Source organism: Canis lupus, chromosome 14 (genome assembly GCF_048164855.1).
Source record: "Canis lupus baileyi chromosome 14, mCanLup2.hap1, whole genome shotgun sequence".
NCBI classification, from domain to species: Eukaryota; Metazoa; Chordata; class Mammalia; order Carnivora; family Canidae; genus Canis; species Canis lupus.
This window is the reverse complement of record NC_132851.1, coordinates 52,803,700-52,947,878: the sequence shown is the minus strand read 5'-3', so window position 1 is coordinate 52,947,878 and position 144,179 is coordinate 52,803,700. Positions and strand designations below refer to the sequence as shown.

General features: G+C 34.0%; 2 long non-coding RNA genes and 1 pseudogene across 5 annotated transcripts; all 3 read right to left on the bottom strand.

The window, feature by feature from the left end:
• Nucleotides 1-19,874: 19,874 nt before the first annotated feature.
• On the bottom strand, nt 19,875-20,731 carry LOC140603491 (peroxiredoxin-1 pseudogene; annotated as a pseudogene).
• A 35,137-nt stretch (nt 20,732-55,868) lies between these two features.
• On the bottom strand, nt 55,869-131,713 carry LOC140603490 (uncharacterized). 4 transcript variants are annotated; one of them, XR_012006480.1, is made up of 5 exons: nt 131,627-131,688; nt 119,329-119,411; nt 108,502-108,688; nt 107,118-107,267; nt 55,869-56,604 (listed from the first exon to the last, which is right to left on the bottom strand). It is a non-coding gene; the product is annotated as an uncharacterized lncRNA (long non-coding RNA). The 4 variants fall into 4 exon arrangements; XR_012006481.1 differs by lacking the exon at nt 119,329-119,411 and having other exon boundaries at nt 131,627-131,713; XR_012006479.1 differs by lacking the exon at nt 108,502-108,688.
• Nucleotides 79,691-86,725, bottom strand: LOC140603489 (uncharacterized). Its single transcript, XR_012006478.1, has 3 exons — nt 86,601-86,725; nt 86,288-86,352; nt 79,691-80,271 (listed from the first exon to the last, which is right to left on the bottom strand). It is a non-coding gene; the product is annotated as an uncharacterized lncRNA (long non-coding RNA).
• Nucleotides 131,714-144,179: the final 12,466 nt, after the last annotated feature.

Here is a 144,179-nt window from a genome sequence, read left to right as displayed (position 1 = left end):
GCACATAGCCTACCTGATGGCTTTGAACTAGAATATCAGTCTTTTGCTGCCTTCAGACTCAATCTGAAACACCAGCTCCTCTTGGGTCTCAAGCCTGCTGGGTTTTTGACTGGAACATACACCATTGGCTCTCCTGGTTCTCAAGCCTTCATACTTGGACTGGAACTACATCATCCACCAACTGCAGATCTGAGGAGTTCTCAGCATCTTATATGTGAGCCCAAAATAGAATACTTGGGTAGGGTGCCTTGGTGGCTCAGTCAGTTAAGTGTCTGACTCTTGATTTCTGCTCAGGTCACAATCCCAGGGTTGTGGTATGGAGCCCCAAGTGGATGTGTGAATATCTTTCTAAGGATTCTCTCTCTCTCTCTTTCCCTCCCTCCCAATGTGCTCTCTTTCTCAAAAAAAAAAAAAAAAAAAAAGGAAGAAAAGAAAAGAAAAAGAAAATACAGGCAAATGTCTTCATGATGTTAGTATAGCAAATACATTTTTTTAAAAGACACAAAAGACTTATTAACTATAAAGTCAATGACTGATAAATATGACCACATTAAAACTAAGGACATCTATTCATCAAAAGAGAATATCAAAATCATAGAAAAGCAAGTGTTGAGTCTAATAATTGTGACCCATTAACCAACAAAGGCTCCTATTCAGAAATATAAATACTAGTATAAATCAGTTAGAAAATAACAGTAACCCTGTAGAAAAGTGGGAAATTACTTAAAAGAGCATTTCACAATAGGAAAAATCCAAATATCAAATAGCATAAGAAAAGAGCTTAGCTTTACTTGTAATTAGGGTAATGAAAATTAAAATCAGAACATTAGGTACCCCTCCATATTCACAAATATTAAAGGTCTGACAAAACCAAGTGTTAGAGAAATTGCAGAGTGGTATAATGCTGTTGGAACAAAGACTGATAATATTTATTTACAAAACAGTTGGGCCCATTTCCTCTAATTGAATACCTCTAATTTCATTCTTTGTTATATAACCTACAGTATTGCATGCTTATGTGTGACAGGTTAAGTGTAAAGAGTATTTATAACAGCATTATTCATAATCACCCCAACTGAAAATAAACCAAGTGTTTGGTCAGAATGTGTATTAATAAGTTATGGTATACTGGGGACACCTGGGTGGCTCAGTGGTTTAGCACCTGCCTTTGGCCCAGGTGTGAAACTGGAGTCCTGGGATTGAGTTCCACATGGGGCTCCTGGCATGGAACCTGCTTCTCCCTCAGCCTGTGTCTCTGCCTCTCTCTCTCTCTGTGTCTCTCATGAATAAATAAATAAAATCTTTTAAAAAATAATAAGTTATGATATATCTATACAATGTTGAAGTAGTCAGAACTACCCCTCAATGATATGGATAAAATTGAGAAAAATTATTTTGCCACCAAAAGCCAGAAAGAAAGCAAAACAAAACTGTACCTGATATGAATTTATTTACATACATTTTTTAAAAAGCAATAGATTTTATTGGTTTTTGATACATAATTACATGAGTATAAAAAGTGTTAAGAAAAGCATAGAAGTAATTATCACAGATGTCAGAGCAGTGGTAACCTCTAGGAAAGAAGAAAGAAATTATGACCAGGAAAACACACATAGGAGCTTCCTAGGGGTGTTGGCAATATTCTATTTCCTTACCTAAATAATGGTTACATGAATTAGTTTTACCTATTATTTAAGATGTACACTTATGTTTCATAGATTTTGTTGTATTCCATAATAAAATATTATAGATTTAATGTAAATGTCTCACTCTGAGTGAAATGGGGTGCCATTAGATAAAGGAAAGGAATAATATGGCTTCCCATTAGGTTAAGCAATATTTATTGACCAACTGTAATATTCTAGTTGCTTCTTAAAAATCCACAGGGAAAACTGTCAAAATGTCTGCTCTAATAGTATTTACACATGTGTGTGCTTATGTAACCATAACATAATATATATGTAAGTTATGTATTACAAACTTCGTTTGTTATGAGATTCAAGATAGAATTGGGAGTAAACACAAGGTGGGAGGTGCAACCTTAAATGGGATGATCACAAAATGCCTTAGAGTGGGTAATACATGAGCAAGCATTTGAACAAAGTGAGGGGAGTTAGCTATATGCTGTCTATAGCCAATGCAGATACTAATGCAGAATAAAATAGTAGCCCCCTGAAAATATGTTCAGGTCCTAACCCCTAATAGCTATGAATATGAAATTATTTGAGATAGAGTCTTTAATAGTAGCAATTAAATTACAAATTTCATAATGAGATCACCCTGGATTTAGAGTGGGCCCAAATCTAATGACTTTCTTTTATAAAGGGAAAGGAAAGGAAACTTGGGGCACAGAGATATCTAGGACAAGAAACCATGTGAAGATAGAGCAGACACTGGAGTTATGTAGTCCCAAACTGAAATATGCCTGCAATCACCTAAAACTGGAAGAGGCAAGGAAGGATTTTCCATTGGAGTCTTCAACAGGAGCTAAGCACCTAGACACCTTCACTGCAAAATTCTGGCCTTTACAACTGTGAAAGAATTGTTGTTTTAAGTCACCATGCTTGTGGTAATTTTTTTTTTAAGATTGATTTATTTATTTGAGAGGAGAGAGTGAGAGAGAGAGAGAGAGAGAGCAAGCGAGTATGAACTGGGGAAGGGCCACAAGGAGAGGGAGAGAATCTCAAGCAGACTCCGTGCTGAGTGTGCACCTGACACAGGACTTGATCTCACAAACCTGAGATCATGACATGAGCTAAAACCAAGATTTGGCTGCTCAACCAACTGAACCACCCAGGTGTCTCTTGTAGTAATCTTTTATAGCAGCCCTAAGAAACTAATACACGCAGCATTTTTGGGAATGTTAACATTATTCTTCATTGGTTTGCTTGATTATTAATATTTCCTCATCTCTCTAGATATTGAGGATGGAAAGCCATTGGCCTGCGAAAACCTCTAAGATTTTATATTACATTAAATATTTTTCTGTATATATCTATTTAAAGATTTTTTTTTAATTTTTATTTATTTATGATAGTCACAGAGAGAGAGAGAGGCAGAGACATAGGCAGAGGGAGAAGCAGGCTCCATGCACCGGGAGCCTGATGTGGGATTCGATCCGGGGTCTTCAGGATCGTGCCCTGGGCCAAAGGCAGGCGCCAAACCACTGCGCCACCCAGGGATCCCTGTATATATCTATTTAATTCAGTAAAATATGCAGAGTGAGTACACAGGAATCATTTATTTATTTACTTATTTAATAACTGAACATGATTTCATATAAAATGGAAAATTGAAGAAAACATACTAAATTTTTAAATTTTTTATAATCTAACCCTAAAGAGATAATAATTTTGGCTATTCTGTTCCAAATGTTATATCCATATATTCAATAAGATGATAGTGAACATAAACTTTTAGTATCTTCCTTTTTAATTTAATTATGAACATTTTATCATACAATTAAGCAACCTATAAAACATGGTTTTTAAATGGAAGCATAATGTTTCATGCTTTGAATATAATATAATTTAGTTAGCTAATCCTCTAGTTCTAGAATTCATTTTTTCTAGCACTTTCCTATTGTAAAAACAAGGTGATAATACCCTTGTATACAACCTTATATATGGTCCTTATAATTTCCATGAAATGAATTCTTAGATTTAGAATTATTCTATCAAAACACATGACCCTTTAAAAGATCTTGATTCATTTCATCAAATAGCTGGAAGTCTGTATCAACAGAAACCCACACCATAAGTAGTATGTGATAGGGAAGCATGAAGGATTTCAAGAATGACTTTATAGTCTGTTCAAATCCCAGCTATATCACACAGTCTTTCATTTTGGGAAGATAATTGCTCATCATTTTATTTGCAAATTGGGGAAATAAATACAACCAATCATGTAGAATGGTTTTGAGCCTTAAAGGTAATTTATATAAAATATTTTAACTCAATGCCCAGAATATGAGTAATCTCATATCTCATTCCCTCAAACGGGGGTTCTAGGGTATGTCTAAAAAAAATGTTGATCTGTGCCACATACTACTGCAAGTGCCTGTGCCTGGCTGTCTGCTGCTTGGCCCTTGGCTCTCTACCACATGCTTCTACAGTATATGCTGAGAGTGATATTCTGCTAGAAATTTTTCTTTTTTTTATAAATTTATTTTTTATTGGTGTTCAATTTGCCAACATATAGCATAACACCCAATGCTCATCCCATCAAGTGCCCCCCTCAGTGCCCGTCACCCAGTCACCCCCACCTCCTGCCCACCTCCCTTTCCACCACCCTTTGTTCGTTTCCCAGAGTTAGGAGTCTCTCATGTTCTGTCTCCCTTTCTAATATTTCCTACTCATTTTTTCTCCCTTCCCCTTTATTCCCTTTCACTATTTTTTATATTCCCCAAATGAATGAGACCATATAATGTCTGTCCTTTTCCAATTGACTTATTTCACTCAGCATAATACCCTCCAGTTCCATCCACGTCGAAGCAAACGGTGGGTATTTGTCATTTCTAATGGCTGAGTAATATTCCATTGTATACATAGACCACATCTTCTTTATCCATTCATCTTTCGATGGGCACTGAGGCTCCTTCCACAGTTTGGCTATTGTGGCCATTGCTGCTATAAACTTTGGGGTGCAGGTGTCCCAGCATTTCACTGCATCTGTGTCTTTGGGGTAAATCCCCAGCAGTGCAATTGCTGGGTCATAGGGCAGATCTATTTTTAACTCTTTGAGGAACCTCCACACGGTTTTCCAGAGTGGCTGCACCAAGGGCAATTTTACACGTTTAATGCAATCCCTATCAAAATACCATGGACTTTCTTCAGAGAGTTGGAACAAATTATTTTAAGGTTTGTGTGGAAAAGACCCTGAATAGCCAGGGGAATATTAAAAAAGAAAACCATATCTGGGGGCATCACAATGCCAGATTTCAGGTTGTACTACAAAGCTGTGGTCATCAAGACAGTGTGGTACTGGCACAAAAACAGACACATAGATCAATGGAACAGAGTAGAGAATCCAGAAGTGGACCCTCAACTTTATGGTCAACTAATATTCGACAAAGGAGGAAAGAAAGATTATCCACTGGAGAAAAGACAGTCTCTTCAATAAATGGTGCTGGGAAAATTGGACAGCCACATGCAAATTTCTCTAATTACTCTCTAGCGGTGCTGCTGCTTCTTGGTTGATAAATTCACCCAGGTCTCAGCAACACAGCAAATCTCATACCCCATTCCATCGTTACTTTGGCTTACCTCATTCCAATGTACACCAGGTAATATAATGCATACCAATTCTACTTTAAAAAAATTTTTTAAAGAGTTTACTTCTTTATCTTGGGGCAGGAGGGGTCAAGGGAAAGGGAGAGGGAAATTTAAGCAGACTCTGCGCTGAGCATGGAGCCTGATGCTGGCCTCAATCTAAACCCCAATATCGTGATCTGAGCTGAAATCAAGAGCCAGACAGTCAACTGACTGAGCGACCCAGGTGCCCCCCATCCTACCATTTTCAGAGAATTTTTACATAATTCAGGAAGTATTTTCACATATTTGGAAAACTATGGCTAATGTCCCTTTTTTCAATTGCACATGTCATATATGCCAAATAACTGAATGCTTTGCATATATAAACATAAGTACTTCAAACTACATTGTTAAGAAAAGCTACTTTTATTCATGACAAACATATTATTAATAGAACAAATGTACTAGTAGAAAGCATTCATATTCTAATCAAAAGCCAAAAAATGTTTTCTACGTCCTTGAAACATTTTCAAAAATGGTAGAAAAAGTGGTATCTAATTTTAATGACCAAATAATCACCAGGTACTTCCTCACTTCTTATGGTTTAACCAGGACTGTGTTAGATACCAAACACTAAAATCCAAAAGAAGAAAAGACCTTTGCCTACTGTATGATGATGCTCTAAGCCCAAGCACATAAAAAAAAAAAAAAAAAAAACGAAAGTCAAAATAATCTGTTCACTTTCAGTAACAAGTACAGAAACTGAAATCCATATAGTAAACAAAAGAAAAATATTTGTAATTCCTTTGAAGGTAATAACAAAGCAGATTAGGTATACATAGTATTGACCATTACACATGTATTGAAATCTGAGCATAATAATTGCTTTCAGGTTCTCGGCAAAATTAAAGACCCACTTGGTTTTATAAACTCAACACCACAGAACACTTAGAATCTCAAAGCACGGACCTCATAATTACTACTATGATATAAAATGAAAGAAAACCAAAGAAAAGACAAATGGAAAAAAAGTGATCAAAATCAAAATAGCATCTATGGAATTTTTTAAAAGTGAAAATAAAGCCCTGACCATCCTGAAATGTATTCTACACAGTCCCCAGTGGAAGCGTGCCCCAATTGTATCCAGAATGAATAGCTTATTAACACACTTTTCATGGATTTCCCTCTCTTGCCTGAGTCACTCTCCTCACTCACCCATTTCTGCTCCTTGGTATTAATTTCCAGAAAAGTACTCACAGGCAGCATACTCTCCCCTCACATACACAGGAAAGAAAATATATGAAATTAATATGTGGACACAATAAAAAGCTTAAAGAGGATAAACTTGGAAGTCATTCATTTCTTCCTCACCCAAATACAAACTATATATAATGTTGCTCCTATCAAACTATATATATATATATATATATATATATATATATTCATAAACTAAGTAATACAGTAATACCTAGGTAACAGAATTATGGTTCTTCATTTGCATGCCCTTTCTTCCTACATGTCTTTCTTCTTTAATATTTCTACCCATGCCATTCTGCTTCGATATGGTATTATTTATTTATTTATTTATTTAGATTTTATTTATTTATACATGAGAGGCACACAGAGAGAGAGAGGCAGAGACATAGGCAGAGGGAGAAGCAGGCTCCATGCAGGGAGCCCGATGTGGGACTAGATCCCGGGACTCCAGGATCACACCCTGAGCCAAAGGCAGATGCTCAACCTCTGAGCCACCCAGGCATCCCTGGTCCATTTTCTTAAATCCATTCTTAAATGCTATTTTCCTGATCCTGTCAACTGGATGTTAAATTCCAATACTTTGAGTTGTATCTCTTTAGAATACTCATCTTATTCGGCACCATATGACAAACTTGCATCATCCATTCATTCAAGAAATATTTACAAAACCTTGACACCTGACAAGGATTAAGCCAGACTATGTAGATAAAGAATAAGCAAAGCAGACTCAACCCAGGTTGTTATGAAATTTATGGATTAATAAGGAAACAGATATTACTGACCATATTATAAGCATCATTTTTAAAGAAGAAATATAAAGTTTTATGGCGTTGAGAAGGGGCCCAAATTTTTATACTATTACAAGCAGTTCCTTCTCATCAGGGACTCTTATTCATCAATATCAACACCAAACAACTACCACAGTGTCATGTATGCAGTAGGTAACCTATAAGCATTTGAAATAAAGGTAGTTGAGGAGTTAAGAGACTATCACGTAAGGTAAGAGATTTACTGCATGAAAAGGTATTATTTGCTTTCTTTGCTCCTATCAATGAAAAAATATAGGCAATTTTGACTACTCAGTTTAAGCGTGTTTTTACTATGTTTTTACTGTCAGCCAAGATGGGATAGCAGAAATAGTTTTCGGATTCTTAAGTTACGTTTATGTGTAAATGTGCATTTTTTGTGTGTGCTCCACTTCAAATTTAGTATAGATTTTGCCATTGATTTTTGAGAAATGGGCTATAGGAATTTCTATTTAAAAAGCTAAACCACATGTGTAATTGAAAATGTTGCAGAGCCTCTACTGTATTCCTCATTAGATCATCCTTTGAATTAAAATTGAGTTTATAGCACTAGGTCAATACCTCCCATACAAGTAATTAGAATTGTTTGGGCAAGAGGTCAAAGTTCTAGAGTCCAGATGATATCATCCATCAAAATTATGTTTTCAATTCTATTTTTATGTGTTACTAGAAATATGAGAATCAAATTTTATAATGAGATTTCCACATATCAAAACCAACAGAAAATAACCTGCTAGAAAATACCTCCTCCTGAGACCATTTTTGTTCATCTTGTTTTATATCTTTGAAGCTACAACATTCAGAAATGAACAAAAGTGATGTATTTCTCCTTGGGGTATGGAAGACAGATCATATGACTATTGACATAGCATGATCACAGGGCCTGAACTAGTTGCTAATACTGAGAGTTCCAGCAGTGCAACTTTACTTGCTGTGAACCAATGCTTTTCCAAGCTTTTAAGGCCTACAGTGACATTATGTGAGTATCACCTCTCATGGTACTTGCCAGGGTATAAAATTTGTGCATCATGGAGGAATGTTTCCATGTAACGAAAATTTCCAGTGTTCAACTTTATGTTCTCCCTGTTGATCCGACCACCTCTGCATCTACTCCCATGCATATTCTACCCATGCATGCTTGTATTCATAAGCTAGGTCCTTCAGATCCTTTAATGTGTAGTCTCTATTCTCCATTAGAAAGTCAGTCCAACCCCCAGCTGCGATACTGGGATTCACACATGCTATTGCTCTGGTTGCCAGGGGAGGAGGTAGCGGTAAAAGCTAAGGACAAGCCTTGCCTTAGAAGGCACAAGGCTCAAGTGAGGCTTCTGCAGAATTGCAAATCGAAGGAGGTCAGTATATATCAAAGAAGGGAAGTGGGCCATTTCTGTTGGCACAGTGAGTTCAAGAGAATCTGGGATTCTAAGATTCTTAAATGTTTCCATCCAGTTGCATATATTCCAAATCTTCCTCATGTATTTTCAGCCTGACTTTGGAGTAGAAGGATGCAACCTTACCTAAAGTTCCAGTATTCTTATAGTCACCCTGAGCCTTGTCTATTTTGTTTAATCATCAATTGTAGGAAATCAGAATTTCCTTAAATGTGCCAAGGAAACAGTCTGTCATATTTTGCTTGAATTGTTGATTAATTACACTGTCCTCTCATTATTTTCTTTTCCATTGGGACCATGACCTTAGGTAACTGCCACCCAATTCCACAGCTCTATAGTCACTATTTATTGATACTTGCCTAGTTTTATATATACTTGCCTATATATAGTGCAAGACAGTATTTTTCCCTGTCCTCAAAAAATATCCAACCAAACTCTTCACAGCTAAATATTTCAACAATTCCACTGTTACAGCATTCTAGTAGTGATATGCCATCTTCTACCTGTAAGAGTCCTTATTGCTAGCTGACTTATTCCTAGCCACCTGACAAATGATCCATATCCTAAATCTCATGTTTGAGTCTGTTTCTAGGATAACTTCTAGTGTCAGCTCTCTTAGATCGATTTTGCTGAAACAATAAAGCAAGTTCTGTGCAAAGAGGTTCATTGGAGTAAGCTCTTGGGTAACACGCTTGTGAGAAAGCGAGAAAGTGATGAGCAGAAGAAGCTGACATACCACATGTCAACTGAGGTCTCAGGTGATCCATTTTGGGAGTTTTCCAAAGCTGAGGCAAGAAAGCCAGGTTTTTTAATTCCTACATTAATCAGGCATTTTCTGTGATCCTTCCATGAAAAAGTCTGTTTCCTATATTGGGGTTATTCCTTATGGGGGAGGGCACATCTGTGAGCCATCAGCAGGTGATAATCTCAATACCTAGAGGGTGAATAAGTTTCCCTATAGAGGGGATGTGAACAGGAGGACAGAGAATGTCTTAGTCCATTCAGAGTGCTATAATACAATATCAAAGAATGGATAGTTTATAAACAACAGAAATTTACTTCTCACAGTTGTGGAGGCTGGAAGTCTAAGATCAAGGTATCAGCCTGGATGCATGAGTACCCTTGTATGTCACAGACTTCTCATATCCTCCAATAGTGGCACAGCCTAGGGAACTCTGTGTGATCTTTATCAAAAGAGAAGTAATCACATTCTTGAAGGGTTCCATCTCATAACATAAGTGCTCCCCAAAGACCCCATCTTCTGTACCAGAACAGCAAAGGAAACAACAGAGTAAAAAGGCAAATTATAGAGTGGGAGAAAATATTTGCAAACCATTTTCTTGTAGGCAGTAAATCTCCAAACAATGTAAGAAACTCTGACAACTCAGTAGTAAAAAATAAAAACCTAATTTAAAAGTAGGCAAAAAAAAAAAAAAAAAAAAAGTAGGCAAAGAATTTGAATAGACATTTCTCAAAGAAGTAGCTATCCTAGATCATAATGCCAGGGGAAACCTCTTGGGAACCGGGGACACACAGTATTTTAACACTTTTCCCAGCAAAGACCTTCACTGTGTTCAAATCTAAAGAGTAGGTGTAGGGGATGGTGTAACGAGGCTCTTGAATATGGGAGCACATCAGATTAGATCCTAATTGCCTGGTCATCTGGAAATACAGGTGGTTCAAAACTCTAGAAGAGACCCTAGAGGAAGCAAATTTGAGACAACTTGAGCAAATTCATAAACTCAAACAGATGTGACTGAATGTGGCCACACTTAAATAACGATCCTCTGAGAGTGTGGAAAAGAATGACTAAAATAGGTAATCCAACTTTCCTATTTTATGGGATCCAAACCAAGTCTCTCATTTCCTCCAACAATTCATGGAGGTGTTTGGGTAAGACCTGGGAAGTAAAGAATCAGGTTATAGAGTTAAAAAGAAATCCAAAAGTACAAAGTCCTCTTAATTTGAGAGCTAGACCAATTTTTGCAGTGTAGACTTGGACTTCAAAACTACTTTTTCTAATTCTACAAAACAAATCATATGTTTCCCATGGATTTTCTACTTATTCATTCACTCTCTTTAGATAATTTGAGACAAAAGTTATTATTCTCAGCTAATGTAGGGAAGAAATTTTGGAGTGCCTTAGCTGGGTGATTCAGACTCAGGGTCTTTTTATAGGTTGCAGTCAAAATACCAACCAAGGCTACAGTCAGCTAAATCTTGACTGGAACAAGAGGATCTACTTCTAAGGTGGCTTACTTACATGGCTATTATTTGATGATGACTATGGTTGGGAGGCCTTATTTCCTTCCAAACAAGCTGTTGATTATCTTTGTAACCTGGCAGCTGGCTTTCCCAAAATGAGCAATGGCAGTGAGAACCAGGCAGAGCTATCCTGTTTACAACCTAGCTTTCAAAATCACATTGCATCACCTTTCCCAGATTATGTTCATTAAAAAAGAGTCATTAAATCTAAGCACATTCAAAAAAAAAATAAATAAATAAATCTAAGCACATTCAAGGGAAGGGAAATCAAACTCCATTTCTTAAAGAATGGAATATCAAAGAATTTGTGAATACATTTTAAAACCAGCACATTCACTCATTCAACATTGGGTCTATCCATTTATATGTTCAACAAACTCCACACCTTCAGGCTATGGAACGAATTTTCTTGTCTTTTTTTAAAGATTTATTTATTTATTTATTTATTTATTTATTTATTTATTTATTATTTATTTATTCATGAGACACAGAGAGGCAGAGACAGAGGCAGAGGGAGAAGCAGGCTCCTTGCAAGAGTACCGATATGGGACACGATCCTGCACCCCAGAATCACGATCTGAGCCAAAGGCAGACACTCAACCACTAAGCCACCCAGTTGTCCCTGGAATGAATTTTCTAAAAAAGCAGCATCATATTGATATGTTTCCCCTTGGTCAATAAGGAGAGTTTGCAATGACAATTAACATTATTGCCTTTCAATTTGTCTCCCAAATGTAAGATAATCCTACTCAACAAAAATCCAATTCAACAGTTGATTTGGATTCCTTGTGTCCTTTGACATTTTTTTTTTAAAGATTTTTTTTTATTTATTCATGAGAGACAGAGAGAGAGAAGGGCAGAGACACAGGCAGAGGGAGAAGCAGGCTCCATGCAGGGAGCCCGACGTGGGACTCGATCCCTGGACCCCAGGGTCACACCCTGGGCTGAAGGTGGCACTAAACAGCTGAGCCACCCAGGGATCCCCATCCTTTGACATTTTAATAGAAAAATTAATAGTTTCTTTTGCTGCTCCAATTTTGATCAAGAGATGACTAAACAAGGCATAAGAACATATATTGGTTAATGGAAATTATAAGAAATTTCCTTTATAGACCTTTTTTCAAACTTCATGATAATCTTATGTTTACACAATTTCCCTCATTTCATAGTAAATCCTGGAGTCAGATTCTGAAATGTTAAATAATTATAATCACCCATAATCATAAGAATTTGCTAATCTAAAAAATAATTTATCTGATAGCCAACCAAAGTTGGATTCCAAAGTTTATGTTCTTTTCACTTCTCAGTTGGACATATATTGAAAACAAAAAGTAGTAACCCCTTCAGGCAATACAGTATTCAGTTAAATATTTATTTTAAAACACTGGGTCTGACTTATTAAAAGAAATTTCAAAACCAAATCTTGTGCTCTACCTTAATTGAGGCATTTTTCTAAAATACTATTATCCTGAAACTCTTAAAATGCACACATACCAACTTTACCATCCTAAGCACCAATAGATTTTAACACTTGATGAAACTTACCTGTTATATATCTCTAAATAAAGACAGAGATCAAAAATAAAGCCAAGCAGTAAAACAGTGACAGAGATTAAGTGAGGATTATCTTAGACAGTAAATTGTACTGAATTCTACTTAATCATCTCTGATAGAGTTTTAAAAATCATGGTGGCCCATTATGTCTCTAGTTCTTAGATTATTTTTCTTACATATGAAAATGTTTCTATGGAAATGGGCCAATTTATCATGGCAAAGCAGAATTCTAAAAATGTTTGTTTAAATCTTTCTATTTGGAATATGTCTAAATCATTAAAATATATCCATTTTATTCTACTGTATAATGTCCATTCAGTGATATTTATGAGAGTGCAATATCATGTATATATGCCTAAAATGTATGCGACCAGGTGACTCCAAAATGCCACAATCAAGAAAATATAGTCTCCATACAATATTTGTATATATCTAAGAATGTGTAGGTTTCTAGAAAATGTAAGCATTTAGGAACACATATGAACATTTAATTCATGGAGCCTAAAATTATAAGAAGTAATAAAATTAACAAAAGGTATTCATTGCATTTTCCTTTTAAATTTTCAATTCAGACCATTTATAACATTTATTTATCAAAACAATGAATAACATCATATTTCTCTCCAAAGTAAAGTGGAAAACCATTTTTTCTTTAAGAATTCCGAAGCTTTTGTTATTTATTGTCACTGTTAGCATAATAAAAACAATTATTATTTATATTTTGATGCCTAAACGAGATAGATTAATGCATGACAATAATTGCCAATTGAACAATAACTGCAAAACACAGTTTTTATTCTATCTTAAGCCAAAGAGCTACTTTAATTCTTGTAACTCATTTCATAGAACTCGTATAGTTCTATAGTTCATAACTATAGTTTATAAACTATAGTTCATATAGTTTCTCATACAGCACTCTCATAGCTTACTGATTTTACACTTTCTCCAGAAATCTAAAATATCAACCAAATAACCATTAGAAGTAAACATGTGGAGGCAACCAATGGAGGTAAGCATTTTTCATATATTCATTCATTTATTCATTCATTCATCACATGTGCCAGGTCATGTAGGAACATTTTTGATAAGTGTTACACACAGGCGCTCAGTGTTTGCGGGCTAAAAATCTAGGAAAAACCTACATCTCAAAAACTTAATTTACCAAATTTACCAAATATTTACACTAAAGCAGAGATCTTTTCCCTGAAGCAGATCTGAGATGATAGATTAGATAGATAGATAGATAGATAGATAGATAGGTAGATAGATAGATAGATGATAGATAGGTAGATAGATAGATAAACTGTTATCAACAAAAGAGAAAAACAAAGATTACTTTTAAAAATATAAATAGAAACTTTGGATGCCTGAGTGGCTCAGCGGTTGAGCATTTGCCTTGGGCTCAGGGTGTGATCCCAGTTCCGGGATCAAGTCCCACATCAGGGTCCCCACGAGGAGCCTTCTTCTCCCTCTATATCTCTGCCTCTCTCTCTGTCTCTCATGAACAAATAAATAAAATCTTTTTTAAAAAAATAAAATATGGGCATCCTGGGTGGCTAAGTGGTTTAGCACCACCTTCAGTCCAGGGCCTGATCCTGGAGACCTGGGATCGAGTCCCACATCGGGCTCCCTGCATGGAGCCTGCTTCTCCCTCTGCCTGTGTCTCTGCCTCTCTCTCTCTCTCTCTCTCTCTCTCTCTCTCTCTCTGTTTCTCATGAATAAATAAATAAAATATTAAAAAATAAAAAATAAAAACATATAAAAGAAACAGAATATAAACTTTAATTTTTAACCTTATTTTAAAAAACACATGCATGAGGGCTATATAGAGATAAACATATCCGCTGCTGCAGCAATTTTTAAGTAAGTTAGAGTTTCTATTAGCTTTAAATTTTCTGGGTCAAAAGACTGTGATTATTAGGTACTGTAAAATATTTTATCTATAATTATAAGAATCTTCTGTTTTCTTAACTGAGTACATATCTTAACTTTGTGAAATTGAAATTAGGCTGAAGGAAAAGTATGGCAAGATAAATGAGGGATGGGAAAAATGATGTATCACATACATGGCAAAAAGACGAGAACCCAAATTTGGAAACATAAGATTCAAGGCAACCACAGGATTTAGAAGGAATAACAGTAATAATGGCCCCATGACCACGGTACACCATCCAGATATGGTCACAATTTTTTTTCTCATTCTCTTTGTCCATTCAGTGATGATTCAAAATCCAAGAATGGAATATACACAATTTGACAATTTTGGGATGACATGCCTGTCTACTAATTTGGAGAATGTATTTTCCTGATCTGCACTTTCCAGAAAACCTTCAGTTGGGTTACTTAGTTTACTGAATTATCCATAAGTTTAATAACTATACATATACTGCCTTTCTTATATGATTCCACCATCTATTTCACCCCTGTCTCCTACAGATGTTGCTGTAATTCTATTTTGACCAGGATTAGTTTGTCCTTTTTTTTTCCCCTCAAAATATCTCCCCAATCTTTGCAGCTACATCAATAGATTCTCTGTGTTGACAACTCTCATTATCTCACTATCAGCTACTGCATCCAACCTCTCAGTCTTATTGAATGACAATAAATAACTCTAGAGAACAGTAATGCTTGTTGCCACGTTGTTACTTATATGTCTGCCACAGTATTAAGATTTTTAAAAGTTGTTTAAATATTCTGAAACAAAATATATTTGAACTTTTTGATACACTGTTTCACTTGATGCCTAATAAAAATGTTTCCATTTCTAAAAGATGAATATACTTATTTGTCCTTTGCCTCACTGTTCTTTACTTGCCCAACATTACTTTTAACTTTTGACTCAGGAACAAATAGATTCACCAAGAGTGGAGCTGTTTATCAAAGAAGTTCTAAGTGAAAGTTGCTGATGAACTATTTGGTTAACAGAAATAGCTTAATTCGAGTTGTCATACACCCAAAACAATTATTCACTTGAAAGAATTACAAAAATAAAACGAACAGGATAATGAACAAAAATACAAAATGAAGAGAAATACAAAAATGTATTTCTTAGGAAAAATATTTCACCCAAGTCACAGTTCTTTGCTTGGACATGAAAGAAGCAACCTTTGGAAAATTCAGGTATTTTATTTTGTTTGCAATACTCATTCATACATTTGCTGTTTTTATAGACATACACAAAGTTGTAAATTATAAGTGACCATTAATTAGCATAAGCCAAGTCTAATGTAAGAACTCTACTTAACTTTTTAAGAGACAATTCCCGATGTAAAGGTATTTCAAACTGGTTTTTAAACTCACAGAAATGAGAAATAATCTCTCAGGAATTCTCATAAGGCTACCAAAGTTCTTTCCTTAGCTTTTTTAGAAAGCGTGATATTGGCAAATTAAATTAAAGAGTCAGCAAGTTAAATTAAGAATAACATTGCCCCGGACTGTTTGTTTGGGATGTGCCAATCAACAGTCCTGCCATTCTGAACACATGGATCTGGTTTGTAAAAATAAGGAACTTTTTCCAGACCATAGAAATTTCAGTCATAACATTTTTTTACATCATCCTTCACCCTAAGCCTGGTATGTACAGACTAGGAAACACAGGTCCTTGATTAGAGCAGATGTGAGCATCAATATTCACCTTCATGAGTCTCTCCTGAAACTGCTACATCTCAAAGGCTGGTGTGCTCAGACTCACGAAAGTCTAGATCCCAAAATATACAATTGTAGATATTCCCATTCCCAATTGAAAAGATGTAGGACGAAGGAAAAAATCTCAGATAATCACATAATCATGTTAAGAGAGATTCTCAGTCAGATCCAATTCTGTCAAAACCAGCCAAGAGGAATTCGTCATTTAAAATAATGTAAAGTCAGCCTCCCTTGAGGTGTGTGAAATAATCTGTACAGATTTTTTTAACCTCTCTTTCACCATCCCTGATCTATGAATAAATTTTATTAGAATTAGCTAAAATTAGAATGCCACAGTGATTTCTTTACTAACTTTCTTCTTAGGAAGTTTTGCAGTCATGCAGAGCTTGGCAGAGAACTTAAAGAAATGAGCAACTGCGGAGAAAATCACTTAAGAGAGAGGTACCTAAGCTTAAAGCCACTGAATAACCTTGCATGAAGGTAGGTCAGAGGTGCAGACAGATCAGTAGAACAGCAAATTGGTCAAGTCGATGAATAAATAGGTACATATCTGTTTGTAATCATCAAATCTTCCTTATTATAAAGTAGGAAGAGTGAACACACACACACACAAATGTGTGAATTTAATTTACTAAACTTATTTAGTACTCATTAATCAAATAAATATTCATTAATTTCTATGCATGCACAGGGCCTTCTACTAGATAAAGAAATGTAATGTTGAACAAAAAAAAAACTGAGTGTGTTTTTCCATAAATATTATATTTTCATGGCAAAAGACTGAGGGAAAACAAATGGCACACAGGCATTTGTGCAAACACACACATGAGGTAGTGAAATACAGATATTAAATATATGGTATGCATAAATATAAGTGTGCTAGGGGCATAAGATATATAGTTGTATTAGGTATGATTGTATATGTATATATGTGATATATGTCATATGTACATATACGTGCATGTATGTATCCATGTGTATTTAACGTATATATATAAGGCATGTGTCCCTATATTATATTATGTATCAGGTAGTAACAATTCCAGTGATGAAAAATAAAGCAGGTTAAAAGAGATTTGGGGTTTTCTGTGGACTGGGGGTTGGCTTTTTACAAAGGAAAGTTAGAAAATCTTTTGCCGTGAGGTGATTCCATCACAGAACTGGGTGGAAGATATTTCAGGTCCTATAGCGGGACTATGTATACAATGTGGAGAACTTTTGATTTTTGTCCTGAGTAATGTAGGAAGCTGTTGGAGAATTCTGAGAAGAAAAATGACACAGACTGTAGAAGCCTTCTGGCTGCCTTGTGGAGAATAGGGTACAGGGCTGAAGGTGCAAACTGGGAAATCAATTGGGGACCATTGTGATAAATAGTCCAACCAAGGGAGACTGGTGACTTGGGGAAGGCCAAGAGCCTTATCAATTTCGTACCTGTGAAGTTTTTTAAAGTTCTGAAACTTCAGTGTTCACTACTGTGGTATAGCATGTCATTTTATCTCATCTGAGTTTCCTTTCTTCCCTGGTTCAAACCAATACCCTAAGATATTTCTGTCTCTCTAGATAATCCCTTAAATACCTAGTGCCGAGATAACATTTTCTTTGTAAACTATTATCTAAATCAAGCCATATGGAGCCTTCAATATTTTAATAATATTATCTCTAAATGTTAAATATGTAACAATGGTATGATATTTGGAGGTAGAAATAAAGGAAAATTAAAAATCATATTTAATTTGACCAGCTCTAGGCATTAGTGTTCTTTTGTTCTATATACATACACATATATGTGTATGACTTTCATCACTATACATATAGAATGTTGTGTTCTGATTTCTCACACACCTATGTATATATTTATGAAACCTGTATATATTTTAACACCTCCTATTCTATTTTGAAAAACAAAATTATGGTTTGCAATATTTATTTATATTTATGTATCATTCTTATATTTTTGACATTATTTTATTCACTAAATATTTGCTGAGTGCTTACTGTAGGCAGGGCTAGTCTTGGAACCTGTAACACATCAGTCAACAAAACTTAAAAAACAAAAACTCTGCACATATACACTTTATATTCCCATGCTAGGAAATTTCTGATGAATAATAAACATAGTAAATGAATAAATTGTAACAATATGTTAGAAGGTGATAAATGTCCTAGAAAAAATGGCACTGTACAAAAAGGATTATAGTAGGGCTGGAGTAAGATGTGGAGGCCAGAGTTGGTCTCTTCGAGAAGGAATTGCTATTTTTTTTCATTATAAAGAATCATGTGCGTCTTTTGTTCATAAACTCTTATCTAAAATGTGAATTTTTCCTTGGATACATTCCTAGGAAAGGAATTAATGGATTTAAAAGAAATATTTTTTTAAACCAACTTATGCATATATCAGTAGAGTTCAAGTTATTATTCGAATGTTCCTTGATAACTATCAATCCTTAATCACTTTAAGTATTTTATTAATATTTAACCGCTTTGTTTTCAGATTGTTAATACTGGCATTTGCATTCCTTGAATAATTTTGATGTTCCCCCAAAGATGTTAAGAATTCCAATTTACTACTTGGTAAAATGGCAATTTTGATATTCCTTGATTGCTTTTCTCTCATATTTTATTTTTCTAATTTTGGCATTAATCTGTATGTCCCCCACCCCTTTTTTGCAGGGAGTTCTGAAGAGTAGAATTAAGAATTTTTAAGACTATTTATTTATTTATTTATTTGAGTGAGAGACAGAGCACGAGAGAGCCAGGGAGGAGAGGGGGAAGCAGTCTCCTCTCCCTGAAGAGGGAGTCCAAATTGGGGATTCCATCCCAGGACCCTCAGACCATGACCTGAGCAAAAGGCAGATGCTTAACTGACTGTGCCACACAGGTGCCCCAACAGTCTATTTTCTAAAACAGTTTTAGATTTACTGATGGGAAGGTGAAGAGATTTCCCATACATTTGTCCATTTCTGTTAGATGGGTATTAAAGTTTCCATTATGGGAGTGGACTCATCTATTTCTCACAGTTGTATCAGTTTCTGCTTCTTATATTTAAGATGCTATTATTAGGTGCATATTCAATTTTCCTACTCTGAAGTCTGTTGTGTCTGCAAAACAGCAATTCCTGCTTCCTCTGATTAGTGCTACTATGGTACATCTTTTATCACCCCTTTATTTTAACCTGTATATATCTTTGTATTTAAAGTGGGTTTCATGTAGAAAAAACAGCTGATTCTTGTTTTTCATTAATTCTATCTCTTTTAGCTGGAGTGTTTAGACCATTGATATTTAAAGTGACTATTGATGTAGACAGATTAATAACTATTTGCCCTTTCTATTGTTCATATTTTTGTCTTCCGCCATTTTTCTCCTTTTTGTAGTTTTAACTGAGCATTTTATGGGATTGCATTTCCTCTGCTTCCTTAGTATATCAATTATATTTCTTTTTTTAAAAAAATATTTTTGTGTTTTTTTAGGTATTTGTCCTAGATTTTTGCAATATACATTTACAACTAATGCAAGTCTGCTTTTAAATAATCTATGTTGAAAAAAAAAATCTATGTTGTTTCATGGGTAGTACAAATAACTTATGACAACAAAATTTTCCTAATTCCTCCCTCTTGTCCTTGTATTATTTTTTTTTCTCAGTTCAAGTTTAACAGAAACAACAAAAGATCAAAAGTGATGCCCCGCTATTGTACATATCAGTTGGCCTGCCCTATAGCACAGCTCAGACCATTCTCTCCAGAGGAAGAAAGGCTGGCCTCCCCAACCCTTGCAGGAAAGGCCTGTCTTGTCCCATACCACATACCACATCTGCAGAGTCTAAAGTCTTGTTTTAAGCATGACAATAGTACAAAAAAAGATTCTGTTTTCATGGATGCCCACTACAGCCCGGCCCTAAAATGGCGAGGCGCTCACTTCTGCTTAGAGAAATATTCTTTGCTTTTCTGGACATCAGGCTTGATGGTATCACTGCCAGGCTTCCAGCCAGCTGGGCACACTTCCCCATGCTTGTCAGTGAACGGGAAGGCCTGAACCAGTCGCAGACTCTCATCCACAGAGTGACCAACAGGAAGGTCATTTACAGTGATCTGCCAAAGGATACCTTTATCATCAATGACAAAGAGGCCCCTGAGCGAGATGCTTTCATCAGCCTTTAAGGCTTCATAGTCCTGAGCAATGGTATGCTTGGGGTCTGATACCAAGGGAATGTTCATAGGTCCCAGTCCTCCTTGTTTCTTGGGTGTGTTGATCCAAGCCAGGTGAGAGAAATGAGAATCCACAGAAGCACCAATCACTTGACAGTTGAGTTTCTTAAATTCTTCTGCCCTGTCACTGAAAGCAATGATCTCTGTGGGGCACACAAAGGTGAAGTCAAGAGGATAAAAGAATAATACAACATATTTTCCTTTGTAGTCAGATAGGCTGAGGTCTTTGAACCGGCCATCTGGCATAACAGCTGTGGCTTTGAAGTTGGGAGCAGGATGCCCAATTTTGGCATTTCCTGAAGACATCTTGCTATGGGCAGCTCTGAAGAGACTAACCACCGAAGACCAGTCAGGAAGAAGACACCTTGTCCTTGTATTATTAGTATCATTCATTTCACTTATACATAAGTGTAAATATGTGCATAACTATACATAATTGAATATAATATCACTATTATTATTATAAACACATTGCTAATTATTGGATTAATTAATAAGATAAATTAAATAATAATAAGATAATAATAAGATAAATTAAATTCCTCTATATTTTCTAAGTTTTCTGCAAAAGGATTAAAGCTTTACAAATATCTATATTCCCTAAGGTTTTATTTTTATAATAAAAATTTTATAAGCTTTAAAAAAATAAATTCTATCTTACTTCCATTTATTCTTTCTCAGATGCTTTTACTTTTTAAATGTAGATCCTAGTTTATGACTTACCTAATTTTCTTTCTCTTAACAAAATTCTCCTAACATTTCTTTCTAGGCAGATATACTGGCAAAAAAATTCCTTTAACTTTTTTCTTCTGAGAAAGTCTTTATTTCTCCTTTAATTTTGAAGAATAATTTTACGGGTACAGAATTCTAGATTGGTGTTTTTCTTTTTTCAACCTTTTAAATATTCAACTCTCCTTGCTTGCATGATTTCTGAGAAGTCAGACATAATTCTTATCTTTGCTTCTTTATTCATAAGGTTGGTTCTTCTCATTTTTCTTCTTTCAAATTTTTTCTTTATCTTTGATTTTCTATAGTTTGAGTAAATATGTCAAGGCTTTGTATCTTATAATTTTAAAAATCCACTTTATATTTTTAATAATTTATCTGTAAATATTTTTTTAGCTCACCTAACCTGAAATCTTATTGTAGAAAATAATTCAAATTAATTCAAGAAAAACAGTGAGTTTTCTAAAAAAAAAAAAAAAAAAATGACATAACTAGGGTGGAAGAAATCTATAATATGTTGATACCTACTCTATTTTGCTTCCCACTAAAAGCATACAGAATGTGTTTTTTCATTTGAAAGTAAAGTAGGAAGCATACAGGAAAGCATTATTTTACTTTATTTTTCAGAGATTTTAGATAACAATCTCACAAATAGCTGAAGAATCTATGCCTATTTTAGAAGTAAACCTTAATCATCAATCTCAATATTAGTGTATTAAAAAAAAAGCTTGCAATATTATTTCATATCATTCAGAAAATTGGTTTGGTTTCACTGAAATGCATTATCTTTGTACTCATAAATATCAGAGGCATTAGTAGGTAATGACTTTAAAAAATTGACAAAATATTTTATTTATAGTTACTTATTTTCAAAATGTAATAGATAGCCAGAATTGCAATTCATTCCTTGATTATATGTAGCCACACATATTCTTCAAAGGATAATGCATATATTATTTGTCTCCTAAAGAGTACTGCATTTCTTTTAGCATAGAGAATATCTGATACATAGTATGAAGCACTTGACATTTGTATTAAATCCTCTTTAGATGATTAAATGCGTTTGTTATTCTTGTCAATATTATAAATTATAAAATTTAATAGGGCCAGACATATTTAGCTCAACAAAATGGGGCTTCAATTGACTTTAAAATATATAACTTTTGTTTGCAATTAATTCTAAATCTTCTACAACTAAAATTACCACCTTCTTTATTTTCCTTTAAGGTATCAAGAGGTATCTGCTTTTTGGGTAAAAATATAAATGATAAGCTATTTTTTTCAAAATTCTTCATCAATATAAGGTCTACTTGCCGAGACAATTTTTAGATTGGCATGAAGAATAGAACAGTCACCAGCAAGTCGTTTCTCTTTCATGGTATGTGCTGTAAGTATTTTTTGACTTAATTAGGAAATTTGAAGAGTGCTCATTTATTTGTACGGCTCCTTTTATCAAAGGAGACAATATTAGAAGATAGTTTCCATTTGTAAAAGGAGCAGTAAGTACAGAAAATTTTTAGTAAATATTCTTAATCTGAAGAATGAATTGGTACTTAATTGTTGAAACAATTGTGCATGTATAAAGAGAGAAACTTATATGTTACATAATTATTTATATACATTATATATTATAGAGACACAGCAAGGTAAAGTTTTGTACAGTTACATAATTAATTAGTTTATATATATATATATGTATATGCAAATATGAGAAAATATTTTGCTGTGTTTCCTCAGAATCAAGTGTAAGCAGAAGGGGACACATTTTGATTTTCTGGCACATCATTTTTACATATGGCCAGCCTATTTACTAACTTTGATTGCTTTGTCCTTTGTTTGTTTGTTTGTTTGTTTAACTTATTATGCTCTCTTTAAATAAAAGAGTTTTTAAGGCTCAATCAAAGCAGAACACCCTTGCTAATGACTTTAGGGTTAGAAAATCAATATTGATGTTTGAACCAACCACATCTGCAAAATTTTCAAGGAATTTTAAGTCTCCAAAGAATGCCATTGGAAATACAAAGTAATAATGGAAATAATCAGAAACAACCACCTTACGTTTTTCAAGAGGGCACATATTTACAATGATAATGGCGGGTTTCCTATGTTTGGGGTACTATTCCAAACACTTTACAAGAACTGAATCATTTCATCCTTGAAAGAACCCCATGATATACTTGCCATCATTATCTTACAGGTAGAGAGTAAAGCAGAAAGTTTAAATAAGTTAAATAACTTGCCTATGATCTCAGAGCAAGCACACTCTGGAGCTTGACTTGGATTCCCATCTGACTCTGCAGCCACCATACTACATCATTGTGGTATCTGTTACTGTCTCTGTATTCACAACTACAGAAATGTGATCATACGTGCACTCTATAGCTAGATGAGAACAGCTGCTTCATGTGCAGTGATAGATGCTAAAGATTCGATAATAGGAGTCTTGAAGATACTGCTTTCTTTTTTTTTCTTTTAAAGATTTTATTTATTTATTCATGAGAAGCACACAGAGAGAGGCAGAGACATAGCCGGAGGGAGAAGCAGGCTCCTTGTGGGGAGCCCAATGTGAGACTGGATCCTTGGACTCCCAGACCATGCCCTGAACCAAAGGCAGACGCTCAACTGCTGAGCCACCCCGGCATCCTGATACTGGTTTCTTATGACCATATAAGTCACTAATAATAAGAGGAGTTATATTTTTAGAATGACTAAAATGTAAATAAAAATAAATGTCTACTTACACTTTAACGGCTAGATCAAAATTATAGGTGAAATGTACATAGGAATTTTTTTTTTAACCAAAGTGACCAGTTCTCTGGTTTCCTTTTAACATTCTTTGATATGTGAAAATTTGGTCTGAAGAGGAAAGGACAAAAATATTTCAACAACAATTTCTCCAGCTTGTGTCTCCTTTTTTCAAATTGCCTTCAGGTCTGCCTGGGCAGACCTTTCTTTTCTTCCACAACATTTCTTGATTTACTTGCCCATCTTTGACATACAATAAAATTACTATAGCTCATTTTAGAGTATATAGGTAACTGAAAGTGTCCATTATGGATTAATAAAATTGAATTATAGTTGAAATACTTTTCTCAAAAATTCCAAGGCAAGTTAGTGACAGCAGTATAAATCTATCAAACATACAGGAAAGAAATAGTATTGATTGTTTTTATTAGGAGAGAACATTTCGCAACTCATTTTATTGGTCCAGTTATATCTTGATACTAAAACCAAATAAAGACAGGGGGTGTCTGGGTGGCTCAATTGATTAAGCTGACTCTTGATTTCTGTTCAGGTCATGATCTCAGGATTGTAAGATCTATCCTCACATCAGGGGGAGCCTGCTTAAGATTTTCTCTCTCCCTCTTCCTCTGCTCCTCTCTGCTAATGCACTCATTTGCTCTCTCTCTCTCTCTTTCTCTAAAAAATAAAAAAAGAAAGAAAAGAAAAAAGGAAAAAGAAAGATAAGCAAGAAAAGAAAACTAAAGGGTAGTATCCCCAAAAAGCACAGAAGCAAAAATCTATGATGAAATCCTAGTAACATATTCAGCAATATTGCAAACATAATAAATTGTGATAAAGTGAAGTTTGGTTAAAATTAGAAAATCAATTAATTTAATTCAGTATATTAATGGACTATTCAGGAAAAGTCATAGTCATTCTAATGGATAACAAAGAAGACTGGACAAAACTCAACATTCATCCATGAAAATAGTCTCATCAACTTCATTAACTCAGCAAAAGGTTTGCCATGGGCTGAACTGTGTCCCTTCAAAAGACTGAATCAAGAAGAAACAAAATTTGAACAGATGAATTAAACAGTAAGGAGATTGAATCAGTAATCAGAAATCTTCCAACAAAGAAAAGCCCAACACCAGATGGATTCATTGTTTTAATATTGCCAATACTTAAAGATGAATTAACACCAATCCTTTTCTAACTCACTTTTAAAAATTGAAAAGGAAAAAGTCACTCCCAAACTCAAATGCCAATGCCACCGTAACTCTGATATTAAAGCCAGATAAGGACAACACAAGAAAAGAAAATCATAGGTTAATATCCCAGATGAATACAGATTCCAAAATTCTCAATAAAATACTAGCAAAACAAATTCAGCAGCACATTAAAGGACCATATGCCATGATGAAGTGAAATTAATCCCTTAAATGCAAGGCTGGTTCTACATATGCAAACCAATAAATGTGATGTGTTACTTTAATAGAATAAAACATAATAGTCATATGACCATCTTAACAAATGCAAAAAAAGCATTTGACAAAATTCAACATTCATTCATGATAAAAACTCTTAGGTTAGGGAAAGAAGGAATATCTTTCAACCTAATAAAGGCCATATATAACAATCTCACAGCTGATATCATATTCAATGGTGAAATGTTGAAAACCTGTCCTTTAAAATCAAGAATAAAGCAGGGGTGCTCATTCTCACCACTCCTATTCAACATGTTCTAGAAGTCTTAACCAGAGAAATCATGAGATAGAAAGAAAAGACATCAAAATTATAAATTAAGATGTAAAATTGTCTCTACTTGCAGATCACATAATTTTATATGTAGAAAATCCTGAAGACTCCATCAAAACACTATTAGATCTAATCAATGAATTCAATGTTTAAAGATACAAAATTAACATAAAAATCAGTTGCATTTTTATACTCTCACAACAAATTATCTGAAAGGAAATAAACAGTCCCATTTATAATAGCATGAAAAACAATAAAATATATAGGAATAAATTTAACCAAGGAGGTTAAAAATCTCTACACTGAAAACAGCAAGGTGATAAAATAAATTGAAGAAGACCAAGTAAAATGGATATCCTGTATTCATAGATTGGAATAAATATTGTTAAAATGTCTGTGATAAATAAATAAATAAATAAATAGAGAGATAGATAGATAGATAGATAGATAGATAAATAAATAATAAAATGCCTGTGTTACCCAACGCCATCTACAGATTCAATGCAATCTCTATCAAGATCCTAATTGCATTTTTTAAAACAGAAGTAGAAAAACAATCATAAAATTTCTATAGACTACAGTCAAAGCAATCCTGAGAAAGAAGAACAAAGTGGGAGGCACCACATTTTCTGATTTCAAACCACATTACAAAGCTATAGTAATCAATACAGTATGGTGCTGACATAATTACAGACCTATAGACCAACAGAACAGAATCAAAAGCCCAGAAACACTCCTATGCATATACAATCAACTGATATCCGACCGAGTAGCCAAGAACACTCAGTGAGAGAAGGTAATCTCTTCAGTAAATGGTACTGACATAATTGGATATTCACATGCAAAAAAAAATGGAAAAAAGACACCTCTCTTATACCACTCATAAAAAACCACTCAAAATGGATTCAGTCTTAAATTTAAAACTTGAAACCATAGGGTAACCCAGGGTAGCTCAGTGGTTCAGCGCCGCCTTGGCCCTGGGTTTGGTCCTGGAGTCCCAGGATAGAGTCCCACATCAGGCTCCCTGCATGGAGCATGCTTCTCCCTCTGCCTGCGTCTCTGCCTCTCTCTCTCTCCGTCTCTCATGAATAAATAAATAAAAAATCTTAGAAAAAAAACCCTGAAACCATAAACTTCTAGAAGAACACACAGAGGAAAATCTTCTTGCTGTGGATCTGAACAATGTTTTTTGTTTTTTTTAACATGACCTTAAACCACAAGCAACAAAATAAAAAATAAACAGGACCACATCTGAATGAAAAAGCATCTGAACAGAAAACAAAATCAACCAACCAACCAACTAACCAAACAAACAAAAAACATCAACAAAACAAAAAGGTAACTTATGGAATAGCAGAAAATATTTGTAAATTATATATGTGATAAAGGGTTATATCCAAAATCTATAAAGAACTCAGACAACTCAATAGCAAAAGAAGAAGTAGAGGAAGAAAGAAGAAGAAGGAAGAAGAAGAAAAGAAGAAGAAGAAGAAGAAGAAGAAGAAGAAGAAGAAGAAGAAGAAGAAGGAAGAAGAAGAAGAAGAAGAAGAAGAAGAAGAAGAAGAAGAAGAAGAAGAAAAGAAGAAGAAGAAGAAGAAGAAGAAGAAGAAAGAAGGAGAAGAAGAAGAATGAAATAAAATAGTCCAATTAAACATGGACAAAAGAACATTTTTCTAAAGAAGATATTTGAATGGCCAACATGTTCTCAACATGACTAATCATCAGGGAGTTCAAATCCCAAATGAGGTATCACCCCACCTATTAGAATGCTACTATTAAAGAGACAAGAGACAAGTGTTGGTAAAAAGAGAAATTTGCATACTGTTTATGGAAATGTAAACTGGTCCAACCACTCTAAAAAAACAGTATGGATGTTCCTCAAAAAATTAAAAATAGAGCTGACATAAGGTCCAGTAATTACAGTTTTGGGTATATATCCAAAAGAAACAAAATCCCAGTATGAAAGGGATATCTCCACCACCATGTTCACTGCAGCATTACTCACAATAGCCAAGACAGAGAAACCACCTAAATGTCCATGGACAGATAAACAGAAAAGAAAATATGTGTACACACACACACACACACACACACACGTTGGAATATTGTCCAGCCATTCATGACAACACAGAGGGACCTTGAATGAAGTCAAACAAGTACTGTATAATCTCACTTACATATGGAATCTAAAAACAAAAAAAGACAAAGACAAAAGAAAAAATCAAACCCACCATGCTTCTAGAGGCTCAGGATCTGGAGAGCTGGAAAGATGATGCAACACAAACCCCACTGGGTGGGGGTGGGGCGGCAGGGATAGTAGGAGAGACAGAGAAACTGATGGAAACAGAGATGGAGCCCTCAGTCTGTCCCTGCTAAGGAGACAAAGCAATGCCACCTGTGCTGCTAACGGCGCAGGGCCTGCTGGGAGCAGCAAGGTCAACTCCAGGCTTGCTGAGGCCAATAGAAGACACCTAGAAAGTCTCCCATTTGCCCCAGGAACATGAGTGTGGCCCGGCTTGTCCCCATTGAGTTTCTGAGGTCTCAACCAAAGCCTGGTGAGAGCTGAGGCACAGTGGGCAAGGCTACACAGGGTGTGTGCCACCTGCTGAGCTCCCCAGCTACCATCCTGGAGTGGGAGAGGGGAGAGAAACCTTAAACAATCATCCGTTATCTCAGAGCGGCCACAAATACCTGGAAGGGACTGTTCTATTCCAGAAGTGTGTCTTCCAACCACATGAAAAGGAGTACCCTAATGAACAGGTTTACTTTTCTAACCGATTCCACTGACAGTGGGAAAGTGAGTGCCACATTTTTATATGGAAAATAAAGGAGCCACATTTTCATGAAAGGCATGATTGTAGTGTGTTCTGTTTTGATCTCACAAGGCACAACATGGGTTAAAAAATATATATAGAAATGGGGATGCCGGGACGCCTGGGTGGCTCTGTGGTTGAGCATCTGCCTTTGGCCTAGGGCGTGAACCTGGAGACCTGGGATCGAGTCTCACGTAGGGCTCCCTGCATGGAGCCTGCTTCTCCCTCTGCCTGTGTCTCTGCCTGTGTCTCTGCTTCTCTCTCTCTCTTTCATGAATGAATAAATAAAATCTTAAAAAAAAAAAGAAAAAGAAAGAAAGAGAAAGAAAGAAAGAAAGAAAGAAAGAAAGAAAGAAAGAAAGAAAGAAAGAGAAAGAAGAAAGAAAAAGAAAGAAAGAAAGAAAGAAGGAAAGAAAGAAGAAGGAAAGAAAGAAAGAAAGAAAGAAAGAAAGAAAGAAAGAAAAGAAAGAAAGAAAGAAGAAAGAAAGAAAGAAGAAAGAAAGAAAGAAAGAAAGAAAGAAAGAAAGAAAGAAAGAAAGAAAGAAAGAAAGAGGGATGCCTAGGTGGCTCAGTGGTTAAGTGCCTGCCTTCAGGTCAGGGCGTGATCCTGGAGTCCAAGGATTGAATCCCACGTCGGGCTCCCTGCATGGAGCCTGCTTCTCCCTCTGCCTGTGTCTCTGCTTCTCTCCCGCGTGAGCTCTGGGTCTCTCATGAGTAAATAAATACAATCTTAAAAAAAATAGAAATGTAGAATGAAAAAAATGTTTAAAAAGCTTAATCTGGAGGGAATAAAATCAATTTTTGGTATATCTTCTTCAAGAAGTACACAATTGGATCACAAAATTGGGGTCATGCTGTATATACAATTTCCTGTCTCAATTTTTATATTAATGCTTTATTTTGAGCATTTTCCAAATTCCTTAAATATACAATGGCTCTACCTTGACTATACTCTTCATTTTCTTTGTCCCCCCAAAAAACAACAAAAACAACCTCATATATTGAAGTCCCAATCTTTAGTATCTCAGAATATGAGGTGCATTCTCCATATTTGAAGTTGGGCCTTTATAGAGGTAATTAAGTTAAAATGGGGGAAATTGAGGTGACCCCAATCTGATTTGTGTCCTAATAAACAAAGGAAATTTGGACACAGAAATGTGCAGAGGAAAGACAATGAAATGATACAGGGTAAATATGGAGAAAGTCGAGCAGATCCATCCCTCAGTGACCCTATAGAAGTCGCTGACCATGCGGACATTGAGAGCTTGGATTTTTTACATTCCAAAACTGTGATTAAATAAAGTTCTGTTGTTTGAACTATTCAGGAAGTGGTACTTTCTCACAGCAGCCTTAGTAAACTAATATAGGCATACATGAAGAACCTATAATTAGCATCACCCTCAATGGTGACATACTAATTTTTCTGTAAAACCTGGAATAAGACAAAGATGCCTACTCTCTACTTAACAATTACAATGGAACCCTTAGATAGTACAATTGAAGCTAGCAAAAGGTATAAAAGTCATAGAAGGAAAAAGAGAATACTCTCTTTATTTACAGGTAACACAACTGTGTATGCAGGCAACCCTGAAATATCTACAAAAGAGCTATTAGACCTAATTCAAGAATATAATAAGGTCACTAGGTATAAAGTCAATATAGAAAATCAATTATATTTGCCTACACCAGCAATAAGCATTTGGAAGTTATATCATTTACAATAGCATAAATTATAAAATATCATGGATAAATTTACCTAAGTATGGGCAAGACATTATTGAATCTGCAAAACATTGTTGAATATGCAAACCATTGTTGCAAGAGTAAAAAATACATAGATACAGATGAAGAGATATGCTATATTAATGGACCTAATGATTTTACTGTGTTAATACTTCAATTCTCCAGAAATTAATGAAGATTTAACAACATTCCAATTAAAATTTAATTCTACTCTTATAGAAATTGTCAAATATTTTCTAAGATGTATATGCACATATAAAAGAACTAGAATAGTTAAACAATTAACATAAAAATAGGTATATATTTAGAGGACTTACTCTTCAAGGCTCATCGTACAAGTTCAGTCATTAAAACAGTGTGGGATTCAAAAAGGATAGACATACAGAGTAGTGGGACAAAATAGACAATTGAGAAATTAACATGTACATATTAATCCAATGATTTTTACCAGAAATGCCAAAGTCTTTCAATAGACAAATGATTATTTTTCAACAAATGATACTGAATGTAACTGAAGAAAAAAAGAAATACATAAAACTGAAACTTAAGGTAAATTATAAACCTATGTATAGGTGGTGGGCTTCAAAAATTGGAGCTGATGGGTGCCTGGGTGGCTCTTGATTTTGGCTCAGATCATAAACAGGCTTGTGAGATAAAGCCCTGTGTTGGGCTCTGTGCAGTAAGGAGTCTGCTTGAGATTCTCTCCTATTCCCTCTGCTCCTTTCCGACATATGCATTCTCTCTCTCTCTCTCAAATAAATAAATAAATATATAAATAAATAAATAGAATCTTTTTAAAAAATTGCAGAACACTTAAGGAAAAGCAAGTCAATGTTTTGACATTGAGTTAGAAAAGATTAAAATGAGATGCCAAGAGAATAAGTTATAATTTAAAACAAAGATAAACTGAACTTTATTATTATTATTATTATTTTTCTTCTTTTTTTTTTTAATTTGTATTTATTTATGATAGTCACACAGAGAGAGAGAGAGAGAGAGGCAGAGACACAGGCAGAGGGAGAAGCAGGCTCCATGCACCAGGAGCCCGACGTGGGATTCGATTCCTGGTCTCCGGGATCGCGCCCTGGGCCAAAGGCAGGCACCAAACCGCTGCGCCACCCAGGGATCCCTATTATTATTATTATTATTATTATTATTATTATTATTATTATTTTGGTTTTCAAAAGATAACCTTAAGGATTCGATGAGCCAAACACAACTGTGAAATTATATTTAAAAATATAAACAGGTAAGTATATGATATTCAGAACATGAAAAACATTTAAAACTCAATAAAAAAGGAGAGTTAGCCATAAAAGACTGACATTTAACAAAGAAAGTACATAAACAGTAACTAAGTACCTAATATGTAATTAAAAGTTTAATAATTAGGACAATTCTAATTGAAATGCTGATGAGATACCACTACATGTCTCAAATAACAGTTAAAAGTTTTAAAAATACTGGTAAAACTAAGCGATGGACTGATGCAAAGCAACAGAAATAGTCATACACTGAAAAAATTTCAGAAAAGATCTATTAAGTTACACAACTGTTGAGACTGGGATTACTTCCTGATATATCAAACATATCATGCATGTGCTATAATTTTACAGTGTGTTATTTGTTCAAGGGTGATTACATCTATCTACAGAATAGAATACACAATAGAGAAACAATTATATTGCACAAAATAGTTCATTCCATAAAATTATAATAAATCAGTAGCAATAGATAAGGTCACTCATTTATGTTAATGGGACATTTGAACTGCTATTTCAAGGGACACCTGGGTGGCTCAGCGGTTTAGGGTCTGCCTTTGGCTCAGGCATAGTCCCGGGATCCTGGGATCAAGTCCCACATGGGGATCCCTGAAGGGGAGCTTCTCTCTCTGCCTAGTGTCTCTCATGAGTAAATAAGTAAAATATTTTTTAAAAAATGGACTATTTCATGAAAAATTGTGCTAAGTCAGTTCCTCACATAGCAAATTAAATATCAGGTATTAGTAAAATACTAACAAGAAGAAGGAAGAGAAGCACAAACAATAAATTCTGGATGAAGAATATATGTAAATATTTGCTCTCAGGGTATAGAAAGATTTCTAACCAAGTGATAGATAAAATACAAAGAGAAAAAATAAATCAAAGTGTTTTACAACATAGGGATATATTTGAGATCAACTCCCAAAAATACTTTTAAAAGCAATGGAAAAATTAGACAAAAAATATGTGTGTCACACTTAGAACTATTCCCTTAATAAAAAATGGAGACACAGAAAGATAAGTAGGAAATTTAAAAATACTTAGAAATTAAAGAACATACTTCTCTATATACCTCTGTCACTTAAGACTTTAAGATTTACTGTATAGTTAACAGTAATCAAAACAATGTGGTATTAGTCAAAGAATAGATAAATAGGTCAATGCATCAGTATGGAGAGACCAGAAATAGACTCACAGAGGTATAGTCAACTGGTTTTTGACAAAGGAGCCGAGGCAATACAATCAGGTGAAGATGGTCTGTTTCATAAATGCTCCTGAAACTACTGGACATCCACATGCAGAAACATTTAACATAAGCACAGACCTTACACCCTCACAAATATTAACTCAAAGTAGATCAGAAATCCAATCGTAAAATGCAAAACTGTGAAACTTCTAGAAGATAACATAAGAGAAAACCTAGATGACCTTGGGCATGGCCATGACTTTTTAGATGCAACCCTAAAACATGCTGCATTGGACTTTATTGAAACTTAAAAGTTCTGCTCTGTTAAATTTATGTCAAGAGAACGAAAAGACAAGACATAGACCGAAAGAAAATATTTGCAAAAGAGGTATATGATAAAGGACTATACAGAATAGGTCCAGAGTGCACAAAAATTCTTAAAATTCAACCATAGGGAAAGATACTATCTAATTAAAAAGTAAATGAAAGACTTGAACAGACACTTCATCACAGAAGATGTACAGATGGCAAGCAAAGAAGTGAGCTGTTTAACATTGCATGTCATTAGGGAATTATAAATTAAAAGAGCATTAGGAAAAAAAAATAAAAAAAGAGCACGGGGAATTATAAATAAAAACAATCTGTTTATACTACCAGGAAACTATTAAAATGGCCAAAATCCAAAGCACTGACAACACAAAATATATTGGTGAGAATGTCGAAGAATAGGAACTCTCTCATTCATGGCTGGGGGGAGTACAAAATGGTGCAGCTACTTTGAAAGAGAGTTTGACGGGTTTGTTTGTTTGTTTGTTTGTTTGTTTTTACAAAATTAACCATACTCTCACCATCCAATCTACAATCCCACTCCTTGTTATTTTTTCAAATAAATTGAAAACTTAAGTCTATAAAATAACCTACACACAGATGTTTATTGCAGTCTTATAATTTATAGCAAGTTTCAAACTTGGAAGCAATCAAGATGTTCTTCAGTGGATGAATGGGATATGTGTAAACTCTATAGTCTTCACTCCATTGTGCTGAACTCAATTGAACTCAATTGAACCTAAAACTGCTCTAGAAAATAAAGCTTATTAACTAAAAACATATTTATATACACATATTCTTATGAAGGATTATACTTTCATGACTCTGGAGGAACTGATTTTAACCCAAGACTCAAAATGTGCCAACCGTCAAGGTATAAGATCAATAATTGGACTAGAGTCAAGTTAAGAAATAATTCTTAGGGACGCCTGGGTGGCTCAGTGGTTGAGCATCTACCGTTGGCTCAAGGCATGATCCCGGAATCAGGGATTGAGTCCCACATTGGTCTCGCTGCAAGGATCCTGCTTCTCCCTCTGCTTGTGTCTCTGTCTCTCTCTGTGTGTCTCTCATGAATAATAAATATCTTTTTAAAAAGACATTTTTTAAAGACAGAACTAAAAGCGATAAAATTTAACTCACAGCATGGGAGAAGATAGTTTAATATAAATACTCAAAAAAGATTTGTATGTAGTCTATATAAAGTAACCTTACAAATCATTAAGGGGAAATAAAAAGCTGAGGAGAAAAATGAGCAACCCAGCTGAAAAAGGGTTCATGGTTGTGCATTGACATTTCACCACAAAGGATACTCGATAGCCAAAACACATGTAAAAGTCCTCAACATCAGTACCCCTGAGGGAAATGTCAATTAAAAGTATAACAAAACACATCCACATCCACTAGCATAACTAATACAAACCATATAATTCTAAGGTATTCTAAAAGCCAGAGGAGCAACTATAACATTCACACATTTCTGGTAACAGTTTAAATTGGAATCAACTCTTCAAAAGCTGCTTTGAATTATCTTCTATGAACTAGTAATTCCTCTCTGGGGCCTATACACCAAATAAATGCTTAAATATATTTCCTAAAATATGTCCATGAGAATATGATACTAGTGTAATAGTATTAGTATTAGCCAAAAACTGTAAATATCCAAAATGCTAACCAAGAACCAAATGGATAAATTGTGGTATCATCATATAATAAAATCCTATAATCAATGAAAATAACAGATTATTGATAAGTGCAATGACATTTTGAATATCAAATGTTAATCAAAAGACAGGTACAAAAACAGTACCTGTTTGTTTTCATCTATATAAGGCTAAAAAGAAAGAAAATGAACTGTTTGAAGGTAGAAGTAAAAATAATAGTTACCTTTGGGGAGGCCAGTGACTGTGAAAGGGAATTAGGGGAGCTTCTGGGGTGATAGTAATATGGTGTGTGTGTGTGTGTGTGTGTGTGTGTGTGTGTGTCTATGTGTGTTCTGTAATCTCAGTGATTGCACAGGTGAGTTCCCTTCTAAAACTCATCAAGCTGTGACTTTGTGATTTGTACACTTTTCTATATTCATTTTTATAACAAAAATGATACCTGAATAACAAACCCTAGCTCAATGTAAAACTGACAACCTATGCAAAAAATAGATTAAATAAAGAATTCTTTGAAAAGCAAATACACAATTATAGTGTATTCTGTGTCATCTATAACTCATACATTTTAAAAATTGAATCGAATAAATTTCTTTGCATAAATTTCATATTACAAAGAGTTGAATACTTGGGTGCCTCCCAAATATACTTGAGATGAATAAGTTAGGCAAATAATAAAGCATATAGACAAGAGAATTACATTAGTATTTATAAAAATATAACCATTAATGTATAATTATGTTGCTCCATAAGGCATGGGATATAGGCGTACTGAAAACTCAGACATGATTTAAGGATTTTTGTAAATACTCTGATTTTCAGTAGTCTTCCAAAAAATGGTAGGCTCAACATTTCCTACATATCAGAAGAACCAAATTGTTTAAATTCCTCAAATAGACATCTCTACATTGAATTACCTTTGGATAGCAACATATAGCATTTGTTAGATCAGGGAAAGTTAGCTTTTACCATTTTCCACTTACAAAATACTCAAGTATTAGGTAGCCAGAGTCAAATGGTAACATTGGATATTTCCTACAAAATCTATGGACCCCTTATTCTATGAGGTTTTGGGAAGTAAGGGGTGACATTGGTTAGAACAACTTTTATAACTATACAGCATTTTGTGTCATGAAGTTACAGAGCAAATATAAACAATGCTTTACTGAATTCTAAAACCCAGACTTCCCTCCAATTTTCATTCTCCACCATGCTTCAAAAACATCCATTCAAATACTTAATGCTTTTTTGTGAGTTAAATGTCTTCCCAATATTCATGAAATGAGCTTTAGCAGCATAAACTAGAATGCATAAATTAGTTTGTGATTTATGTAAAGTACAAAATAGCAAATGTTTTCTAAATTAGGCCACTAGTCTCTAATGTAAACATATTAAAATGCTGAAAAAATATCCATTTTATTCAGTGTAATGAAAAGAACATTGTTACTATATTTTGTATACAATTTATTATAACTCAAAGAATAAATAATTCCTTAGAAAGAGATGCCATCTGAAAATACAGTAAATTATGCTTCTAATTTTTTATATATATTGCAATTAAGCATGAGTAAAAAATGTCGGCTTTGCTCAAAATAGGGTAGAAATTATTATAGCAAGTTAAAGTACACGTGTAGCTGAAGAAGTTATCTGTTTTTTTTTCTTCATGAATGCATAACATGGGTGTTACTATCTATCATAAACACAGTAGCTAATCTTTTTTTCTGTTAAAACATCCTGAACAAAGGATCAAGAGACCTAGCATTCATGAAGCATTTTCCATTTATCAGGTCCTGGGATATAATTAAATGTTGTTTATCCGGTGTAACAATCTTACAATAAGAAACTGATATTCATGGGGAAAAAGTTACAATACAAACATCATGCAGCTAGAAATTGATAGAGCTCAAGTGTTAAAACATTGTCTGTCTGAATACAAATTTCACATTTTTCCCCAGTGTGCCATTCTAAATTTTTACAATAAGCTCCTACTAAGCTAAACTTGAGCTAAAACTCATTCATATTACTATTGGCATAAAGTTAGACAGCGGTGAACTGGCCTCACAGTAGACATCCAGGTCAAAAAAAAGTTCAAAAAATAGATTCACATAATCAACTGATTTAAAGAAACAAGTCAATTCCAGGGGAAAGGGTTGTCTTTCGAGCATATAATGTGGAAAAAAAATGGATATACATAAGTAATAAAATGATTCCCTAATACCATAAAATATATTTCAAAATTAATCAGAGACCTAAAGTAAGAACCATGACAATAAAACTTCTGAAAGAAAATGTAGAAGAAAATCTTGGGGATCTTGGGTTTGGGAAATAATTTCTTCAACTGTACATAGAAATTATAAAACCTAAAAGAAAAGTGCAAATTGAACTTCACCAAAATAAAAAATAAGGCTTTTTCTTAAAAGGCTATACTAAGAAAGTGAAAAGGAAAACCAAAAATTGGGAGAAAACACTGCAACGCGTAGAGATGATAAATAATCTTGCCAATTACATAAAGAAGTATCATAACACTAATAGTGAATAAATCACCCTGAGATCAAACCTCACACCAGGCTCCCTGTTCAGTAAGGAGTCTGCCTCTCTCCCAGCTCATGCACTCTCACTCTCAAATAAATAAATAAAACCTTAAAAAAAAGAAGAAACTTGCATATTAAAACGATACAGAGCTACTACTTCATACCTACCATAGTGACTGCAAAAGGAAACAAAACAAAAAACAAAAACAAAATGAAAACTTGACAGCACTGAGTATGACTTGCAGCTATTTAAACTCATACATTTCTTGTTTTTTAGTTGAATCAATTTGACATGTAACATTGTATAAATGTAAGGTGTACAGCAGGTTACTTTGATACATTTAGATATTGTAAGATGATAGCCAATGTAATGATACCTATAATATGGAATAATAGTACAATATTATTGCCTATATTCACTTAGTTAAGCATTGGCCTTCAGCTCAGGTCATGGTTCCAGGGTCCTGGACTTGAGCCCCACTCCCATGGTCCTACGATGGAGACCCATATTGGGCTTCTGGCTCAATGGGAAGCCTGCTTTAAAAAAAAATTTGTCTTTTTTTTTAATATATAGACAGGGAAATTTAGAACTTGAGAAATTGTTGCTATGAAGTTGTTTCAATCCTGAAAGAAAACTTGTAAAGTTTCAGAGAATGTTACCACAGCTTAAACTTTTTCCTGTGATTCTTTAATTGTGTATTCTATTCTATTCTAATGAGTAATGACTGTATTATTTCCAATTCCATTTCTGGCAGGGTGCTGGACTAGATATTATTTAAAAAATGACTCCTTTTACAATGCAATTAGAATATGGATATCCCATAGCACAATTGCACATGTATTATGACAGGAATGTGAAGACGATTTCAAGAAAAAGAATGTGGCAGATAAGAAAAAGGTAGAGACTGGGTACCTGGGTGGCTCAGTTTTTTAAGCATCTGCCTTAGGCTCAGAACATGATCCCATGTCTTAGGACATGATGGAGCCCCACACCGAGCTCCCTGCTCAGCGAGGAGCTTGCTTTTCCCTCTCCATCTGCTGTTCCCCCTGCTTGTGCTGTCTTGCTCTCTCTCTCTGTCAAATTTTAAAAAAGAAGAAGAAATCTGTAAAGACAGAGAAGGAATCTGTAAAGAAGAAAAAAACAAGGAGAGGAAAGAAGAGGAGGGAAGGAGGAGATGATGAAAGATGAAGAGAAAAAGTGAATCAAAATAAGAATGAAGTGAGCAATAAATAATTTGGGACTGTACCCAGAAGAAATGCTGAAACCCATAACTAGAGCTTCAGACTATTACAGGTTGCCTGGACTTGGCATCCAGATGAAACCAGGAATCTAAAGCAACATTACATACCTATGCATAGCAGCAAAGACAAGAATGAAGCAGGGTAGGATCAGCCTCCCTCTCACTTATTGAGCTCACTTATTTGGCCTATGCAGAAATTGGACAGCTTTGGTGAATGGCATTGGATTACCAAAACAGGTGGTGACTCCAATTACAGCTGCTGTTCCAGATTTTGTCTCTTTTATCGAGCAAATCAACATAGCCCTAGCACATGGTATGCAACTAATGAGCTGGCAATGCTTTTTCCTTAATGTCATTTAGCATAGCCTACCAGAAGCAGTTTGGATGGACAGCAGAAACGTCACTGTGTTGCACAGTGCCATGTCAGTTCTCTCTCTGTCACCATCCAGATTGGAGTGAATCTGATTGTTTTCTTTTTAAGATGTTATTTATCAATTTGAGGGAGGGAGAGAGAGAGAGAGAGAGAGAGAGAGAGAGAGGCAGAGGAGGAGAAGAGAGAATCCCAAGCACACTCCCTGCTGAGTGTGGAGCCCAACATAGGGCTCAACCTCAAGACCCTGAGATCATGACCTGAGCCTAAAGCAAGACACTTAACCAACCAAGACACCCAGGTATCCCAAAGCTGATTGTTTTATTATTTCACAGGATATCTTGGCTTCATGAATGGCCTGATGCTAAATGAACCCATGAGAGGAAGTCGAAAAAAGTCTTAATATACTACATGCATGACAGAAAATGAAATATACCTCACAAATTCAGACTTCCATCTCAGTAGAATTTCTTCAGATCCAGTGTCTAAATCATATTAAGTTATTCCTTTGTTATGAAAACTATGATAATGGTATATTTAGTAGATACACCATTTACTAAAATAATTTAGTAAAATTTTACTAAATTTACTAAAGGAATTTAGCAGACTAATTTAAAAATCATTGAATGTATACTTCAAATAGATAAATATTGTGATATAAAAATTATACCACAATGAATTAAAAAAAAATTATCACCTCAGAGCAAAAGATAAACATTGTGATACCTATTATGAACACTTAATGGGACTCAATAGAATTTGTGGGAAATATATAAATGTCATTTTAATATGCTTTGTTGAACCATTTGTAAAGTAGCTCGTAAGACAACCAGTTTGGGTTGGGACGCAGAATAAGAAAAAGTTTTGAAGAGGATTCACATCATAGTGCAAGAAGGTCTACAAATTGGGCCTGTGACCTAGAAGATACAAGTGTCTGCAGCAGATAATGATGTAATATGGAGCGTATGTTAATGTCAATAAGGAAATGCATTATGAGATGCATTTGGAAAAGCATTCCAAATAAATGCTTTTCAAAAATTGCACACTACAAACATAAAAATAAGAGAAGATTTAAAATAAAGGATATGGAAATAAGTTTTAGAAATCAGTATTTTTATCTACTATGTAGCTTATAATAACAAAAATATTGTCACCAAATTAACATCAACAAAAGATATTATATTTTTTATGTTATTAAGGATGAGAAAGCCAGTATATAATGATAAAAGTCTTAGATTTCTAGGAAATTTTAAACTATTCCAGGAATTCTAGTCCATTACATTCTGATAATACAAACTAAAAAAAGTGTAATAATTTATGCAAATGCAATGAAGAATTGACAGTTTTCTACCATGATTTCATATTGGAACCTACCTCTTTCACTTAATGTAAATCGTATAAGCTCCATGAAAGCAGAGGTTTTTTTCTCTTAGTTTACTACCATATCCTCATTTGTCTTAGTTTGTTTGGGCTATTTTAACAAAATACCACAGACTGAGAAGCTTATAAACAGGAGAAATTTATTTACCACAATTCCGGAGGCTGGAAACCTAAGATTAGGATGCCAGCATGGTCAAGTGGGAGCTCCCTTGCAGATTTCTTGTATCCTCACATAGCAGAAAGGGCTAGGGAGATCCGTGGGGCCTCTTTTATAAAAGCATTAATTTCATTTCATTAAGGCTCAACCTTCATGATCTCCTACCCAAAGTCCTACTTCCTAATATCATCATCTCCAAGGGTTAGGATTCAATACATAAATATAGGAGAAAACATTTTGACCATTACATCACTTCACACCAAGAAAATATTCAATGCTTATCTACTGGAAGAGTAAAGTACTGATGAGCACCCCCCCCCCCATAAAAATATTAGTAAAAGTATAGAAAATAAGTTTGACTTCATGGACTTACAGGAATTTCTACATTCCATTGTAAGAAAGTAAATAGTCCTTGCAAGTAAAATAGAATATTTATGAAAGTTGCTTACCAAGCCAATCTTTGAGTTTTCAAAATTTGCATCACAAAATGCACTTAAAATCCATGCAATTAATTCATAAATAAATGACTAAAGATAAACTTAAAAATAAAGTTTTAGGGCAGCCCGGGTGGCTCAGGGGTTTAGCGCCGCCTTCAGCCCAGAGCCTGATCCAGTAGACCAGGGATCAAGTACCACGTCGGGCTCCCTGCATGGAGCCTGCTTCCCTGCTTCCCTGCTTCCCTGCTTCCCTGCTTCCCTGCTCCCTGCTCCCTGCTTCTCCCTCTGCCTGTGTCTCTGCCTCTCTCTCTCTGTGTCTCCCATGAATAAATAAATAAAATCTTTAAAAAATAAATAAATAAAGTTTTAAAATAAATATTCAACTGTAAATAACTCGGAAGTCAAAAGTAAAGAGATTTTTAAGTATTTAGAAATTAACACTATGTTACACAATATATAAAAATTAAGGGGATCCCTGGGTGGCTCAGCGGTTTAGCGCCTGCCTTTTGGGCCCAGGGCATGGTCCTGGAGTCTCCGGATCGAGTCCCACATCGCGGTCCCTGCATGGAGCCTGCTTCTCCCTCCGTCTGTGTCTCTGCCTCTCTCTCTCTCTCTCTGTTTCTCATGCATAAATAAATAAAATCTTTAAAATAAATTAAACTTATACCTTTCAATATAAGAAGTAAGAAAAATAACAACAGTGCTCGAAAATTAGAAAGAGGGAAATAACAAAAATGTATAGAAATTAATCAATTAGAAAAAATGATAAAATTGATACTGATTATCAACAGAAACAATAGTTGTTTCTTTAAGGATTATAGTAAAAAAAGAATAAAGTAAAAGAGAAGATGTGAATTAAAATTGTTAGAAATAAGAAAGGAAATACAATTAGGAGAAAAAATTTAGAATAGAATCCCAAGAACGTTACAAACATGCTTTTTTTTTTTTTTTTTACAAACATGCTTTTGAAAATTTAAAGGAAATAGAGTTCTAGAAAGGTATAAGTCACTAAGACTAATTTGAAAAGAAATAAATGTCAAAATATTTTTAGTATTTTAAAGACTAAAAGTACGGACAAAGACCTCACACAAAGCAAAATGAAATGAAAACAAAAACAAGTGTAAACTTTTTCTATTCAATTTATTAAACTTTTAAGAAACTTATTGTTCTAAGATTTATGCAAAATTTTAGAAAACAGAAGATTTGTTCACTTTTTTAAATTTGAGGCCTCTATGCACATAGTTGCAAAAATCCTAAATAAAATATTAGAAACCAAATACTACAAACTATGCTTCCTTATGTATCATGACTAAGTTTGATTCATTCCAAGAGGTCAGTTATTTTAATATTCAAAAATCCATTAATATAATTCATTATCTTAGCAAATTAAAAGAAAAAACATTCTAACTAAAAATGCAATTAAATATTTGAGGAACATCAATGTCTATTCATGATTAGAAAAAAATTCTTAGTAAATGAACATAAGAAAAAGTAGTATATTTGACAATGTGTATTTACAAAGAAAGCTTACTGATATCACTTATGATGATAAAGTGTGAGAATCATGTCCCTTATAATCAGCAACCAGATAAAATTGTTTACTCCACTTATCACATATCTACTGAATATCATATTTGTGATCCTCACTAATTTTATAAGAGAGAAAAACAAATAATACGTACAGAATTTAAATGGAATACAAATGGCATCATTATTTATAAATATTATAAATATTTATATTTATAAATATAAATTTGGTTGTAGAGTTTGTTTTCCTGAAAATTGTAGAGTATCTCCAGACAGGTAAATATAATTCATGATAGGATTCAGATAAACAGCTAAATATAACATCAATTAAAAAATTAATTATTATACTCTGATCACAAGCAAATAGAAAATAAAATTTTTATTTTTTTAAAGATTTTATTTATTTATTCATGAGGGAGAGAGAGAGAGAGAGAGAGAAAGAGAGAGAGAGACAGGCAGAGGCAAAAGGAGATGCAGGCTTCTGAAGGGGCTGGTAGCCCAATACTGGACTCGATTTCAAGATCCCTGATTATGACCTGAGCAGGAGGCAGATGCTTAATCGACTGAGCTACCCAGGTGCTTCAGAAAATAAAACTTTTAAATACATTTCTGGAAGACCTAATTGAATGAAGAAATGATGTCCATAAGTAGTTTAGTTCTCCCCATATTGATCAATAAGACTATTTTGTGGAATTTGAAAACCTGCCTCTAAAATTTATATTTAAGATCAAATAGACAAGAATGGCCAAGATATTACTAAATAATGCATTGTGTCCTTGCTATTCTCAGTATCAAGATTTAAGATGGTACTAATACAATAATAAACAAATAAACCAAGAGTAAAGAAGGGAGAGCCCAGTTGGAGCTGGGCTCCATAAATATATGGAAAACTGACAAGTGCAAAATCTCCCATTACAGACCAATAGGAAAAGACTATATAATAAGTGTTGTAATGAAACTATATTTGTTATTTATATTCCTTGTGAAAATGCATCCTTACCTTCTATGATATGCAAAAACACATTTAGTGTAAAACACATTTAATGCAAACACTACCCATGAAAATCAAAATGTCAAAATTTTACAGTAAATTATAGATGAATAGTGTAGAAATGAATAAGTTTTTTTAAAAAAGTCCTCTAGTAAGTCAAAAGATTTTTAAACTGACAACATTAAAAATAAATAAATATATACATACATCAATATAAACTTCTCTTCAACCCATTAGATTGGCACCTGTTGTGTGTTATCCAAAATCATAGTTGATTTAAACATGGCCAGCATCCCAAATGGCGAAATAACCAATACAGACAGCAAAATTTAAAAATGCACCGAACCCTAATGTATTATAAACCTAGGAGGACTACATACTGGCTGCATGCCCTACTCACCTTAATGTAATTTATAGAACCAGGGAAGAAAAGATAAAGGATAAAAGACATGATAGGGAAGTTGGCTCATGAAACATGGAGTTCAGAGCAGTGCAAAAGTAAAATCGGGCCAATCTAGGATTGACAGCTAACTAGGACATCTTTTGTTCTTTGGCATTTTACCGGATGCTCACCCTTTAAGTGTAAGTATGTTTAAATGTAAATAACACCAACATATGGTGAATTTCAAGAAACAGAACAGTGTAAATATTTTATAGTCAAATCTACAACGAGTAATGACTAGAAACCTCTAAATCAAAATTACTGTCATATCTGAATTTTTTTCCTAGATTGCTTTTTTAATAAATGACGCTTCTTTTATAAAATGGCCTTTGTTTGTTAATATACCTCTGATATGCAATATATATTTTATGCAGTGTATGCCAAAGCACATGGCTATAAAACACCTCTCCATTATACATTAAATTCTAGATTAATTACTCAATATGTTTGAGATTAAACACAGTGAGATTAAAAAGCCAATTTATAAAGTGAAAACTTTAATTTTAAAGCCCTATTATCCATTTTAAAAGTATGTTCAGTAGAACATCTACCAACTAACTGTACTCTTCCTTGCCACCCTAATTTCTTTTTGCTGTGATCATTAAATTTTCCTTATCATATAATTTTTTGTGGGTGTAGAAAGAGCTTGTTTTCAGCAGGCATATCCATGATACACATGACGCTTCAAATTTTAATCCTCCCTTTGATTATTTGGTATAGCACTACAATCATTTTACTGTGCCTTTTAGACATTCATGGAGGATCTCAGTGATAAACAGAACCATAAAATGATGAGAGTCACTTTTATTTTTTATATATATATATGGGCACATATTTGTGTATGTTTTTTGTCATGAGATAGGTAATAATGTCCTACTTTGGAAAAAAAAAAAATATCCAAGATGATTTAAAACGATATTTGAGTAAGCACTGCTCCTGGATGTTCGTTCGGATGATCTAAGCCTTATTATATATTTCAATTGAGTTAGCCATGGGTCCTTTTCAAACTTCTCCCAGCTAAATGATATAATTATAGAACTATAATGACATAATTGATGGTATAATGTATGTGCTTTTAATTTGGTGTTGGGAACTTCATGTGCAATTAAATGAATCCAGACACAAGCCTTACACCTTTTACAAAAATCAACTCAAAATGGATCATAGACAGAAATGTAAAACAGACTATAAGGCAGCCTGGGTGGTTCAGCGGTTTAAGCGCCACCTTCTGCCCAGAACCTGATCCTGGAGACCCGGGTTGGAGCCCCAGTCAGGCTCCTGCATGGAGCCTGCTTCTCCCTCTGCCTGTGTCTCTGCCCCTCTCTCTCTCTCTCTCTCTGTGATTATCATAAATAAATAAAAATTTTAAAAAAAGCATATGAAGAGGTGACCCACATCATACAGCAACAGGGAAATGAAAATTAAAGCAGCAATGAGATACTACTACGTACTTATTAGAATGGCTAAAATACATAACACTGATAAGATCAAATGCTGATGATGTGGAGCAAGAGGAACTCTCATTTACTGCTGGCACAATGGTTAAGTCACTTTGGCCCTTTTTTCCAAAGCTAAGCATAGTCTTGTCAGACAATCCAGAAATCATGTTTTCTGGTAGATATACCCAAATGAATTGACAACTTATTTCCACACAAAAACCTGAACACGAATGTTTATAGTAGTGTTATTTATAATTATCAAAAATTTCAAGAAACCAAGATGTCCTTCAATAGGTAAAATGATAATTAAACTGTGGTGCATATATATAATGGAGAATTATTCGACAATAAATGACATGGGCTATCAACCCATTGAAAATCATGGAAGAACCTTAAGTACATATTATTAAGTAAAATAAGTTGGTCTGAAAAGGCTACATACTGTATGGTTCCAACTCTATGACATTCTGGAAAAAGCAAAACTATAAAGACAGTAAAAAAAAAAAATCAGTGTTCGTCAGGGGTTCAGAGGGAAGGGAAGATGAACAAATAGAGCACAAGTCACTTTTAGGGCAGTGACATCATGCTGTATGATATTTTAATGGTTAATACATGACATTATGCAGTTAGTAAAACCCATAGAACTATACTATACCAAGGGTGAACTCTCATATAAACTGTGGATCTTAATTAATAATTATCAACATTGGCTCATCAGATTAAAAAAAAAATACACCAATACAAGATGGCAATATTGGGAAAAACCATGTTGGGGAGAGTTGGTATATGGGAACTCTGTACACATTTTTCTATGAACTTAAAACTGCTCTGAAAATAGTCTATTAAGGGGTAAAATTATAATGGGAAACAGAAGATAAGGAAAATTGCTCTAGACAAAATCAAAATGCAATGGAAATGGGTTGGACAAATGTAGTCAGTTGTGCGATATTATGATCATTTATTTTGCATGAATATTTCCAGAATCATTTTTTTTAATAATGGGAAGCTTTTGCCATTAAGACTGCACACAGTGGTTTTCCTCAGGTGTATGCATACACTTTCAGTCAAGGAATGCATGGGTTTTCTGATGGGAAGCCAGAAGTCTACATTAACAAATGAGAAAGGAAATGTCTACATTTGTCTTTGTTTCCATCTACTGGATCCAGATTTTCAGATTATATAGCATGGCAGGGACATCTGGATGCAGAGTAATAAGAGATCCCTCATGCAAAAAGAAATGCCAAAAACATGTAGGAATGAGGCCAGCAAGTCAGAATATTTACTTGTATGTTGTTTTCTATAGTATATTGTCTCATAGTGTCACATACAATGTTATGAAAGAAGAGAAAAATAAAAACAAAAATTAGGTCTAAGTGTTAAAGAGTAACAGAGAGTACTACATTTACACACCCTTCCTGGGGTCACAGATGTTCTGATAATAAAAAAAAAAAAAAAAAGAAAGAAAACAGATTTTCAAAGTGAAAGGAAATATCAGGGACAGGAAGTAGACTTGTCTGTCCTTAGCTGAGGCATCTTCTCTAGAATTAACAGTAGGGAGACACATTTATTTTAAGTGTATTTTTTTATGACTTTTCAAATTTTTGTTAAAATATTATTTATCTATTTGATAGAGAGCACAGGCAGAGGGGAGTGTCAGGCAGAGTGAAAGGGAGAAACAGGTTCCTCATGGTGCAGGCACTCCTATGCAGGGCTCGATACCAGGACCCTGGGATCATGACCCAAGCCCAAGCTAGATGCTTGACCTACTGAGCCACCCAAGTATTCCTGTTTTTGACTTTTAAAGAAGGTGAGGATTTCCTATGTAGCATACTTTCCAGAGCATAACTTAAAAGTCAGTCTCTAATGATTACAATTTCAAAATGGCTTATGTACCCTAAGGGTGTAAAATACAAGAGACCTCACCTATAATAAGGGACTTATTTTATTACATCATCTTCACACAAATGGTTTGTCTATCTGATTCACAACATGGGATGGATCTGAATTTGGTTTTCCCAGCTTTTAAATTTTTTTAATTCATATTTTAATTCCAGTATCGTTAACCTGCAGTTTTATGATAGTTTCAGGTGTACAACATACTGATTCAGCAATTCTTTACATTACTCAGTGCTCATTATGATAGGTGATGTCCTCTTAATTCTTACTTATTTTACCCATCCTCCTCCCAAAATTCCCTCAGTTAACAATTTAGTTTGCTCTCTATAGTTAAGAGTCTGTTTTTGGCTTTGCTTTTTTTTTTCCTTGTTTATTTTGTTTCCCAAATTCTGCACATCAATGAAATCATATATTTGTATTTCTCTGATTTCACTATTATTATTACTATTTCACTATTATTCACTAGATTATACTCTCTAGAAGCATTTGTTTTTTTTTGTTTTTTTTGTTTTTTTTGTTTTTTTTGCAAATGACAAGGTTTCTTTTTATATGGCTGAGTAATATTCCATTGTGTATATATACAACATCTTTACCCATTTGTCTATCGATGGACACTTGACTGCTTCCATAATTTAGCTGTTGTAAATAGTGCTTCAATAACCATAGGGGTACATTGGATTTTTTTGAAATAGTGTTTTTGTATTCTTTGGGTAAATACCCACCAGAGGAATTACTGGATCATATGATAATTCTATTTTTAATTTTTTGAGGCACCTCCATACTGTTTTCCACAGTGACTGTATCAGTTTGCATTCCCACCTACAGTGCATGAGGGTGAGCTTAGGGTCTTCTAACTCTAACATCTTTTCCAGAATTCCTAAATTTGTTTTGAATATGTACTCTTGTCTTCTACTAGACAACCCAGGTTCTTTGACTCCTATAATTTTCAGAACTTCTTCTTACTGTCAGGAGAAAATATTTGAGAATTAATTGAGAACACCTTCCTGTCATTTTTTTTTTTTTTTTTTTTTTTTAGTTTTCTCAATGAGATTTCAGTAAGTTTGTAAAGCTCTAGGCTTTATACTTCTCAGTTCAAATAAATGATCCCCAAATTTCTAATCTGAACAATATGGAATTATTTTCATATGGGTTGATCTAAGTGTGCTTTCTCAACAATATTGATTTCCAAATCTATTACGCATACTCTGATAGTACCAGATTCCTAGACAAATTTTGACAATAAATATCAGTCAAGGATCAAATTTTTCAAGTATTTGTTATTATATGGAGGATAAAACAACCAAAGAATAATCTGTATATGTATAAAATAAAAAAATTAAAATACATAGAGATGCCCAACTAACACAGAATGCAAAATGATGAATTGTATTAGAGAATTATCTATTCATTCAAAATGCTCCTATTACAAATTAGGAGCATGAGGAAAACACGTAAGAGTTTTAATTAGTTGTTTCAGTTGTTGGAGATGATCCTTTTTCATTTTCTGATATTCAAAAGTTAAAATGCAATTGTTTCTTCAAAGTACACAAAATTTCTAATAATATTTTTAAATTATTACCTTTAAGATGATTTAATATGCAGTTTATTGTTAATTTCCTTTTTGCTGTCCAACTTTGCTAATTTCCTTTTTGTGCATTCATATTTTATTATTCTTGCCAAGCAGGACTCAGAAGGGGAGAAATTGGCCAGATTCTCTAACTTTTCTGAAAGGTGTTTATACAGTATTTTCAGTGAATGACTACTTGGTTTATCTATTTCATGCCCCTTTATTTTTTTTTAAGATTTATTTATTTATTCATGAGAGACAGAGAGAGAAAGAGAGAGAGAGAGAGAGAGAGGCAGAGACACAGGCAGAGGGAGAAGCAGGCTCCATGCAGGGAGCCTGAGGTGGGAATCAATCCCAGACTCCAGGACCACGCCCCAGGCCGAAGGCAGGCAGTAAACTGCTGAGCCATCCAAGGATCCCCTCCATGCCTCTTTAAGATATAATATGGGCATATTTAGGAATTATATTTGGTGGGTTTTGTTCCAGTACACATGCACACATACACACACACACAGTTTTCTTCAAATCAACTAATCTCCAATGACTTAGAAAGTGAAAAAACCTTATTTAAGTAACTCTAAATTTGAATGTGATCTCAAATATTTATTAAACCATCATTTGTGGGATCCCTGGGTGGTGCAGCGGTTTAGCGCCTGCCTTTGGCCCAGGGTGCGATCCTGGAAACCCAGGATCGAGTCCCACGTCGGACTCCCGGTGCATGGAGCCTGCTTCTCCCTCTGCCTGTGTCTCTGCCTCTCTCTCTCTCTCTCTGTGTGTGACTATCATAAAAAAATAAATAAATAAATAAATAAATAAATAAATAAATAAATAAATAAAATAAAGCATCACTTGTTGAGCATTTATTTTGTGTAAAGTATAGTAATGCTCTGGGAATGTAAAGATGAACATTGTATCATCCCTGCCTTTAAGAAAAGGAATATCTAACCGAGAAAACGTATGTTGACAAGTGATTACAATAGACTTTAATGCTATGCTGCTGTATTACAGTTATGTTATGATTAAGGGATTGACTCTATCTTAATTCTTCACAAAGAGGTTAGTATTTGTGTTATTTATGTTGTGTGAGTAGGTCTTCATGAAAATATAATATCATTCTATGCAAAAAGAAAACATACTATATACCAAAACCTAGCTTCATATTTAAGCTCAGCTACCTCTTAGATTAACTTCAACCATGTTTTCAGAGAAGGAAAATTTGTTTCTTCAGTGCTATTATATTTAAAAATAGGGATAAAAATAATTCCTACCTCATATAAGGTAGCTAGCCATGTGTAGACACATGATTAATTCTCAGTAATGTTAACTGCTTTATTAGTATTATTATTTTTTATTATTGCTGAATACAACAGATACTATTTTGCTGCAGGTTACAATTTCAGCCCTGCCTCACTTCAGGTATTTTTTCAGACTTTGGAGAGCCCCCTATATACAACTCAGCCATCTTTCTGCTAGTTTTGTTATATCCCTGTATCCCCTCCTTAGTATCAGAAATGCCATTCTGTTTCTACATCCAAGAACTTAAACTGTGCTCTGTTCAAATGAGTCTTTCACTGATTATCCTTTTTTCTTGAATCCTTGCCATAATGAACCCAGATGTGCTGTGCATTATACTAAGCTCTGAGAAGAACATGGTAAGCAAAAAGATAGTGTCTCTTTCCTCATGTTTCCTCATGAATCATAGCATCCAGTTAAGGATGTCAATAATAAACTGGTGATTTAAAGAGGAAGATATTTGGATGATGTTATTACAGTCTGTAACAGGTAGACTTGGTTTTGTGATTTCAGGACAAGTTTCTGTTAGGAAGATTTAATGGAGATTTGAAATGCAATTTAGGGTTTACAAGATAAAAGGAGGAGGGAGTATGAAGAGGTTAAGGGTTTTCATTCAAGTCTTGGTGGCTGCAAATGAGTAAATCGGGGCAGCAGATGGTGATTTGGGGCTGAATACAGCAGCCACATTCAGGTCATGCAAGGCTTTGAAGGCAATATTGAGATCTTTAGATTCTGTTTGTTCTTGTTTTTTCTTTCTTTCTCTCTCTTTCTTTCTTTCTTTCTTTCTTTCTTTCTTTCTTTCTTTCTTCTTTCTTTCTTCTTTCTTTCTTTCTTTCTTTCTTTCTTTCTTTCTTTCTTTCAAGAGCCCTGGGAAATTGTTAAAATTGTGTGTGTCTGTGTGTCTGTGTGTGCATATTCATGCATGTCTGGGGTATAACAGATGACAAAATTAAATTTGAGTTTTAGAAAGCTCATATCAAACTTATACAAAATTTAGATCCCTGCATGTTTTTGTCAGATTTCCTCAGAAACATAAAAGATGATATTCCTTTCTGGTATCGTTTACTCCTCTGAATGAGTAGAGTGCATTCAATTCCTAAGTGGGCTGTGTCTACTTGCAGACATGTACGTCTTCCCATATTGGGTGTCCATGACAATATCTTCAAATGTGTATTACTTAGTGTTTCTTATCATTCATTCTGGGCACCTGTATCTATGTGTCTTCTCGTATTTCCCCTCATCACCTGGTTTGAGTCCCAACCCAAAGGAATTGGTCTATTTTTTAATATTCGTGTTTCTTCTTTTAATCCATCTATCTCACCACCTACTTAATTTCTTAAATCCCTTTGGTATCTAGAAAAACCACTGATATCTGAGCTCAAAATCTACACATGCTCCTGCTTTTATAAAGGATTTTTTTTTCAATTTGTATTATATGAAAAGACATTTTAACCTACTTTACTGTATTTTGAAAAATCATTTAAAAGCAAGAATTGGAACAAGAGTAACTACTGAGAATTAGCCTAAATTCATGGAAACACTTAATTTTTCTGGATCTGATTTTAGCCCTAGGGCAATAATGCTTTTGACAGCATATGGTTTAGATTTGGCATAAGAGTGGAAGCATGCTGAAATCACTGCCTAGGGATTCACAGTCCTTTAATACAGAAGTGTTCCAGTTAGATTTGGTCAGAGATCACAGAAGCATATTTCCAGAGAATGCTACAAGGCGTGAAATGTACTAAAGAATACAGCAATGAAACCCCAGGACCACAATTCAGCAACCATTATTAGGCAGCCTACTATATTTCAGGTAATGTATTACACATTGGGGACATGAAGATTTTGAGGTTTTGGTCCCCTATTACAATTACAACTTTGACCTAGTTCTTTCCTCAAACAGCTTATATTATAAAGAGACAAAAGATACCTAATAACAGAATGTAAAAGTACTAGCTACGCATTTCTGCTAAAAAGGCTATGAGAATCTAGGGAAATAAGCTATTTGCTCCAACAGCGGGGGAGGAGGAAGGTATTACAGAGTAGTTGACATTTAATCTGTGATATAAAAAAATGAGCATGATGTTTCTCGGTGTGGGCAATGACATTTCAGGTAAATGGAGAAATAGGTGCCAAAGAAAGGAGATGGGAAATTGCATGGTCAGGCAACGTTGTTCAGATGTACTAAAAATTATGTACAGGCATACAATCAAGGATATGGGAATTAAAAAGATAGGTTTGTATCAGTTCACAAGTAATATGTTATAAGGACTGATGCCCAGCTTCAAAATACTTTAAGCCCTGATTGGATAAAGGTGATTTTGTGTTGCAAGTAATCCTATCTACTCTATAATCACAAAAAATGCATTCTAGAAGAAGATAACACTATTCCAGGCCTCAATTTATCTCTATGATATCATTGTCAGCATTGTCAGTATATAATACAAAATAAACAGGCATACAAAAAGATGATATATCCTAATTGATGTCAAGAGCAAGAATAAAGAGTAGATTGAGTACAGAAATGGATTCTAAAAAATAATACATTAGGAACAAAATGAGAAACAGGGTAGAGAATTCCCACAGTCAAATGCAAACTATTTTAAAGTTTTAAGGAAAATTCTATATTTAAAAAATTTACAGGTGTATTTATTCATTTAATAGACGATTCAAACATAGATTAGACATAACAGAAAAGATTATCTGCGACTGAAGTATAGGTAAGAAATAGTATGCAAAAGAAAACACAAAAAGACAAAAGTTAGAAAACCAGAAAAAAATGAGAAAGATGTAGGCAATACAATTTCTAGCATAACATACTGATAGTATAAGTTTTTAGAAAGAAAAAAGAAAGACAAGAGTAACTACAAGTAACTAGAAAGAAACAATATTTGAAGAGATGATGGCTCAGAGTTTTCAAAAAACACAAATGACAGCAGATTATAAAATCAAGTTATTCCAAACTAAAGAAGTATAAGGAAAACCATATTTAGGTAGGTTATAAGCTGCTAAAATGTAAAAACAAAAACTTCTTCAAAGCAGCCACAGGAAAAAAAAAAAGACATATCTGAGGAAGAAAAATAAAATAAAAGTGATAATTAGCTTCTTAAGAAATAATGCAATTTCAGGGCACCTGGCTGGCTCAGTTGGTAGAGCAGACCACTCTTGATCTCAGGGTTATGAGTTTGAACTCCACATTGGGTGTAGAGAGTGCTTTTATTTTATTTATTTATTTTTTTAGAGAGTGCTTTTAAAAAAGGAAAGAAAGAATGTAATTTTAGGAGATAGAAACATATATCATAAAAAGTTGAAAGAAAGTAACTACCAACGTAGGACTTTCTACCCAGTGAAAAGTATTCTTCTAACAAAACCAAACCAGACTTGTTCTTCCAGCTAAACTGGGATTTACTTGGACAGCAATTTCTCTGCCAACAGAAACAACCAGAAAAATGAAACTAAATTTATGAAAGAGTTTTCAAGATCTGGACATCAGGCAACAAAGAAGAGTCATCCCAGAAACACAGGAAAAAAATAAGGCCAGTCCTATGACTGGCCCAGTTTACTGCTTTGAGACATTTCTAGCTTGCAGCATAGGAGGTGAACGCATGCAGATATAGGCAGACTTCCCGAGTTTAAAAGACAGAGTTTAGGGGCATCTGGGGGGCTCAGTTGGTTAAGTATCTGCCTTAGGTTCAGTTCATGATCCCCTGTGTTTTAGCTTCCAGCTCCCTGCTCAGCGGGGAGTCTGCTTCTCCCTCTTGCTCTGCCCTCCTCCAACCCCTGTTTCTGCTTTCTCTCTCTCTCTTACTCTCAATGCTCTCTTCTCTCTCTCACATAAATAAGTAAAATTTTGAAGAAGAAGAAGAAGAAGAAGAAGAAGAAGAAGAAGAAGAAGAAGAAGAAGAAGAAGAAGAAGAAGGAGGAGGAGGAGGAGGAGGAGGAGGAGGAGGAGGAGGAGGAGAAGGAGGAGGAGAAGGAGGAGGAAGAGATAGAGTTTAGGGTTCTGGGAAAATAAAGTAACCTGAAATTACTAGACAGACTACCAGAGATAGGAAAGCTCATAGAGAACACCAAAGATCTGCAGAGAATCCTCTTCAAATTTTCCGCAGAGAATTATTAGTGCATGCATATGAGAAAACTACTTGTAAAAAAAAATCCAAAAAGATTAGAAGAAACATACCTGGCATTCACACATGGTGGGTGGGCCTATTTTCACCAGCCAGATGGGAAAATCTCATAATTCATTTGGCATTGAGTACAGTGCACAGAAAAGTCTTGCTTCAGTAGTAGGAAATAATTAGGTCAAGATTAAACACTGATTGTCTTCTGCCAAATAAGTCTTAAAAGCAGGACATGAAAAGATCACGATGATTCCAAGTAAATTAACTATGTCCCAGAACAAACTCAAGAATATTTACAAGAATACAAAATTATCTAGCTCCTTGGTTCCCAGCAAGGTGAAATCTACAACCTAAGCAAATATTATCAGGTACAGAAAGAGGCAGTAAAATACTTTAAATTAGGATAAAAATCAATCAAAGTTGATTAAGAACTAATACATGTTAGATTTAGCAGATAAGGATATTAAAGCAGTTATTAGAACATACTTAATATGTTAAAAAGTAAAGTGGAAACATTGAAAATATTTTTTAAAACCCAAAATAAAACTGAGAGATGAAAACTTTAGTAAAGAGGAAGAAAAATGTACTGAATGGATTAAAGTCAGATAGAAAATTTCAGAAGAATAAATAGGAAACTTGATGATACATCAATAGAAGCTATCTAAATTAAACACATAGGGGAAAAAAAAACTTTAAAATGAAGAGTATCAGTGAGTTGTGGGGCAATTTCAGGGACCTGACATATGGGTAATTGGATTCCCCCAAGGGATAGGATAGAAAAGGAGAAAATAAAACATTCATTGAAGAAAAAATTGTCCAAGATCATCCAAATTTGATGGAAACTATAATTTCAGATCTAACAAGTTCAATGCAACGAAGTAAATCACTTGAAATGATATGATGGTAGCATATATACAACCAATAAAAGCAAACCAATAAAAAAAAAAAAACAAAGTTCATAGTTTGTAAGACAATAAAAAAAGTTCATAGTTTGTAAGACAAAAATAGAAATTAATTGGAATCATGAAAAACTAACAAACAAAAACCTCAATTTAAAAAGAAGACAGGAAAAAAAGGAGAAAAAGGGAACAAAGAACAAATGAGGCAAAGAGAAAAAAACTAAGCAAGACGACAGACTTAAATCTAACTATCAATAATCACACTAAATATAAACATATAAAGTATAATGTAAAGGCACAGGTAGTTTAAAAGTAAAATAATGACAAATATAGACCATGTTAACTTCAATCAAAAGAAAACTAGAATAGCTACAATTAATATAAAAAAAACAAGTTTTAAGGCAAAAACTTTTGCCTGGGATAAACAGATATTCTGTAATGATGAAGGGATCCGTTCCGGTACAGGTATCTGGTTAATTCATAGTATTAGATAGATCTATATATTCACATGCTGTGACACATAGAATATCTAGGTATATAAATTGATTTCATTTCTCCCTTAAATTAAGGACATATCTATAGATCATTTTATTATAAAAATGGAGCACTATAAAATAGTTGCTACTAAATTTTCGTATTGGTGCGACAACATAGATGAACCTCAGAAACATCGTAGAAGTGAAGGCAGCCAGATTAAAAAAAAAAAAAAAACACATATTCTGTGGTTGCAATTATGTAAAATGTTTAAAAGATAAAATTCATCATCGTGAAAGAAAGTAGACCAAAGGTAGTCTGGGAAAAGATAGGACTGACTGCAATGGAATACAAGAGTACTTTTTCAGGTGCTGCAAATATTCGATAGTTTGTGTTGTGGTGGTTGGATAGATATATAGACATACTCATCAAAACTCATTGAATTATATGCTTAGAGTATTTCCATTTTATTTTAGGTAATTTATATCTTAATAAAATTTATTAAAGCATTTATGATAGAATAAAAGGAGGGTGTTGGCTCTGGCAAGGTTGAAAGCTGCTGACTTAAATCTCCATTTCTCAAGCATTTATTGAGCTCATTTCTTTCTGTCACTTACACTCACCTCTTTTTTTTTTTCATCACTAGCAGTTGGTGGGAAAAAAAGTATTTACCTTTCTTTTATTATAATGTAATCTATTTCATTCCCTATCAAGCTACCACCAAACAACTCAAATGGCACATCAAAGTGTTTGTTAAGCAAGTGTGATTCTCTGGGTTAAGAAAACTTTTGCCGTGTGCTTTAAAATTGAAATATTTTGCCCCCAATAATATAAAATAAATTACTAAAAAATCAAAGTTGTTAAGAAATTTTGGATTCTATTTTTTTAATATATATACATACAAAGAAAAAAGTTTTTATTACTGCCATTTATGGATGCCCGTGATGACGGAACACTGGTAAAGTATAAAACGTGAGGAGTTTCGTGCTTTAATAACATGAGATTTACGCGTGCCCCACCCCTCTTTGTAATCAGTAACATTACTTTTCTTCTTTAATAACATTACTTTTCAAAATGGTTATTAGAACAAGTAGGAAAGATTGCATATGCAGAGAACTGCACGTGTCTAATAGAGATCTTCATTCACTCACTCACAGACACTTTCAGCTCAGCAGTGGTCCTTTCTAGATTGAACTTCTCAAGGAGATGATTATCAAATCAGAGAATGATGTCCCAGGCCTTAGCCTGGCATTTGCAAGAACTGTTGTATCTAGGATTGAAAATAATTGCAAAACATATCAGTGATTGCTGAGTCAAGCTGTGCCGTATCTGTCACCAAGTTACCACACATTCCAGATTAGTTTATACTTAGTCTTTACTCAAATTATGCTTGTGGGAAATAGAGTAATATATATTTAATTAATGTTATCATGGCTGAAAGTTCTGACATTCCAAATCAAATGCAATGTTTATTAATAATAATAATATAAAACATTAGCTACATTCTTCCTGACAGTCAATGGGTCAAATGAACAAATAGTTCACAAGTGAACCTCATTTTAGTTGAAAATCTAATGCACGCTCATTAAGGGCTGACACTGTTTCAGAAAATACCATGTGTTTGGATAATAGAGCATCTCTGTGCTTTTCACCTTTAAAACTACTTCCTAACAGAACTTATGAGATTTGGGATGCAATGTTTAGTAGGCAAAAAAAATTAACATTCTCACTTATCTGTCTTAGGTTTTGTTTATTGGCAGCATAAACACTGCGCAGAAAGTCAGAAATATTTAACATATATGTGCTGAAATATTTGTATGTTGATAGTATCAAGAGATGTATGTTGCGCTTTTATGCTTAGACCTGTGATATATATTTTTTCAGATGTAATTATATTTCACAGGGTCCATTAATACCTGATACATATTATACACACACATATCAGATAAATATAATTAAACATATTGTAGCATATATGCTTTATATGTGTGTGTATGTGTTAAAATGTATCTTATATAAGTTTTAAATTATTTTTATTTCATTGCATAAAAGCTTAATTTAAGGGAGAAAACTCAATCAATAAAAGGGGTAACAAGAATTAAAAATTAAGATTTATTTACTTTATATTAGTTGTTTCATTTAATCTTCTTAAAACTGGGAAATACTAGAATGTCCATTTTGCAGGTAAAGAAATGAAGATTATAAAATAGTTAATAAGTAGAATAGAGGGCTTCATACTTATGCTTATAAGCTTCTATTAATTCTGAACTATGTAAGTACAAAGGAAGTACAGTATATTGATTAAATAGGCTTGTCATCCAAGCCAAATGCTTAGCTCTTATAAATTTCAAACAATTGAAATCATCATGGCAATTCTTTCCAACTCTGAGATAATCAGAGCCAAAGTTTAGTCAGGATGTTTAATAAATCTAAAGATTCGTAAATAAAATGCACCAACGCCAATATCAGGGATCCATGATCAAAAGGCCAAGTGACGCTACTGAATGTGCCAGCATTCTAGTGAGATTAGGGAGATTAAAAAAACAAAACAAAAACTTACCATTCTATTATTTCAGTAAACATTAAAACTAGCATTATGTCTTTAAGTGTCTGCTATAATTTATACCAAAAACTAGGAAAGCTATTAATGGAGTAAATTAGTATTTAAAATCAAATGCATATCCATTTAATTACTTGATCAATTACTTAATTTTTAAATCTTTTTTCTAAGATTTTTATTTATTTATGAGAGAGAGAGAGAGAGAGACAGGGAGAGAGAGAGAGGCAGAGACACAGGCAGAGGGAGAAGCAGGCTCCATGCAGGGAGCCTGACGTGGGACTCGATCCCTGGTCTCCAGGATCACGCCCTGGACTGAAGGTAGCGCTAAACCGCTGAGCCACCCGGGCTGCCCTATTTTTTTTTTTAATTACTTAATTTTTTAAATGATATATTTCCTGTTCCTGAATACTCAGAAGCTTCTGATATGCTTCTCAATTACATCTTGTTCTCTCAGCAGATATCATTAGCAGGATGGAGCCCCTTGTTCTTCCCACAGAGATTAATATAATGGCCTCTATTTGGGAATTTCCTGAATTGAAAAGCCACCCAGAAGATAATATAGCAGGCATCTATAACTTCTGTTGTCTGTGCTCTTGGAGGTTTGTTTCAATTCACTATATAATGATTTTAGAGGTTAGCCTATTGTTTGGTACTTTACTGGATTAATGAAAATAGGTTATCTATGATATCCACCCTTTTTTTAATGTGTCATTTTAGGAGATGAAGTAGTGTGTGATTCATCCTAGATTATGTTTTTGTGCCCTTAGAAGTCTATATTTCCTGAGCTTATCATGATGACAATGTTTATAGTCTGGTTATATATCCAACATTATACAAATAGTTCTTAAAAGAACTAAGGAGCACATGACAAAAAAATAAGCCAAGAAATCCTTAGAAATACACATGATCAAATAAACATATGCACACCTATTTTAATCATTGTATTGCTTTTATGGGTTTCACTTGTTAATTGTAGTCATTATATGAAATTATTTCTATAAGATTATCTTAGCTCATGGCTATCAGAACTTGTAGGAGAAAAAAAAAAGAATTAATGGCTTTAGAAAACAAACCATCAGGGGCACCTGATGGAGACTTAGTCAATTTAGCACCCGACTTTTGGTTTTAGCTCAGGTCATGATCTTGGGGTCATGAGATTGAACCCAGCATGGGGCTCCACACTCAGCAAGGAGTCTGCTGGAGATTTTCTCTCTCTCTCCCCCTCACCCCACTCACTCTCTCCTTCTAAAATAAATAAATAAATCTTAAAAAAAGGATATTTTTTAAAAAGAAATCATCAGCCTTGGGAAATAATTAGAAATTCATTTCATAAGTGTTCTATGAACTTTGTCAAATCTTTCACATATTGTTATTATCATTTTACAGGTAAGAAACCTGAGGCTAAGAGACTGTGCATTCTCTTTGGTCCAATGTAAATTAAAATGTTGAGAGTTGAACTTGAATCCAAGTCTTATGTCTCTACAGTCAGCACTTTATCTAATATAACATAAATAGAAATGGAAAATAACTTTTTTTCCTTCCTTCCTTCCTTCCTTCCTTCCTTCCTTCCTTCCTTCCTTCCTTCCTTCCTTCTTTCCTTCCTCTCTTGTTCCCACCCTCCTTCCTTCTTCTTTTCATGCATCTATTCTTGTATTAACATTTTTGTTAAAATTTTTTAAAAAGGTTTAAGAGTGACAACCTCAGAGTCCTAGAAATTCAAGCTTGATTTAAAGGCTTTTTGAATTTTTTTTTTAAGTACTCATAAAACGTCCATACAATGCATGTAGAAAACTAAGTGGAAAAATTTGTGCTTATGTGTTCCCACTCATGGATATTGGAATTCTCTTAAAGTAAGTATTATGCAACAATCACCACAAAAAATTTCTTAATAGTGAATATTTTGGAACACTTATTCTATATTATATACTCTTTAAAGGTTTTATGTGTGTTAACTTATGGTACAGCTTTAAGTGGCAAAGTTGGGTTTCAATCTTAGGCAATTGAGTTGCAGAGCCTCTAGGCTCCACCTGTTTGTACTATAATTAGACTTTCTCTCTCATATAAATGCTATTGTATATTACTATGAGTCTCCCATTGCATAACCAGATAGTTATTTTAGCCATGTGTACTTTTGTGTTATGTCCTTAAATGATATGTATTAGGAGCATGGTAAATAATAATAATAATAATAATAATAATAATAATAATAATAATAATAAAAACAGTATAAGAGCGATATGCACTGGAATTGCAATGAAATTTTAAACAGATTATTGAAACTCTCTAATTCTCAATATTTTTTCCACTAGGAAGATGGAAAGAATAATATCTTTTTTTATTGTTGTGATGAAATTAGATAAGAGTATATAGGTATATTCCTATACCATTTTGCATACAGAGAATAAGCTGTAAGTCTTTTTTTTAAGGATTTTTTTTAATTTATGTATTCATGAGAGACACAGAGAGAGGCAGAGACACAGGAAGAGGGAGGAGAAGCAGTGCCAATAGTTCATTTTTGCTTTTGTTCCCTTGCTTCCAGAGACATATCTAGTAAGAAGTTGCTTTGGCTGATGTCAAAGATATCATTATTTGTATTCTCCTCTAGGATTTTGATGGTTTCCTGTCTCATATTTAGGTCTCTCATCCATTTTTTTTTTATTGGTGTTCAATTTACTAACATACAGAATAACCCCCAGTGCCCGTCACCCATTCACTCCCACCCCCCGCCCTCCTCCCCTTCCAACACCCCTAGTTCGTTTCCCAGAGTTAGCAGTCTTTACGTTCTGTCTCCCTTTCTGATATTTCCCACACATTTCTTCCCCCTTCCCTTATATTCCCTTTCACTATTATTTATATTCCCCAAATGAATGAGAACATATAATGTTTGCCCTTCTCCGACTGGCTTACTTCACTCAGCATAATACCCTCCAGTTCCATCCACGTTGAAGCAAATGGTGGGTATTTGTCATTTCTAATAGCTGAGTAATATTCCATTGTATACATAAACCACATCTTCTTTATCCACTCATCTTTCGTTGGACACCAAGGCTCCTTCCACAGTTTGGCTATCGTGGCCATTGCTGCTATAAACATCGGGGTGCAGGTGTCCCGGCGTTTCACTGCATCTGTATCTTTGGGGTAAATCCCCAGCAGTGCAATTGCTGGGTCGTAGGGCAGGTATATTTTTAACTGTTTGAGGAACCTCCACACAGTTTTCCAGAGTGGCTGCATCAGTTCACATTCCCACCAACAGTGTATGAGGGTTCCCTTTTCTCCACATCCTCTCCAACATTTGTTGTTTCCTGCCTTGTTAATTTTCCCCATTCTCACTGGTGTGAGGTGGTATCTCATGGTGGTTTTGATTTGTATTTCCCTGATGGCAAGTGATGCAGAGCATTTTCTCATGTGCATGTTGGCCATGTCTAGGTCTTCCTCTGTGAGATTTCTGTTCATGTCTTTTGCCCATTTCATGATTGGATTGTTTGTTTCTTTGGTGTTGAGTTTAATAAGTTCTTTATAGATCTTGGAAACTAGCCCTTTATCTGATACGTCATTTGCAAATATCTTCTCCCATTCTGTAGGTTGTCTTTGAGTTTTGTTGACTGTATCCTTTGCTGTGCAAAAGCTTCTTATCTTGATGAAGTCCCAATAGTTCATTTTTGCTTTTGTTTCTTTTGCCTTCGTGGATGTATCTTGCAAGAAGTTACTATGGCCGAGTTCAAAAAGGGTGTTGCCTGTGTTCTTCTCTAGGATTTTGATGGAATCTTGTCTCACATTTAGATCTTTCATCCATTTTGAGTTTATCTTTGTGTATGGTGAAAGAGACTGGTCTAGTTTCATTCTTCTGCATGTGGATGTCCAATTTTCCCAGCACCATTTATTGAAGAGACTGTCTTTCTTCCAATGGATAGTCTAGAAGTGGACCCTGAACTTTATGGGCAACTAATATTCGATAAAGGAGGAAAGACTCTCATCCATTTTGAATTTATTTTTGTGTATGGTGTAAGAAAGTGGCCCAGTTTCATTGTTTTGCATGTATTCCAGTTTTCCCAATCCCATTTGTTGAAGAGACTGTCTTTTTTCCATTGAATATTCTTCTTGCTTTGTCAAAGTTTAATTGAATGTTGTGTGTCCATTCTGGGTTTTCTATTCAGTTCCATTGATCTATGTTGTCTGTTTTTGTGCTAGCGCCATGCCATCTTGATTGTTAAAGCTTTGTAATATAACTTGAAGTCTGGAATTGTGATGCCTCCAGCTTAAGATTAAGTGTGGTATCTGTTCTTATCAGTTTAATTGCTAATTTTAGTTCTCAGCATAACTAATTCTTAGGACAAAGAATCTAGGGATAAAACCTGTACAACACTGTTATGGATATAAGAAATTTTACTCCTGCAAGTTTACCTAGTATATGTTGAGTTATGATTTCTCCTTGATGAATTTCTAAATGTTCTGAGTTGCCTACATCCAGGTTTAGGTAAAGAAGGAAGGGAAACAGGGTTGAGTAAATTTAAGTGTTATTCACCTGGATAGATACAAAAGCCACTACATATCTATATCATTGTGAAATTTTGTCATCATTATAAAAGTTTATGAGCAAAATAGGCAGGGATGGGGAATGCCTGTAAGTGAAATTTAGTAGAATATTTTACCTGCAATCAGTGGAAGTAATGAGAAGGTGTGGACAAAGGACAAATATAAGCCCAAATCACGAATAAAGAAAAATTCACTAATATCTTGATTATTGGGGAAAGATTAATCGGTTAAATCTCAGCAGGCAGCTGACTCTAAAACAATAATGAAGCTTCTGTTGATTACTGCTGTTTGTCAGCCATGTGACCCAACATCCTTGGGCTGATCCATATTTGTAACTGATGAGAGTGAAGGAGAGAAGTAAGAGGTAGGAGGGAAGTGAAAAGGAAGGACAGGCAAGTTATAATCAGCTCTAATCAGATGCTGCCTAAATATGGAAAAACCCTTCTGTGTCTTAGCATAGCCAGTTTGCATTTCCTAAATATTCTGTGGGTAGAGAGTTTGCCCTGTATAAGAATGCAAAACATTAAATTATTAATGTGTAGGACAAGATAAGTTCTAGTCTTCTGAATTCCCAGATACTCACACATGTATGTATTCTACTTTCAAATGTAGAATCCACTGGTAAATCTACTGACTTTAAAGTAACTCATTTCAAATTCCCTTTTTGTATATCATATTTGCTATGCTAATACACTACAGGTAATTATAAATAATATGTAGCATACAAGGCTCTCCAGAGCCCAAAATAAAGTTTTATATTTTTCTGTTAAAACTTTTAACAAACTGGCAAGTTATTAAATCATGCATCAAAGAAGACATTTATTGATCCAGTCAACAAATAGCTATCATCTCTCTCCTCTGTTGCCAGGATCTATGTTACAAGATAGAAACTGGGATAAATAAAAGAAATATATCCTCGGTCTTTATATAGATTAATTTTACTGGGAGAGATGACAATATCAACAAACCATATGAACAGACACATAAATTAATTATAAATTGTAATACATGGATTACAGAAAATAATTCTCAAATTCTGGAAACATTTTGAGAAAAATGTAATGACTTACTGTGGATAGACTGATTAGGAAGACTATCCAAGAAAGGTTCACTGTAGTGGAGACCAAAAGCATGAAATGGAGACATAAAAGGTCAGGGGTAGGGGCAAAGCATGCAAAAATATGCAAAAGCTCTGAGGATCTAAAGTGCTTTACATTTCTAAAACCTTAAAAAAATACCAGTGAGTCTGGAACCCAGAGAAATGGGAAGAAGTTTGCCCAATATCAAGTTAAGAGTGTTAAAGACTAGATTCTAGTGCAATCAGCAGACATTTAAGGATTTTAGGCCAGGAGTAACTCAATCAGATTTATATTCTAATGAAACAATTCTAACAGCTGTGGCCAATGAAAACTAAAGTAGGGGGAAAAATTTAAGTGGGGGAATCAGTTAGGAAGTCATTGCTTATATTATGGAGGACATAATGACCTGCTTCTTAGCACATGACAATACAGATAGGCAGTTGTGGAGTTCACATTGTTTTCAGTTAGAAGCTACATAAGCCACTTATGGGTTGCAGAATGAGGTAAAATGACTCTTATGCTGCCAGCCTAAGCACTGAAGTGGTAGTGATGTCATTTACTGAGATGGTACAGGCTCAGGGGTAAACAGGTTTGTCTTTATCTACGTGTATGTTGTACCATGTAGGTATATGTATGTGTGTGGTTTACTTTAAGAATTGAGAGTTAAGTTTTGGGTATACATTTTGACTTTTATGAGACATCTAAGTGGAGATATCAAGTAGACAGCTGAATATGAGGTTTTGCCATTAAGATAACTGGGCGAGACATATATTTTGGAATAGTCACCTGTTATGAGCATGGATGAGATCACCTATGGAAGCAGTGGAGAAAGTGGAATAAATGAGAAATTACTATTTCTTTCTTTTTCCTTCCTCCCTTCCTTCTCTTTGTCAATGATAAAAGCCAATCACTGCTCAAAGACATAAAGGGACTTCAAGATTGCCAAGTACAATAATTATTTATTGATTTAAACACCTTCTCCATTCTTTCCCATGAATATACAAGCATTGATGCTTCCTAAAAGCCTTACTTCTGTTTTAGAGAAAAGTTTAAGGGTACAAATACTAAATATGCATCCAAAGTGTAGGGCCAGAAATTTCTCCCCTACTAATCTTTCGACATACATGTCCTAAAATATATCTTTTGACCACATGAAATTAAAAATCTCCCAAAGACAAAATCGAAATGGATCTCAAATAGTACTATCAGTGATCACTATAACTGGTTTTTGGTATGTTTTCTCAATTTATTTGAGGTGAAAACTTGATAAAAATATACACATTAGTTTATGACCTATCCATATATTATGAATTTGTGTTTCACATATGATGATATATTCTAAAATTATCTTGTAAGGTATCTAATGTTTCCAATGGTCTTCAGTTCTTCAATTTTTCTTTTACAGGTCATTTTATACTTAAAAATGAATTAGAAGTACTCTGTAACCACTTTTTCATAAAGTCTTTAAGAATTAAAAATTTTGTCTACTAGACAAAAAAGATCTTTTTTTGTTTTTTTAATTTTAGAATGAAGGTGGGGCTCTAGTTCTCAAACTTTGCTGATCACAGGATTCATATGGTAAACAGTTTTAAAAAGAGTGATTTCAGATGTCAGGATCAGTGTCTCCCACCAAGAAAATACCTCATGGAATTTAATATACCATTCAGATTTTAACCTCAACCAAAATAGATTTTTTTCCTATAAGACTTAAACAGGGCTATCTCATTTCCAAGGCTCTCTGTAGATATACTACAAAAGGGAGAGGACCCATCTGGTACTATGGAACATTTATTAATTAGAGAATCCATATCCATGTTCCAACATATTCCTAAATTATGTGATAAATTTTTTTCTTGTCATTGACCAATCAGGGATACAGATATAGGGCAAATATAGATGTTTAATAAAGATGCTTGAAGTTATACAAAAAAAATCCTAGAGAGCAGAAGTTCTTAGAGGCATCTGTTTGCCCTGTCTTTCACTTTACTAAAACTGGAGAGGACCACTTTGATGAGATTATGTTAAACTGCTTTTGTAAAAAGTCGTATATGTGTGCATGTGTGTGAGTGTATACACACATATGGTTTTAGTTTATACATCCACTGAATAGTAGATTCAATCTCCTGGTACTTTTTTCTGATCTTTCGTCCCTAGCATTTTATGTTTATCCAAATAATATTCTTTTTTTTTTTGTCTTTGCCATATGTGCAAAATCACTTCTGGAGTTTGATAGAGAAAAGAAGGGGGGTGGGAATCAAATGAGTAAGTAACTGCAGTAATTTATTCTTTTTTCCCTAATACTATGCTCACTCAAATTGCCAAGTGTAAAACTTGAAATGTGTAAAAGAGTTTATGATTATCTGGTATCTTCACACTTGGCCTGAAATGAAACTATTTTCACCTAATTGCAGTCACAGCCCACCTCCTTAAATGTGCTCCATACATCACTTCTACTGCTGATTATTCCCTAGGCAGTAACACACAGTATCACTAAATTTTCTGTCTCTAAAAATATAGATGCCTAGTGTAATCTCCAAAACTGTTAGAAAACAAATAGTCGGTTATTCAGCTGTCACCCTGACTTCTATGCTATTCTCTAAGAGAATAATTTTCTATTATTTGTCATGAGTATCTTACTCCCTAGAAATAAGACTTTCCTTGAGGTGTGAGTCTCTGCCCTCTCTTGAAGTCAATGGGATTTAAGATTGTGTGTTGAAGGGCATAGCTTAAGTGACTTAAGCTTAAGTCATGGCACTTTGCCAATAACTATTAGTCTTCCCCGTGTCTTTGCCGCATTCCTATTCTCTAGCATTTTTTTAATGAAATATTTCAAGCAAAAAGCACAAAACATAACATAACCAATGTGCAACAGCACCCAGGTCTGTCAAAGCTTACTATTTTATATTTTTAGTTCCCCTTATTTTTAAAGAAATAATGGATAACAGAATCAGTGGAAGTCATCTCTACATCCTTTCTAGTCCTATCGCTACACATTTTCCCCTCAAGGAGACTGCTAATATGAATGCAGTATTTAAAATTCCAAATTCTGCATTTATATTTAAATATGTATATTTGTACACAATATAGAGAATTGTAATATATATGTTAAATTTTATATAAATGGAAAAAATTATATAAATGGGAAGACAGCAGAATTGGAAGACACTAAGCTCACTTTGTCCCACAGATAGAACTAGATAACACCCGCATCAGTGTCAATGACCCAGAAAACAGACTCTCCATGGCTAAATGTCCAAAGGCCACATGAAAATGGTAGGAAGGGCAGAGATGCAGTCAGGAGCTAAAGAGATCTATGGACCTGTCTGCAGGAGGGAAGGATGCTGCCGGTGCAGAAAGGGGAAAGAAACAGACACACCAGATGCCCCAGGAGTGGGAAAAGACAAATCCCCATAACATTTGGCTCAGAAAATCAGAGGGTCATGATTTTGACCATGACCTATAATAAAAACAATATGTACCATATTAGAATCCCTCTAACAGAGGCATACACACTCGCAAGCACTAACTAAAACACAACATTCATGGTGTAATAATTATCTTTCTTGTTTGTGATGTATCCTGATATGTTATTTTGTATTTTATTTCAACAATATAATTACCTAAACTGCTAGTCAAGACCTATGATTTTGATTTTACAACCCAGCAATGAGGTCATAAGTTACAGTTGGAAAAAGACTACTCTAAGAATAAGCATAGAAGGGAAATTGCCTGTTCTTGGGCTACACTTCAAATTAAAGGAGGATATTTATAGATTAATTCCTCTAAAGTTAGGCAGGGTAAGGAATTTCATTACCAAAGGGGACTAAGCTAGAGAGGGAACACGAAAGGGAGAGAGAGAGTGTAAGATAATTTAATGCTAAGTATGTGACTTGTACAACCGAAATGAATGGGTCTGCTGTTCATTTTCTGATTGAGTTGAAGTGAATTTCTTTTTCTTTTTTTTAATAAATTTATTTTTTATTGGTGTTCAATTTGCCAACATATAGAATAACACCCAGTGCTCATCCCATCAAGTGCCCCCCTCAGTGCCCAGACCCAGCAATTGTACTGCTGGGGATTTACCCCAAAGATACAGATGCAGTGAAACGCCAGGACACCTGCACCTGGATGAATTTCTTTTTCTTACGTTAAACAATTTCTTACCAAAATTTTGAGAACTGATTGCAAACAGAACTCTTTTTCCTGTCCCTGAAAATAACATTTTTATCTAAAGCTGGAGGCCTACCCTATCTCCTATATACCCTACCCTATTTCAAATGCTCTCCACTCAACAGCACTTCCTTTCTCTTCAACTTAACAGAAACATATTTTGTTCTGTTGTGTGTGTTTTTTTTTTCTGAAAACCCCACTTGATCAGAATTCTGAATTCTCTAGCTGTCATTTTGCCTGACAGATATTATTAATGCAGGCATTTCTGTTGTATTTTACAATAACACTAAGAACATATTGCCCAGACAATAACATTTTCATAATTAGATTAGTAGTTTTGCACTTGAAATGGAACACACGGTAACATTTGGCTTTGTCACAAGGCATTACAACATACAGCTCTAGTCACATTTTCTCTCCATGAACTTAAATCTCCAGCGATTACAGACACAAGAAGTATAATAGTCTACATTTTGACAAATAGGTAATATGTAAAGTCTCTATATATCAACACTGTGCAGAATTACTTTGATTAATTTACATCTACATCCAGTAAATAGTAATTCCTAATCCCATAAACAGGGATTTACATGTACAATAGAGCAATAGAAAGGTATTGTCACCATGTTGATCTCATAGCTCTGCAATTCATGGGTTTTCTCAGGCGATTATTTTAGCATGTCTATCATATTGTGATTATACTTCTGGAGAACAGGTGGCATGTGGCGAAAAGCTATATACCACACAGAAATACATCAGTTCAAATAAAACAATGAATCATTTTCTTTAAATTTCTCAGTCCTTCTTATTTTAATTTGAAACAATTTGAATGAACACAACATTAGTTTCCCCGTTATACTGCACTCAAAATGTACCATATTTCTCACCTGAAGGCATAAACTTTAGTGACATCCTAATCATTTTCACTGCAACCGATGCTTGTGCTATAAACCAAGGATTGAATAGTAGGTGGAAAATAAACAGCAGGAGCAGATGAATTCCTAAAAACAAATGATCTCTATTTGAATGCAAATATCCCCATTAATAAAGAATGAGAGAGGAAGCATTTTAAAAATCAGTAATATATTAAAGTGAATTATTTCTGAGCAGGTTATTTTCTAGCAGCTCTTTAATGAGTTGTTTCTTCATATGTTGGTAACTAATTATTACATATATTTATATGTATTTTTAATATCCATAAACTGTGGATTTGATCTTTATTTCTTGTCAGTGGATTTGAAGATAATTGGCAGACACAATTTAAACCCCTGAGTTTCATGCTAAGTAAGAAACAATGGATTGAAGACTTAATTTACTCCTCAAACTGGGAGATAAATGACACTTTTTAATATAATATAGTGAAAATGAGTATTTGAAAAGCCCATATTTGGCCTTCTTTAAAAAATCTAAGAAGGGAATAATTTTACACTGGTAATTGATGATGGGCAGCAATCTGGCTAATCAAAACATAATGTCTGTTTGATATTTTGCAGGTACTACGTTTTAGATGAGGCGTGGAACTTTTATTTAAAAATGTGCAAGAAAATTGGAATCATTACTTTGTTAATTGCATATATTATAGTAGGAAACAAAGAAGGACATAATCAATTTAGAAGTTAATATTGTCATCATTATTTTGGTGATAATGTTATGGTACTTCTGCTGGCTTCACAACTCTTTATAACCTAAGCCAAACCACATCTCTTATCCTTGACCTATGTCTTGTCCTTTTCTAGTCTGTGTTCTTACACATGCTGTTCTTTCTCTTGAAATTGCTTTCTCACATTTTCTCATACAGGCAAACTGCTGTTCAATCTTTAACACCCGGGGTCAAAAGTCACCTTCTCATCATAGGATTCCCAAACTCCAGTGATGCAATTATTTCCACTGATTCAGTGATCAGTAGATGATTCAGTGATCATTGCTTCAACCATTGCCTTTATTAGAAGATTTACATTTTACCTTACATCTATTTTTATTTCTACCACAGAAGGTTTTGAATTCTTGAAGTGTCTCTTCTTCAGTTTTTTGGCTACTCTAAAGACTGTAAGACATTAATGAAAGAAATGGAAGAGGACACATAAATGGAAAATATATCCTGTGTTCATGGAGTGGAAGATTTAGTATGTAAATATGAAAATACTACCAAAGCCATCTATAGAAAGATTCAGTGCAAACCCTGTTAAGCTTCCAATGGCAATTTTTACAGAAGTAGGAATCTTGATCTTACATATGCCCATTTTACTCTTCCTTATATGACAAGGCATGTAGATTTACTCTCTGATCATCTCTTTAATCTAGACATATCTCACCATTTCTACTGCCATAATCATAGTTCAATTTATCATCATCTCTTTACTGGACCACTGTAATCATCTCTTAAATGGTATTCACTCAGGTAATCTTGCCTTAAGTAGTTTTTATTAACACAATACAGCTGGACTGAAATGTTAAATTCTAAATCTGATATGAGGACATCACAATCGAGAGTATTTTAATTTACTTTAATGGAGCTATTTCTTTGCTATGCAAATATTCTTTCAGTGGCCAAATCGTCTTCCTAAGGAAAAGTTATCAAGAGGGAAAAGAGTTTTATTTTATTGAATTAAAGAAATGCAATAATTATTCAAGTAAATGATCCACTATAAAGTGTTTATGCATCCATCTCTTGTAAGATATACTTGATGAGTCTTTCACATGCACATTTGAGATCTTTCTATTCTAAACATCCATAAATGCTCTAAGAGCCCTCATTTCTTATCCTGTAAATAAGTGGGATTTTTTTCTTTGGAAAAAATATTGCACTGTAGTCACATCAATATCATTAATACTTAAAATGTCATTTACATTTGTAAGCAACCTGAATAATTAAAAAAATGCAAATTTAGCCTACTTAGGAGTAATAACTTTATATGTAAGTTTTATGAGATGAATTTCATTACTTATTCATAATATACTAACAATTATAAAAACAAAGTACTGTAACAAAAATGTAAAAGTCAATACATAAATAAGTGGCCCTATGGCAATTTAAGCAGAGTGAGATACTTTCTTCTTATCTATTGGGGAAAAGAATTTTATCTGGGAAATATTCACTGCTTCTAAACAACAACAAAAAAACCTATTTTCAAAAAAGAAGAAATTGCAGAATAAGTTTCTTAACTAACTATGAACCAACACTCAATTAGCGGGTATGCTATAAACCATAAAAATATCCAATTTTAGAAAATTGATCTTAGAGGTAGATAGTAGTCTTTCCTTTTTAGTAATTTTAATCTAAATTTTACCTGTTGTTGTAGCTATTATTTGAATAACATACTACCATGTGTGTATTTTAATGTATTTAACTTATATACCTCAATAAATGATTATATTAAAAAATAAAATAATTAAAAAAATCAAAATAACAAATGATTATATAAGTAGTGACTCTAATTTTCAATGTAGTTTTTGGGAAATAGTAGGTAAATGAGTGATAATTGTAATATGATACAGGATGCTAAGATAAAACTTCCGCCTAGAAAAAATATTTATTGAAATGAGCTGATGAAACTTCATAGAACTTGAGCAATAAAGATCTGAGAGCAACAGTTATTACAGAAGGCAGAAACATAGTATAAAGCTATAACAAGATTGCTGGAGAGCTTGATTATAAAGAGACTCTAAAAATTTATGTTCCTCACCCATTTCTCCTTCCCTCCTCCTCAGATGTTTACCAAAGAGCAGATGATATAACTATAGGCATACATCATTTTATTGTTTCACTTTATTGTACTTCACAGATAACGCAGATTTTACAAATTAAAGGTTTGTTGGTGACCTTGCATAACACAAGTCTATCAGGGCACCTAGGTGGCTCAACCAGTTAAGCATCAGGCCTTCAGCCCATGTCAAGATCCCAGGTCCTGGGATGGAGCCCTGAATCAGGCTCCCTGCTTGGTGGGATGCCTGCTTCTCCCTCTGCCTCTCCTCCTGCTTGTGCTTTTTCTCTCTCTCAAATAAATAAATACAATATTAAAAAAAAAAACAAAAAAACAAAAAAACAAGACTATCAGTGCCATTTTCCAACAGCATTTGCTCATTTCATGTCTTTGTGTCATTGGTGATTCTCACAATATTTCAAACTTTTTCATTATTATTATATTTGTTACGGTGATCTATGATTAGTGATCTTTGATATTACTATTAAAATTCCTTTGAGGCACCGTGACCCATACCCATAAGACAGCAAACTTAATCTACAAAGGTTGTGTGTGTATTGTGTGTCTTCTGATTGTTCCACTGACTGACCATCCATTCCGTTCCCCATCTCTCTCTGCCTCTTTGGCCTCCGTATTCCGTGAGACATAAAAATATTGGAATTAGGCCAATTAATAACCCTACCATGGTCTCTAAGTAAAAGGAAGAGTTGCACATTTTTCACTTCAACTCAAAGCTCAAAGTGATTAAGCTTAGTGAGGAAGACATGCTGAAAGCCAAAGCTGAAAGCTAGGCCTCTTATGCCAAACGAATAGCCAAGTTATGCATGCAAAGAAAAAGTTCTTGAAGGAAATTAAAAAGCGCTACTCCAGGAAATGCACAACTGATAAGAAAGCAAAACAGCCTTACTGCTGACACAGAGAAAGTCTGAGTTCTCCAGTGAGAAGATCAAACCAGACCCAACATTCCTTTAAGCCAAACAAACCCTAATCCAGGGCAAGGCCCTTACTCTCTTCAATTCTATGAAGGCTCTCAGAGGTGAAGATGCTATTATACAAGGAAAGGTTGAAACTAGCAGAGGTTGGTTCATGGGGTTTAAGGAATGAAGCTAGCTAGCTCTATAACATAAAAGTACAAGGTGAAACAGCAAATGCTGACGTAGAAGCTGCAGCAAGTCACCCAGAAGATCTGGCTATAATAACTAATGAAGCTGGCTACATTAAAGAACAGATTTTCAAATAGACAATCTACTGGAAGAAGATGTCATCTAGGACATTCATATCTAGAAAGAAGTCAGTACCTGGCTTTAAAGCTTCGAAGGCTGACTCTCTTATTAGAGGCTAATGCATCTGGAGACTTTAATTTGAAAGCAATTCTTATTTATCATTCAGAAAGTCCTAGGGTCTTAAGAATTATGCTAAATTTACTCTAGATTGGAACTATATCTCTAGAGGTAGAAATCTATATCTCTAGATGTGCTCTAGAAATGGAAGAAAGCCTGAATGAAAGCACATCTGTTTACAACATGGTTTACTGAATATTTAAAGCCCACTATCGAGACATACTGTCAGATTCAGTAAAAAAATATTCCATTTAAAATATTACTGCTCATTGATAATGCACCTTATCACTCAAGAGTTCTGATGGAGATGGGCAATGAGATCAATGTAGTTTGCATGCCTGCTAACACGATGTCCATTCTGCAGCCCATTGAAGAGTCATTTCAACTTTCAGGTCTTATTATTTAAGAGATACATTTCTATCTTTGTTTTTTAAAGATTTTATTTATTTATGAGAGACACAGGTAGAGGGAGAAGCAGGCTCCCAGTGAGAGCGTGATGCAGGACTCAATCCCAGGACCCCAGGATCACGACCTGAGCCAAAGGCAGATGCTCAACCACTGAGCCACCCAGGTACCCCAAGAGATATATTACTTAAGGCTATTGCTTCCATATATAATAATTCCTCTGATGGATCTAGGCAAAGTCCACTGAAAACCTCCTAGGAAGGATTCACCATTCTGAATGCTATTAAGAACATTTGTGATTTATGGGATTTATGTTATTTACCAACAATGGGGGTTTGGAAGAAGTTGATTTCAACCCGCATGGATGATTTTGAGGAGTTCAAGACTTTAGTAGAAGTAACTGCAGATGTGATAGAAACACCTATTTGGAACTACCTAATATTCTTTTTGATGCTTCAGATTCTATTAGTTTGTACCATATGGAAATGCTATTTTTGAAAGTCAAAATTTTGACTATAATGATTGCATAATGCTTCACCTATCATTTTCAGATTCTAAAACTTCAGATTTACCCTAAGTAATTGGACCCTATGGGGCCACTAATAACATTTTTTTTTACCTTTTTATTATATACAGAAACATTTTTCATTAATTTTGAAATTTCAAAAAGCTGGAATTCAATTATGCATCTGTAAATGGTGTTTAATTATATTAAAACTTATTACAGACATTTTGATATATTTTATTTTTGTTTGTTATTAGGTTATTTATTGACTCCTCTGACAGGAAGTTGAGGTCAAAATTAGTTTCTGATTCTCAAAGCTGCTTATTTATGGAGGAAATTTTATTTTTACATTACAAACTTTTCTCAGAATATTTTATGATAATCATATTTTTACAGAAGTCTTAACACTGGTTCACCATCTGTCTGAAATGTTTTTAATATTTGTTCATTAGAGAATCTACAAAAAGGATATTTTGAGGATGGACTTTTCTGAATAACTCAGAGCCTCCAATTTTTCCAGCTTATTATTTTAAATTCCTGTGCTCATATGCAAAATAATCCAATGTGCTAGTGTCCTAAAATGCCTTCTCTTATGATGAATATTTTTATATGACCATGGCTTATGGTAAAAACAAATACTTAGGTAGCATTCATGACAAAATAAACATTCTGTCTTTGGGTTAAAGAGAATAAAAGTAATTGTTTAAAAGTTTGTTAAATAGGGGCACCTGGGTGGTGGCTCATTCATTTAAGCATCTGCCTTCAGCTCAGGTCATGATCCTAGAGTTCTGATTGAGTCTCACATCAGGCTCCCTGCTCACCAAGGAGTCTGCTTCTCCCTCTCTCTCTGCCCCTTGCCCCTGCTCATGCCTTCTCTCTTTCTCAAATAAATAAAATCTTTTAAAAAATAAAATTTTGTTAAATATTTATTTCAATCCACTGCCATCTCTACTACCAATTTCTAACCACCACTACAAAAAACTTACAGTGTATTTGCTAATAAGTTAACCTAAAGTTTTTTTTGAAATAAAACTAATGATTTAAATGAGGTTGAAATTTATGAATCCAATAAGGAATATTTTGCTAGACATTGTATCATTTGTTTGTTCAATGTACCATTAATAATATTAATAGCATTTCTAAAATATCTGCATCTAATTAAAAGGCCTAAAATAGGATTTAAGTCAATTTCCCCCTGAAAGCATTTTATCCTATAACGACAAGGTTTTCAAGATTTTGGTGTTTATGTCTTTTTTTTTTTTTTTAAGCAGTCTCTCTCTCTTGCTCTCTCTCTCCCTCTCTTTCTTTTTTCCCCACAAAGAGTTGTGCTATAGCATTATTTACATTTGGGTCATTTTGTTTTGGAGGCAATATTGGGCTTGCATCCAAGATCTACAACTTGCTAGGTCAAATGACCTCTGATACCTCTGCTTCCTCATTTATAAAGCAGTGATAATATTGCCTCTTTCAAAAAGTTCTTAAGAACATGAGAAGAGGTTTTATATATAAATATCTAACATATATAATATACAGTGCATATCTAAATATATCTATCCATCTGCCTATTCATTTTTCTATCATCTATTGGCTCTAGCTCTATGATCAATAATAGAAGCTATTATAACCTAATTCCCACCATTCTTTTAGTTTTTTGAAGTATTAGAGTAGGAAAGAAATTCCTACTTAGTGGCTAATGCTATCCCTGGAGTAGAAGAAAAATTATCCTGTAATAAATATAATGTCAAAATGAGACATTTTGGTGTTTTAAAATTTAACTTTATCCTGTCAATGGCATTTCTGAAAGCAAAGATTCCATTCCTTCCCAAAGAAGCAATGACACGGGGATGCTCCAAATTGACTAAGCACTCCACAGATAAGTTGAATGTTATGTATTCTAAAATGAATCACTGACTCATGTTGTGTCCATTCTAAGACCATTTAAAGTGTAGGTTAACTCCTTTTTACAGTTAGAGAATCCAAAACAAGATTTTAGATTATTGAGTTTCTGTAGAACTAAGATACATACACTTTCATATATTAGGCAGTGCTAGTATTATGAGGAAAACTAAAAATACTAACTTAAAAAATTGTATAGAAGAAACTATGTAAGCAAGTATTGTCATATAATATTAAGCAAAGGTAATAGAGGCATGTACAATGTAAAATTATCACAAAGGATTCTGATATCTTCCATCTTCCATTTGGTGGGATAAGGGTAGCTTAACAATGGCACAGGGCTGGCCTTAGAGCATGTAATACTGTATTTGAGGTAGAGTAACATTTTAATTATACATTTTAAAATAGTCAACCCTGGAAGCAGTGAGGAGGATGGATGAAATAAGGGTCAAAATTTTACTAGTGATCTATTTAAAGTCTTTCAAATAATGAGTCATTTTATTTGAAATTTATATTTCAATTTGAATTCCAACAACACTAGTTTTTTTACCTCTTGACCTCCAGAACTACTGACCTATGCTTCAACCTGGTGCCCCAAAGCCTGCATACTGTTCATGTTCTCAGAGACCTTACTAGGAAAGTAAGGAAAAGAAGGAGAATATGAGAAAGGAAGGAATGGAACTGGACAGAAGGAAAAGGGAGGTTAGAGAGGGGCTCCAGGGTGGCTCAGTTAGCTAAGCATTTGGAGTCTTGATTTTGGCTCAAATATGATCTCAGGGTTTGAGATCAAGTCCCACGTGGGGCTCTGCTCAGGGCATGGAGCTTGCTTGAGATTCTCTCTCTTTCCCTCTCTCTCTCCACCCCTCCCCCACTCCTGCAGTTTCTCTCTCTCTCTCTCTTTCTCTTAAAAAAAAAGAAAAAAATAATGATAGAAAGGATAGAGAGATGGGAAAAGAAAGGACAAAGAAAGAGAATGGAAAAAAATAGAGAAGGGAAAGTAAGTGGGAGGGAAGTAAAGATATAAAGAGGACAGTTCAATAACCTTTGGGAAACTTAATGTATTTCAGAAACCTGTCATTCTACACCCAAAACGTGGAAAAAACAGCAACCATTTCAGTGAAGAAACAACCTCTTCTGCAGTTGCTAAAAATCACACTCTGACTTGAGAATATATCTGATTGACATTGAGAATAGGAATAATTTAAAGAAATATTTTTAAATTTAAGGATTTTAGGTTTTGAACTCATAATGGCAAAAAAATATGTATTTAGGATGTTAATTCTTTGGACATTGGTGTCTTGCAGTTAAACTCAGGGGGATTTATATTTGGTTTTAATTTCTTCTTAAAATGTTGATCCTAGGAGCACATTTTCTTTTTTTTTTTAAGAATTTATTTATTTATTCATGAGAGACACAGAGAGAGAGAAAGGCAGAGACACAGGCAGAGGGAGAAGCAGGCTCCATGCAGGGAGACTGACATGGGACTTGATCCCAGGTCTCCAGATTACACGCTGGGCTGAAGGCGGCGCTAAACCGCTAAACCACTGGGGCTGCCAGGAGCACATTTTCAAAATCTTTCTCTTTTTTTCAAAAAGATTTTTTCAAAATCTTTCTCTTTTATCATTGGAGTTCCTTCAAGTCTTTGTATGTCTTACAGTCATATTGGAGAATATCTCATATGCTATTATGGACAATGTAGCTGTACATAATTTGGCATGAAAAATAGAAATGGGCTTACATTTAGATTGTGGAAAGTAAGCATGGTTTGTATTTGAGTTAATGAATATACTGTTCTGACTCACATTGAATTTTATAGGGCAGTATCTAAATTCCTATTACTAGCTTCAGAATAACGCCTAAGAGAGGAGTGAGGAATGTTGAAGTGTATGAATGTGCAAGCTGGGCTGGTTCCATAGACTGTTGGCCTTAACCCTGAAAAGGTAAAGTCACATCCTTGGTCATAAAGGTTTTATCCAATAAGTTAAGAACAAAATATAGGCAAAATTATCAGGTAACATTTCTTCTCAACGGCTGCTAATTCCTTTCTGTCAAAAGAGCTTAATGGGAAGGTGGAATGGCAGGCCTGTTTGAGAAATACAGAAAGATAACATGCTTGGCTCAACTCCATCATTTTTCTTTCTCTGAGGAACCAGCCTGTCCAGTGACAGCATACATTGTGTGCTCGTTTTTCACAGAGTTAACAGAATATGTCCATAATTTGTTATAGTCTGGGGTTCTGCTAGCTGACTTATTTGGCTTTCACACCAATTTATACCCAAAATTAATGCTACTAATAATGAAGTTGATGCTTTGGACTTCATCAAATTAAAAAAAAAAAAAAAAGGAGGGGGGGAGATTTAATGGTTAAATTTCAGATAAGTCAGAATATAAAAAAAACAAACGAAAATACCTAAAACCATGCAGGCAATTCAGATTAGTAATATGTCTCAAATGATTCACATACTTAATAATGAAAAGCAAATTTCATTACTAATGGATAAAGGGAGATATAATTAAACTTTAAGAATACCTCTATTTGAACAATAATTAAAATTTAATGTATCAATAATTGTGGGATAAACGTACCTTACATATGTAGAGTCCAGTGGTAACTTCAAATAATTATAGTAGCTTACAAAAGAAGGTAAAATTTAATGAATTAAACAACCAGCTCAGGGCTGGAAAAGAAAATATGAAGAAAGTAGTAGTAGGAAGATAACTTGGTAAGAGAAGCCAATTAAATAAAGTATATCTTCTAATATAAAGGATCAATAAAGCAAAACATTTTGTATTGGAAAGACTAATAAAACAGATATAACTTTAAAGTTATTTATCTGGGTTGGGGCCTACAGAGTATTTTTTAACAGTTCCTTAGTAATTACTAATTTGCAAGCAGTTTTCAGGCCCACTGCCTAAAAAGAAAACACTTCTAAATTCTATATAAAAATTAAACATCTGTGTTTATCAAAGCACACCATAAAAATTAAAAGTTACAAATTGAGAGAACATAGTTGCACCACATTAATATCCACATGATATAACAAACTTTTAAAAGTCATTAAAAACTATAGATCAAGCAATACCAAAATGGATGTGATACATGAATAAGCCTTTCACAAAAGAGGTAACACAAATTATCAATAATAATTTGAAAATATGTTCAATATCATTATGTATCCAAAATGCAAATTGCTGTCCTAATGCAGTATAATTTATAACCACTGTATATTGTTAAATAAAATATTAAAAATTGGGCCATATTAAATATTGACAAAGACATGATATAAAAGCAACATTTAAAAAGGTCACAGGAGTACAAACTGGTAAATCCACTTTGGAGATTTATTGGCAATAAATAAGTCTGAAGGTATCCTTATCTCATTATCCTACAAAATATATTTTCAAGATATATTTGATATATATGTATTTCATTTGATATACATTCTTTACAGGTTAAAAAATGAAGATACAAAACTAAATTTACTCTGAGAAGAGATACTTTTCCTACTCTCACTTTTCTTCCTCTTTTACTTTGCTAAGGCTTTATCAAAATACAATAATGACATCTTTCAACCTGTCTTAGCGTATATTTTCAAACAGGAAGGAAGAGAGATTTTTAAATTTCATCAAATAATAGATACTGTGTCACTGATGAGTGATTACACACAATGAATGATTTCTGATCATTCTTCCTGGCTAGCAGTTCTAGAAATGAAAATCTAAACTGATTTATCACAGAAATACTTTTGTAGTGACTTATGCTTCTAATTCAATTCTTTCATCTCCCCAAAACTTCACCTATAAGAAATATAATGTTATTCATTCCTATTTAAAAACGTCTCTTCTAATTTCAACCATAATAGATTTTCCTCAAAACTTTTAATTTGTTGCATGCTATTGTATATTTATAACTCTTTTAAAAAATCAACATAGTGAAAATAAATCAGGCCACATAAAGGTTCTGAGAATTAAATGTCAGAATAAATAAGTTGTTAAAATAATTTTTAAATATATAACATTCTCTTTAATTCCTTAAACCACTATAGACTTATTTATTTTATTGAGAAAAACCACTATAGACTTATTTTATTTTATTCTTCTTCTTCTTTTATTTAGTAGATGCATGTATCTCTTACTTTTTTTATAGAAAACAGTCTATCAGGCATAAAATTATCTTTTTTCATGTCATATACTTAGCTACATCAAATCACTCGTTTTAAAAATCAGTTTCAAAGATCATGTTTCACTCTATCACTCTACATATCTCCTTTGATCAAGATATCCAGAAGAACATACTTTAACTGCTTTGGATACTTTGCATTTACTTCTCAGTTTGTGTAAATTATATTTGTTTGCTTCATCTACTGAAACTCTTCTGGGTGTTATTACCAATGACAGTCTCATTGACAAACACAGTGGACTCTTTTTAGTCCTTAATTAAACTCCTTGGAATATTTGAAGACTTTTCAACTCTTTTTCCTTGACTCCTCTACTTGGGCTTTTCAGAAAGGTGCACCTTTATTATTTGACTTTGTTCCAATGGCTTGTTTCCCAAAATGCTTCTTTCCCCCATGATAGTCAGTTAAATATTGCTGTTTTTAAGATTATGAGGCCTTTTGCTATTAATTCATTATACTGCTGAGTATGACATGTGATGGAGATTTTTCATAGATGGTCTTGATCAGGTTGAGAAATGCTTTCCATCAATATGGTTCTCTGAAAACCTACCCAGTACCACTTTAAAGTTCCTAAAATAATAAAGAAAAAAAAACCCTGAATAAATTTAAGTTACCTCTATACACTACATTTCGTGATTTTTTTTTCATTTATAATCAGCCATGATGAGAAAAACAGAACTAACATTGTTTAGGAAATATATTTAAATCACATTTTATCTAATAAAATATACATTATATCCATGAACTATGAGAATAATCTGTTTGCCCTTCTGCTATGTAATATTTATCTTTGTTTCCCCCTGTTGCATCTATGGGTAATTTTGTTATATTGCTCCACAGTCCACACTTAGTCAAATAGATAAAAATTTCCAAGACCATTCCTGTGGTGATAAAACTCAATTGCCAGGAGAACAAATGCAATCACAGGATTTAATTCAAATAATTTAAATTCTGTGGCTTCAAGCCACTAGTCCAATCATGACTGACATCATTGCCAAGTAAGTAGGACAGCATAAGAAGCAAAATGAGGCAGTCTTAGTGGGGAACAGTATCAGCCACTGACATTAAAAAAATGTAAATGTGTACTCTAAATATGTATGACAGGAGTCCATTTTAAATATATGCATTTCTTTTAAAAAGTGCTTGTTGAATGCTTGAATAATCTTTCAAGTAGTTAGAAATTCATAATATGCTTTTAAATTCTTTATCTTTATGGCTATTACTAAAAGACAATCCCTTAGGCTAATAAGAATTATGAAACTCTCAGGTACTGTTCTTGTCTTGTAATATTATTTGATAAAATCAGTGTAGTCCATAAATTTCTTTGGTAAATATGGCGATTTTTGTCCACATGGAGGGAAAATTAAATTTACACCCCATAACATAATCTTTGGCCACTAGCTGACATTTAAATCTACACTTTCACATCTTCCCCAAGTTCATTTTGCCCCAACTCATGACATCACTAAGGACAAGAGCTGATAGGGGTTATGATCAGAGATAAGGACATTATTAAATAAAGATGATGGTTTCTGGCCTTCAGAAGAAAGAGTTTTCAAACTATTGACTCTACATGACATACTGGGTTTATTCAATAATGCTGTAGTTATAAAGTTGCCCTGCAGCTACCACCCAAATTATTGCCCTGGGGTGGCCTGGCTGCAGCAATATAGAACAGAGTTTCTCTCAGATTTAGAGAGAAATTATTTTCTCTGGGAATTCTTGCAGTGCCCTTCCCTTGCTCCTATTTTAGCAGTAGAGTATTAAAATATAAAGTCAAAATATTATACTGTGTCCTGTGAAAGGAGGAGGTACAAGGGCTGACTAGTGACTCTGCTGCATTAATAACAGGAATCCTTAAACTCTGCATCACTCATGTAAGGTAGAAAAACTACCTAAGAGTTTAGAAGGAAAAGAATACTAAAATGCTTGCTTGTGGTATATGCCTTTGTGCACCTATATCAGGAATTTATGGCCACAAAGTATAGGACAGAAGACAAGCAAAGGGAAAAAGAAAGACAGAGGAACAGAACAAGAAACGGACTTTTAACTCTAGAGAGCAAACTGCTGGTTACCAGAAGGAAGGTGGGTGGAGGGATGGGTGATATAGGTGATGGGGATTAAGGAGGGTACTTTTTTTTTTAAGATTTTATTTATTTATTCATGAGAGTGTGTACACCGAGAGAAAGAGAGGCAGAGACACAGGCAGAGGGAGAAGCAGACTCCCCGCGGGGAGCCCAATGTGGGACTTGATCCCAGGTCCCCAGGATCATGCCCTGGGCTGAAGGCGGCACTAAACTGCTGAGCCACTTGGGCTGCCCAAGGAGGATACTTCTGATGAGCACCGAGTGGTATATGAAGTGTTGAGTCACTGAACTGTACACCTGAAACTAATATTACATTGCATATTAACTAATTGGAATTAAAAACTTTTTTTTTAAAAAAAGCATATAGGAATAGCTGTATGCTTAAATCATTGAAATTAGGTTGTGAATAAATTTTTTTTCAGCTTAAAAAAAAAAGAAGGTTTCTGAATACTGGGTCTTGGTATATTTTCTACATCTCTATCAAAGTAGAAAGATGCTATTCTATCCAAGTGTTAAACACATATTGTTTCAGTTCCTAGTTTACCTGTCATAAATGTCACATAAAATATATTTTCTGAATGTAGATTTTTTTTCTGAATGTATCTCTTAACAGAACTGTTTTCTTGTGGTTTTAGAAAGGTAGGATTGAAAGATAAATTAAAGTTGAAAGACAAATTTAATTATATTCAGTATGTATATAATGTTAGAAAAGTCCCCATTAATAATACTGCTAAAAGTATGATAGTCAATAAAGTGTCCTTGAATTGATCTTCTTATTTAATTGTATTTATATCCCTACATAATGAGGTTATATGGATAAATCCAGAGATGAAACTTGAACCTAGTCTTTCTATTCAAAACATTTTTCTGGGCTCACAGCCATACCACAACCTAAGAGCCAATTGACAATACTTTTTTTAGATATAAAAATATGTCTTCGGATATCTGGGCACAAAAGTCCACCCTAGATAGCATTCAAAAGCTGTGACAAAAAGAAGAGAGAGAGAAGGTCAGGTATAAGTGTTTGTAGTATAGCTGCAATGTGTGTATGTGTGTGTGTGTGATCAAGGACAGATGAATGTCAGCCTAAGGAGAGGAAAAAAGAAAAAAACCCACAAACTAATAGCCTCTAAAATAATTATTTACATTTGAGTCACTTTCTTTTATTTTTTCTTCATTCTCTTGAGTTATGTCTATCCCATATCTATTAAAGAATTAGAAAATCAGAAAAATCATACCAACTCCAAGTAAAGAGGAAAGGGTAACATTGTATCAGTTCTCAAATTTAGGTAATAAGAATTTTGCAATAGATTAAAATAAAACTGTTTCCTGTTTTGATGTTACTTAATGAAACTAATATAGATATTAGTATACAGCATTTTTAGTAACATGAATTTTCATTTTACATGGACAATACTTAGGATTGGGATTAGCATGGTAAATTCATGATTACATATATAAGAAACTGGCAAACCGTGGCTGTACTATTTGGTGTGTCTACCACCAACACAAGAGAAGTCAGTTTCTCTGCAGCCTCAATAGCATGTAGTTTACTACTACTACTACTACTACTACTACTACTACTACTACCACTGCTGCTACTGCTACTATTGTTATTTTAATTTTTTTTGAAACATTGTAAGAAATGGTAGTGGTACCTCACTGTGGTTTCAATTTCCACATCCCCAATGACTTCATGACATTGTTTATATAAGCTTATTTGCCACCAATATAACTCCTTTGGTGATGCATCTTCTTTTTTTTTAATTTTAAAAATTTGTCGTTTTTTGAAAATGTGGTTTACAGGGGTGCCTGGGTAGCTCAGTCGGTTAAACATCTGACTCTTGATCTTCGCTCAGGTCAGGATCTCAGGTTTGTAAGATCTAGCCCTGTGTTGCTGTGTCAAGCTCCACACTCGGGATGGGTCTGCTCCTCTTTCTCTCCCTCTCCCTCTGCTCCTCCCCCACAATCTCGCTCTCTCTCTTTAAAATAAGTAAATAAATATTTTTAAAAATTCAGTTTACAATAGCCAAGATACAGAAGCAGCCCATGTCTCCTGATTGATGAATGGATAAAGAAAATGTATGTATATATATATACATGCACACATGCACACAGAGGAATATTATTCAGCCATAAAAAATGAAATCTTGCCATTTGCAACAACATGGATGGAAATAGAAAGTATAATGCTAACTGAAAAAAGTCAGTCAGAGACAGACCAACACCATATGATTTCATTCCTATGTGGAATTTAAGAAACAAAGCAAACAAGCAAAGGGGGAAAGAGAGAGAGAGAGAAAGAGACAAATCAAAAGACAGACTTAATTATAAAGAACAAAATGGTGGTTTCCAGAGGGGAGATGTGGGTGGATGGATGAAGTAAGTACGTGATGGGTATTAAAGAGCACACATGATGAGGACCATGTGTTGAAATGGAAGTGTCAAATCACTATATTGTATACGTGAAACTAGAGACAATTTTATTTCCTCCTTCAAATCTATATGACTTTTGCTGATTTTTCTTACCCCACTGCATTGGCTAAGACCATTAGTACAATACTAAATAGTACGATCTTTGCTCCCTATGTAGAGAGAAGATTTCATTCTTTCTCTATCATATGTTAGACATAAGCTTATTATAAGTGGCCTTTATTACACTGAGGAAATTCTACCTTATTTTCAGTTTGCTAAGAACTTGTGTATATCTGTACATGTGAGTGTAAGAATGTACAAATTTCCCAAATGCTCTTTTCTCATCTATGGAGATGTTAACATCGTAATTCTTTTTTAGTGTGTTGATATGGTAAATTACATTGATTAATTTTAAAATGTCAAACCAACTCTGTATTTCCAGTATAATCTCAGGTTGTGATGTTTTATCCTCTTAACAATTGTTAAAATTATAAATATTTTGTTGGAGATTTTTACATTTATATATATGTATATAAATATATATATATTTACATTTACATTTATATTAATTAAAATATCAGTCTGTAATTTTCTGGAAATATCTTTCAGTTTTGGAATTAGGGAAATGTTGGTATCATAAAAAGTGTTATATCTTTCTGTTTTTTAGAAGAGTTTGTGTAGAGTTGGTATTATTATTTCTAACGTGTTTGGAAGATGAGCATCTGGGCATAAGTTTTTTGTTTGGAAGACATCTAAATACAAATGCATTTTTAAAATAGATGTAGGAATATTTGGATTATCTAAGTTTTGAAATAATCATTGATAGATTGTGTCTTTCAAAAATTGTGTCTATTTCACATAAGTTAAATTTATGAGCATTAAGTGTTTAATATTCTATTATTATTCTGATAATCATTGGTAATGGTCTGGGAAATAAGAGTTGCAATATCTAAAATAACAATACATTAAGATAACATACATTTAATCCTGAAAACAAAATTTTAAAAAGATAAATATTTTAGAAAAATGTGCAAAAGATATTAGTGGCCAATAAATGGAAGATAAGTATAAGAAAAGTTATTTAATAATGTTCTTAAAGTTATAGCAATACAAATTTAAGCAACACAATTGAATTTCAGTTCCATGGTATGCCTGGGTGGCTCAGTGGTTGAGCGTCTGCCTTTAGCTCAGGACGTGACCCTGGGGTCTGGGGTCTGAGTCCTACATCCAGCTCCCCTCAGGGAGCCTGCTTCTCCCTTTGCCTGTGTCTCTGCTTCTTTCTCTGTGTCTATCATGAATACATAAATAAAATCTAAAAAAAAAAAAAGAATTTCAGTTCTGTAAGATTAATAGAAATAAAGTTCGGTAACTCTAAATATCTGCAACGAGATGGATATTTGAGAATACTTTTCCTTTCCTTGTGAGTTGAATCACCTGGAGATAAATTTGAAAATATTTATTGACATTATTATGAATTCTATACATTCTAGCTGTGTTCAGTTGCATTTATGTCCTGAAGAAACTTAAAAAGAAACTTATCTCCTATTGAAATGTTTATCACAGTACTGAAAGAGTTAGCAAGAATTTGAAATAAATGTTTATAAATAGGAATAAGGATTAAAATAATGTGCTCAATATATAAAATGAAATACTCTTTCAGCAGTAAAAACAACAACAACAAAAAAAAAACAAAAACAACTGGATGTGTGTAGAACAATAAGAAGCAAAGTTTACTGCTGAGTTATTTAACTCATATAAGCAAAATATGATTCAAGATATAATACTGGTTATGAAAGTAAAATATTATTCAATACTACATCTTTTGACTATTTAAGTACCTCAGGCCTTATCTTATATGGACCAAAATAGGTTGTACATGTGAATGGGGATGGAATTGGGTCTATGGATGAAAGAAGCCAAATATATTTTTTTAAGTGAATAAATGAAGGTCTTTACCTAGACAAATGGTAGCCAAAAACCTGAGATTTAGATTAATTCAACATTTTGTATCTGTGGTCTTACAATTTTTAGAGAGAGTTTATATATCTAAGGCAACGAGAGACAAGCTCACACTGATAACATACCTCAGAGTGATTTAGGTGAGAGCTTGTCATGTGTTGAGTGCTTGATCATTGTGGGAGAAAGATCACTACATTGAAGATGAACATAACAGTCCATGTTAAATTTATGACACAAGCCATCAAACTACTTTCAAGCTATTTCAATGATCACTGAGCAAATTTCTGATTATAATTGGCTAAGCAGTGAGATTGGAGTGTAAGGATAGGAAATGCTAATAAGAGCACAAGTGTCTTATGTGCTCATTATCTTTCTTTTTAAATAAGAAATATGACATTCATATTTTAAATACATGTGTTTCTTATTAACTATACTCACCATTAAAGACCTTGAGAAGCTTATTTTTCTCTGGGTGAAATAATCACTGATCGTCCAGGCTTGTGATGGTAATGTAAAAGAAGAGCTACACTCCACCTTTCCTCATTTAGCATGAAAATTTCATTTATTTATATTATTCTGATATTACAAAAATATAAAATCACAGATTGTTAGGAAAAATTAAAAAATTATCTATTATAGTATTTAAAAACTGGTGGCTTTAGTCTAACTTTGCAACATTTGTATAAATGTTTTATATTGCCTCTTTAAAACATTTGGACTAATATTTAAAATTATTTAGTTGAAGTTAAAAAAAAAGTTACTAGACACATGTAAAAAATGGAAAAGTTGCTGTACCGGCCCAAATTCTTACATGGAAATAATTGCAGAAGACTATTTTTAGAAGGAATATTCACTCTTCAGTTTGCTGAAATAGTTACCTGATACATTTAATTAACTTAAATTACCTGTTGGATCCCTGTGGGTATTTGAATCTGTGACTCGTATTCAGACCATTCCTTTAATTTCACAGGTGAGAAAATAGAATTTAATTGTGATTAGAGACAGGTGAGTTCACAAAAGACAGTGGTAATGGAGGCTGGCTAGGAAAGAAGTCTTCTTTGATTTATTTTTGCACCATGGCGATTTCCCCCATTATGACATCTTGAAAAATATAAGCAATATCTTTTACTTATTCTGACACATAAACTATATTTTAAGAATAAAACTTTAAATCTTCCCAACATTGTCGTTCACTTTTATCATAAAGTCCTTTGGCCTGGGCACAAGTGCCAATTTCATTCAAATAACTTAGTGAACAGTAGAATAACATTCTGAATTTCTGAAATTCACAAAGATTTCTAATATTAATATTATGAGAAGGAAATTATTCTAGTGTTTAATGATCAATGAAATTAATTTTTTAAGGGCGTACTTCATGTCCAGGAATATATATCCATGAGATATAGAACACAGGTTTTGTGTTTTGTTTAGTTTTGCAGATGAAGGGTTATGCTGCTCCTTTTTTGGATATCCATCTTATTTTTTAAAGTTTTGAATATAGTTATTCCTACTTGAGCCTTAATGCCCAGGAAAGGTGAAAAACAGTTTTCCCAAAGCAGAGCAATTCACTTCCTTTTAATAGAAGCGGCCGTCCTTTCTAAACCTGTGCTCTGTCCTAATTTAACGCCTAGGCAAACCTAGGTTACAGACAATTAAGTATTTTACCCAAGTTCACAAAGCAATGAAGAGTGCATGAAGCAAACACACACTAAAACCTTTCTCATAAAGCTCCCAAGCATGGCTCCCAGACATCTCAAGGATTTTATTCTTTTTTCTTCCTCAGGAGTCTCTCACTACCCAATGAAGTACATTTCCCATAAACCTTTCTTTTGACTGGTTTGCAGCTAATTTCTCTCTCAGCTGTTATTTATTAATAAATGATACTATGAGATGAACTTAACTCTATAATGATGTCATTTAACTTTAAAATGTGTTTGAAATGAATTTTGCTTTAAAAATGATGTAAAAAGTTACATTTTATTGTACTGCATTATGACCAGTCATTAGGTTTGGTGAATTGGTCCTTCTTGCTAATGTTTGTGTTAAATTAAAAACACTAAATTGAGATAATCAGGCATGAATCCTGCATGAGGCATTAACAATAGAATGCAGGAAACAAAGCTGATATCTATTGCACTATAACTATTCAAAGGGGAAAAAAAGGCTGCAAGCAATGTATGATAATTTCAGTTCCTCTGGAAAGAAAAATGTATTGGTTCTATTCTAACTATATTAATGCAGTATAGTATAATTAGGAAAAATAGAAAGGGAAGTAATTACATCCAGGTGAACTGAAAACCAATGCTCTTATAGAATCATTATTTTCAAATAATGAAAGGTGTGTTAACTATGAAGCCCTGCTGCTTCAACTTTTTAAAAATAGAAAATGAAAAAAAAAAAAAAAGAGTAAAGATAAACCCATAGCAGCTTAAGCCCATGGCATGCTCCTAATAGATACAAATCTACTAATAATGCATTTGCCCTTGGGAGCTTTGAAAAAGTTTACAGTATTTGCTCATGCCAACAGAGTCATTTCATTCATCTGTTACCGTTTTGGTTGTTTTCCTGTCTACTGACTTTTAATAATTGAGATTGTATATTGCGCCCACTCCTTCCTCTGCAAACATTGACCCTTAGCTTCTGTGGCACTAGCCATCTGGAACTGTCTGCCCTCTTCTCTTCACATCACTGGAAACCTAATTCACTGCTTGCTAAAGTACAAAACTCCCATTTAGCTCAGTAGGAGTTTAAAGAAAGATGAGTGGTAGATTGAACACTCATGATGTCTTGCCCAGATTTGAAACACAGCCAAAATATTATCACTCTTGTGAAAAGAATTTGCTTACCATGTTAAGAATGAGCACACAGTCATAGGAAATATCAAATCAATAATATCATAAGTGTGTCATATACCACTTCTGTATCAGCCAATTGAAAACATGTCCATCTAGATTGCATTTCTCTGATAAGCAAGAATTTTATATTTAAGCCAGAGTTGCAATATCTCCATCCTATGGCCAACGCGGTAGCTCGAAAAAACCACTACATCATAGAGGGAAGTACGATGAATTGTGTGGGTCAGATGGGTAGTCCCTTGGGATTTACTAATCACCACTATGTTTGTTTAATTACTTTGGATTTGAGGAAGGGAGACACTTTCATGTCTAAAATAGACATTTTATAACTATTTAGAAATAAATTTTGACAATACAGCTAGGTTTTTCAGTAACCCACAGTGAGCATTTGAATCAGGACTCAAAGGAAGAAATAATCTTAAGTGTATGTAGGGCCTTCAGAATATATATTTTAAGAGGTATTTAGAATTCATGACAGCTTTACCACATCAGTATCTACCCTAGCACAAAAATGTTATTAATTATGAAATAAGCTAATGAATTGTGTTTCATACAGGCCCACATACATGACTATATAACTCAAGCCCTTAGGTTGATAGTGGACTATTGGCAGCCAGGTTTAATGTCCTCCTCTTTGTCCCCTACCTCAGAATAATGAGAAGCAATATCCTAGGATGGGAAATCTTTCTCAGGCGAATGGCCATTTTAAGGAACTTAAGAGTTACTTTTTGTCAGGCTATAAGGAAAGTGAAAAAAATATTTATGGTGTGGCCAGGCTTCTCCAAGCTTTGAATTTTACTGCATATTTTCTCTTAACATATTTATGTTTTCTCCATCCATTTTAAGTTTTTAATATATATTTCTAAGCAATTTCTACCCCCAACATAGGACTCAAATTCATATCCCTGAGATCAAGAGTCCCACATTCTTCCAACTGAGCCAGCCAGACTCCCCTCTTCATCCATTATTAGATTGAAATGTTGAAAAATTCATAATTAGAAAACTCCATTCCAGTGAATTCCACTGAGATTGTCAGTATAACATTAGTAAAGCTGTTTGTTTTCCATCTGCTTTCATATGGGCCAGGTTCAACCAAAGGTTTTCTATATTTTAGTAAAACGTTATTTAAAGACAATTGGCAAAGAAAGCTGCAACAACTAATATTTACTTGATAAATGCCTTAAGAGTATAAGCTCCCAGATACAACAGGTAAAAAAGGTTACTCTGACCATTTGCCTCCATGTAAAATGTACTGTCATTCTAACAACTTGGAATCTCTGGACTTGCACTGTCTTCTACCTACTTAATTTAGACAAGTGCATGTATAAAAAGTTGTCAACTGCATCTTCACCTTTCACTACCCCTGTATTGGGATCCTTCCGGTTGAAGATATAAAAGCACAAGTTTAAAGACATGACTGACTCAAGTATTGCTTGAGATCCAGAAGTTCAATGTCAAATAGTTCAAATAAGAAGTTTCTTGCTCCTGACTTTCATCTGTGCTGGCTTGATTCTCAGGCATTTGAGGACTTCTGTCAACTGTGGACTTCTATTATCTTTATAGTTAGCAATCATTATTAGAGAATGAGACTATCTCTTTCTTACTGTTGACACATGATTCTCCACATAGATTCATCCTGACAACTTTGGACATTGATCCTATTGGACCCAATTGTCCCAAACTTTGAAATGAAAAAAACATCTTATTGATAGAGCTACATCATATACCTAAACATGAATATGTGTGCGTTTGTAAAGGGAAAATTAATACTTAACGAATCATCCATGTGATTAATACTTAATGAATCACCTGGATGAACTAAGTGAAAAAAGGATGGTCTCCCACAAAAGATCCCAAATAGCCAAAGCAATCTTGAGAAAGAAGAACAAAGCTGGAAGCTTCAAATTTCAATATATACTACAAAGCTCTAGTAATCAAAACACTAGCACAGAATAGACACATAGATCTTTGGAATAGAAGAGTGCAGAAAGAACCCACACTTATATGGTCACTTAATCTACAACAAAGGATGCAAGAATATACAATGGGGAAAAGACAGTCTCTTCAACAAATGGTACTGAAAAAATCAGACAGCTATGCACAAAAGAATGAAACTAGAAAACTCTCTTACATCATACACAAAAGTAAACTTGAAATGGATTAAAGCCCTAAATGTGAGATCTGAAATCATAAAACCCCTAGAAGAAAACATGGGCAGTAATTTCTTTGACATCAGCCATAGAAATATTTTTTTAGATACATCTCCTTCAGCTACGGAAACAAAAACAAAAATAAACTATTGGAATTGCACCAAAATAAAAAGCTTTTGCACAGTGAACAAAACCATTGATGAAACTAAAAGGTAGCCTACTGAATGGGAGACGATACTTGCAAATCAGAAGTTCAAGAAGAGGTTAGTATCTAAACATAAAGAATGTCTACAACTTGACACCAAAAAACCTCAAAATAATCTGATTAAAAATGAGCAGAGAACTTGAATAGACATTTTTCCAAAGAAGACATCGAGGTGACCAACAGACATGATAAGATGCTCAACATCATTACTCATCAGAGAAATGCAAATCAAAGCCACAAGGTCAAAATGGTTAGAATAAAAAAATACAATAAATAACAAGTGTTGGTGAGGACATGAAGATAAAAGAACTCTCATGCACTATTGGTAGAAATACAAATTGGTACATCCACTATGCAAAACAGTGTGAAAGTTCTTCAAAAGATTAAAATTAGAAGTATCATATGATTCAGTAATTCCACTACTAGTATTTTCCCAAGGAATATGAAAACACAAATTTGAAAAGTTATATGTGCCCTATGTTTATTGCAGCATTATTTATAATAGCCAAGATACAGAAGCAACCCAAGTGTCCATCCACAGATGAACGGATAAAGAAGACATATATATACATACAGTGGAATATTACTTCAATATTTAATACTATTTAAAAAGAATGATATCTTGTTATTTGAAACAACATAGATAGACATTTAAGGCATATTACTAAGTGAAATAAGTCCGACAGAGACAAATACCATATGATCCCACTGTCATATAAAATTTTAGAAACAAAACAAATGAACAAATGCAGAAAAAGAGAGATAAACTGACTCTTAAATATAGGCAACAACTGGTGGTTGCCAGAGAGCAGGGTGGGGTGGGGTATGGGTGAGATAGATAACAGGGATTAAGAGTGCACTTAACATGATGAGCTTTGAGAAATATGTAGAACTGTCGAATCATTATATTGGACAGAAACTAATATAATACAATATGCTAATTATACTTTAATTTTTTAAAAAAGGAAATGGTGATCTCAGGGAGGAAATCAAATACTATTTGCAGAGAAATTGAATAGATACTAGGTTTCTTATTGCAATAAATATCCATTGTAAGAACTTAAAAGTGTACTAGGATAAGTCATGTGAAATGCTAAGCAATGTAGTTGAGGATTAAGGATTAGTATAAGCAGCATAAAAAGAGCCTCTAAGTTTTATTCCTGAATGTATTGGTCTACAATGCTTCAAAAGCTCCTATTGTATTAAGAGCTCCTATCTTAGTATCCATCAGTAAACAACTGACTTAGTTTTCAAACTCCCGTCAGAAGTGAATTGTAGAGGCTATGAAAAGTAGAGAAAGAGCTTTACTTCACTTCTGAGAATTTGTGAATTAGCTCTATAATGTACTTATAAACCATTCAAGGAAATGCAGGAGGTGGCTCTCCATCAGTCAGTCAAGATATTTTTAGGACTGCTGTGCAGGGCACAGATAGCACATTGTCACATATCAAAATTTTGTTGATTTTGTTATGATATGCATGATGTCCAATCCAAGATCTTACACTTTATTATCAGATTGAAAAAAACAGATATTCTAGTAAATCAAGTATTTCACATATAAAATTATCATATTCCTGTATTTGATTTTTACCATTGAAAATACCATAAAAGATAATGATATAAATATAATCAGCACTTAATGTGATTATTCATACGGGGATTTTATGATGCAAGCTGGATATTATTTCCAGTAAATTATTGGTTACTATCTTTTTTTATTGTTTTTTTTTTTATTGGTTACTATCTGCTTGTAAATATGACCTCTCCATCTCACTAATCCACATGTCTCTTAAGAAGTCACTCCATCTGGATGCCTGGGTGGCTCAGTGGTTGAGCATCTGCCTTCAGCCCAGATCTCAGAATCCCTGGATCGAGTCCCAAATTGGGCTCCTTGCATGGAGCCTTCTTCTCTCTCTGCCTATGTCTTTATCCCTCTCTCAATCTCTGTGTGTCTCTCATAAATAAATAAATAAAATCTTAAAAAAAAAATCAATCACTCCATCGTTTCAAAATGAGGACGTCTAATCTAGAAAAATACCAACGATGATATCTAAATAAATACTATTTATGTCTGATTGCTTTATCTTTTAATATATCTTCTTTTGCTATAAGCAACAGCAAAATTTTAAAGTATATTTTTAATAAGATGTAGAGACTCTTATTGATGGTGATACATTCTAAGACCCTCAATAGATGTCTGAAACCATGGGTAGTACCCAACTCTACACAGACTGTTTTTTTTTCTATACATACATACCTATGATAAAGTTTAATTTATAAATTAGGCACAGTAAGATTAACAATAAATAATAATAAAATAGAGTAATTAAACAATATACTGTAATATAATTTATGTGAATGTGACTTCTCTCTCTCAAAATATGTTACTGTATGCTATTTACCCTTCTCGTGATGGTATAAGATTATTAAAAGCCTGTGTGATGAAATGAAGAGAAGTGAATGATGTAAGCATGGTGACATAGGGTTAGGCAACTATTGACCTTCTGACAATACGTCATAAGAAGGATCAAAAAAAAAAAAAAGAAGGATCATCTGCTTCTGGATCACAGTTGGCTGTGAGTAACTGAAAGTATGGAAAACAAAACTGCAAATAAGGGGAAAAGACTATATACCCAAAATTTGCAGAACATTAGAGCCATTGTCATGAAAATCCACTTTCCTTCACAAAACAGTAGTGTTCAGCCATTAGAAATGACAAATACCCACCATTTGCTTCAACGTGGATGGAACTGGAAGGTATTATGCTGAGTGAAGTAAGTCAATCAGAGAAGGATAAACATTATATGTTCTCATTCATTTGGGGAATATAAATAATAGTGAAAGGGAATAGAAGGGAAGGGAGAAGAAATGTGTGGGAAATATCAGAAAGGGAGACAGAACATGAAGACTCCTAACTCTGGGAAACGAACTAGGGGTGGTGGCAGGGGAGGAGGGTGGGATGTGGGGGTGAAAGGGTGACGGGCACTGAGGGGAGCACTTGACGGGATGAGCACTGGGTGTTATTCTGTATGTTGGCAAATTGAACACCAATAAAAAATAAAATTATTATTAATAAAATAAAATAATAAAATAAAATAAAATAAAATAATAAAATAAAATAAAATAAAAAAGTTAGCAAGAAAAAAAAACAGTAGTGTAGAGGTGTCTGTTAATAAAGAATGCTTCATGATAAAAAGTGAATAAAACCAGTTTCATCTTACTAAAGCTGCATATTGTTTTAATTATACAAGCATTAGTATTTTTCTTTAATCTTCTGAATTCCTTAGTATAAAGTTAGAGGCTGCTAAAGAAGCAAAATAAGCTATTAAACTACTCCACAGAAAACAAACAAATGAAAATATTGTAAGAAAATAAGGGCAGATACAGTAACATAATGATTTTCACTAAGGGAAATGCTAATCTTCAAATTTTTTCTTCCTTTGCATTTTCCATTTTCCCCTTTGAAGCCACACACAGAATACCTATAGCAGAATTTTAACTTTTGCACATTATGATCTGCTTCTCAGGGCAGTAATAAGGACATATGGGTATATATTTCTGGGCATCCTCCAACTTACATGCATTTGAATGGCCAGATTTCAATTTTATGAGAACTATCTTTTAATGTTTCTGCTTTGGTTTTTGTTACCTTTTTTCTCTTTTATGAGAGCAAATTTAGCTGCATTGTGCCCCCAGTTTGAGTGCCCTCAGAAGTGAAGATCACTTGATGTGTGGTTGGCTCCAGCAGCATAAATCTCTACTTCACTCCATAGCTTGTATCATTTGCATTTTTTCATAATCTCTCCCATTGCATATTCTTCTTTTTAAGTTAAGGATGCAGTCATATTAATATTGGCTAACAATTTGTGTATGTGTCTATTGTGTGCCATTATTTTTAAAAATGACTTTACTTCACATTAGGAAAATTTGTCTAATTCCTCAAAACTTCTCAGAAGACACATTTTACTCTGTGGTCTTCTTCCCCAAAACCTGCAATACCAGTCAAATCATGGGAAAAACATCAGATAAGTGCAAGTGAAAGGACATTCTACAAAATACCCAAGCAGGACTCCTCAAAACTCTCAAGACTATCCAAAAAACAATACAAAACAAAGTTCAAAAAACAAAAACAAACAAAAAATGAAAGTTTGAGAAACTTTAATAGTCAAAAGGAGCCTATAGAGATATAATAATTAAACATGTTGTGTTAATTTGGATGGAATCCTGGAACACAAAAAGACCAAGTAGAAACTAAGGAAAAATAAATAAAACACAGACTTTAGTTAAAAATAAGATATTCTTATCTATTCATTACTTGTAACAAATAATAAAACATCAATCTAATAAGTTCAACATTGTAAGAGAATAATAATAATGTAAAATGCCAAAGCAAGTGTTAAGAACTTTCATATAGCATAATTAGGCAAAATAAGATGTAAAAAGGGTGCCTGGCTGGCTCAGTCAGTAGAACCAGTAACTCTTGATCTCATGGTTGTAAGTTCAAGCTCCATGTTGAGTGTGGAGATAACTTAAAAATAAAATCTTAAAAAATATATATATATAAAGATAAAACTACAATGATGATTTTTAAAGATTAAATTTACAAAATATCTTGATTCAAAAACAAAATAATATCTAATAAAAGTCTAATAATCATAAAATAATAAAAAATAAATTATAGCTGGTACATGGAAAATGAAAAATTCAAAACAGTGTAAACACAAAAGCTGTGCTTTGAGATGAAGCTCAAAGTGCAGGGTGAAAATGTTGACTTCCTTCATGGGGTCTCTTAGGAGTGGAGATGGTCAAACAGGTATCTCCAGAGTAAAATGCCAGAAAAAAGAGAATTGGAGTCAGCCTTTAGTTCATGCCATTGTATATGGCTATGGGGAGAATTTAGCTTTCTAATGGTAAGTTTTTTAAATAAGTGAGCATTATGAGTGAAGTTTATACCTCAACTTCAACCAGCAAAGAAGTCTGTGTGTTGTAGAACCTCAAAGAAACAAAGCACTTAGACTATTTGTGTACATGAACTGTAGCATTTTTGCAGCTTTCTCACAAGTAAGTAAACACACCTATAGTGGGGAAACTAATGATGGATTTTGTGATCTTCCCTGTAACAATATACTTTTATCTATCACTTAGTGATCTTATCACACAAGGAAGTGATTTTAAATTTTAAAAATGCAGAATTGTTCCACTACTCACTCTGTTTTTAATTTTTTAAGATTTACTTATTTGAGAGAGAGAGAGAGAGAGAGAAAGAGAGAGAGAGAGAGAGAAAAACGGGCATGCATAGGGGGAGGGACAAAGGAGAGGGAGAGAGAAACTCTAGTAGAGTCTGTGAGAGCGTAGAGCCCACCTGGGCTCCATGTGGAGCTTGATCTCATGACCCTGACATCAGACCTGAGCTGAAACCAAGAATTGCATGCTGAACTCATTATGCCACTCAGGTGACCCCTGACTGCTATTAAAGAGTCCCTCTCTATATGTGTGTACATTATATTACATTATTATATTATTAAAAGTCCACATGTGTGTATATTATTTTTATTATATATTATCACATCATTATATATTATATAATGCATTATATATACTGTATTGTGGATAGTATATAATTATATATTATAATAAAATATGTGTAAAATACTTACATTTATAATTATAATAATCTGAGAGTATATTGAGATTTAAGAGAGTTGCATGTCTTTGTCTGAATATGACATTTGAGTCATTCCCAAGCAAAGTAAAATCCTTTTAGTATGACCTTTTTCCGTCATTCTACTCTGATCAGAGTTCATACTCAGATTTAAATGCTTTCCAATCAGTTTAAGGTTGCTTTGTGACCAAGTATACACTTACCAAGTAGAGCTACATAGCCTTCACAACTTTCAAAATATATATACTAAAAGCATTAGTCATAAGGAATTAATAATAGATGGCAAGTTTGCAGCACAAGAAAAAAAGTGATTTTTTTAAATTCAGAATTATACTTCAGCTTTGTTTTACATTGTTTTATTCTTTCTGTAAGAACACACTAATATTTCTTTCTAGTGTCACTTAAAGTATATAATATAAATTCTCTCAATGATTACTTATTTCAGTGGCATGTAGCCGGTAATCTATGCTGACTTACTCCTACAACATTCCTCTAATCCAGTGTAATGAATGCTTAATTTTTAGAGATGTCTTGATGACAAATGTTCATTCCCTGGAATGTGAATGAAATAGTGGAATTCTTATATATAAGAACTCTTGAAAATCATTATCCAGTAATGATAGTGAATTCCACTGAGGATATGTGCAATATTCAACATCCTATAGCTAGTTTTTTTTTAAGATTTTATTTATTTATTCATGAGAGACACTGAGAGAGAGAGAGAGGCAGAGACACAGGCAGAGGGAGAAGCAGGCTCCATGCAGGAGCCCGACGTGGGGCTCGATCCCAGGTCTTCTGGATCAGGCCCTGGCCGAAGGCAGCACTAAACCGCTGAGCCACCGGGGCTACCCATTATAGCTAGTTATTGGCACAATTTTATGAAACCAGGCTTCTAGCTATATTTACTCTTTAGAACATGAATTTTATTTATACTCTATACATAACCGATAAGTATCCTGCATATTTATAAGCATCTCAATTTCAAACATAAGTCAACTAATAAATGAAAACTCATCACCCCCCAAAAAAGGAAAGGGGGAGTTTATATTATATTCTTCCTATAAATGATAAGACAGAGATCAGAAAATAACTGTGAGGAGCCATAGAAAGCAGAATCTCTTTCTAGCATCATCTAGGGAATGAAAGGAAAAGAAAGGGGGAATTAAGAATGAAATGGGATGGGAGTGCCTGGGTGTCTCAGTTGGTTATTTATCTCAGGATCATAAGATCAAGCCCTGTATTAGGGTCCATGTTAGATGTGAGGCCTTCTTTAAAAAAAAAAAAAGGAAATTGGACCAATATCTTACATGATGCACAAATATCAACTCAAAATGAATTAAAAACTTAAATGTAACACGTACAGCTATAAAACTCCTAGAAAAAAACACAGGGAAATGCTCCTTGACATCAATCTTGGCAATGATTTTTTGAATATGACCAAAAGCACAAATAAATAAGTGAGACTAAATCAAACTAACAAGCTTCTATATGGTAAAGGAAACCAATTCATAAAATGAAAAGGCAACCTGGGTGCCTGGGTGGTTCAGTCATTAAACATCTGATGCTTGATTTTGGCTCAGGTCATGATCTCAGGATTGTGAGATTTAGCCCTGCGCTGGGCTCTACATTCAAGATGGAGCCTGCTTATCCTTCTCTCTCTTTTCTCCTCTTGCGCTCTCTCTCTCTTTCTTTCTCAAATAAATAAATCAATAAAATCTTAAAAAGAAAAGAAAAGACAACCTCCTGAAAGAGAGGAATTGTTTGTAAACTATGTATCTGATAAGAAGTTAATATCCAAAATATAAAAGGAACTCATACAACTCAATAGCAAACAACCAATGAAAAGTGGGCAAAGATCTTGGGACACTTGGGTGGCTCAGTGGTTGAGCATCTGCCTTTGGCTCAGGGCGTGAATCTGGTCAGAGGATCGAGTCCCACATTGGGCTCCCTGCAAGGAGCCTGTTTCTCCCTTCTCCCTCTGTCTCTCTGCCTCTTTCTGTGTGTCTGTCATGAATGAATGAATGAATAAATAAATAAATCTTTTTTTAAATGTGGGCAATGATCTGAACAGATTTTTTCTCAAAAAGACATGCAAATGGTCAATTGGTATATGAAAAAGTCTCCAACATCATTAATTAGGGAAATATAAATCAAAACCACAATGAGATATCACTTCACAATAGTTAGGATAGCTATTAAAAAAAAAAGACAATAAATAACAAGAATTGGCTAGGATGTGGAGAAATGGAACTCTGGGCACCATTGGTGGGGGCATAAATTGGTATAGCCATTATGGAAAACAGTATAGAAGTTCCCCCCCAAAAAAAAAAAAAACATCTAAAAATATAACTACCATATAATCCAGCAATCTCTCTTCTGGTATATATCCAAATGAAATGAAAACAATACCTCAGAGAAATAGCTGTGCTCCCATGTTTATTCCAACATTATTCACAACAGCCAAGATATAGAAATATCCCAGTGTCTGTCAACAGATGAATGGATAAAGAAATTTCGGTCTATATATACAATGGGAAATTGTTCAGCCTTAAAAAAGAAAGAGATCCTACCATTTACAACATGCATGAATCTGGAAGACATTATACTAAGTGATATAAGCCAAACACAGACAACAACAAACTACATGATCTCACTTATTGGTGAGAATCTAAAAAAATCAAATATGTAGAAGCAAAGAGTAGAATAGTGGTTACTAGGAATCGGGAAATGAAGGAAATGGTCCTTGGTCAAAGATATAAAGTTGCAGTTATATAAGATGAATATATCTAGAGATCTAATGTGAAGCATGGTAACTATAGTTAGTAACACTATATTGAATATTAGAAATTTCCTAAGAAAGTACATTTCAAGTTCTCTCATCACACACACAAAATGACTACGTGAAGAGATGATATGTTAATTAGCTTGACTGTAGTTTTCATTTCGCTGTGTATATCAAACCATAATGTTGTATCCCTTAAATATAGATTTAAAAAAAAATGAAATTTAAAAGGAGGGATGCCTGGATGGCTCAGTGGTTGAGCATCTGCCTTTGGCTCAGGTCATGATCCTGGGGTCCTAGGATCAAGTCCTGCATCAGGCTTACCACAGGGAGTCTGCTTCTCCCTCTGCCTATGTCTCTGCTTCTCTCTGTGTTTCTCATGAATAAATAAATATTTTTAAAAATTTAAAAATTAAAATTTAAAAGGAAAAGAGTGGATATCCAAAGGGAAAAGTAAAATAAATTAATCAAGAATATGATATTCATATTAATTAATACTTATTTAAAGAGCAACATAAATATGGAATGGAAAAAGTGAATTCCTATGCATTTAATTACATTAATATTATTGTGAGAAATTGGCTTTTAGCTCTATAAAATCTGAACAAAAACAATTTTTAAAAAAATTTAAAAATACTCCATAATTCTCAAATAATTTTTACCCACTAAGCAACTTAGATGATTTAGCATCGATGTCAGCAAACCATTTCATACTCATGAATACATTTTACTCCTCAGGACAGTGCTATTCACTGCAGAAATTTAAGCTAACAGAACCAGGGAGAGTAATATCAAAAATTAACTTTTGAAAAATGAAGATTATCATAAGAAGAACTCAGTAAGAAAACCATTTAGGATCACATAGGAATCTTAATGAACAAGCGGAACATTCTGTACAACTTGAATAAATTGCTTCTTGGGTCAAACAAATCAGATGGGATAAATGAAAAGGCATACTAGACATTGCTTTAATCATTGAAAAAGAAAAAAATTATAAATTTAAACTTTTTCATTTCTCATAACTTGCACACAGAATTGAGATACAGTCTCCAAAGGCCAGGCATAAAATGAAAAAAAAATTGAAAACAGGTATTTATTCTTGCATCAGTATCAGCCTAGCTGTACAGCTTATAAAATAGAGGTGTTTCTGAGGCTTGTTATGAGCATCTGAGAAATTCAGCTCTTTGTGGCCTGCCCACAATTATTTTCAGATCTCTCTCAGATCATTTGCTGGAAGGGCAAATATAAATTTCTCCTTGGTATTTTTTGCCTAGGTCTATCTTCCAGCAAAACACTATGCATTTTGGTCTTAAATTTTCCTTAATTCCTATATAAGAAAGAATTCTCCTGATGCTCATGCAATCCTGTTCAATGCCAGGTAGATATCACTCTTTCCATTTAGCTAGCTAGAATCAGACCAAAGTCTCTTTGGGCTTTCAATTTACGGGTCTCACAGCTACACCAAAATAAACTAAATTATGGATTTGGAACAAAAGGGCTTATGAGCAATATCACTTACCAAAAGAAAAAAAAAAGATAAAGAATTGAATCAGCAACACAAATAAATTAGTATAACTAATGCATGATTCAAATTATAATCATTGTTTCTAAGTAAAATACTGAAGGATATTAACCAGTAACAAAATTTAAGCTGTATAATTTCTTTTGATATGTTAAAAATCAGTTTAATATAATTTAATGTAGTAAACCACATGCTACCCAGTATGTGAAATGTTCATGAATATGCTAGGTTCTTTTATAGTGAATTGATTTGAAGAATATTTGTTCCATTTCCTAACAAATAATAGACTAAATATAATGATATCTTTATGTCTATAAAGAACTGAAAAATAGTTAAAAGCGTCCAATTTTCAAGGGAAATTATTTAATAGTTTATAAGTTCTTATTTTAGAACAAGTAATGATGGAGGAATATGTATTCATTGTAACTAATCACAGACCAATGCTTTGATGGGCAATAACTATTTCTAATATTTCAAGCTGTAATATCTGACTCTGATTCTAATATTTAGCTATGAGTTTTGACATTTATAACATCATTTTCCTGAATCTTGAGGTATGTGGAAAACTGTTTCCCAATTTCATGCAGTTGAAAGTGGCAATGTGACTCGTGTGGGCCAGTGGGTTGTGATCAGAGGTAATATTTATTTCCTCTTAGACTAAGTAGTTAATTGCCAGCTGAAGACCGTCTGGAATTCTGTAATGTGTCACACTGAATGGGAACATGATTTAGTGATAGGATAATGAAGGCTTTCCTAGGCTCCATCATTATTGCGTGGAAGGTAAGTGTCCAGGAGTATGCCTAGAATTTCATGAGTGAGAAACAGTCCTTACTGCATCATAGCTGAGATTTTGGGATTATGCCATAACTAGCTATATTCTAACCTACCCTAACTAATAGACAAAGAGTAATTCAGCTCATTTGTTATTTAGTCAACATTATGGCATGGTAACTGCAAACCAATTTATAACAATGTAATTATGCATCTTTGACTTCAGCTGTTATGGTATCAATACACTGTGTGTTAAAAGTAGACTTGGGGGTGCCTGAGTGGCTCAGTCAGTTGAGCATCTGCCTTGGGCTTGGGTTGTGATCCCAGGGTCCTGAGGTCTGGGGATTGAGCCCAGTGTTGGGCTTCCTGCTCCGCGGGGAGTCTGCTTCTTCCTCTCCCTTTGCCCATCTCCTGCTTGTGCATACTCCCTCTCAAATAAATAAATAAATAAATAAATAAACAAACAAACAAACAACTAATTAATTAATTAATTAAAATAGGTATAATTGGATTTTAAATATATCCACTTTAAATACAAGCTATGTGGCACCTGGCTGGCTCAATCATGCAACTTTTGATCTCTGGTCGTGAGTTTAAGCCCTACATGTGGTGTGGAGTTTACTTAAAACTGAAAGAAAAAAAAAAAAAAACAAAACAAGAATAAAACAAAGGAAGAGAGGGAGACAGAACATGAGGGACTCCTAACTCTGGGAAACCAACAAGGGGTGGTGGAAAGGGAGGTGGATGGGGGTGGGGGTGACTGGGTGACGGGCACTGAGGGGGGCACTTGATGGGATGAGCACTGGGTGTTATGCCATATGTTGGCAAATTGAACTCCAATTAAAAAATAAAAATCAAAGGAAGAAGTATATTTATAAACACATATATAAAATACAAGTTATGAAATCATTACAAATTAATTTATACAGAAAAAAATCTGTATGTAAAATGCAAAAACTGTTTCTTAACTTTGACAATTTTGATTTATTTGTCAGTATTATGTGATATGTTTTTGTAAGGAGTACTTGGGTTTTACATAAAACACATTTTAAAGGCAGAAATGCATGATGAATATCAAAGCATTGTATTGAGGTGCTTATATAACACATCTTTTTTGTTTGCTTGCAGTATTAAGCAGAATATAAAATATCCTAAAAGACTGAGAACAAAAAATATCTTTAAAAATAATTCTAGTTATACAAAATATTTTAAAGTTTATAACTAGCAATATCCTTGCTTAAAACAATTCTTCACAACTTAGGGCAGTAAAGCCTGTGAGCCACTGTGACATTGAATTAAAATGTACCATGAATGCAAACTTTAGCTGTGAGATTAGAGTATTCAGGATAACTGTTATTTTCCTACAGTGAAACTACTTGATGCCATAAAGCATTATGGCACAAATACTGTTCATTAATGTCACTATAAAGTGAACTTTACTGTGGAACAATCAGAACTACTTCTTATAATATCTAGGCTTAACATTACTAATTGTATCACTATAAACCAATTTTATAGTGAAATAAACAGTAGAGATAATGCTGTCAGGCTTTGGTATTAAAGCCTCAAATAAAAACACTAATATATTGCCTGAATATATCTCTTATAAACTGATATGCAAAGACCAGGTGGAAACAAAAGCCAGCATAGGGTGTTATAAGTCCCTGCAAAAGAATATGGTCAGTGTCTGTCTCTTTTAAATATTTTGTATCACTTCATTTGACAAATATCTGAGTTTATTTAACATTAAATAATGGCATACAGCAATCATAGCATTCTTTCCCAGACAGAGAAAAAGCATACGTCTTCCCCTAAGTCAATATGTATTTGATTGGAACCATGATAATTACTTATTGATTTAAAAATTGTTTAGAGTAATCCTTTAAAAAAAATCTATGTCAAAAGAGAACATAAGCCTTCAAGAAGATATCCAAAGCCCACACGCTTTCTAAAATCCTCTCCAAATGGAAACAAAATTAAATTTAAGACAAGTGCATGAGTATCTATAGCACATTGGTCATTTATTAGAAACAAAACACCTTACTTATAATGAAAAATGTTGATTTACAGTTTCTCATCTTTTCTATCATTTGTGAGATGCAGTTACATATCAATTATAAGAGCATTAAAATAGGTCCACAAAAATTATGGCAAGTTTTGTTCAATATTGACTATTCTCAGGGAAAGTCAAGGCAATCACCATTCCGATGTGAAGTAAAAAGACATAACTCTAACAGGTGAAGTCTATGAAAATGCAAGCAAATGAAAAGCAAGACATGTCACACAAAAACATCAATGGGATGCTGTGATGTTCATCATGTATTCACACCTTTAAATGTGTTTATTTAAAATCCAAGTACTCTTCCCAAAAACACATCACATAATACTGACAAAACTGTCAGAGAAGTTGAGAAATATCTCTAGTGGTCACTTAGATTAAGCTTGATAAAATAAGCAAAACTTCATCCATTCTTTTTTAATGATAAGCTACCAAGTGAAACAACATACAATCACAACTGCTATCTGAGAACAGAGGAGAGAATAATTCTGGGAGCAACTGCTGCGAAAGAACATTCAAGCATAGCTCTATTTTCATGGGGATTATAGATTATGAATTTGATATCTTTTCTCTTTTTTTAATAGAGGCATTTACAGCTATAAATATCCTGCTAAGGATTGCTTTTGCTGTATCCCAAAAGTTTTTTCTAAGTTGTACTTTCATTTTAGTCCAGCTCAAAGTATTTTCTTTTTTTTTTTTTTTTTTTTTTTCATTTTTTTTTTCATTTTTTTTTTCAAAGTATTTTCTAATTGTAAGGAGTGTATTACGAATCACTTCTCTCTTCTACAATTTGTTTTATGTGTTATCTATTTTATATTTTCTCAAAATTGTTTGAAAAGTTGGTACAGTGTGAATTTTTTGTTTGCTTTTGCAATAAAGTTTGTTTTCCCTTTGGGAGGGTCACTCGGACATTTGAACATTTACATAAGAATTCAGTGTCACAATGTCTGCAGAAAGAGTTGGCCTTAAATCACATGACCTGTATGAATAAAACCATTTTCCTTCACAGCTAATATTGATTATAGGAAATGAAAATTCTAAAAAATAAAAAAAATAAAAAGAAAAAAAAAAGGAAATGAAAATTCTAATTATGTATATGTTTTTGAAAGATTTGAAAGATAGCACACATGCACAAGTGGCAGGAGGGGAAGAGGGAGGGAGGAGCAAGATACCATTTGTGAAAGAGAATGTCTTTTTCCCATTGGATAATTCTTTCCTGCTTTGTCGAAGATTGGTTGACCATAGAGTTGAGGGTCCATTTCTGGGTTCTCTATTCTTTCCATTGATCTATGTGTCTGTTTTTTGTGCCAGTACCACACTGCCTTGATGACCACAGCTTTGTAGTACAGCTTAAAGTGCAGAATTGAGATCCCACCAGTTTTGGTTTTCTTTTTCTTTTTCTTTTTCTTTTTTTTTTCTTTTTCTTTTTCTTAAGATTTTATTTATTCATTTATGAGAGACACTGAGAGAGAGAGGCAGAGACAGAAACAGGCTCCAAGGGCAGCCCTGGTGGCTCAGTGGTTTAGTGCCACCTTCAGCCCAGGGCCTGATCCTGGAGACCCGGGATCAAGTCCCACATCAGGCTACCTACCTGCATGGAGCTTGGTTCTCCCTCTGTCTATGTCTCTGCCTCTCTCTCTCTCTGTGTCTCTCATGAATAAATTAAATCTTAAAAAAAAGAAAAAAGAAAGAAAGAAAGAAGAAAGAAAGAAAGAAAGAAAGAAAGAAAGAAAGAAAGAAAGAAAGAAAGAAAGAAAGAAAGAAAGAAAGAAAGAAAAAAAGAGGCTCCATGCAGGAAGCCTGATGTGGGACTCAATCCCGGGTCTCCAGGATCACACCCTGGGCTAAAGGTGGCACTAAACCGCTGAGCCACCTGGGCCCTGGTTTTCTTTTTCAACATTCTTTTGGCTATTTGGAGTCTTTTCTAGTTCTATTCAAATCTTAGGATGATTTTTTTTTTTTAATTCTGTGAAGAAAGTCCATGGTATTTTGATCGGGATTGCACTGAACATATTACGTTGCTCCAGATTACACAGACATTTTAACAATATTTGTTTTTCTTCCAATCTATGAGCATGGAATGTTTTTCCATTTCTTTGTATCTTCCTCACTTTCTTTCATGAGTGTTTTATAGTTTTCCGAGTACAAATCTTTTGCTTCTTTGGTTAGGTTTATTCCTAGGTATCTTATGGTTTTTGGGTGCAATTGTAAATGGGATTGACCCCTCAATTTCTTCTTCTGTCTAATTGTTAGTGCATAGAAATGCAACTGATTTCTGTGCATTGATTTTATATCCTACCACTTTGCTGAATTACTGTATGAGTTCTAGCAATTTTGGGGTGGAGTCTTTTGAGTTTTCCATGTAGAATATCAAGTCTTCTGCAAAGAATGAAAATATGACTTTTTCTTTACCAATTTGGATGCCTTGCCTAAAAAGTTTCTAATACATACAAGATCTATCACAGTAATGTGAACTGAACAATGATAATATCTTGTGATATACACAACTTTTAGTGAGGGACAGATTACAGAGATTCCATAAGCCTGATCCAAATGTATCTTGTATGAAATATACTACCATGCCAGGAAAATAACCATAACCATGATGGAGGTATATTTTGAAAAGATCAGTCACGCTGGAAGGTCAGATGATTGTGTATATTATTGTACAAATCAGAGCATTTTTGGAATGAAGAGGTCCTCTCAATAATTACATAGTATAAAAAGTAAATCAAACTGTCCAGGGGAAACCAGGATATATGGTCTCACTCATTTAGGTCTAGGGCTATTATTATACCAGGATATCTTAAATGAAAATATAGATTGTTATCTAAGAAGTAAATACATATATATATATCTAGGATGTAAATAAGCCCCTTTAAAAATAAGAAGTTATCAACAAACTAGAGAATTCTAGAAGTCCCTATGCAATGTCCAACTCACTATTACCTATCATCAGTTGGTGGTCCAGGTGGCTCTTGTTCATTTTTGTGATGCATATGTTGACATATATCTTGGCTATGCTAAGGATTTGAGTTCTCATGATAATTATGTTTATTGGTGGATACTGCTCTCAACGATTGAGGAAAGTTAATGTTTCTGAAAAAAACAAGCATAACAGAAAAAGAAAACTATTAAGCAGATGACAGTTACAGGCAATTCACTAACTTTATATAACAAATACCCATTATCCAAATGTTGTGGTTCCATATTTAAAAGTCACATGGAAAATAGAAGACAAGGAAAAAAAAGTAATTGCTACCAGCTCATGTTGATGGCTCAGCTCTGACTCAGCACAGATTGACAAGACTAAAGGTTCTAAATTACTATTGAAGTGTACATTTACCCAAAATCCATTGTTTGTATAATTTCAGCTTGATTTTATTATTCTGACATATGCTACTAAAATTTTAGCAATTAGGTGAACATTTTGAAATGAATAATACTTCCAAATACGTACATAAGGATGCACATCAGAGTTCTCCACAGATTAACACTGGCTTTATAAATCAAAAATAAAACTTACTTTATTGTACACAGATCATCGACGTACCACAAAGTTTTGATAATACAATTGGGATACCTGAACGTTCACAAAATAGGTCTTGTAAACTATATCTTGATTATTTTCCTCACCAATTTTGGAAAGTCTCTGCATTAAATTTTTTTCTCCAGTTTCAAAAATGCCTTGAATACTTTCTGGATTTTCATGAATCTTTTTTTTTATTTTTTTATTTTTATGAATCTTAAATGTTTAGTTTTATCTGTATTACAAATATTTATATTATTTTCAAAATATTATTTAGAAATGCAAATATTTAAAAATAATGCAAACATTTAAAAAAACTCTATTTTTCTATTCCTAAAATGAAAAAGACCTCCATCAGTATATTTCTTAGAAATGATGGGTTTTTGGCAGAGCTGTATCTAGTTTCTTATTAAAGAGATACAGTTTGGTCAAATAGTATTTTATTTATTTTTTTGTTAATCTCTATCAGACCTTGAAATGTTTATCAATCCTCTTGTCACATTAAGATAAGATTATTACAGCTCCCTCAGCTGGCTTGCCTGATAAGAATTTGTTTGAACTCCAGTTGCAAGGATTCTTTTTGTCAAAGAGGATAATTCTTTTTTACCCATATTTCTGTCTGCTCAGAAGCTTTGCACTCTTTGTCATTTGCTAGTGCCACAAAGCAACCACTTCAGAATTACCTCTCAAGCTTAAATCATTTTATGGCTTCAGTCCAGTATATTTAAGAAACTCCCAGCTTCCTGTAGCTATGAAGAGAGAATTTCTCTGTTTCTGTTATGTGCAGAGTTTGAAGAGACAAACCTCTTTGGGTCTTATGCATGCAGTCTTTGAGAACTTCTATTCCTTTAAGTATGCACACCACAGGATTTAACTGCATTACAGAGGGCCTTATGTTAGCTCACAGTTGAGGGTGCTATCTGAAGTGCTATTCAGTTCCACTCCACAAAGAACTTTGGGGAAGATGAATACACATTTTGTCATAAGATTTCTAAGAAAAAAATAAGTAGAAAATCAGGTTAAAGATAATAACTACTCATAATTTCAAGTTTTTATGTTCAGTTTCATGTTCAACTATGTAATTTATTAACAAAAATGCCTCTTTATGGTACAGTGTAAAGAATAGAGACATGGGAACTGGAAGATTTAAGATAATTTATTATTCTCCTTTGCCACTACCTGGTTAAAACTTTACTCAGCAGCTCCATCTTCTCTTTCATCTGAGTGATGAAATGCAAAAGTTTCAAAAGCCCTTAATTCTACTATTGTCATTGTTTGTCTCATCCCTACCAAGCTGCCATCCAATGCGTGACACACTTGGACATAGGGGACACTTGTGAATACCTGAAACATAATCTGTCTTAAGGAGAGGTTATAAAAAAAGATTGACTGCAAATTAGGTCAAACCATAACTTTCTCTCATGTAGGAATATCTTCAAATTTTACTTACTGTATCACCCAAAGTGTTCGCATAATCTGGCCTTTACCTATCCTTCATTTGTATATGGTACTAAGTCCTCTTTTTAAATATCCTATCTGTATTTGTGTTCCTCAAATCAGTCAGACTCGTGACTCCTTGATAATCTAGTCCCAGGGCCAGATATCAGTCACCAAAACTTCTCTAATTTCTTCATCTTTTCCCTCTATTAGACAAATTATCTCATATACTCATAATAAATTCCACTTGGTTTGTTAGCTAACATTAGTTTCTGCTGCGTACAATCATTGCAACTTGAGCTAATATAAAAATTGGCATTTGATATAAAACGAAAGACTCTTAATGTAAAACTGACCAAATTGAGGGAGTGGGAGGGCAAATAATGAGGATTTCTCCATCCATAGCTAGGACAACAGTCATGCTTATTATGTTGTGGCAAAGCCACTGGTTACATGAATTTTTGACTTTCAAAATAGATCAACCAACTTGTAGCTTTAGGATTATATATATATATATATATTATATTATTATATATTATTATAATATCAAAATAGATCAACCAACTTGTAGCTTTAGGATAATATATATATATTGTATATTATATATAATTATAACATTATATATATATTATTAATATTAATATTATTATATTATATGATCCTAAATATATATTATATAATACATATATGGATTTTTCTCATTTCATCACAAATCAAGAAAGTTACATTTGCTTTATGTCACTAAATTAACATCCAAAGAAGGCCAGAGACTAGCTCAAGGTTTCCACAGTTCCATGCCACCAGAGGACTAAGGGATTAAACATCACAGCATATTAATTCAAGAACACTTTTGGAGAACTTTGCTATAAAACCTGATAGAAAAAGGTCAGGATATTGGGATGTTTGCTTGCTTCTTGTACCTTCCACAAGATTTTTCTACAAAATGGCTACTTTCCTTACTGGCCTATCTCAGAGCAGAAAGGAAGAACAAAGAGAACCATTCCTATATTTGATTCCACTAAAAATGCCTTTTCTGCTGAGACCAGTTATTTATGAATGCAGGAGTGAAAGAATCCCATATCTTTGGATTGTAAAAACTAAATCCAGTGCTCTGTGGTGAAATTAGTATGAAACAAGGCAGAGAGGTAGAAAACTCAGTAGGATATAAGATCAGCACTCAGGAAGACCCAGAGAGATAGAACAAACATGAATTTTCCTGACCATTCAAATTAAGACTCTAGACAACCAAGATCCCCACTTCCTTCCCACTTTCCCCTCCAAAAAAGCCTTTCATGAATATTATTCCCTAAAAACCATATCCCTGGAAATGATGCCGTGGCAAAACAAGGTAGGTCTTCTAATCAACTGGGTTTGCTTATAGTTTCACTTTGCTTCATGGCAGAGTTGAAAACAGAATCTTATAACTGAAGTCTAGGGGTTGTAGAGACCTTCAACTGCCTTCTGAAATAGAAATCTCAAAGGTAAAACTTAGGTTCAAACAAATCAACAGACAACTGTTTTTATGGTGGAGCATTGCCATAGAAACCATAAAAATGTAAAAAGAAGTTTTATGATTGCTGTATTACTAGAGCAAATTTCAGACTCTCATAAACATGACAAAGGTAATATTGGCTGCTAACGGTGTATAGTATCCACTGGGAAATGCTCCTGTGTCCCACTATCATGTGTCCACTGAGAATCTATGAAAAGGGCATCTCCTTAGTCAGAAAGCCTGACCAAGGGTCTCACTAATCAATAAATGAAACACAAAATCCTGTTCAACAAGCTATACTTGTTTCATTTGATAGGGATTACAAAATAGGATCCTTTCTTGTTTTATCTAAAGAGGAGATTTTAATATACTGACAGTTTCTTTTTTAATATTTTATTTATTTGAGAGAGAGAGAGCAGTGCACATGTGCGAGAAAGAGCATGAGTGGAGATAAGGGACTGAGAGAGAGGGACAAGTAGACCCCCAGCTAAATGAGGAGCCCGATGCAAGGTTTAATCTCAGGACCCTGAGTTGTGACCTGAGCCAAAGGCAACACTTAACTGACTGAGCCACCCAGGTACTTCTACACTTACAGTTTCTGTAGTATACATGCATATGTATATTTTTGCCATAGGTTGTAGTATGTTAGGTGACTTCTAGATATAACTGGGAGGAATTCACATTGAGCAGATACATTGTCAATTTGGTCTTCACCATAGTTTTTAGATATCATTGGGAAGACTCTATCTTTGGGGTTCATTCATAAGTAGATATATTAGATAGTTGCATTGAAACTGGGGGATGACTTTCTTTAAAAAATAGTAGTATTATGCTGAGTGAAGTAAGTCAATCGGAGAAGGACAAACATTACATGGTCTCATTCATTTGGGGAATATAAATAATAGAGAAAGGGAATAGAAGGGAAGGGAGAAGAAATGAGTGGGAAATATCAGAAAGGGAGACAGGACATGAAGACTCCTAACTCTGGGAAACGAACTAGGGATGGTGGAAGGAGAGGAGGGCGGGGTGTGGGGATGAATGGGTGATGGGCACTGAGGGGGGCACTTGACGGGTTGGCACTGGGTGTTATTCTGTATGTTGGCAAATTGAATACCAATAAAAAATAAATTTATTATAAAAATAGTAGTAAAAGAAATATATGTTTATGTATGTTGGTCATGTGTGTCGGGCTACGGAGAAGTAACCTGTGACTATTTTTTCTTCCAACATCTCTATCCACCAGTTTCTATTAATAGAACTTACTCTCCTGACCACTTAGGGTTTGTAATGTGATCAATGTTGGGAAAATCATAGCATCCAAGGCCCAGAACAAAATGATTGACCAAAGGCATGCTTGTACCTTGGGCTGTGACAACTGGCTTTCACCCATGGAATTTTCTTCTTTCTTTCCTTAGATCCCCAAGAAATTATTCTCCTTTCTCTCTGATATAAAGCTTTTAAGATAATATTTCAAGAACTCCCAGGAATCCTGCTAAACACACACACACACACACACACACACAAAAAAAAAAAACACACAAAGTCATGAATGGTAAGAATCAAATCAGAAAAGAGATTCAGATTATAACCCAAGTATTCAATCTCTGACAATCCTAAAGCTGCCCCATTTCCTGAAGCTTTGCCCTTAATTCTCTGGGTTATCCAGAGATCTTCAAATAAGTTGTGTGTGTGTGTGTGTGTGTTTAAATCATTCTTTCTTCAGTTGAGTTGGGTTTCTGCCACTGGCAACTAAAAATTCCTGAATAATGCAGTTAACTTCCAACTCTGACATGCTTAGATTCTAAGTTACTATGTTTGTCACCAGAGACATACACAAGACTATTTCAGTATTCAATAAATATGAAAAGGTTAATGATCAAAGGCAGCCCTTTCATAATTAAATTTGTCATTGGTCTTTCAGGCTGTACTATATTTAGTGTTTCAATCATAACAGCTACCTGAAATAGTGATCTGTAAAAATGAAAGTGATGAAAACATATGATTAAAAAAATGATTTCCTGCCTTTATTCATCTTCCTTAATCTACTTAAAATAATTTATGAGATTAAGCTTCATTGGAATAGTATCGTTGGCTGTAATATTAATTTTCACCAGACTAATCCTTATGAAGGACAAGATCACATCTGTTTTGTTTAACACTGTATCATATAAAAGATATCCTGTTAACATTTCTAGAACTCATAAATTATTTTGACTCTACTACTTGCTTTCCTGTCACCCTGAGCCTCTGATCTCTCTTCTCAGAGCCTCAGTTTTCTCTTCTATAAAAACAGATATGGGATAGTGACATGTTATAGGTATTCAATGAATGTTTTCAATTTCAGAGTACGGACAATTCGCAAAGACAAGCTAATAAGAATTCATAGACCCATCCACCACTGATATGTGACCTAGAACAAGTTACTTGACTTTATCTGTACCTCATAAGAAAGGTGCAGTGATTCTCCTTTATATTTCCCATCTCCATCACTCTTGATATCAATGGTTTGTTTCTTTGCCTCATCCACCTCTTCAAGAAAATAATTTCCAGTGAATATGAAATATAGAAACCTAAATTACTATATATCTTGTGCAAGTTCTTTTATAAAATAGTTTTAAAAGTGGTGCTATGTGTTCACATTTTATAAATTATATGCAAAACTTTATATTCCTAAAATTAGTATTGCTTATTTCTTTTACATGCATAATGTATGGTGAAAGTAATATACCCATAAACCAGAAATAGGAGTAAGATAAGATCAACAAAGAATATCCTTGGAAGTGATTAAGAAGATAGAAATTAAGATGGGATGAATAAATAAGAATCACCTCTTTTTTTTAAACTGAAGAATTATTTGTGTGTATGTTTTTAAAGTATGAAATGATGGAAAGTGAGAAATAAGGTTCATTCTATGATCACGGCTTCATAAAAAATGTATGAAGCACAGATGAGCAAGACTGGGAAAACAGGTTGGGGTTGGAAAAGGAAATATAAATTCCATTTAAGCTACACTCTGGTGAAAAATTCAAGTAACAAAATGTACTATATTGAGTCTGGGACTAAGGGGCAAAAATGAGAGTTGACATATGAATTTGGAAATTATCAGCACATGTAGTATTTGAAGCCTGAGAACAAATGTTATTACTAATGAGAGAGCACATCCCAGAAAGAGAGCAAGAATTAATTCTTGGGTTATACAAACACTAAGAGATATGTAGGTGAAGAACTCACCCAAGAGAAACTTCAAGGGTCCAGGGAGATCAGAGAAATATTAGGATAGTGGCTTTTCCCAGAAATTCAATAAAGAAAGTGAGTCATGGATAGGATGTTCAAAATCTGAGTCAAATCATGATACAATGACGTAGAATTGGCCATTGGGTTTGAAAAGGAATTCTTGGAAAAATTGACAAGAACATTTTCAATAGGGTGTTGTATATTATATCTTTATTGAAAAGGTAAAATGAAGTCAGTTGATACAGAAAACATTCTTGAGAAAAAGTTTTTATATGGACAAGATAAATAAGGTAGAAGTTTGTTTCATAGAAGCGTTTTTAAATTTTAACATTAAGTGTGAGAGAGCTTTGTGTGTATGTGTACACAAACTTGAGGAACAAAATATTTTAGCTGATGAGGTGAAATTTACTCAATATATAACAGTCTCTGCTCTTAGCTATATTGAAAAAGAAATTTCTCTTCATAACATTTTTTTTAAAAAGCCGAGTAGATGGAAGTATACAATTGAAGTCCTATTTTGAAGCATTCTTGAAGGAAACCAAACAATTGGAAAAGCATGCCTTGAATAAAATACATGAATAAAATCTCATGCTTACATAAATGCTCAGCAAACTGTTTCATTTCTGGGTATGACATTAATTATGTAAGTCCACAAAATCGCAAACAATTTACAAGGTAGTTTTTTAGATAATTACTATTTGGTCTTTGTGGCATTTGCTTTAAATCACCTCTGGATGTCATAAACTTATTTTTCTTAGTTAGATATGGGTAATACACTATGGGAAAAAATGTAAAAATAAAAATATATGAAATATTTAGGCTATCAAAACAAATGGAATAATACTGTCGCTTGTTCCACTTAAATTAATACTGGACATGTCCATATGTCGAAACCTTGCCTTTACACAGTGATCTATTCAAATCATTGACTTAAATGAGATTCTGTGTTTATCAAATACATTCGTAAGACAGAACCAAAGTATCAATTGCATTTAAGCATCATTCTGAACTTGAAATGTTATGTTCATAAACATGATTCATATCAGGTACAATTCTTATGAGTGGTAAAAATTTTGCATAATAAAAGTGTTTCAAGTGGTAGGTAAAATACCATTTAGCTTTCAAAAATCTAGGTAAACAATATCTTGGCCGAAATTACATATTGGTTAAGTGACGCATCTTCTAGTACTTAAGTCCAAAACATTTTATTTTTTCCTTCCATAAAATACAAATAACTATATGTTTCAGAGGATTTTATTCCCATTTTATGACCTCATCACTCTTTATAGCTGATCTCTATGAAATAGCATAGTTTCTAGAGAAGCAAAATACATATATCTTTTGTTTTAGAGATGAATAGTGATCACCAGATACCTCAAAAAATTAATATTATTAAGTTAGAAAAAGATCTCTCTCATTCACTCAGTTTTGCAATGTATTTCGTCAATGGACACTGTGAGAGAAACAATTTAAACCAAGAAAGAACAGTTTAACCTCTATATTCATCTGGATTTGGAACATAGTGAGAAAATATTTTAGGAAATGGAGAGTACTGTTTTCTCTCTGATATTTTGTACTGATAGCTTTCTACATGCAAACAATTACGGAGTTACTAAGAGTCTCATTTTCCTTCAGAATATTTAACAGAAACATACTTATTTTGAGACCTTCTTTCTAAAGAAACAACCTTGTGCTAGGAACTTTCTCAATCTAATAAAAAGTGTCTATGAGAGACTTACAATTAAAATCATGCTTTATGGTGAAAAACTAAAAGATTCCAAGATCAGAAATAAGGTAAGGAAAACTGCTCTGAGATATTCTATTCAAAGTAGAACTAGAGAATGTAGCTAATGTAATAAGGCAAGAAAAGAAAATATTGCATACCATAAATTTTGATGGTTGTTTGCCAGTTCTTATTTAGTTTTAAATATTTTCTTGAATTCTTTTGTGAGTTCTCCTTTGACCATAAAATACTAATTATATAGTGTAATTTCCAAATATTTGGAAATTGTCCCCAATTTATTTGTGCTGATGCTTTCTAAGTTAACTGTAGTGTGTTCAGAAAACATTCTGAACTATTTCAAATTTTTCACATTTATTAAGACTTGTTAATTTATGGCCTCTCTTTTGATCTACCATGGAAAATGGTTCATGTGTGTTTGAAAATAATTTTTATTCTGTGTCACTGGAATAGTGTGAAACTCTAATGTCAAGTGCATATACCTTTATACTTGTTATATCTTCCCAATATATTGATCCTTTCAGTATTGTAAAACACAGCTTTATAAATCTCTAGAAATATTTGTTTTCTTAAAGTTTATTTTGTATGATCAATTAATATAACCACTCCTGATCACTTACCATTTTAAAATGTTATATATTTTTCCATTGAAAATATTTTTAAACATATTTGGAAAAAATAGTTTGATCCTACTTTTATTGTATATAACAATCTGAGTTTTCATGGGAGTGTTTAGTCTAAACTCATTTAATATAATCATTCCTATGATTGTATTTATGCCTGAAATTTTGCTACTTATTTGCTACATTATTACATCTACTTTATTTCATTTGTTGATATACTAAATTCAGTGTGTTAAATAAACATAATGATATACAATTCTAATTCTTTGTTGAAATTTTACCTATATTTTTTACTTTGTTTTCTTAGTGGTTTATCAAGGAATTATAATATATATCATAATTTATCACTAATTCATGTAAATAATTCTTTTTAAAACACAGTAATCTGGAGCACCTGGGTATCTCAGTAGGTTGAGAATTTGCATCTTTATTTCAGTCAGGTCATAATCTTGGGTCGTGAGATCAAGTGCCACATCTGGCTCTATGCTCAGTATAGAGTCTGCTTGAGATTCTCCCCCTGCACCCTCTCTCTCTCTGCTTCTCCCCACTCTCTCACACACATACTCTCTCTCAAATAAATAAATACATATTTTTTTAAAAATACAGTAATCTTATTCAAATTTTGCTCAAATCTTGCTCTACCACTTCCTTGCCTGCTTTTATTATAATTATATGCATCATTTGCTTATATTATAAACTCAACAAAATATTGTGATAATTATTGGTCTATACAATATTACTTTAAAACATTAAGTTAAAAATTTGAAAATATTTCATGAAGTCTTTTATGTTTTCCAATATATTACCAATTCCTTTGCTCTTTTGTTTTTTCCTATGGATTATTGTTACTGTCAGGTAACACTTCTTTTTTAGACTTAAGGAATTCTGGTATTTATTGTACAATAAAATAAATATCCTAATAAGTTCCTCGGTGTTTTTTTTTTTTTAATTACAGGAATGTATTTATCTTACTTTCATTTCAAAAGAATTTTTTTGACTGATATAAAACTCTTGGGTAATAATTTTTTTCCACAACATAAAATGTTTTATTCTATTATCTTCTGAATTAATTTAAGAAGAGATTTCCATGTATGGAAATGTAAATGATATAGCTGTTCTTTTGAATATGATGCTACCTTGCTCTGTTGCTGTAAATGTTCTCTGACTTTGGGCAATGTGTTTAAAGTGAATCATTTTGTGTCCCTCCTACTTGGGAGTCAGTGAACTTATGTATTTATATTTTTAAGAAATCAAATTTGTTATATGTCATTAAATCTTCTAATAGAGTTTTTCTTCCCTTCCCCTCTCATCCATGAGTCCCAATGCACATATATGTTTTTAGTTTCATCCACAGATCTGAAGTTTGTATATATGCATTCAAATGTACATTTCAAAAAAAAAAAAAAAAAAAAAAACAAATGTACATTTCTTTCTGTTTTTCAGGTTTTGTAATTAATATTGATCAAAATTCAAGTTCACCAATTCTATTACCTGTCACTTTAAATATGTCTAGCATGTTTCATATTTATTATAATAATTTGAAGAGTGCTAACAGTAATTTAGAAAAAAACATATGGATAGGTTTATACATAACAAGCATAATCAAGGGAGGATTTAAGTGGGAAATTGTTACTTTCCCTTGAAATTGGAAAAGATAATGCTCAATTGTCCCAATGCTTCTAAAAAATTGGAATTTTGGGGATTCCTGGGTGGCTCAGTGGTTGAGCGTCTGCCTTCGCCCAGAGCGTGATCCTGGAGTCCTGGGATAGATTCCCATATCAGGCTCCCTGCATGGAGCCTGCTTCTCCCTCTGCCTGTGTCTCTGCCCCCACCCCCCTCCCTGTGTCTCTCATGAATAAATAAAATCTTTTTAAAAATTTGGAATTTTGTCTTACAATAGAATAATTTTTCTATTTTAAAATACTAATTATATGTTTGCCAGATTGTTTTGTGCACCAAAGCCATAATTTAATAAACATTTACTAGTGAGTAAATGTATAGTCTAGAAAGACATCTACTTTCTTATTTGTAATAATTTTTACTTATTTTAAAAAAATAAATCGTGGGGAAATCTTCATAGATTAAATACTTGCCTATGATTAAATACTTCTGGCAGCAAGAGACTAACTCAAAGTAATAAATCTGACTGCAAACATGAAATCCATTAGAAAGTCCTTTCCGATACTGAGCCAAAGTATTAGCACTTTTGAATTCCATCTGTAAATCTTTACTTGAGCTTCTATGACCATACATATTTTTATTTAATCTTAATTTTACAAAGTAGACAAAGATTTTGGGTGAGCAACAAATCTTTTGAATCTCCTTTTTATTTCAAAATATTTGCTACTATGTTAGTTTTTCTTTAAAAGATTTATGTATTCCAATAGAAAGGGAAAGGGAGCAAAATAATTCAGGAGGTTTTTTTGTTCTTGTTTTTGTTTTTGTTTTGTTTTGTTTTGTTTTGTCAACAAGGTGAAACAGAAGCTCAAACTCTCTTTTCATGAAATTTATACTGTTATTAATGTAGTCTATTATCGGGGATCCCTCAGTGGCACAGCGGTTTGGTGCCTGCCTTTGGTCCAGGGCGCGATCCTGGAGACCCAGGATCGAATCCCACCTCGGGCTCCTGGTGCAGGGAGCCTGCTTCTCCCTCTGCCTCTCTCTCTCTCTCTCTCTCTCTCTTTGTGACTATCATAAATAAAAATTTTTTAAAAATGTAGTCTATTATCAATTACTGGCTTCGGTAAACAAAACTTCTTTTCCATATAGATTTAAAGTGAATCGAAGTCCATTTGTTTGATTTTAGAAATGTCTATGATAGTGCTTTGCATTTAGTGTCAAAAATGGCTGTTGTAGTATCAAATGAATAGTGACATAAATCTTTCCATCTGTGTGGGTCTCAGTCTAAGTCTTGACTTATTTAGCAGAATAGATACATATAGGAAGGATTATTCAAAAAGTGAATTATAGCAAAAAAATGCATACTTAACCCTTCTCTATTTTATCTGCAATATAATTATAGGCTTGTAAAAGGACCAGTCCACAAAAAAAGACAAAATGAACAAAAGTATATACAGAGCATATCTGAGTGTTGGCAAACATACCAAGCATGTGGGCTCCCACCCACTGTATTCACAGCCAATATTTTTCAGATCATCTTCTGTCCTTAGCCCTCTGAAATATGTTCCTTTAAAAATTAACAAAAAATATGCCTTTGTTAAATCTGAAGAATAAATTGGCTATGTTTGAAATATGATAATTTATTTTGCTAATTTCTCTACAACCCACTTACATTTTTACTTGGGCTAATTTACTATTGAATTATTCATAGCCTGATTGCTGTTGATTTGACTTCCACCAAAGTATTCATGAAAAAAGTATATACATATTTTAAAGAGGGACCATTTCTTTAAAAGTGCCAAAAAGTGTTATAAATGCTTCCTGTATAGTGTCATTACTTACAACAACCCCTAAATGCAGGAACTATAGTTATTCCTACTTCATGGGTAGAACTAAAGCATTGAGAAGCCATTTAATATGCAAAAGATTTTTAAATTTTATTTTATTTATTCAATGACATTTAGAAGCAATTTGAGATCAATGTGCAATGGTTCCAGAGCCTATGCTCCTAACCACTTCTGTTACTGAAAAACATGTACCATTTTATTCTTTATAATTAATTAGACTTTTAAAATGGAAATAAATCCAGTGATATCTTTGGATTAAGACTTATATTTTATTAATGATGCACTGAATCACTCAATAAAGAGAAGAAACACATTTCTGTATTTATTCTGCCTATAAGCAATCCCCAGCTTTAAAGTGAATTCATGACATGGACTTTCCTTTAAAATTGTCAAAGATCAAAAAGTAACACAAACTGTTTTGACAGACAATTTTATAGAACTATGCAATATCATATAAAAGAAACATGAATATGTTTTAGCATTCATGAAATAGAAAAAGTGCTAAAAATAAATTCATGTAATGATACCTCACCAAATTATTAAATATGTTATACATAGGACCAAGTTGGCTGGGAGAGATAAATAATGACTTTATCTTTTTTTTATGCCTCAAATATATTATTTTTTTTACAGTGTGACTTTACCTTATAATATTAAAATTAAAAATTTAAATCAATGAATAATAGTGACTCAAGGGAACATGTTAAATACCCAGAAGAAGTAAACATATTTCTCAAGTTGACTCTATCATAGAACATGGTATTTCTGTTTTTAAAAGACTATTTTTCTTAATTATAAGATGTTTTAAGAAATTAGTTACTTTTATTTATATTTTTGAATCAAGGCATACTGGGCAAATAAAAGCAAGAATCATGTGACATACATATGAAATAAACTTTTAAAAACATTTTACAAATATATCTTTTCCAAATATTTTCACCCAGTCTGTACGTTGTCTTAACAGTTTCTTTTGGTGGGCAAAATTTTTCATTTTAATGAAGTAGAGTTTATCAATTATTTATTTCATGGATTGTGGCTTTGATGTACCTAAAAAGTAACTGCCATGGCCCAGATTATTTAGGGTTTTTTTCCCTATGTTTTAATCTAGGAGTTTTATAGTTTTACAGTTTACATTTAAATCTCTCCCATTTTAGTTTATTATTATTATTTTTAATCTTTTCCATTTTAACATCTGGAAAGCTGTGTTAGAGCCTGGGTTTAGAATTTTTTTTCTTTTTCTTTTTCTTTTTCTTTTTCTTTTTTTTTTTTTTTTTGTGGAAGTCCAGTTGTTTCAACACCATTTGTGGAAAAGGCCCTTTGCTCCATTGTACTGCCTTTCCTTTTTTCCAAATACCAATTGACTGAGTATATGTGGGTCTATTACTGGGTTTCCTGTTCTATTCTACTTATCTGTTGATCTGTTTTATCACCTATCCTATGCTATCTTGATTCCTATAACTTTATAGTAAGTCTTAAAGTTGCATAGTGTCAATCCTCTAATTTTGTTCATTTCCTTCAATATTGTGTTGACTATCCTGGGTCTTTTGTATCTCCATATAAACTTTAGAATCACGATTGTTGATATCCACAAAACAACTTGTTGGGATTTTGAGACATAATTTATATATATCAGTTTGAGAAAAACTGAGTTTCTCAGTTTTATTTTATTTTAATTTAATTTATTTTATTTTATTTTTAGTTTCTCAGTTTTAAGCATGATGTTTGCTATAGGTTTTTGTAGATTGTCATTATCAAGTTGAAAAAATTCCCTTCAATTCTTACTAAGAGGTTTTGTTTAGTTTTGTTTTATCACGAATTGGTATTGGAATTTTGTAAAATGCTTTTTTCTGCATCAACTAATATAATCATGTGAATTTTCTTTTTAGTCAGTTGGTATAATGGTTCATATTAATTTAATTGATTTTTGAATGTTGAACTGGTTTTGCATTACCCAGAATAAATTCAAGGTAGTCATAGTGTATGATTCTTATTAAACATTGTTGAATTGAACTTCCTAATGTTTTGTTTAAAAATTTTTGCATACATGTTCATAAGAGACCTTTGTCTGTAGTTTTTTTTTTTGTTATAATGTCTTTATTTGGATTAGGTATTGGAATAATCCTAGCCTCCCAGAATGAGTTAGGAAGTCTTCCCACTATCTTTATTTTATGGACAACGTTGCAGAGAAATGACAATTTCTTCCTTAAATGTTTGATAATATTCGCTAGTAAACTCAACTGCAGCTTGTGCTTTTTCTTTTGAAAGGTCATTAATTATACCTTCAATATCCTTAATAAATATAGGCTTATTCAGAAAGTCTATTTCTTCCTCTGTGAGTTTCATCAGATTTGTCTTTCAAAGAACTGGTCCATTTCACCTAGGTAATCAAATACGTGGATAAAGAGTACTTCATAAAACTCGTTTATTGTCCTTTTAATGTCTACAAGAACCATACTGATGTTCTCTCTTTCATATAACATTGGCAATTTGTGTCTTCTCTCTTTTATTCTTAGTTGGATTAACTAGAAATTTATTTTATCAATCTTTTCAAACAACCAGCTTTTGCTTTTCATTTTCTCTACTGATTCCAAGTTTTAATTTCATTGCTTCTCCTCTAATTATTATTTTTCTGTGGCTTAGTTTTATTTTTTTATAATAAATTCATTTTTTACTGGTGTTCAATTTGCCAACATACAGAATAACACCCAGTGCTCATCCCGTCAAGTGCCCCCCTCACTGCCCGTCACTCATTCACCCCCAGCCCCAACCCTCCCTCCCTTCCACCACCCCTAGTTCGTTTCCCAGTTAGAAGTCTTTATGTTCTGTCTCCCTTTCTGATATTTCCCACACACTTCTTCTCCCTTCCCTTATATTCCCTTTCACTATTATTTATACTCCCCAAATGAACGAGAACATGCAATGTTTGTCCTTCTCTGATTGACTTACTTCACTCAGCATACTCTCCAGTTTCATCTACGTTGAAGCAAATGGTGGGTATTTGTCATTTCTAATAGCTGAGTAATATTCCATTGTATACATAAACCACATCTTCTTTATCCATCATCTTTCGATGGACACCGAGGCTCCTTCCACAGTTTGGCTATTGTGGACATTGCTGCTAGAAACATCAGGGTGCAGGTGTCCCGGCGTTTCATTGCATCTGTATCTTTGGGGTAAATCCCCAACAGTGCAATTGCTGGGTCGTAGGGCAGGTCCATTTTCAACTCCTTGAGGAACCTCCACACAGTTTTCCAGAGTGGCTGCACCAGTTCACATTCCCACCAACAGTGTAAAAGGGTTCCCTTTTCTCCTATTCCTCTCCAACATTTGTGGTTTCCTGCCTTGTAAATTTTCCCCATTCTCACTGGTGTGAGGTGGTATCTCATTGTGGTTTTGATTTGTATTTCCCTGATGGCAAGTGATGCAGAGCATTTTCTCATATGCATGTTGGCCATGTCTATGTCTTCCTCTGTGAGATTTCTGTTCATGTCTTTTGCCCATTTCATGATTGGATTGTTTGTTTCTTTGGTGTTGAGTTTAAAAAGTTCTTTATAGATCTTGGAAACTAGGCCTTTATCTGATTGGTCATTTGCAAATATCTTCTCCCATTCTGTAGGTTGTCTTTTAGTTTTGTTGACTGTATCCTTTGCTGTGCAAAAGCTTCTTATCTTGATGAAGTCCCAATAGTTCATTTTTGCTTTTGTTTCTTTTGCCTTCGTGGATGTATCTTGCAAGAAGTTACTGTGGCTGAGTTCAAAAAGGGTGTTGCCTGCGTTCTCCTCTAGGATTTTGATGGAATCTTGTCTCACATTTAGATCTTTCATCCATTTTGAGTTTATCTTTGTGTATGGTGAAAGACTGGTCTAGTTTCATTCTTCTGCATGTGGATGTCCAATTTTCCCAGCAGCATTTATTGAAGAGACTGTCTTTCTTCCAGTGGATAGTCTTTCCTCCTTTATCGAATATTAGTTGACCATAAAGTTCAGCGTCCACTTCTGGGTTCTCTATTCTGTTCCATTGATCTATGTGTCTGTTTTTGTGCCAGTAACACACTATCTTGATGACCACAGCTTTGTAGTACAACCTGAAATCTGGCATTGTGATGCCCCCAGCTATGGTTTTCTTTTTTAAAATTCCCCTGGCTATTCGGGGTCTTTTCCGATTCCACACAAATCTTAAAATAATTTGTTCTCACTCTCTGAAGAAAGTCCATGGTATTTTGATAGGGATTGCATTAAACGTGTATATTGCCCTGGGTAACATTGACATTTTCACAATATTAATTCTGCCAATCCATGAGCATGGAATATTTTTCCATCTCTTTGTGTCTTCCTCCATTTCTTTCAGAAGTGTTCTATAGTTTTGAGGGTATAGATCCTTTACATCTTTGGTTAGGTTTATTCCTAGGTATCTTATGCTTTTGGGTGCAATTGTAAATGGGATTGACTCCTTAATTTCTCTTTCTTCAGTCTCATTGTTAGTGTATAGAAATGCCACTGATTTCTGGGCATTGATTTTGTATCCTGCCACGCTACCGAATTGCTGTATGAGTTCTAGCAATCTTGGGGTGGAGGCTTTTGGGTTTTCTATGTAGAACATCATGTCATCGGAGAAGAGGGAGAGTTTGACTTCTTCTTTGCCAATTTGAATCCCTTTAATGACTTTTTGTTGTCTGATTGCTGAGGCTAGGACTTCCAGTACTATCTTGAATAGCAGTGGTGAGAGTGGACATCCCTGTCTTGTTCCTGATTTAAGGGGAAAGGCTCCCAGTTCTTCCCCATTGAGAATGATATTTGCTGTGGGTTTTTCGTGGATGGCTTTTAAGATTTTGAGGAATGTTCCCTCTATCCCTACATCTGAAGAGTTTTGATCAGGAATGAATGCTGTATTTTGTCAAATGCTTTGTCTGTATCTAATGAGAGGATCATATGGTTCTTGATTTTTCTCTTGCTGATATGATGAATCACATTGATTGTTTTACGAGTGTTGAACCAGCCTTGTGTCCCGGGGATAAATCCTACTTGGTTATGGTGAATAATTTTCTTAATGTACTGTTGGATCCTATTGGCTAGTATCTTGTTGAGAATTTTTGCATCCATGTTCATCAGGGATATTGGTATGTAATTCACCTTTTTGGTGGGGTCTTTGTCTGGTTTTGGAATTAAGGTGATGCTGGCCTCATAGAACGAATTTGGAAGTACTCCATCTCTTTCTGTCTTTCCAAACAGCTTTAGTAGAATAGGTATGATTTCTTCTTTAAATGTTTGATAGAATTCCCCTGGGAAGCCATCTTGCCCTGGACTTTTGTGTCTTGGGAGTTTTTTGATGACTGCTTGGTTATTGGTTATTGGCCTGTTCAGGTTTTCTATTTCTTCCTGTTCCAGTTTTGGTAGTTTGTGGCTTTCCAGGAATGCGTCCATTTCTTCTAGATTGCCTAATTTATTGGCGTATAGCTGTTCATAATATGTTTTTAAAACCGTTTGTATTTCCTTGGTGTTGGTAGTGCTCTCTCCTTTCTCATTCATGATTTTATTAATTTGAGTCTTCTCTCTCTTCTTTTTAATAAGGCTGGCTAATGGTTTATCTATCTCATTAATTCTTTCAAAGAACCAACTCCTGGTTCTGTTGATCTGTTCCACAGTTGTTCTGGTCTCGATTTCGTTGAGTTCTGCTCGAATCTTTATTAAGTCCCTTCTTCTCCTGGGTGTAGGATCTATTTGCTGTTTTTTCTCTAGCTCCTTTAGGTGTAAGGTTAGCTTTTGAATTTGAGTTCTTTCCAGTTTTTGAATGGATGCTTGTATTGCGATGTATTTCCCCCTTAGGACTGCTTTTGCTGCATCCCAAAGATTTTGAACGGTTGTATCTTCATTCTCATTAGTTTCCATGAATCTTTTTAATTCTTCCTTAATTTCCTGGTTGACCCTTTCATCTTGTAGCAGGATGGTCCTTAACCTCCACGTGTTTGAGGTCCTTCCAAACTTCTTATTGTGATTTAGTTCTAATTTCAAGGCATTATGGTCTGAGAATATGCAGGGGACGATCCCAATCTTTTGGTATCGGTTCAGACCCGATTTGTGACCCAGTATGTGGTCTATTCTAGAGAAAGTTCCATGTGCACTTGAGAAGAATGTGTATTCAGTTGAGTTTGGATGTAAAGTTCTGTAGATATCTGTGAAATCCATCTGGTCCAGTTTATCATTTAAAGCTCTCATTTCTTTGGAGATGTTGTGCTTAGAAGACCTATCGAGTATAGAAAGCGCTAGATTGAAGTCACCAAGTATAAATGTATTATTATCTAAGTATTTCTTCACTTTGGTTATCAATTGATTGATATATTTGTCAGCTCCCACATTTGGGGCATATATATTGAGGATTGTTAAGTCCTCTTGTTGGATAGATCCTTTAAGTATGAGATAGTGTCCCTCTTCATCTCTCACTACAGTCTTCGGGGTAAATTTTAGTTTATCTGATATAAAGATGGCTGCCCCTGCTTTCTTTTGAGGACCATTTGAATGGTAAATGGTTCTCCAACCTTTTATTTTCAGGCTGTAGGTGTCCTTCTGTCTAAAATGAGTCTCTTGTAGACAGCAAATAGATGGGTCCTGCTTTTTTATCCAGTCTGAAACCCTGCGCCTTTTGATGGGGTCATTAAGCCCGTTCACGTTCAGAGTTACTATTGACAGATATGAGTTTAGTGGCACCAAGATATCTATTCAGTCCTTGTTTTTGTGGATTCTTGCACTGAACTTCTTCTTAAAGGGGAATTTTAAGAGTCCCCCTTAAAATTTCTTGCAGAGCTGGTTTGGAGGTCACATATTCTTTCAGTTCCTGCCTGTCTTGGAAGCTCTTTATCTCTCCTTCCATTTTGAATGAGAGCCTTGCTGGATAAAGTATTCTTGGTTGCATGTTCTTCTCATTTAGGACCCTGAATATATCCTGCCAGCCCTTTCTGGCCTGCCAGGTCTCTGTGGAGAGGTCTGCTGTTACCCTAATACTCCTCCCCATAAAAGTCAGGGATTTCTTGTCTCTTTCTGCTTTAAGGATCTTCTTTTTACCTTTGGAATTTGCAAGCTTCACTATTAAATGTCGAGGTGTTGAACGGTTTTTATTGATTTTAGGGGGGGATCTCTCTATTTCCTGGATCTGAATGCCTCTTTCCCTTCCCAGATTAGGAAAGTTTTCAGCTATGATTTGTTCAAATACTTATTCTGGCCCTCTGTCCCTTTTGGTGCCCTCGGGAACCCCAATTAAATGTAGGTTTTTCTTCCTCAGGCTGTCGTTTATTTCCCTTAATGTATCTTCATGGTCTTTTAATTGTTTGACTCTTTTTTCCTCAGTTTCCCTCTTTGCCATCAACTTGTCTTCTATGTCACTCACTCGTTCTTCCACCTCATTAACCCTTGTCGTTAGGACTTCTAGTTTGGATTGCATCTCATTCAATTGATTTTTAATTTCTGCCTGATTAGCTCTAAATTCTGCAGTCATGAAGTCTCTTGAGTCCTTTATGCTTTTTTCTAGAGCCACCAGTAGCTGTTTAATAGTGCTTCTGAATTGGTTTTCTGACATTGAATTGTAATCCAGATTTTGTAACTCTGTGGGAGAGAGGACTGTTTCTGATTCTTTCTTTTGAGGTGAGGTTTTCCTTCTAGTCATTTTGCTCAGTGCAGAGTGGCCAAAAACAAGTTGTATTGGGAAAAGTAGAAAAAGAGATGAGAGAAAGAAGGAAAGAAAAGAGAAACAGAAAAAAGAAAAAAGGAAGAAAAAAAGAAAAAAAAGAAGAAAAAGAGAAAGGAAAAAAAGGTTGGGGAAAGCAAACAGAAATCAAAAAGCAAACAAACAAACAAACAAACAAACAAAACAAAGCAAAACAAAACAAAAAACCCACGGGGGAGTATCGTATCTTCTGATTCTGTGTACTTTAAGTCCCTTGGCTTCCTCTGGAACTTGTCCCTCTAGCTGGTCTTCTGGGGGAGGGGCCTGTTGTGCTGATTTTCAGGTGTTAGCACTTGGGGGAGCTGCTCTGCCCCTGCCTGGTGCAGGGCTCAGTGGGGGTTGTTTACCCCGTGAGGCCCCAGGAGGAACAACCGCAGTGGCGGGGCCAGCTCTGCAGCCCTGGAGTCAGCCCCCGCAGTAGCTCCGGAGCTCTCCGTCTGCAGGGCCTGGAGGCTCCGGGCGGGGCCGCTGATCTGCTCAGCTGGGGCAGGAGCGTCCTGGCTGTCCTGGGCCCTCCCGGCCTCTGCCTGTCCCGGGGGAGGCCGGATCCTGGGCTGTGTCCCGGCGCCCTGTGCTCTGGGGCCTGCGCTATTGGATTCGCGCTCCCGCCCCCCTCTGCGGAGCCGCCGCCCCCGACCCCCCCTCCGAGCTGCTCCGGCCCCGCAGCCCCCTCCGCGGAGCCGCCCCCGAGCCCCTCCAAGCTGCTCCGGGTCCCCCGTGCGCGCTGCAGCCCTTAGGGAGCTCGGCGCATCTCCCGGGGCGCAGGTGTCTGTTAGTGTCCCAGGGAGCCCGAGGGCATCCCCGCCCTCCTGGGTCCTGCTCCACCTCCCCGCGAGCCCCTTTCCCCCGGGAAGGTCGGTGAAGCTCCTGCTCCTCCGGGACGGGGCTCTCCTGTCCTGGGGACACTCGCCCCGGCCTCAGCCCGGCTCCTCGCGGGCCCCTCCCCCTCGGAGGCCTTTGTTTCTTTACTTCTTTTTCCCCGTCTTCCTACCTTGATAGAAGCGCGAACTCTTCTCACTGGAGCATTCCAGCTGGTCTCTCTTTAAATCTCAGGCCACATTGGTAGATTTTCAGGATGATTTGAAGTTCATCTAGGTACTTTGGTGGGGACAGGTGACTTGGGGACCCTGCTCTTCCGCCGTCTTGCCCCTCCTCCTTCTGCTGCTTAGTTTTAATTTATTTTTGTCTGTTTAATTCTCTAAGATGGGAGACTACTTATCCCTCAAAGCACTACTTTTGTTGTATCCCACAGATTTGGATAACCTTTTCTCATCTTCATATAATTCAAAATACTTCTAAATTTTTGTTGAGATTTATTTTTTGATCCTGGTATTGTTTATAAATATGTCGTTTAATCTCTGTGATGGTTAATATTATGTGCCAACTTGCCTGGTCATGGTGGGTCCCGATTATTATTTTTCAATCCCTCTGTGGGAGGTTTCCAGATGAGATTAGCATTTGAGATAGTGGACTCAGTAAAATAGATTATCCTTCCCAATGTGGATTGGCATCATCCAATCCACTAAGGACACAAAACAAAAGCTAGGGCAAGGTGGAAATCATCTCCTTTTTCCAGCCTGTGTGTGCTGGGACATCTCATCTTAGATTTTCCAGCCCTTGGACTAGGAATTATACCATTGACTCTCATGGTTCTCAGGATTTCAGACTTGGAGTGAATTATACTTCTGGATTTTCTGGTTTTCCAGCTTTCAGACATCAGATCATGGGACTTCTCAGACTCTGTAATCACATGAACCAAATCCTCATAATAACTAAATAAATTTCTCCTGCCGATCTCTTTCTTTGGAGAGCCCTGATGAATACAATCTCCAAGTATTTGGGGATTTCCTACCAATCTTCCTGTTATTGATTTCTCATTTAATTCCATTTTGTTTGGAAGCAGACATTGTATGATTTCTTATTCTTTAAAATTTGTCAAGTTGTGTTTTATGGTCCAAAATGTGTTTTCTTTTCCTCTGTAAATGTTCCACGTATCCTGGATGAAACAGTTGATAGATGACAATTATATCCAGTTGACTGATGGTACCTTTGAGATAAACTATGACCTCACTGATTTTCTGTCTACTGGACCTATCCATTTGTTACAAAGAAGCATTGTAGTCTCCAGCTATAATCATGGATTAGTTCTATTTAATCTATGGGTTAAACCATACAGATTCTGACACTGTTGTTAAATTTATACATACTAAGTATTGTTATGTCTTCCCCATATCCTCATCGTTATCTAATGCCCCACTTTGTCCCTGATAACTTTCTTTGCTCTGAAGTCTGCTATGTCTGAGATTAACATAGATTCTCCCCCCTTTTTTATTAGTGCTAGCATGATATGTCTATCTCCATCCATTTACTTTTTAAAATTTAAATTCAATTAGCCAACATGTAGTATATTATTCCTTTCAGATGTAGTGTTTAATAATTTATCAGTTGCATATAACACCCAGTGCTCATCATATCATATGCCCTCCTTAATACCCATCACCCAATTATCCCATCACCCCACCCACCTGTCCTCCAGCAACCCTCAGTTTCTTTCCTACAGTTAGGAGTTTCTCATGGCTTTTCTCCTTCTCTGATGACTTCCCATTCAGTTTTCTTCCCTTCCCCTATGATCCTCTGCACTGTTTCTTATATTCCACATATGAGTGAAACCATATAATTGTCTTTCTCTGATTGACTTATTTCACTCAGCATAATACCCTCTAGTTCCACTTACATTGATGTAAATGGTAAGTATCTTTTCTGATGACTGAGTAATATATATCCATTCATCTGTTAATGGACACTTTGGCTCTTTCCACAGTTTGGCTATTGTGGACATCGCTCCTATAAACATTGAAGTGCCCCTTCAGATCACTACATTTGTATATTTGGGGTAAATACCTAGTAGTGCAATTGCTGTGTCATAGGGTAGCTCTATTTTTAACTTCTTGAAGAACTTCCATACTGTTTTCCAGGGTGACTGTACCAGTTTGGATTCCTACCAACAGTGTACAAGGGTTCCCTTTTCTCTGAACCCTTGCCAACATTTGTTGTTTCCTGTTTTGTTAATTTTAGCCGTTCTCACTGGTGTGAGGTAGTGTCTCATTGTGGTTTTGATTTGTATTTTCCAGATGTCAAGTGGTGTGAAGCATTTTTTTCATGTATCTGTTGGCCACTTGTATGCCTTCTTTGGAGGAATGTCTGTTAATGTCTTCTTGTTAGACATGTCTCCCAAGGCAAAGGAAACAAAAGCAAAAACGAACTACTGAGACTTCATCAAGATAAAAAGCTTCTGCACAGGGAAGGAGACAGTCAATAAAACTCAAAACAACCTATGGAATGGGAGAAGATATTTGCAAATGGCATATCAGATAAAGGACTAGTACCCAAGATCTATAAAGACCTTATTAAACTCAACATTTAAAAAACAAATGTTGCAGTCAAGAAAATAGGCAGAAGACATCTATTTACTTTTAATCCATATGTATTTTTTTAATTTAAAGTGGATCTGGTGTAGACAACATATAGTTGGGTCTGGGTTTTTGATCCACTCTGACATTTCTGGCTTTTAAATGTTACATTTAGGCTACTAATGTTCAAGGTGATTATTCACATAGTCATCTTCATATGTATCATATTTGTTACTGTTTTGTATTTGTTGCCCTTTCTCTTTGTTCCTAATTTGTCTTCTACTGTTTGCCAGTTTGATGGGGTATAATTGGACATTTAATGTTGTATTTTTTCTCCCCTTTTGTATCACATCTTTCTCCTCCTACTACTCTCCCCTCCCTCCTCCTCCTTTTTTCCCCCTCTTCTTCCTTCTTCTCCTTCTTCTCTTCCTTCTCCTTCTTCTCCATTTTTTAGTGGTTGCCATAGAATTTGCAAGATGAATAATCCAAACTCTCTTTCATATAACACTACACCATGGGCAAATATAGTACATCATATCTGGGTATCAAGAAATGTCAAAATAATCCTAAATCTTCACTCCTATTCCTTGTAACATTGCTGTCATTCATATCATAAATAAATAGATAAATGTATGATTATCTATCTATACATAATATATAATATCCATATACACAATAACATCTATATAGATATCTCTCTATACATATCTGTATATAATAGCCATATTATAGAAATAATCTATATATTATATGTAATAATATATATAATTAAGTATAATAGCAAAAAAAGTTTTTATTGTTCCTTCACTTACACCATTTCTGATGCTTCATTTTTCCTTATACAGATATAAGCTCCTGGCCTATATTATTTTCATTCTCTCTGAAGAATTCTTTTTAACATTTCTTGCAAGACAGGTCTACTGTCACCTAGCAACAAATCCTCTCAATTCTGTTTATCTGGAAGTTATTTCTCCCTCATTTTTTGAAGGATAGCTTTGCAGGGTACAGAATCTAAGTTGCTACTTTTTCCCCTCTCAATAATTAAAATATTTCACATCAGTTTCTTCTTGCTTGTATGGCTTCTAAGGAGAAGTAATCTATATTTTTACTATTCTATAGTTAACACATTTTTTCCTCCCTGGCCTCTTTCAAAATTCCTTTTTTTTTTTTTTTATTTTCTGCAATTCAAATGAGATATGTCTAGAGGTAGATTTTGTTTTTGCTTTATGTAAGTTTGAGCTTTTTTTCATTTATCCTGTATAGCATTCTCTGAGCTTACTTGATGTATAGTTTGGTGTCTGACATTAACTCAAAGGAAATTCTCTATAATTATTGCTTCAAATACACTTTTTTTCTACTCCATTCTGTCTTTTTTCTGCTTCTGGTATTCCCATTACACATAAGCTACACATTTTGTAGTTGTCCCACAGTTCTTGGTAACTCTGACATAGTTTGTTTGTTTTCCAGGATTTTTCCTATTTATGTTTTAGTTTTCAAAATTTCTATTGACACATCCTTAGGCTCAGAGGCTTTCTTCAGCCATGTACAGTCCCTTCATAAGCTAAAGGCATTCTTCATTTCACTTCCTCTTCCTTTAGTGTTTTTGGTCATTAGCATTTCATTTTGATTCTTTCTTAGAATTCCCATTTCTCTGCTTATATTACCCATTTATTCTTGTATGTCAACTGCTTTATCCATTAGCACAGTTAGCATATTAATCATACATAGGTGGGTTTCTTAAGATTTTATGTATTTATTCATGAGAGACACACAGAGAGAGGCAGAGACATAGGCAGAGGGACAAGCAGGCTCCCTGCAGGGAGCCTGATGTGGGACTCAATCCCAGGACCTTGGGATCATGCCCTGAGCCAAAGGCAGACTCTCAACCACTGAGCCACCCATGTGCCCCCAATCATAGGTGTTTAAAAATTCTCAGTTTTAAAATCCCGACATTTCTGCCCTGTCTTGGTCTGATGCTTAAACTGTCTTTTTAAATTGTTATTTATTATTATTATTATTATTATTATTATTATTATTATTTTGCCTTTTGGTATGCCTGGTAATTTTTTCTTGATGCTCATACATGATGTACTATTTAAAAAGAGTTTTGGTTATTAGGCTAGTATTACTATTATTGGTTATTAGTAACATGGTGGAAAGGCATGTTAAGACATATTCTTTTGTCCTATGATTCTCAGTCTAGTACCTCTGTACCCCAAACTTAACTAATGCCTTGCAGTTGTTTTCCTCCCTTAGGATAAGAGGGCTAGAGTAGGCTAGAGTAGTGTCTGTCCCTTTCCAGATGCCAGTCAGGCTCTGAAAAAGCCTCAATAATTCAGGCTTTAGCAAAATAGTGTTTCTTGGGGCCAAGACTTGTCACAAAAATTCTCTGGAGTATTTCAAAATGGTTATTTTTCTCCTCCCTCTGCCAGAAGCAGGAGGGGATTTTTCTCTGATATTCACTTTGGAAATTTTCTGGAGGTAAAACTCACAAAAGTAAGGGCACTCTCCCCACCATGTCTGGGTTTCCTGGAGTTTTTAACCTTCAGAGTTGTCCACAGTGAGTCTCTGCCAACTTGTCAATTACAATTTGGTTTTCCCATATTAACACTGTTCCCACAGAGATTTCTGCTCGTGGGTTCTCCTTCAATAACTTGGAATTCTCTGTATTCACCTGTCTCTCCAATTATGGGGGCAGAGTTTTGCCCAATAGCTTCATTGATAGATTAAGAAAAGTTGTTAATCTTTCAGCTTCTTTTTGTTTTTATTTGTTGTTAGGACAGAATAAGGACTTCCAAGTTCTTTACCTGCTAGACCAGAATTCAGGAACTTTTTTTTTTTTTCTTTTCTTTTTTTTTTTTTTTTTTTTAGTTTTATAAGATGCTACACTGCTGTAAATCCTTAAGTTTTGAGTATATATGACTAATAAATAAATAAACTGTTGTCGATCTCATCTGTCAAGTATCTGGTGCTATGTTAGTCATCCTCAGGAACCTAGAGTGGAAATCCCTCTAGTAACAAAAAGTGAATTATTTAAATATTATGAATAATACTTAAATATATATTTATTTATTCATATTATCCTGAAAATAGACATGAGATTTATGGGGCATAGATAGATTGTTATCCTCCTTCCCAGAAACAACTGCATTTTTCCCCTTTGCCCTTATGCTATATGAGCTGGATATCATCCTGTATATGGTGGATTTTGTGCTGTAGATGAAGAACCCCCAAATTTAGGATATTTTAGGAAATTTATTTTAAATTGTTTTTCTTTTTTCAGTGTCAACCCTAATATGCATACTTTCGATTTCCCTTTCCTATGATCTATATCTATAATGTCAACTTCAATTCACTATATTCTTTCTCTTTATATATAAAATTGTAGCAATATTTTTTTATCTTCTGCGTTCTCATTGTGCTATCAGGTCTATTTTCTTTTGTGTTTCTTTTATATATTCTTTATGATTTTTTTTCCTCCTTTCTTTTCATTTTGTCTGAATTCACTTCACACTCCACTGCTGTCCTGTCATTAGATTCTACTTCTGATTTACTGTTATTTGAGTTTCTGGATGTTTACCCTTGGTGTTACTTCATAAACCTGACTGCGTCATTATAAACAAAAATGTGTTGAAAATACGTTATCATGTTTTTGTTATCGAAACCTTTTTTTTTTTTTTGGTGATTTTTTTCATCTTTAGGATTGTCCTATTGATCTTTTAAAATATTTTGTGAAAACCTACTTCTATGGAGCTTTGAGTATTCCTTTTCCAGCGCTTGTGTTGGACTGAATTAATTCCCCTGCACTAATAGCAGGAGGTTTCAGTGGAGTGTAAAAAGAGGGGAGCTTTTCAGGCTTCACAGTTTCAGGTTTCCCTCATCTGTTATTACAGTGGTAATTCATGCCACCTCTGTGTAGCCATCCCTCCTGTGACCCTTAGAACCTATTCTATTTCATGGGGACTTCTACTGATAAGTTGGGTTTTCTTTGATATTTTTTTACAGTCTGCTGTCACCAAGAGACACAGTCCTTTCTTCAAATGTGAAGCCGTCACTTTTAGAAGACATATTTGGTAGAAACTATGAGATCAGTCACCTCTGGGCACTCCCACACACTTTTGCACCTTCTTTCTTCTCAATTCACAGTGACAATTCTACACTTAACTGCAGATTTTTCTCAGGATGAGGCTTTTTGTTTTCTTCTGGAAGTGAATATGTGCTATAGAGTTCTGAAATATGCAACCACAAGACGCTTTTTCTCCTTAAGGTACTTCCTTGACTTCCCATGTGGTCTCACTAGCTGGCATTGCTTTTTGGCTACATTTTTACCACATGTGAAATTTGGAGGCATTTCTCTGTCCTAATTTAGCTGAGAATGTAGTTTTTAAAATCTTCTGATTACACTTGATGACCTCATTGGTTTTTGAATGAGAAGTGAAGAAATTACAACTAAATTGCTGCCTCCTCTTACCAAGGATGAACATTTTTGTTTAAAAAATGTCTCTAAAATTAACATTCAAATTTTGGCATATACTTTCATGTAATTTCAACCTATTTATATATAGTATCCAGAAAAATTTGATATATCATCATCACTGCATTGGTTTAGAAAAAAATGAAGCTGAAAGCCAGATATTGACAGATCCAAATTATTCTCAACAGTCTATTGTCACACATACATACATAAGAAATTTTTTAATTTCATTAAAAAGAAACTATGAACCAGTTTCTCTTTAACTATTCACTTAGTTCATATTTATAATATTCCACCTAAAATATTCAATTAGAATTTGTACTATTGGTATACAAAATTGGAAGATATATCTGGAATAAAGAGAGAAATCTAGTTATGAATTAAATGTTGGGATTTAGGGAATGTGATAATTATTCATCAATCTGACTTACAGTAAATATTTTAATTTTATTAACTTGATCCAAAATTCTTTTAGTACTATAAAATAATTTATTTTGTTGGGGACATTTTTTCCAACTTTCTTTCTTTGCCTTTTTTCTGTATTTCTCATATTACTCTTCAAACTAATTTAGCTTTTATGATCCAAGAATTCTCTCCTCTCTCTCTCAATACTAGTTTAATTAATGTAGCTTTAGTGATAAACTGCAATAATTATTTCCAGATTTCAATATCATTGCCTCATCTGACATATTACAAAAATTTAAATCTGTTGTCTTTGAAGTTACCTATTTTAAAGCTAAATGGCAGATTTAGATAGAAATACAAATAAATGATCTAACCATAATTCCTTTTGCCTAATTTAAGTCATTATTATCACAATAGCTTGGAAAATTCTTCAACCCACTTTCTGGAAAACAATAGTGTTAAAATCCATGGTATCTCCAGAGGTAGGTGGATAAAACATTATAGGCAATGCAAACTAAATATTAAAACATGATTATATATATATATATATATATATATAACATATATATTTTTATTTTATGCTGTATATTTTATTTATTTCTATATTTTAAAGATTTTATTTATCCATTCATGAGAGACACACAGAGAGAGAGAAAGAAGCAGATACACAGGCAGAGGAAGAAGCAGGCTCCATGCAGGGAGCCCAACATGGGACTCAATCCTGGGTCTCCAGGATCAGGCCTGGGCTGAAGGTGGCGCTAAACCGCTGAATCCCTCCCGCCCCCCCCCCCCCCCCCCCGGCCCTGTGCTATATATTTTAGTAGTAGGGATTCTTGGAGTCTGTAACTCTCAACATTATTTTTTTTTTCCATAATGTTTTAAGATACTTCATCGCTCATTCAGAGAGCTGTAAATATGTTATATAAATTAAAATTATCATGATGTGTACAAAATATAAAGTAGAAAGTTACCTGAATTAGCAATAGCATAAATTAAATTCTGTAAAACACCTAAGATGATGAAACAAAACTTGTCATCATCTAAAATAAATATAAGTTAGAGCTTAGAGAATTTCCAGAAAAAAATATTTGTAACACCATGTAAGAGCCATCTGTCAATGCAGAGGTGGATCTTAGAAAAAATATGACAGGAGGCTTAAGAACAGATGAATAATATTGAACTCCATCTGATTGTAGATGCTGAGGTCTAGTTAAAAGAAGAAGAATCAAGCCAGTCTAAATTTAAAGCTCCCGAGACTACTTTCTCCTCCTCCCCAGTGTCGATTCATCTGCTTACTAGTCTAGGAATGGGTTATAATTTGGCCTGTTACGGTGGCTAGTTCCTTTCTTTCTGATCATTCAGCCTGTTTGGAGTTAGGAGAGATTCTATGGTTTAGTTTTGTTTGTTTGTTTTTAATGAGGTAAAGTGTCTTTTTGTTTTATTTGAGTATAGTTGATGCAAAATAGATTAGAGTTGTACAACAAAATGACTCAACAAGTCTATGCTATGCTATGCTCATCACAAGTGTTCCTATCCTTCATTTCAACTTTATTTGTCCTTTTAATAATTAATTTAGATGAATGGAGGAAGCATCTATAAGCTTTTAAAGAAATCAGGAATTATGAGTTTTTTCAACTTTATCACCCTAAAATGGCATTAGATAAAAACTCACTATGACTGATGAAATAAAAGAAGCACATTTCAATTTGAAATTAAAACGCACACAATTATTTCTAATGTTATTTAATATAAGCATATTGCATTCTCTCAGTCTGTAAAATAGGCACAGTTCAGGAGATAAACACATTCCCAGTAATGTGACTTACTTGCCTATTATCACACGCAGTGTAGAAAGAAAAGGGATTGAAGAATGAACTTTGACTTGAGAATTCGAGCTCAAAATTCAGATGACCTCAGTGATTTTTGAAATCATATTACTATAATATGTGATTCACTTTTGGATACTGTAAAGTAGCACTATATTAATTTGAGAATAATCTGTCCAATGGGATTGTACCAGGCACATAAAGACTATACAGATCACTTGAATATTCTGTTTACCTCATTTTTCATATAGCTAGTTTTACACATAATCTTCAGATGCTTTATAAGTACCTATTAACGTTTCTTATAGTGATGTTTTAGTATCATCACAATTTTACCCAGCACCAAACAAAAAAAATCAAAGCCTCTATTTTTCTTTGCTTTTAGGATTGTCTGGAGAAGAGAGGTGCATGGCAGATATTAGTTGCACAGACCTTTTCAAAATTTGTCACATCTGACATAAGCATGACAGTAGGGATTGTAGCCGCGTGATGGGAATTCCATTGTTGTTACAGCTTTCCTATCTCTTTAACAATAGTACTTCTCACTACAGTTCACTAGGTGAGGAAATATAGAGCTTTTACTTCAGAAAGCATTGGATTTTTATCCAACTGCCTCCACTGTAAACTTTAATAACAGTTTTTTTTTTTTTTTTTTTTTTTAGAATATCTACCAGTTCTCTGCCTGCCATATCTTTATCCAGAACAATGTGGAGAAAATGGTAAGATGCCTAATATGATTATATATTTGTCATGTTTTAGTGATAAGAAATATCTTTCAAACATGTTTCACAATGTCAACTTACAGGAGTTCTTTAGATGGCAAAGAATTTTAAGTGGGAAAAGATTTTAGAAATTACTGGTACATTCACTTATATGCTACATAGTTTTCCTAAAGTTTTACAATGTGTTAGTGACAGGGTTATGAAAAGAAACGTGGTCTCCTGACTCTAAATTATCTTAATTATCCCACAGTCTGCTCATTTGCTAGTTACAACTTTCAAAAAACATTGAGGAAACCACCAACAAAATGAGAAAATAAGTTAATGACAAGGGCTTTTAACTTGAAGATATAAGACAGGTGGAAAAATCTGTCTTGAAAAATATTCCCTAAAATGTATTTCATTTCTTGCTTTAACCATAATGGATGGTAGAAGAGTGATTATCATAATTCCTTAATTATAAGTATTACTATATAAGGTATGAAAGCAAAGCCTTGTTTTGCACAAGAAACCTCTTCCCAAACTGGCATAGAAAATTCCAAAATATAATTACCTTTGTATAGCAGATAGATAAAGGAGAATCATGGGAATGAGCTAAGTGATCTATAATGCCATCTAATTTCTCATCATTAGATGTTAATGTACCTATGGAGTCACCTATAAATAATAAAAACTGCACATGTTAAAGCTTCATAAAAGATTCCACTTACTCAAATGTGTTCTTTAATATGTCATTTAATGAAAGCAAAAATTGAGAAATATTGAATTTACACTTAATATATTTCACTGTACACTACAAAAAGTAAAGACTGTTCAGTGGATTTTCATTAATTTTTAGTTCCTTTTCATAAAATTATTAAAAACCAAACAATGCCTGTTTTCTTTCCATTTCCAAACTTGACTGACTTGTCTACCACCTTGCCCTTCCACTTCACTCCCTGCTTGGATGTTGATTCCTTTTTTTTTTTTTTTTTAAATACCTTATTCTCAATTTTGTATGGTTTATTTAATCAAGTTATTTCTGAACAAGGTTATAATTTGTTGATACTAATGGAAACTTACTACTTCCAAATTTAATTTTTACAGTTTTACTGTTTTACTTTTAAGTTTGACCTTTTTTGTCTTGTTTTTACTTTTTATAGTTTGCCTTTATCACATAGGTATAAATGGGAGTAGTTGAGGGTTGTATCATATCAATGATAGAAAAACAATTTTTCCCTCCTTAGAAAGGCAAGCATCATGCCAATTTAGCAGCCTAAAGAGAGGATCAAGAGTTGCTAAAGTTAGGGGATTGAGAAACAGGAATATGAAAACAAGAATTCAACAGCTGAAAGATGAAAAAAAAAACAGCACAAAGGAAAATTGTCTAGAAATTATTTTATTTGCTTATTTGTTTTGGTAGCTTTTTTATTTCTTACATTTTTGATCCAATGAGGACAGGCTTCCTGGTTTTAATTCAGTTTAAGGTACTGGGAAGATGTTGAATAATGGAAAGGAATGGCGGTGTGTGGAGAGTGGGGTAGGGAGAAAGAGTGATTTTCTTCTATTGTAATATAGCTTGAAATTTTCCACATTGGGCAGGAATGTCATCAACATATCATTTTCTGAATAAAGATGAACATTCATCCATAATCTAGCTCAGTTTAGTTGTTTTAATTTACATATTGAACATACTATACAGTAGAACCTATTTATCAACTGTCAAATACACTAGTAATATGTCATAAATATTTCTATGTGAAGAGAGAGTAAGATGACCACATTGGGGAGGTTAAGGATAACAGCTGACATTTTACAATACGATGTGCAAGGTCATATTTTAATTTCATCCTCACTACAACTTTCTGAGCTAGGTGCTATTATTATACCAATTGTATAGACATTGAAGCAGATATATATAGAAAAAAATATCTAGAATATCAAAACCCAAATGAATACCTGAGAACCAAGGTATCTGCAGTAAACTCAGTATATGGGTATTTTGAAATACAGAAACTTTCAATCCATTCATAGTAAAAAAACTTGAATGTTATTCAAATCTCCTAATGGTCTCAAGTCTTGTTTTTTTTTTTTTTTTTTTTAAGATTTTATTTATTTATTCATGAGAGACAGAGAGAGAGAGAGAGAGGCAGAGACACAGGCAGCGGGAGAAGCAGGCTCTGTGCAGGGGCCCCGATGTGGGACTCCATCCCGGGACTCCAGGACCATGCCCTGGAAGGCTTGTTTGAATAAAAATGTACCACATAAACTCAATGAACTCATCATAAGAAGCTCTGGGTTCTGTTGAGTTTAAATAGGATTGAATCAATGACTGTTACACATGCAAGGGCCCCAGAGAGTCCCTGTACTACTTTCTAAATGTACAGATAAAGAACCTGAAACCCAGAGAGTTTGAATGCTTGCTTAAGTCGAGGAATTAGTTGTTGGTAAAGCTTTGATTAATTCAGATTTCACAACTCAGAATTATGGATTCTGCACTCTTCTATCACCCAGATTAAAATTTGGTTGGAAGAATAACTATTTAGTAAAAAAAGCAAAGCAAAACAAAACAAAAACCAGAGAGGTTATAATTTGGTTGAAATGCCTCATGAAGTCTATTTCTGTTCCTCCAAATGAAAGTTCCTTGCAAAATAAATGTGTATATTAGTTGTAAAGTTTCCCTCGCAATATTAATTTAAAAAGAAGCTATCCGTATTTCTTAATATCATGTATCAGAATTGTACTGAACTCCTGATTGAATGTATCTATGACAAACTTTAGATTGATAAAAATTTGATATTAAAAAGGAAGCGACAAAACTCCGGATTGTGAGTAAAAAGAACTGTATTCGATTTCTAGATTAATCTTTAAGTGAACTATATTTCCTATGGAAGTTACTTTGTATCTCTAAATCTAATTTTCATCATCTACAGACCAAGGTATTGGACTTTAATAATATTTATTATTTTTAGCACTATATTTCCATAATTTTGTTTGAACTTTGATTACCTCACTCCTTTTGCAATTCATTTTTAACTGCAAGCTCTATTTTCTGTCCCCTTTTTTCCAAATATTCTCTTTACTATCATATTCATTTTCTTAACATTGCTGTAATAATAGAATTCATGCAGAATCCTTCATCAATTGCTAATTTCATTTCATTTATTTACTTATCAAGATTTCATTTATTTATTTATTAATGAGAGACACACAGAGAGAGGCAGAGACGTAGGTAGAGGGAGAAGCAGCTTCCCTGCTTATTAGGTGGCCAAAGGCAGATGTTAAACCACTGAGCCACCCATGTATCCCCTGCTAATTTCACTTTAAATAAAAACCAAATGCATTAGTTTGAACTTAAGACTCTCCTTTTTAATAGTAAGGTCCTAAACATACTTTCATCCTGTAGCTAGCTACCACTCCATCTAGTTTAGAAGACTTTAAAAATTATCTTCATAAAAAAATTATATTTATATATCAAACATTCATGGATCTTCATTTCTTTTGTGTGTGTGTGAGTAAAGGGATGGAAGTTTATTAAGCAAAGAGACAGAAAGCTCTCAGGAATGAGAGGGGTCCCGACAGGGTTGCCCTATAGATCTTCATTTCAAAGAATGAATTGAAGTCAAAAGAAATGGGTATGAAACATACTTCATGGTCCATAGCTATTATCTTAAAAAAAAAAGGATTCTCTTAAAAACATCAAAATATGTAATTTCTGACAATTTTTTATTGACTTTGACATTTAATATATATACCTGATAAATAATTTACATGTTTGTCATTTCTTTTAACATAAGCATCATATAAAAAAGGTTGCTTCTTTTTAACATACAAAAAGGTTTTATTTTTTAGCCAAAAATTTACTTATATTGGACACTAGGATATGCCCTGTAAAGGCAGCATTTTGTAATGGGTGTCACCTACTTAATTGCCATATATGGACAGCAAAATTTTGACTCATTAATAATGTAAAGAGCTCCAAGAAAATTTTTACTAGCATCTATTTGCAACTTGGAATTTTTTAAAAGACAAAAACAAATCTTTTTACCAGAATATTAAATTAACATAGTGGAAGAAGCTCAGTTTATTTCAACCACTCTAGCCTCAAATCAAAATAAAATATAGATATGCATATAAATATTGTATTATAAATACATATGCACATATATATGTGTGAAGATCTATTTTATATGTCAAAAATGACTGGACTAAGGGATACCCAGGTAGCTGGTAAACCATTATTTCTGAGTGTGCCTATAAGGCTGTTTCTGAAAGATAGTAGTATTTACATTGGCCCACTGAGTAAAGGTCACCCTCACCAGTATGGGTAGTTTGAGGAATCACTGGAAGATTTCAGTGAGTAATAAGATGGCTAGAGCCACCATCAGTAGAATTCCAGAAGTGATCAGAAGAAGACTGTTGTGAATGCAAAAGTGGGAGAGGTGAGATGGACACAGGGGAGGTGGGGGGGACGGGACTCACACTAAGATTAGGAGAAACAAAGCATTCTGAGACAAACACCAGGCAGATACACTTTTGAGCAACTGATCGGTCAGAACCTCTTCCAAACTCATCCCTAGACAGCTGGAAGAAGTGAAATTTACCAAAAGTAGAGAGAACAGATATTTGGATCAAAGAGGTAACAACAACAAAAAGTCAATGGATGACAGAGTGCCACCATCCTTCAAAGGTAAGCTACCACTATATTTCCTTGAACCTCCTATTCCACAATCATTTGAATAGTCAGAAAATCCAACTATATACCTATCATCGAGACTCACTGAAGCTTGTGAGAAGCAGTAGCAAGGAAGAAAAGCAAGAAAATAAAATATAATAAAGCTCTTAACCAAGAGAAAACAGAAGTTTTAGGATAACTAATATCTTCAGAGAGATCTTAGAATATTGTGTACAAATGTAAAATAACTATATAGATTGGTTTTTATAAAAGATCTAGATTGTGGGAGTGAAAATAAAATCAAAGGACAAAAATTCAGAATGGACTTGACTGAAGAGTAAATTATTGAACTGGGAGTGGGCTAAGAAAGATCTAGGAAGACAGAAATAATATAATTATTGGAAATAGAAAATAATTATCAGAAAAAGAATACAATTATCAGAATATAGAAAAAATATATGAAGAAGTAGTGAGTGGAATGACTGAGTGTGCACTTTGGATTGAGACTGTTAGGAACTGAATCCTGGTTTCTCTTAATATCTGCATCAACTTTGACAAGTAATTTAGCCTTTCTATTTCTTTTTCACTTTTAGAATACAAATACTAATACGAATAGTAGTAGTAGGAGTAATATAATAATAGCTATTTCTTAGAAATATTGTGGAGCTCAATTGTTAATATACGCAAAGCCCTTACAAGTGTATTTGACAAAATTAATTGCTTGGTAAATATTAGCTAGCATTAATATTGTAATGGCAAAATTATGCCATTTTATCATCACCCCTTTAATTTGTCTCCTTGGAAGCATAATGGACTTGATAGTAGGGCTGGTCTATTGTTTTTAAGGGCTTTCTGACTCGCAGAAGTATAAACACATGACCAAAATAAACTCAAGAGTCCCTCAGGAGATACAGGAGACTATCACAATGTACAACCACGTGTCAAGGAGACAAGAAGCGTTTTCATTGCTCTTTCTTCTGTTCTACCTAATGTGTGTGTGAAATTCTGTCTAGACTTTGTAGTGTCTTTTGCAGACTGCCTACAATATGCATTGCACTATAGATATATACCACTTTGTAATAAAATTATTTTCTTTCTTTTCCTTGTTTGGTGGAGAGAATTCTGTCTTGATAGGATTTGTTTTTTTCTCAGCACTAGAAGATTTTCAGACATTGCAATATCCATTTAGTACAAGTTCTAGAAAAAAAAAAACACTAAAAAAGTGAAGAAGTGGATAGGATAATAATAACAATGGAAAAATAGAATAAAGATGCCTTTAGTCAAACA